The sequence below is a fragment of the Lipophrys pholis genome (assembly GCF_963383615.2).
Source record: "Lipophrys pholis genome assembly, chromosome: 9".
In the NCBI taxonomy this organism is placed as follows: Eukaryota; Metazoa; Chordata; class Actinopteri; order Blenniiformes; family Blenniidae; genus Lipophrys; species Lipophrys pholis.
The window spans coordinates 7188745-7326436 of record NC_137639.1 but is presented as its reverse complement, the minus strand read 5'-3'; the positions used below and the strand labels follow the sequence as shown (position 1 = coordinate 7326436).

The following is a 137692-nucleotide window of genomic DNA, read 5'->3' as shown; positions in this document are numbered from 1 at the left end:
TTAACTTGAACTTTCGCCCTCCTCCTCCTCCTCCTCCTCCCCCCACCGGCGGTTTACACCTGACAACAACCGCCACCGCCAAGTTAGTTAATCGGAGCTTTTGGTGTTTTGAGTTTTCGGGGGAAGAAACGGCGGCGGAGGACAGACATCGTGTCTACTTTTCCTCCTCCTCCTCCTGCCCGTGTCGACATAACCAGCAAAACATGGCCGTCCTTTGCCGACATGTTGTTACGTCGACGGCGAGAGGGGGAACATTTGGGGAGAGTGGGAGCTTCTCTGCGCCCCTTCTGTCACGTCTCGGGCTGGCCGTGGAGGTGGGGAGGGGAGGTGTCGGGGTGTGTATGTGTGTGTGTATGTGTGTGTGAGTGGGAGCGGGGGGGGGGGGGGGAGGCACGGCCGCCGCAGGCACAGCCGCCCCGCGTGCAGCCGTGCGGGGCTCCGAACGCAACTTTCACACTCCGACGTTGTTTATAGACTTTGATTTGACTCCGATGGAGGCGTAACGTTACCCCCGGCGCCTCCTCCTCCTCCTCCTCCACCCCCCCCCCCCCCTCCCGGAGGGAGACCACGGTTCCTACTGCAGGCAGAGAGACGCACCGCGGTTCCGGATCCTGGATCCTCTCAATGCGGTGGCTGCTGAGCACGTCAGGCGTGGTTCTCCTCTCATTTTTTCTCTCCCCCGTTTTTTTTTTTTTTCCTTTCTGAATCGAGCCGATGTGAACTTTGCTGGATGAACCCGGTGGCCCCCGGACTGTGCCGCACTCCTCCGGAGCCGAGCGCCTCCGACGGGAGGGAGCGTGTCCTTAATGCACCCGGTGCTCGTGTTTTCTGTCATTGTGCTCAGCTCCGCCTCAGAAAAACACTCTGGAGGATCATCAACACACACACGGCTGAATAATAAACACAGGGCGTGTTTTGATTACATATACATATACACGGGTAATTGCAGCAAATTCCCACGTATTAATGTATAATCTCACACTGGTTTCTCATTGATTGATTTTTTTTTTTTATGACACAGTGGCATAAAGTGTAACCTGACTCTCAGTGAGGTCCTTGACTTTTTAGATAAGGTTGAATGTTTCAGGTCATGTCAGTTGAGAGTAAATCTGTGTCAAACATCTGGTTTGTGGGCCAGAACCGGCCACCAGAGGTTCCAATCCGTCCTGTTGTTGTTGCATTAGTATTGGAAGAGACATTTCATTTCTGGGGGCATTTCGCACCAGAGCTTCTCATTAAAATCGGCTTGATAGTGAAATTATAGTCATTTTCCAGAGTAATTGTTTGGTTATGCGGCGATATCTACATTTTCAAAATATATTGACTCAACGCCACAACGGAGAAAAACCTTTAAATTAAAATATAAAGGTTATTAAGGCCTTTTTCAACCAGTTCAGCTCACTCAAGATGATATTGTGATGCATGTTGAACCAAAATGTGTTTGGCACAACTGGCGTAGATCATTTAGAGCAATATTCGTTGAACGTTTCAGGTCAGTTGAGAATAAATCTGTGTCAAATGTCTGGTCTGTGGACCAAAATCGTCCTGGCAGAGCTTCTATTCCATCCTGTGAGACGACTGCAAAATGCATATAGTCAAGATATTGTTGCATTTTTAGTTGCAACAGTATTGAAAGAGCTATTTTGCTGTATTTCACACCAGGATACCTCGTTTAAAATTGGCTTCATGTTGGAATTGTACTTATTTGGAAGATATTACATTTGTGTGCATCTATTCTATTTGTGTGTTCTACAATGTGTGAACTTGTGGATGTCGATGCATTATTGTGCTGTCAGTTTGCTGGCGTGACCCACTGCAGGTTCTCCCTGAATTTATGACTCCGTTTATACGTTTGAAGTGAAAACCCATCGTCTTTGCATTGTCGTTTAAATAAAGTTCCACGTTTACAAGGGAATGTTTTGAAAACATGTCCGCTCTGGAGTGTCATTGTTGTTGTTATTCATACACTCGTGCATGTGTAGAAGAACTATTTACTATGGACTCGGTGCTCATGTGCAGTAGCAGCATTTCTGCCGTCTACACGGCTACAGAGTGTTTTCAAACAGTTTTCCCCGTTAAAACAACAATGGGGCCGGAGCGTTTATGAAAAGTTCTGTCTTGGGAGCGTTTTCAGTGTCTCCTAGCACCCAAAACACGACGGAAGTTTCCCGTTTACACTTGAAAACGTCATGTGAAGGGGCCCTATAATGAGTTTGACCAGTCTCGCTTAAACCTTACAGAGTATTTTTTGCCTTTTTGATTTCTGCCACTTTTTTCCACCATGCACCCCTATTAAAATCAAGATCGTTTTGTATGATGCACCAGTTTCATGCTGAACCATTTTTCTGTGTATTGATGTTTGGAGGGAGGGTGTTAAAACATTTTTAAATATGACAATTACTTTTACTTTTTCCCCTTCTTTTAGATGTATTTTTTTTGAGAGAATCCCCAGTGATATTATTTATGGCCTTACTAAATGCGTGGGAAAAACAGTCAAATGCGTGGGTGGCGTTCAGTCTTTTTTGGCCCGCCACAAAATGATCTACAATCTAGTAACAGTCCACAGCCCAGTGGTTGGGGAACTCTGCAACAGTAGACAGCATCATTACAAAATTAGGAGATTGTAAATAAAAATGTCCACAGTTGAACGCAGCAAGATGCCAAGACACACGTCCTCACAAAAGCAACAACTTGCCACCTTTAGTATTTTCCTCCTGATACCTCTGCAGTTTGTTTATAGATACAAGCGTTCCTAACTTGTTTTAGGAGGTGTTTCACGCCATTTTGGATATAAACACCCTCACCGACAACAGATCTAAACACCATCCAATCGTCCGCCCTAAATGCCTCAGGTCATCTGAGATATCGATCGGAGCTCGATACATTTTCTTTGACTGCGGAGCAGTAAAATACAGCGTTTCCCCCTGTTATTCATTCAACCGTGGGGACTATCGAGTCAGTGTTTACTGCTTTAGTAAATCAGTTTGATATTTCTGACACATCCAGTGCTGTGCAGAATACATATTTTTAATTGTTGCACTCGACCCATTAAAAAAAAATGAGAGGGAGACGGGAAGCTCTGCAACAAATGGTAAAATATTGTGCTGATGTAAAAATTATGTTAGATGTATAATCCTTTCTTCACATGCTCCACGCAGTATTCCAACTCCGATCAAGTGATTTAGTGAATACCAAAATCCATGTAGCGTCAGCCCACTTGCCAGATTTTGGATCCTCGTTCTCTGCCACTACCTGCCACACACACATGTACTGTACAACAAATTAAATCAGACGCCACAGATTATGAAAATATATGAGGATATGATTTCAAGCTGCAAGGGGGGGGGGAGTTCAGTTTGAGACCTTTTTTTCAAGACGTTTAAAGCTGCGTTATGTCTAGGTTCTCTTATTCAGTTTTGTATTGTGCAAGAGAACAATTAGGTTTGACTTGAACGTGTCGTAACATAGGCGTAGTGTAAACAGTGTGGGTGAGGAAAAAGTACCACTGGATTGTGAGGTTGGATATTCAGGGGTGGTTGCATCAGCACGTCGATCAGGGGTGTCAAACGTAAGGCCCGTGGGCTAGAGCCAGCCCGCAAGATGCTCCTCTTCTCTTCCTCTTTCAAAAATACATTGAAACATTTCTTAAGAGTAGCTGACACAGCACAACACTGAGACCCGAGCTGAGAAACTACCATTAGTCTTGAAGCCATGTAATCAGGGTGAGTTTGTAAAAACATGCATTTTACAAGAGTTTTTTTTTTGTGGTGCATTTCACTGTATTTTGGGAAAATAGACATTTTCCCTCTTGAGCACTTTTTTTCTTATTTAAATTAAATCCCCACAAGTGGGTCTGTTTCGCATGCGTCTGCTGTGGATACTGTTTCTTCTATCTGTTGGTGTTCATGTAAAATATCGTCATCATTAGACGGTGTTCTCTCAGCGCTGCGATGACCTGATGTTTTGTATTTCTATGCCTCGTCTGATCACCCCCCTCCCCTCTGTAAAAGATGTAAGTGATTTTGATCACAGAGCAGTTTAACCCTCCTGTCAGACCCGTTACCGTAATTCCTCTGGGGATAAACTTGGCTGCGTTCATAAAGCCACGCACTCTTGCTCTTTGCATGTGAAGAGAAATTTGGCTCCCGTTTGTTCTTCACATGGGGGCTCCTTTCTTGTGATCTGCCAAATCGGAGATGATGTTGTATAATTCGGAATGACAGCCAGATCGGTTTTGTTGGTGGTTCAGCAATCAAAGCACACTTACCTGCTTTTTCCTGTTGATGAAAGCACGCAACTGTACCTCAACGTTCGTGGAGCGAAGCAGAACACTGTTGAAGAAAGGGGGGGGGGGGAGAAACATGGCTGTGATGGGTCTTATTAGTATGTAGGAAATGATCATTGAGGATAACAGCCGTCTTTAATATAAACTGCTACATGATTTACCTTTGAATTATCAATGCTTTGCATGTTCAAACAGATTAACTGTCAGTTTTCTAAAAAGAAGTTGGAGTATAAAAGATTATTTTAAATCCCCATTGCTGCCCACTGTCAGGTATATGGGACAGTATTACCCAATTGTTTTTACAGTTTGACAGATGCAAGATTAAGTCTGTGTTTCTATATTTATTTATTTTTTTGGGGAGGGTGGTTGTTATCCTCAGTGTTGCTCAAAGGATTATATAAATGCACAGATGTCGGCATCCTACCTTTCTGTCCATAGAGTCGGTGATTGGTCCGGCGGCACTGCACGGTAACAGCAATATTTAGAGGAAGCCGTTCTAATGAGGGGAGACATGCTCAGTGTAGCCTGAAATCATTGGGGTTGCTTACAGTGAGACAAGCGTCTTGGTAGAAGTGTTAAAAAAATGAAATCTACCCTCATGTTATTGCCAATTTCTCCCAATCTTGCCCAACTGTGGAGTTCTTTTCTTGATATAGTGTGACCTCTCAGAATGTCACAGCCAAAACATCCAGCTGTGAGCTGATCCGCTCCGCTCGTTCCCAGAGGCATTTTATTCATTTACTGCAGTCAGATGGTGGAAAATGAACAGGGCACACGTCTTGTCACATTTACTTAGCGAAAAGACAAGAAGGAAAATAAAAAATAAAAAAATAACAAAACATCAGGAATCAGTGTCAGAATAATTGAGGAATTGAGAGGAAACACAAATGTCTTTTTGTTTAGAAAGATTAATTCAGACAGCCTGTACAAAAGTTGTTCCCAATAAAAACAAAGCCAAAGGTGTGTTTGTTTTAGAGTAGAGATGTCAAATTAGTTTCCAGAAAATCACACCTCCAGTTACATCGAAACAGAAAATCTGAGGCTGCGTGTGCTTTCTGACAATTGGTGAAGCTCTGTATAGTTAAATGTGATTTGTCATTGATGACCATCACACCAACATGTGCTGCATGTGCCAGTCCTCCTAAAATAGCTTTACTAATTTTCTCATGACTGCAAATTCAAATGAAAAAAAAAATATATTGCTGAGAAATCCCATTTCTCATTTTTGTTTTGAATAGAAGCAAACAGGTGGTATCTGTGAATAATATACAGCCGGCCTTGTATCTGCTTAGTGTTTGAACCTTGCTGACTTGAGAAAGGTTGAATTGCTTTGGATAAGAAGTGCTTAATAAGGTTGGCAGACTTGTGTTGGCAGTCATTTGAACAGATGTAAATGAAATCACTGCAGTACTTGAATATCTAAACTGATTGACCTAATGAATCCGATTACATTATTGCAGAAAAAGCTGGTGTTTCTTCAGTCTCCAGCACCCTGTGACCTTGAACAAAGCAGACGTAGAAGTCGGACCATTACAGATGATGCCTATATTATAGTAACCTACTTGTGATAGTTCACGTTTATTAAACAAAGACATCTGATATTTTCTAATTAAATCCAGATGACAGCCCTGTCTCCAGTTGAGTTGCCAGGTTAATCACTTTAAAGAACTTTTTTCTTTGCGAGAATGTAAATCGATGCATAGCTCCGAAAGTCCAGAAACGGAAAGACTGATAAAAAACAAAGTCGTCTTTTAACAACAGTAAACATCTGGTATGTGAGGAGACCCGTTTCTGGAGTTTTGGGATGACGACGTTATTCTTGGCCTTCATTGTTGAGTTTTTCATTCGTGATGCACCAGATGTTTTCTGTCTGTGAGTGGCCAGTTCAGCACCCAGACTCATGTTCTCTTAAGCCACGCTGGTCGGTGCAGTATGTGGTTGAACATTGTCTTTTCTAAAATATGCAAGACATTCCTTAACAGAGATGTTTGTCAACTTTGTTCCTAAATTCCGTTATGCTTCTCAGCATTGATTGAGCCTTTTCCAGGTGTGCAAGCTGCCCACTTCATAGACACGAATACAATCATAGATGAAGACCTTTCATCGGCCCACTGAAAGAAAACAAGCTGGATGGTCTCTTCTTTATTCTGCACGACACAAAGTCGATCTTTTCCAGGAACAGTTTCACATTTTGGTGCTTCTAACTGCAGAACAATTTACAGTTTGCCTCAGAGAATTGGTAAGAGAAGACAAAGGTGACTTTATTGGTACCTGTAGGTAGGTTTTTATGCAGCAGGAGAGGGCATCTGGCAGTACAGACAGACGCATTAAAAACGCAAGACAGTGGGGACACAGACACACGGGCACTCACCGGCTCACTGACAGGTTTCAGACTGCTGTGTTTCTGGTATGTGTTCACATTTCAGCCTTTACATGATACCACTTTCACTGGCATTCATGGACTACGAGGTGAACTTCACAAACTTGAGTATTCATTTAAAGATCGTGCCTGTTTGGGACGTGTCTCAGTACCAGATCACCAAGATTTAGGCCTGACCTTCAGCCTCTCTGAATATTAGATCATACTATACACTATATGTAGTGGAATCTTCAAAGTCGGTCAATCATTACACAGTATTTAGGTGCAGATCAGTGAGCACACGCCCATCCAAGAGACCATCCTATTTAAAGGTGTGTTCTACTGTTGCCAATGAACCAAATTAGTCAACCTATTCAATTCATTTCAAATTTATTTATGTAGAGTCAAATACAACATAGTCAGAAATGCTCATTCTTGTCATTTGGATTTGTCCAATTACTTTTCCAACCTGTTGTTGGTCCTGTCTCAACTTTTTTTTTCAATGTCATCTTGTGCCATGTTCGACTGAGGCAGAAATCTGGATTTGTAAGAATTGAACATTTTGATTTTCATTTTAATTCACATTTAACTCTTCTTTACAACTTTGTAGAATCGGTCGTGATGTGGTCAATAAAACATTTAAGTTGGTATTTTTAATCAGGCAATATATCAGTGATGCTTCGTTAGAAAAAAAAACCATCAATTTTTTTTAAGTTAATGTAGAATGACTGGGTGCTCTGTGAACGTGCCATGAGATGGATATGTTATGAGGGTGCAATATAAACAAAACTGAATTTTTTTTTGAAGAAAAAGTGACTTTACGGGCTGATTGTTCTGCCTTCTGAATTTCATTGGACATTTGACTTGAGTGACGCTGCAGTGATTAAGCATTTTACATGTTTCATGGATCGCTTAGTTTGAAGTACGAAACAAGATTATTACACTTCACTACAGTGAGATTAACTGTGGATAGAGTGTTAATTGCCAAAAACTCAGTTCAGACTTTTTCAGAAGGGTTTGTCATTCAGTTATTGTAACTGTAGCAGGTGAGTTAATACTGAGAGCACAGCTTCACTTAGCTTCTCATTGGGTTATTCTCTGGAAGTAATTAATGAGGCCAGATTATAGGACACAGCGACCAAGGCTGGAAAATATCATTTTCCCTTTCGATAAACACATGTGGTTTCCTTTGAGTTATATAAATGATATGTTTAAGATCCCAAGAGTCCCACCATTACACATCCCGATGGCTAAAATCCAAACTCTTATTGATAATCAAACACTTCAGTGATCTATCCATGTTCTTTCTTTTAACATTCACATGTATGGTATGATGTTTACCAGATACTTTTAGAGTCGCCCCGGATGACCTGCAATGGCTTAAAACAGCATTTCACAATCATCAGTTAGCGTCCGGCGTCGCCTGCACACATCATATTTCAGCATCCAGTCCTGCACTGCATCATGGCTGTCCAGTCTCCTGGTGAAGCAATGGAATGAGTCATCCCCGGCTGGAGGACGGCGGTTGTTGTCATCTCGGCCAGTCGTGTTCAGCCTGGCTTTCTGTGGTGACGCCACCGACGCTGCGTTTTGCTTCTCAGCTCGGGCCCTCCTCCCCGCCGCGCCTCCGCCGGCTCCTCAGACGTGTTGTTAGGTGACTAAGGCAACCGTGGAGATGAGCTCATCACCTGTAGGTGGGGCTGAAAAGGAGCACGGGATGGAGGGAAACGGACAGTTAATGGGGTCGTGAGAGAGGAGTTACACGGGGACAGACGGAGGCGGCAGCATGAAATCAACAAAGTCTTCGAAAGTATGTGTGCTGCGACAGATTCTGTGAGACAATTGAATGGCACTGAGTAAGAGAGACTCAAGCATCACATGTAAATGATTCTCCTCGTCAGTTGTTCACGACTTACCTGGATTCCTGGAAGTCTTCTGGCCCAGCAGCAGCACTTCCAGGTAAAGCACACAGAGGGTCATAGCATTCTTGTGTACAATAGTTTCATGTGTCCGCCGAAGCAATTCGCCATCTGTAATGGTGCACCTGATATGGTGTCGCTGGATAGTTCCCTTGGAAATCCCAGCTCAACAGACCTGAATGCTCGTCTACGGTACTTAACATGTTGGAAATTCAAACCGAAATGAAGGTGTTGCAGAGAGAGCAGGTGACACTGAGTGAGCCAAGAGTGACAAAGGAAAGAAGACACTAGAGTCAGTATGTCTGAGCAGCGTGAATGAAAAACAAGAGACAGCCGAGGTGTGTGTGTGTGTGTGTGTGTGTGTGTGTGTGTGTGTGTGTGTGTGTGTGTGTGTGTGTGTGTGTGTGTGTGTGTGTGTGTGTGTGTGTGTGTGTGTGTGTGTGTGTGTGTGTGTGTGTGTGTGTGTGTGTGTGTGTGTGTGTGTGTGTGTGTGTGTGTGTGTGTGTGTGTGTGTGTGTGTGTGTGTGTGTGTGTGTGTGTGTGTGTGTGTGTGTGTGTGTGTGTGTGTGTGTAAGAGAGGGAGCTTCCCTGGGAGGCCTTCTGCACTGCACCACGTCACGCCACTTACGGAGCTCAGAGACGTCCCCGCCCACCAGCCAGTGGCCAATGAAACGTAGGCTGGGGACGGCTCCCAGGCCACACCCACTGCAGAGTAAGCAGAGATTGACGGGTGGGAAATCCAGCCACACGGGACACAGAAGCTCATACTGAACACAAAGCACTCATTTGGCTCGGTCGTGGACCTTGGGGAAAAACAACCTCTCCTTTTCATGCATGTAAAGGAGCTACTTAATACAAATCTTTTATCATAGTACGATGTGATTACGTGCAGGGTGGTAAACTTTGGAAAAACGTTTTGTAAATAACCCTCATGTTTTAATGGTAACCTAAACTTAGGGGACCTTCATCCTAACTTTCAGAACTCTTAAAGTAAAATGTATTTGTTATTTTTTTTTAGTTAAGTGTCAGCTTCCTAAAATTATGTTTTTATTGTTTTGAAAATAGAATTAAACAGGCGCTCGTTCTGGGAAGGAGTCATGTTTGACCCCGACCATAATGGTTGTTTACTGCTGAAGGACTGGCTCTCAGCCAGAAAAAGTGGATGTTAAGCTGGCTCCAACTCTCTCTTTGTCTCGAGCAAAGCCTCGCTAACGTCAGTAACAGTGAGTTAAGTTAATGGGATCAAGAAGACCATCCTCCACTTGAATTTTGCCTCTTAGTAATCAAAGCTTGGCATCTGAATGGACAGAAACCAAAAGTAATTATTGAATTGTAGAAAATGTTCTTTCTTACTTTACTCACAGTTCGATTGAATTGGTAGCACTACTGGGAAATACATGCTTGTTGTGGAAAAACAAAGAAAAGTAACAACATAGCTTTCTTGTGACTGTCAAGATACTAAATAATATATATATTTTTTAACTTATTATACTTTAAGGTTCTATGGTAGGTCCAACACTAACCCTTCCCGATAAAAGATAGTCAGAAACTGGGTCGTTATGGTGACAAAGGGCATGATTTGTAAAGTGATGAGCCAAGTATCCTGAGGAAAAAAGATGTTGTTCATGTAAGATAGTTTACTCTTCCTTTTTCTTCTTCTAAAACTTTGCCCTGATATGCCCCCACTGCTTTCCTTTCCCGGCTCTCAGCACCTGTTTTAAACAAATATTCACTGACATGTAGGCCTCCGTCACCAAGGTCGCGTTGTACTGGCGTACGTCTGTGCTGGCCACATTTCTTACTACCAAGGCTGACCAAAGCCTGGACTCGCAGTAGTGTGACTCAAGTGAAACGGCTCATTTTCATTTCAATACTGGGCAACAACTGACTGTGCACTGATCATTCAAGAGATCAACCATACCGTAAAGGTAATGCTCTCTCATCTGTACTTGTGATAAAGTTGTGCCAGAAAACAGTTAGTCAGATTAACATTTCTAACTCTGTCATTGTAAAAAAAAACAAAAAAAAAAAACATTCTGCTCGTATAAAGTTGCTGCTTCCACAGTCTGAACAAAACATCGCGCTGAAAAGTGAAAGTAGATTTGGATTTTAAACACCTCCGCCGTGTTGACACTGATTGACCCCTGCAGGGTTTCTGCTCCTGGATGCAAGCGCACACTCACGCATGCTCTCCTGTGGTTACGGCGTTACCATAGTAACACGACCATCAGCCGCAGAGTGGGTGACACCTGGATATTTTTATAGCTCGCCCTTGTGTGTGTGTGTGTGTGTGTGTGTGTGTGTGTGTGTGTGTGTGTGTGTGTGTGTGTGTGTGTGTGTGTGTGTGTGTGTGTGTGTGTGTGTGTGTGTGTGTGTGTGTGTGTGTGTGTGTGTGTGTGTGTGTGTGTGTGTGTGTGTGTGTGTGTGTGTGTGTGTGTGTGTGTGTGTGTGTGTGTGTTTGACGGTGCAGTTGGTTCACGTGTGCCGGGGAGAGATTGGTGTTCCAAAGCAAGACGTGCGAGAGAGAGAAACTGTGCAAAACGGATTGAATAGAAGACGAGATTGTTGATGAAATGCAGCAGAGTCTCCCTGACGATGTTCGCAGAGGTGCTGTATGTGGGGCACTATGTCTCCTCCAGTCTTGGAGTGAATAAGGTCGCAGCAGTGATGATCAGGCTGCCTTCCCAGAACTTCTGCATGAAAGTTTGGCTACTTGTCACAAAAGCTGATGGCTGTGTGATGGCGCCAAAGTCCTCTTGGGTCCCTGCAACTTTAGAAGATTAAAGAAAATGCAGTAGGGGGGAAAGTGCTGATCTTGATAAAAAGTGACACCGTTTGTTCGCACTTTAAGTGCTGTTGTTGGCAAATTATGTACTAAGGTTAAAACCTTGTTTGATTTATATATCCATTTTAGTCAAATATATATTTGTTGAACGAGAATTCCATTGTGGTGGCTGGTAGTGTCCCCTCATTGTGTGTGTGTGAGCGGGAATTTCTCCAACTGTTTTAAGCATGGAAAAGCATGCCTGATAGACACTTCTATTAAGGTCAGATAGTTAAAAAAGTTGACACATCCAGTCATTTTATCCCAGTTATGGTTCCTCAGGAGCCAAGATCGCTGGTATTATCATTGAAAACACTATCTGAAAACGAGATAAGCACTCAGTCACTGGAGTGGATTCCTGAATAGTTAGCATATACAAAAAAAAAAATGCAAATGCTTAGACTGGTTAATACATTTTCTGATATTGTATAGTGATCTGCAAAGTATCTCTGCTTCAGCTTGTGTAAATCTAAGAAAGAAATATGAGGGACTGGAACAGAGAACTTTCTACTATCGGGTATTTTGAGCTGCTGCCAGACTAGTAGTGCACGCCTGTATTCTATTCTATTTATCAAGGTAACATTTGAACAGGAACATATCCAAACTAACTTTGGGCAAAAGGCGTGGTGTGGACTGTACAAGTATTAATTCCATTATCAATAAACACACGAGCCAATTTTAAGCCCCCCTATAACGGGACATTTATGGTTCTGGATGATGGGAGGACCCCTAGAAAACTTGCACAGGATCAGGGACAACATAGAAAGCCTCCTAATCAGAACTGGAGCTGGGTCTTTTTCCTGTGAGGCTGGAAACGGGTCCAGTCATTGCTCCACTGTGCTGCCATGTGGAAGCAGTACTAGAGATGGGGCCGATCCGATCCAGTATCGGTATCAGGTTCCGAAACCAACATATTTCACGGATCGGAAATTTTCCATCTATGTGCTTTACTGTCTGCTGAAATGACTCCACAAGTCTTTCCCTGCTGGTTGCTTTGCTCGCTGGCTGCAAAATATGGAATGGATTTCAGCTCGCCAAGGAGAATGACACCGACAGTGGCATCAAAACATTGAAAAGCAGCTCCTCCACGTTGTCGCAGGCGATTCAGACCTCCTTGAAGCTGCCCCCGACGACACAAAACTTTGTGAAAATAGTCCCAATCATTCGTGGAAACATTGCTGTTAATGCTGCATTGCTAAAGAATTCCCCCAAGGATTAATAAAGTGATTCTGAGGTTTCAAAGATATAACAAGTTTATCATGAGATGATGACCTCATGTAGACCCCCGTATTGTCCACATTGAGCAAAAATTGTTTGAACTGCTTCTTTTCTGACCTTATACTAACCTCAAGTTGCCTTTTGGGAGAATACATGCATACATTCGTATATTTCATACTTTCCTGTAGAGAGGAGTTTATTACAGCCTCATATAAAATCAACAATAAAGATATTAAACCAAACGGCGCTGGTATTTTGAATAATATCTGTATCGGTAGATATCAAAATTCAAGTATCGGTATCGGTGAAAAAATGTGTATCGGTGCATCCCTAAGCAGTACCACTACAATTACTCTTCTTTTTTAAGTTTTCTATTAAAGAATAAATATAAGCATTCAAACCTAAAAAAATATATGTATATATATATATATATCAACACATCTGGTTGAATTGCGTCGATCTACTGGCAGGTCGTACGAAGTGTGAGATTGACTTGACTCTGCGCCGCCCATAGGAACAAACAAAGTTCTAGAATGGGTAGCAGAATATTTTTTGGTGTGTTTGCTTTTTTTTTAATCATGCAAAAGTTTGGATTTTGGCTCACTTTCAACCTTTATTTGAGATGCAACGTAGACGGTGTCAATACTAAATTGACTTGAAAGATTACTGGTAATTTACAGAAGTCATCAGGTGAGTCGTCACTGCGTTACGTTCCAAAGCATCCCTCTGGTGACGGGTTACAGACAGGAGGGATTATGATCACATCTGGTACTCAATGCATTGGAATGAACTACATCTAAAATTGGGTTAAGCCACAAAATTGTCTGCTACCTAAAGCCAGCATAGTTCATTTGAGCTGTTGGAATGATTGCTTCAGAAACTCTTTAATCTGATTGCCGACTCTACCTTTCTGCTGTTAAACATGCTATTCGTACATTATGTCCTTTTTTTGGTTACATTTTACAGCTTTGTATCAGTTGGCGTTCTGTCAGAAATTCATCAAGCAGTTACTGCTTTTGGAAATGTGGTAAAAAGCTGTCCTCTGGATCCATATTTAGTCTTTGTACCAGCCCAGCAAAAGTAGCGCTGCTCTGTTGCTATGCAGAACATACCAGGCACTCACAGTGCAGCACTTTGCTTTGCTCTAGAGGAGCCGCGTGATGAGATTTAAATTAATTCTGCGACGGTCCGAAATCCTGCCTCTTCCCCCCTCCTCCTGTTGGGACACGTTGTATTAATGGTGGTGCTGCTTTTGTGTACACACACACACACACACACACACACACACACACACACACACACACTGCCCTCCTCTCACTGCAGTGGCTGACTTGTGGAACAAGCAGTCAGGAGGGAGAACACACTCCAAAAACAAGCGCGCGGGAGGCAGAACACACCCCGTACAGCAAGGCGGCGAGCGCACTCCCTCGTGTTCTCACCCTGCGAAATGAATGATTGTGCTTTGGAGTTTTTGTCAAAGTTACAAAGTGGAGTCATTGTTCCGATCCATTTTGGGACGGCTCGTGGTTTCTACGCTGCTGGTTACTTTTAGTGCTCCGGTGCGACTGGATGGTTTTGTACTTCATGCTTGGCTTCAAGTGCGGGAACTGCGGAGGTTGCCATTCATACGCCTTTGTGTTTTGTGACTGGACGCCTGCAGACTCTCGCGCTCTTGTTGGCCGTGTAGTCGCTCTTGTCAGATTCTCTCAGTTGTTGGGCTGCATCGTGTTTAGTAGAGAGCTGTGGCTTCAGACCTATTGTTTTACAGAGCAAACGTCCTCCACACCTGCACAGACTGGTTATGTCATGTAACTTTTATAGATCATTACACAACATTATTACCTGAGTTACTATCTCTGAAAATAAATAAGCAACCTTTAACCTTACTGTATCAGTTCCCATAGCTATCCATAGGAAGCGTCTTCATGTATGATTGCGTCAATCGAGATTAGCCAGAGGTGCGCGTATTGACAAGGTGGCAACCGGATAATTTCCTCCTGATGGATCATTTTTCTACCAAACACATGGGCATCAGAGGCTCCCACTGGTTCTCCAAAATGCCAGTTTTTTTAAGCGTTATCTGAGACTCTTTTATCCCCCGCCACTCTTTGAGATTACGTTAATGACACCCAGAAATAGGAGCCGAGTTTAGTGTGCTGCTGTGACTCATCTGTTCACCGCCATTCCCTCCTCACTGCTGTTTGAATAGATGTCCTTCCCATATAGCAGCCGTTATGTTTCTGTCATATTAGATCATCTGTCTGTCTTCATACATTAGACAGGCTCAGTGGCATGCTGGATTTGTATTGATTCCCCCTGTGTTCTCTCCCAGTATGTATGCCTGTGTGTCGCTTAAACTGATTACTGCCACGGCTGATAAATGCATTTGCTGCCTGGCAGCATTGGACCAAACTCCTTCAGAAGGAGGGCTCTGCAAATCTAATGCACCACAATCAGACAGACAGACGGGCAGGCAAAGGGGCTGCCAGGCTGAGTATTCATACAAGTTTAATGAGCATCCAGACAGTGGGGAGTTTGTGGCTCCGGCACCGAACTCGCTCTGCACACAGACACTGATGGGCCGACGAGGTTACACACACACTAACGAACAGGTGGGAGGCTGACCGTTTGACCTAGGTTATGAAAGCAGGCAGGTCTGAGCTCAGAGTCCACCATTAATTAACATTTTTGGATACTGAGAGTGAAGTTGAAGATGTCATGTGGAAAACTCAGACAGCCCGACCAGCGCTTTTCTTTTCTGCTCAGACGTTTACAGCCAAGTAATCACACAGCTCAGACCGAGAAGAATTCTTCTTTCAAGGACCCCAGACAATCTCATTAGTTTTCAGTCCAAAAAGAAAAACACAGAAGCCTGTTAGTGGGGCCGTCTTGAACGTATTATTTTGAAGTTTGAGTGACTGCTGCGTCGAGCTCTGCTTTGCCGTGGTTATTAATCGCTCTTCTGTTTTCCATGATGGCATTCAGGGCTCCCCAAGTGCTGAGCCGCGGCAGCAGGAGAGCCACCCCTCCCTCCTCCGCTGGAAACGATAGAGCAGCGAGAGGAAGAGGCCGTCGATGCCGGTGCACCCTCTGTGTTCGTCTGTATTTACACAGGTGCTTCTCTTTGTTTGAGGCCGTCGGCGCACATGTTTAACTTGACTGCAACGACTCAAACTGCAGAGTTGCTTGTGTTTGCATTGTGTAAGATAGTGTTTAAAAGTTTTCTTTGTGTGTTGGCTTCTGCTCAAAGATCTTGTTACTTGTTACTTCTTGTGTAATTAATGTAATAGTAGAGCCACAGCGCTGCTGTCTGACTGTTATCAGTTACCATTTCCCTAAACTGCTGCTTACTGCAGAACAATCACCGTGTTAATCTTGTTAAGCCTAAACTCACTGTTTACACAACAGCGTTTTTAAGTGACATGATACATGACCGCTGAAAACTGCTCCCGTGGTGCAACTTTTTGACAACGCTCAGACTCCCTCGACTCGTAAACGGTGGAAAAGGCAACTCTGGAAACGCTCGGGCTCCATCTCCATGTAGACGGTGGAAGCGCTGCTCTTGTGCATGCCACCACCACCTTAGTAAATGTACTTCTCCACAAGCACGAGTAGATGGACAATAGCTTGATTGTTTTTACATACAAGTGCCTGTGTACTCGCCATTGTTAATGGTTCTTGCATATTGTTCTCTGTGCACATGCATGTGTGTTTTCATAACAAAAACAACCAACAGTAGCCACTCATGGCATGTCATGCTAACTTCATCGTGTAAATGTCGCTTAAACTATCTTAATTGATGTATAACTTCACCAAATTGTAATGAGTAAATCGTGAAGAATCTGGGGGTCATCCCCATTAATTTCTGAGAAGAAATCTTTTGATTTAAAAGCTCAGAGAAGTAGAGAAAGCAAATGACAATGCATACAAACACATCTTTCTAATTTCACAATAAAGAGAAAACAGGTTCATACAGTCAGAGAATGAAGGAAACAAAAACCAACATGATGTTTTTCTTGTGATCAGTTCTATATGAACTCTGCAAATGGGAGCGAACTCTTCATATGATTCAAGTACATTTCTGAAGTGTTTTGGATGAACCCTTGATGCTGGCATTTATTATTCTCAGGAGCATTCAAACTGCACTACCCTTTAAAAAAAAAAAAAAAAAAAAAGAGTCTCTAATCAAATACTGATTTTCAGTTGCACCACACTGGTTGTGATCACTTCTTTTTTAAGAAATGATTCAGCATGCACTTTGTTAGTATGCTAACCAGAATCTGATTTCATCCACCGAGCTTCAATAAGAAACTATTCGTCAATACTGAGTAGCTGCTGAGCTACGCGGCAGTTGCCATAACGTACTGATGCAGATGTTGCATAAATGGGATTGCTCATCGTGTCTCCGCTCTGTTTGTGTGGGTTCCTCACAGCAGTGGGAGGTAAAAGTCCAGCTCCGGCTTCATGGTTCTTCTCCTCCACTCCGAGTTGAAGTGTTGGGGCTGTTTCAGTTGCAGCAGGAGTTGGGCAGGTCACGTGAAGAGACACTTCACATGCAGCTGACAGATGCATCTCCCACTCCTGTGTGCCAGATGTTTGCCACACGTCTGGATCTTTGAGGGAAGGCCGAGTTCGAGGGCACAGAGACTTGAGTGGTGCACTAATGGGATCGACTACGCCGCCAGGGCTCCGACACTTTGTGAGCTCCGGTGTGTAAATGCAATCTGAATTCAAAAGTGGTGAGAAGAAGAGTTCAGGGATTTGGGAGCGGAGGAATCTTTTGCTCTCGTGTTGTTCACACTGTGGAAGTCGAGCCACCTCTTCGTGAGTGCTCCTTGACCTTCCCCAACAGCTCTCTGTGAGTCGAGCACAAGAAGCCCTGGAAGAAATGCACCAGCGCACGCACACATCCTGCAGGAACGTACTGTCACAAGCCACAGAAATACGCACAGACTCATATTTATTCATACTCTCCGAGGAATCTACTTTTTAGTCGCTCCAAACAACACCAAGACACAGTCCCACACTGCGGAGTGACGCCTTCGTATACAGCCCCCTGTCACTGTCACGGATGTAGCTGCCACTCGACTACAGCGCTACGTCCACAGTTGCTATAGCGACGCCATGGTAATGAGCCTGCATTCTAATGACGCCTCAGTGGGTTGTTCGAGGAGTTGAGATATCTCGGGACAATGAGTCGGCGAGCTCCGTGACAGCGTTCGGGCCTTGAAGGGCACCGAGCCGTTTGATCAATGCGCGGTTGTCGGAGGGGCTTGGAATTTAAGCATGCAACACCTTTACATTATCACAACGCCACGGACCCGACAGAGGGGGTCTGAAGGTCGCACACTTTAAATACTCACCTGCGATGTTGCCGCTGCGCTCCACACTCGAGTAACGTCGTCCACGCACGACATTAATCCTGAACTCGTCTTCAGCGCTTACTTGGTTTTATGGAAGCTCATTACATCCTGATAGAGGAGTGCCGCCGCTGCATCGACTCATTTGATTTTTACTCATGTGAATATGAGTATGAAGCTCCTGCGTGAGTCCTCCAGAATATCAATCGACTTTTTCACGCTTCTCTTTCTCTCTCTACGTGTTAAAATGTCTCTGTTGAAAAGTTTTCTCTGCTCGCTCACGATCAGCTTTTTAAAAAAAATGCAGATTCTTGATGAAAACCCAAATAAGGCAGCCTTCTGTTTTCAACCTCTTTTTAAGGATGTACATGTGAAGCTGGTTTATCTCTGGCTTCCCACTCCTTTCACTCTTGGCATTGCTAGTTGATTCATGATTGGTCAGTATTCCTCAGGACAACTTGTCTTACCGCCAGCAGTGGGACCTGTCAGCTGCACACATTTACATACAAGCTACACTATCAAACTGGACATAAATAGACTCCAGCGGAGCATTTTAGCAAAGCTTAAAATAACAAAATGTCAAATCTTTCCCACTGTGTGTATTACGTCTGATTATTAGTAGGCACACTTCATCAGTTTAGATGACAACTCCTCCATTGAACATGTTACTAGTCATTTAGTTTATCTTTTCAGAAAACCTTTCTGTTTTAGTACATAAACAAGCAGTTGCTCTTGTTTGAGTTCCACAGTGGGTGTAAAACACACCCATATGGGTGTTTACTGAAAGAAACACTGCACAGGAGTGGGCACACAGTCTCCGTTCCACTTTATAGTATTTGTGTGTGTGTGTGTGTGTGTGTGTGTGTGTGTGTGTGTGTGTGTGTGTGTGTGTGTGTGTGTGTGTGTGTGTGTGTGTGTGTGTGTGTGTGTGTGTGTGTGTGTGTGTGTGTGTGTGTGTGTGTGTGTGTGTGTGTGTGTGTGTGTGTGTGTGTGTGTGTGTGTGTGTGTGTGTGTGTGTGTGTGTGTGTACAAGAATCTGATACAAGTCTTGAGGACTGTCTCCATGATCAACTTTCACAGAAGCACAAGTTGTTGTATTTCAGATGCTAAATGTGTGAATTTGCCTTAAAATGACCTGCGAGTAGGATGTCAGAGTGATATGTGATTCTGTGTAAATATTACACTACAACAAGCGAACAGCACATGCATCATATGCATAATGGGAGGGGAACATAAACACAACCAAACCTTTCTAAAAGACATTAGTGTTTCACACGAAGAAAAAAATAGACAATACATGTATTGCAAATTTCCCAGTAGTAGTAAGATCAACATGTGCAGTACACATAGACTGAACTGCGATTAATTGTTTTCATGCATTAATGCGCCGTAAAGGCAAAAGTACAGAGATTTAACACGAAAGGAAAGAACAATCAATCATATTGGGTTCACAAAAGAAATCAAATTGTGAATCAACTGGTAGGAAAATGACCAACTAACAGCTGAAACGCTGTTGGAGGGAAGAGACTCTGTCACAGCTGGTGTCAATTAGGGGCAAGAGAAAGAGCACTGTTTTGGGGGGAAAACAAATCTTAAATCAAGTCAAACCTAAGGCCCGTGGGATACAGCCAGCCTGCAAAAACATATTTCTTAATTTCTCACTTAAACAGATTTTAGTTTAGTGAAAATATTGACACCCCTGACATGTTTGCATTTATTCCAAATTATATTGTTATCAAGTTAATTGACAACATCATCTCATGTTTACCAGAAGAAAACAATTCATCATCAAAGATGATTTTACACAGAGAGAGAAATTAACAATCAGCCCACAGACCGAAAAATAAATTGTAAGTGCTTTAATTTATGTCATTGGCAGTGGAAGTGTTTCATCTCAACACTCAGTGGTCACCAGATCTGTGAAAAAAATTACGTTTTAAGAAGCATTTGAATATATTAGTAAGACTAAATGAACTTGTACAGCATTTTTCTTACATGGGCTTCAGATCTGGTTGCGTTCCAGATGGGATTAATGCACATTGAGTTGTTTACACTGATTACATGAGACTTTTCTTTGCATCTATCAATACTACTGCCACTTGTGAGGCATTTGGGAGACATCTGTAAAATGTTGTGATGGTACAAAATCATCTTGGGTACGACGCATGCTCTAAATGGCACTGAGATGCATCATCTCATTAGACTGTGAATGGCTGGATCAAATTAATAACTCGAGACTTCCCACTACTATTTCCAGATGGGTTAGAATTTTTTCTTTTGTACTCTTTGTCTCGATTATCTTCCGTTTTTTCACTCCAGGTTCGTTTTAAAGTTTCAACTCACCGCAGGGTCTAAAGCTTTCTGCTTAGTTTTTATCTGGTTTTCCCGCCCTGGTGTCGACAAGGAACCACACATGCTCGTTAAAGCAATGAAATGCTTTTTTCGGCCCTCCATTGTCTGGTCATCCTTTGCTCTTTAGTTCACTGCGGTCGGCTCCTAATAGGTTGCTGCCTGCACAACATTTCAGCCGGGGAATGTTACACTTTCCTTGCAGTTACTCGGTTCTTTTCAAAGGCAGCGTGCTTACTGCGAGCCCGACCACATGTAGTCTGTCTGCTGTGCGGCGCTGTTTGTTTATCTGCCACCTTTTTCATTTGGAGCCTTTTTTGTTGCTGTTTGCTCTCCAGCCAGCCGCTGCCCTGCCGGCTCCGGGCGTGAGCCTGCTGCAGATCCACATGGGACTCTGTTGGGCATAAATAACTCAAAATGCTCACGACCTGGCCTATTGGGAGCTCGTTGTTACACATTATCAGAGGCACTTTTGAAGGGTACAAGTAATGTCTTGTACTTCCCATATTAAATGGGTTTGAGTGAATTTGCAGCTATGGATTGTGCCGAAGCCTGTTTACATGACGTTTTCCCTTTTTGTTTCAGAAAAGTTTTGCGTGTAAACAGCGTCGTTTCAAAAACGATGTCCAATTCTACGGAAAAGGCAGGGACACTACAAACGATGCAGTTTTCATGGTAGGCGACGTTTGTGATGAAACCACACACTTGTGCGCAGAGAACAACATGCTATAGACATTAACAATGGCGGGTACATGGATTTCGTATCGGCAGATGACGAACTTGGATTGCTATCACGAGTGACTGTCAACTCTAAAACTACCAAGTCCCAGGAGAATACAGACTGGGGGTCATGGCACTCTGGAGTCAAACATTGTTATTGTCCATGTACTCGCTCTTGTGCAGAAGAACTAATTATTATGGCCGTGGTGTGCTTAAACGGGCCGTTAGTCTTTATTTCCACATGTTTTCATCATACATAAGTGAAAAGAAATGCCTGAAACACAAATTTCTAATATAAATAACCATTCTAATACGTCTAAGTCTCCCTCTTTTCTTTTTTTCCGTCCAGGTAATATCCTGTCATGCAGTTCCAGGAGCTCGGCCAGCACTGGAGCTGACATTGTCAGCGAGGCCAGACTAGTCTACGGTACAACAACCTCATCTCTACCAGACCTTCACCTCTCCCTGCCCTCCTCTCTCTGCATCCGCTGGTCTTACCCCAGGGGAGGGCTGTTCTTTTCTTCCTCGGCTGCTGAGTCCAATCCTGGAAAAAGGCCTGTGCTTGCCTCCCCTCCTGAGCCTGTATCTGCAGTCTGCTCCGAGCCAACCCCACTGACTTCACGTCAGCGCCGCAGACTTTACACCCTAGTTCTGCACCCCGGAGCCTCAGCCATAGCCTCCCTCACGCGATCGCTGGCCAAGCACAAGCACACGGTGAGGGGGGGCTGTTCACTGGGACGGACACGGCGTCGACCGCCATCATGTCCAGCCGACGCAAGGCTTCCACTCCCTGTATGATCCGGCCAGAGCAGACCATGGTGGAGCTGGATGATGACGACGCAGAGGAGACGCAGCGGATGGAGGTACACTGGCAACATGTCAGCAAAAAACATAATCTCTTTACAAAATGGCGTGCTTGGTGGTAAAGTGTTCACAATTCCAAATTGGAGCAATTTGTAGCAGGGAAAATTGATAATAGCTTTTGATTGCACTATTAACAAAAAGGTTTCTAACTTCTGATTTTTGTTATTTTGCGCAAAAATGTCATTATCATTCCCATCTTTTCCTCAGGAAAAAAAAGACTTGGCTTGATTTTAGTCTGAATGGTGCTCAGTGGGCATATACCGCTTTGAACGCGTGGATATTGTGGATGATTCAAGTCGTGTTTTGATGTCTGCAGGCTGTTTAGAATGTCTTTTTGCTCATCCTTTGCCAGACAACAACGGAAAACCACATTCAGACGGGACCTATGGATACTGATCTGCCAACACAAACGGAGCCAGCTATGGACTTGGATCTAACAGCCAAGGCCACGGACCTCCCCGCAGCTCCCGACAAACCAGCAACAGAGCCTCCGGACCCGTCCAAGTCCCAGCGCAGACAACAGGGAGGCTACGAGTGCAAATACTGCCCCTTTTCCACACAGAATCTCAACACTTTTAAAGAACACGTAGACGCCAACCACCCAAACGTCATCCTCAACCCCCTGTACCTGTGCGCCGTCTGCAACTTCAACACAAAGAAGTTCGACACCCTGACGGAGCACAACGAGCGATGTCACCCGGGGGAGAGCAATTTCAAGTTCAAACGCATCAAAATGAACAGCCAGACAATTCTTGAACAGACAATAGAAGGCTGCAGCAACAACGCGGTCATTTACAACACGTCTGCTACGGTTTTGGGAAAAGCCGAGGAGCTGGGATCTCTGCCGCTGAGCAAACCCACAATGGTCAAGATCGGAAAACCAAAAGTCTCGTCATCAGACATCAAACGGACTGAGTGTCAGCTGGGTAAACTGGCCCCCGATCTCTCCAAGAAGCCCATCACGGCGGTCAACGTAAACGGGACGGTCATCATCCCCGAGTCGACTCTCCTCAAAGCAGACGGCCTTTCTCACATCATGCCTTCCCTACAGCGGCCTCTAAACTACACCCAGGTGAGGAGGAATGTTTTTTTGTTTTTAGACTGTGTGAAATACTGTCAACTGCAACTTAGGCCCCGTTTACACGACAGCAGGGAAAGTGAAAACACAGAACTTTTGTGGCGTTTTTGGTTTCTGTTTACACGACACTGGTGCTCAGGCCTACTGGAAACGCAACTTTTTGACAAAGGTTTCCAAGGTGGAACTTCTCAAAAATGCAACGACTGTCGTAAAAAAATAAAAAAAAGATGGGGAAAATGCAACTTTGTTTTGAAAACTCTGCTATGTCCATATATTAGCCATCGTTAATGTTTATGGAGTATTGTTCTCTATGTGCGTGTGTGTGGTTTCATTTCAAAAAACAAAAGGCACCAACCTCAAACCGGGCACGCTAACGACAAATCTTTCAGATTTTCTGCCATTTCCATGTAAACAGACAAAGAATTGCTGCGTAAACACGAAACGTTTATAAAACGAAAATTCAAAAACATTGCGTTTTCACCTGAAGCGTTGACCTTCACATGACCTCTATAGTTGTTTGGGGGTTTTTACACTTTATGGGGACTTAGGCTACATAAACAGTGGATTTAGCCAGGAAAGGCTTTACCTAAGATGTAAAAACACTGCAGTACTTTTTAGGAATCAACATGGTGTTTAAGTTCCTGAAAACACACAGGGGTGCTTCTGAATTGTCCCTCCTATCTCATTTTCCTCCTATCTCATATTCCCCATGGATGACATCACGGGGTTAAGGAAAGGTGTTGGGACGCTTCCTAAAGGAGTTGGGAAAGACGATCACGTCGTTTTGACGATCCGACGCACTTCCGCTAGGTGATGTAATAATAATCCGCCGGCAGCGCAGATTAGTGACGTCTAAAAAATATACAAATGTGGACTACAAAAAGTGCATTCATAATGCTTTCCTCTGTGCCTCTAACCATTGGTATAATCTCAAATATCACAAGGTTTAAATTGAAATTAAAGGAAAAGAGGCTCCAAACGAGGAACAATAGTGAAACTGCTGCCAGGTGAGTAAATAACCAATCAAATTGAGAATAGGGTGAACAAACACTTTACTGTGTTCATTGTACGACATCGGCATAACATTAATTGTTGGGATTTGGGGTTTAGATTATTTAAAGTTGTTCAAGGCAGATTATTGCATTAATAACTTAACATGATCTGCATTGAGTCATCAAGAGTTTCCCTGAACGCTCAGATGAGCCGGTCCCTTTAAATGTTGTCACTGCAAGGAATTGTGGGGCAGCATGAGCTGGTCTCCTTTGGTAAAGGAAGCATCAGTGTTTCTTAGGCTAAAGAAGGTTGTAAAGGAAGTATTGAGCCTCCCTTCCTTTGCTTATTGAGAATTCCAACACTCCTTATCATGGCCGCCATTTAAACACTTCCATGGTTTTAGGGAAAGTGGATAGGAAAAGAGATAGGAGGGACTATTCGGGTGCACCTGTAGATTTGTAATTGTTATGTCCACAGCTGTGAGTTTTCCTATTCAGGAGCACAGCTTGACTTCCTGGGTACGTCCGAATTGTCCCTCCTATCTCCTTTATCTGTCGACTTTACCTTAACCCCTGGATGACGTCACGGGGTTAAGGAAAGGTGTTAGAAGGCTTCCTAAAGGAGTTAGTGAAAGGCGATCACGTTGGTGTGGCAGTCAGACAAAACTTTCACTTAGTGACGTCATAATAATGCGACGGCGGCGCAAGTTAGTGACGTCTGCCATGGTGGGGAAAGAACTACAAGTTTCCCAAAATGGACTACACAAAGTGCATTTGGGTTTTATATGATTTCAAGTTGTTCAAGGCAGATTATTGCTTTAGTAACTTACATGATCTGCTCCCTTTTTCCAACATCGTGAGTTTCCCTGAACGCTCGGATGAGCGGGTCCCTTGTGTTGTCGCCTCAAGGAATTGTGGGGCAAAATAAAGGATATATCAGTGGTTCCTAAGCTAAACGAGGCTCTAAAAGAAGCAACGAGCCTCATTTCCTTTGCTTATTGAGAACTCGGACAGTCCTTATCATGGCCGCCACACAAAACACTTCCGGGGTGAAGGAAAAGTTGATAGATAAGGAGATAGGAGGGACTTTTTGGACGTACCCCCAGTCGCACCAACTTCTTCTGTGGAAAAAAATACTGAAGATGGATAACAACACTGCTGCCTAGTGGCCATTCCAGGAGAAGCATTTTAATAGCACCTTCCTGAATGTGGCGCTTTTGAACAGTACGAAGTATAATAAAGATCACACTGTACTAATTGCAAAAAAAATTGACACAATACAACATTTCTTGGAATTTTGATGAAAACAAGTTGTCTTATATTACTTTGCCTCCAAATTGCATTATAGTGAATGGCAACCCTGTTCTGTCAATCAATGTTAGAGGAATGTTAGATTAGAGCAGGGTGCGAGATTCATTTTCCTGTATGAAAGTGTCTTCATGCATCTACAAGACTTAATAAAAAAGGAAAGAAGGAGATTTCTCAAGATATCAAATTGCCACTGTGAATTCTGTTTTCAAAGGTGAAAAACAAAACCGGACAAAGATTTAGTTGTTTACCCTGCAATGGTTTTTATTTCTAATTGGACCCCAACACTGTTTCCTCAAAAGTAATTTAAATCCAATAAAAAGTTTCGGTGTCTGTCTGGTGTTTTCAAACTAATTGCTTCCAACTTAGTAAAGTTTTATCTGACGAGTCAGGTCAAGTAATCATGATATTTATTTTTTTTACTGTCAAAGGCTGAATCAATGACTGGAACAGGTTCCAGTAATGAGATAATCATGATGAAATATTTAGTTTTCATGGAATCTGTTTTTTTCCTCTCAGAGTGGCATATTATTTATTCATAAGGAACATTTCCATTTCAAATAACCAATTTTTTTTGTCTTATTACTGATTGTTTTTTTTCATTGCTTTCATCCCAGGTGCCGAAGATCGCAGTGCCCCTCAACACCACCAAATACAACCCCTCCCTGGACGACAACCTGACGCTCATCTCCTCCTTCAACAAGTTCCCCTACCCGACGCAGGCGGAGCTGTCCTGGCTCACCGCGGCCTCCAAACACCCGGAGGAGCAAATCAAAGTGTGGTTCACCACACAGCGGCTCAAACAGGGCATCAGCTGGTCACCCGAGGAGGTGCGTCACTCCGACTTCAGGCGTTCTCTTCCGTTCACGTTCAGCCCGATGCACTGGCACTGATATTTTGCCATCATTCAGTGTCTTAAATTGGGCGATAATCTAAACACAAAACATAATGACGGTAATAAAAACTGTATTTCTATCAGCATAAAAGCAAATCGGCTTTTTTATGTAACACCTGCTCAGGTTTTAGCACTTAAACATATTTTACTTTCAGTTAGCAGACAGCGATTCTAGATGTAAAGAGCATAATACTAAAATGGTGGAGAGAGATTGGTGACATATTTTTTTTAAACTTACTCATTTCATATAGAACAACAAACGTACACAATCTCAAGTCCATGTCTGTTACTTATACATTTAAAGATCAATATAATTCACATTCGCCAACTCGGTACAGTATGTTTTGAAACTGAACCAAAAAAATACAGCAAGGAGAAGAAAATATATACGTACATTTAGATTTACCTTCCAATGCACCTAAATGTTTTTGAAAAAAAGGAATAACGGTTCAATTCATTACCTTCACTTGTGTTATTGGTTTACAGCTTGTTTCAAATGTTTGTAGTTTCACTTGTAGTCTCACTGTTGTTTTTTCCATAACATGACCCTGTTTCACATGCTCGCTCTCTCTCTCTCTCTCGCTCTCTCTCTCTCCCTCGCTCTCCCTCATGATGTCGGGTATTTGAGGCTTTAGCCAAGAAGTTGTTGTCGCTTTCCTTGCTATTTAAAGCAGCACATTTAAAGTATCTACTGCAGGTGTCAAACAAGGTCTATGGGCCTGAACTGGCCTGCGAGTGGCTCTTAGTTCGACCACAAAACCATCAAACAAATGGTCAACATATCAAAGAAAATATATATTTAGATTTATTAAGTAAATCTATTTGAGAACAGGGAACACAACACAATGCTCACAATACAATTTCCTCAGTTTTACTCCTTTCCTTTTGCACACGTTATCAAAAAACCCTCTGTTATTGAACAATCTCAGAATATATGAGTAAAGTCACCTACTTTACCACAATTTAGAGGTATAAACATGACGAGAGTTCGTTCCTTCTGTGACAGGTGGAAGAAGCCAGGAAGAAAATGTTCAACGGTACCATCTCCTCCGTGCCTCAGACTTTCACCGTGGTTACACCTCAGCTAAACTCCAAGTCGTCTGCCAACCATCCGATGCACACCCCGGTCTCCAAACCCCCCGTCCTCCAGTCCCTCCCCTGTCAGCTCCTGGGGCAGACCAGCCTGGTGCTGACGCCGGTGGCCAACGGCTCCACCGTCACGTGTGCGCCGTTGGCGCTCACAGTGACGAACCAGGTACGAAGCCTCGGGCACAGAAAAGGTCCCGGCTGTATGCTGACATGCTCATGTTTTATTTTCTTCTTCAGTGTGTGATTTGAGCTGTGCTTCCTGCAGGTGGCCCAGTCTCTGAAACGACCCCTGCCCTCTCCCATGATCACCTCGGAGAGTAAACGACCCTCCATCATTCAGACCATCTCTGCGCCCACGGCCTCCTCCAAGCTGGCATCACCCAAAGTGCTGAGTTTCACGATGGACCCCAACAAAACGGCCGAGCAGCTGACGGTGCTGAGGTCCAGCTACACACAGTGCCCTTTCCCCGAGGAAGATGAGGTAAGATTAAGTGAGTGAGAGGATGGGGTTGTGTGTGTGTGTGTGTGTGTGTGTGTGTGTGTGTGTGTGTGTGTGTGTGTGTGTGTGTGTGTGTGTGTGTGTGTGTGTGTGTGTGTGTGTGTGTGTGTGTGTGTGTGTGTGTGTGTGTGTGTGTGTGTGTGTGTGTGTGTGTGTGTGTGTGTGTGTGTGTGTGTGTGTGTGTGTGTGTGTGTGTGTGTGTGTGTGTGTGTGTGTGTTTTCTTTTTTTGTGACGTGCCACAGTAGATGGAAAACATGTTGCTTTGAATTTTATTTAAAAAAAATTTGGCCTCTAATTTAATATTGAAGCCTTTACGTTTTCCGAGGCCACTGCTGTCACTTGTCTGCGTGTGTTGGTTTGTGGCAGATCTACAGGCTGATTGAGACCACCGGGCTCTCCAGAGGAGAGATCAAGAAGTGGTTCAGTGAACAGAGGCTCCTCAATCTCAAAGGTATGTGAAGTATGTGAACAGTCACATTCCACACATAGGTAGAGGCGTGTTTGAAATGATAGCAATAGCATTTATCTAATCTCTGTCTGCGCTGTATGATTTTGTAATTCTGCGTTTCCGTCTGTGCTGCAGGTGTTCCTCCGCCACCGGTGCTGGTGAAGGCAGAGGTAACGCCACCCCCTAAAGACGGCCCTGTGAAGAAAGTAGTGCCCAACCAGTTCCCCCTGCTGGAGCGAGTGAAGGGGAAGTCGTCGGAGCAGCTGAAGGCGCTGGAGGAGAGCTTCCAGAGAAGCAGCTCACCGACGGAGGCAGAGCTCGGTAAATTTCTCAGATACATAATTGACTCAGCTTTTGGGAGGAAAACTGTCGAGGTTTGCAGTACGTGTTATCACATGAGTAATGTCGCGATGACGATTGAAGAAAATGTACATTGAAACTTTGAGACCATTGAGCCCCTGAACCACAACCTAAAGGGAAGATTTTCACTGCAGCGTTTCTCAAGCTTCGTCCTCGGGGGCTGCATGTTTTCCCCTCCCTGATTCAAACAAATGGCTGCCGCAGAGCTCGACGGCGACTCATTCATCAGAGTTGTGAAAACGTGCAGGGCAGTCAACAATTATTGAGAAAAACGCATTAATGTACCGGTACACATTTTTATTTTGAACCTCTGCAGAGTCAGTTAAGTTATCTATAACCACTGAAAAGTTTAAGTTTCTTTTCAGTGGAGGACTTTAATTCTCAGCTTTTGCTGGAATAAAACACCCACCCTGTTGCTGCTACACAGTCCAGCATGTTGCACAGTTGAAGCGCGTATGTACGAGCTGGTGAAGTGAGAAAAGACCGTTCTGCTGCAGTTTGTAATGTTTGATGAAACTTAACAACTGAGCAGGTGAGGACAAAAGAGTGTCTGCGGCAGTAAGGACAGAACAAGTCCCAAACAAAAGGTGTAATGTTAAAGATAAGCATGTAAATGTTTGTCCATCTGAAAATCCCCTCATAGGAGCACATGCAGCTGAAAACATCAGATTTTTTAACGCCTGATTAACTCAAACAGACCAAGATAACAGGTGGTCAGTTCAGAAGATGTTATTTATCCCACAAGGGGCAATTCATTTGTAGCTTCCCAGTGTTTATTCGTGCATATAGTCCGTCACAACATGAATAAATAATCAATCTGTCAAGGAAACGTATTTAAACATGGGACAGAACATTCTACGTAGTCACGTATAAACACGTCATAGAGCAAGATAACCAGATAAGACCGAATTAAAGGTAAAAACAGTAATAGAAATCAAGAGATAAACAATGTCCTCTGGATATAATAATTCAAAATGGGTTTGTTCTGCATTTAGGAGCTTAATGTCCGAGTTAACGAAGGACTTTGATTAGTTACTTTAGTGCACCAACATTTAACTTTGTACTAACAGTTAATGAAGCTACAGTATAAAATCTATTAAGGTGGGAGACACAGATGGAGAATGTTATACCCACTCTTACTAAATAACAATAACAGATTTGTTACATCAGGGTGATCATCAGGGTTCCATCTTCTAATTTCCTTTGACTTTTCTAGAACTTGTGGCTTTAGGCCTTCCTTTACTAACCTGCTACTGAATTTAAATCTGAGATTTAACTTCTACTGTGGAGTGGAAACACTGCCGTGGAAAAGCAACTTGTTGTAAATAACTATTGTACTGTCATTTATATTGCAGTACCTGAACATATGAAAATGCATTGCTTTTGAAGTCATTGTTGAAAATGTCTTTCATTGTAAAATATCATGGAGTTAAAACAGTTTTAATCTTTGACCAGCAAGAGTTTTAAAACATGTCCAAGTATGAATTTTAGTGATATCATGGCCAGAGACAGAACATCTGTAACATGTACCTTAATAATGATATTATCAATAGTATTTTACCATGTACAGTTAAAGATCCTGGCAGATTCTAAAAAAAAAAAAAAGTTTTAAAACCTCTTTTTTTTTTTTTCTTTTAATTCAAAAAGGTCTTAAAATTTACCAAATCTACTGCCTTCGTTATCTATTTAGCTTTCACTTGTATTATATGAGCAGGTATTAGATTTGACAACATATTTGTTATTTATTATCTATGAATGAATGAATCTTTATTTTGAAAAAGAAAAAAAAAGAATCATTTAGATGAATAAAACAAGAACATGAAACTTGACTTCATGCTGTTTAAAGACAAATGGTAACATTTATCCAAACTGAAATTAATTGAGTTAAAGTAATAACGGGTTAAGACTCCCTGTTTGGAAGAACTTACATTTTTTAAAGAAGTTAAATGACATTCATCGTGTTTTATATGAAGTCCACCCTGTTTTTTTTTTGTTTTTTTTTTTGAAAAACGGCAGAAAAATTGCCTTTTTTTTGTTCCACGTCGTTACCGAGGATCAAGCTGGTGTGTCCACACTGACAGAGATAGTTTTACAGTAGTTATCTGGGTGGGTGAACTCAACCATTTACAACTGTCGTCTTCTCATCAGTCCCAGAACTGAAACTCACCAGAAATCCTTCGACAATTTCAGTCCAAACCTCATGCAAGTGGAAAATACAGAAGCCAGTTCTATTAGTCGTAGTGTGTCGTCCTACAGCTCTTCATCTGAATTCCCAGACTTTCTCTCCAGTTTAATCCTGAGCTCAGATAAAGTCGTTATAGTGGGTGACTTTAACATCCACGTCGATGTTGACAATGATCTCGTTCTGGTATCGACATCGATCACTGAAAGTGTTCAGTTCCTCACAACTCTGTCAGATCACGTCCTGACATCGTTTGAATTCACATTAACTGGCTTTACAGCAGCTGGGAAAGATGTCTGCCAGACATTTAAGGTAACAATCCAGCAATATTTACATGTGCACACATGTCTGTTCAAAAGACTTCACCACCAGAAAGAAGATTTAAGATGCCTTTTTATAAAAATCGGTTTGTCTGAAGTTAATTTTCTCCTCCTCATTCAGGATGATAAAACAAGCAGATTTCAGTTTCGGATAAATGCAGTGGACTCTTCCTCCTGCAGGACAGAGCCTCTGCTCAGAAATAAATAACGTTGTCGAGATGCGGAGAACTAAAATGTGATTACACAACTTTGAAAGGACTTATTAAAAAGTGAAGTGGGATAAACGAGTGCAGAACCGTTTGGCCAAATTAGCACCGGTTTGTGTTCCTGCCGGGCTCCGTATCCTCGCTTTAAAGCTTGGATGTTTCTATTGCTTGAAGAAATCCAGTAGTCTTTTCTTCTATTTATACTAGTTCACAGCGGGCGACTTAATTTTCCTTCCCCCTGCAGGAGCTGCGGACCCGTCTCCGGCGGGCGCCAGCGTGACAGGAATAGCTGAAATGTTTTTAATGAGCCCATTTCCAACTCCCCCAGAGAGAGTCTCAATTCCCAGGGTTCCACTGCTCATCTGATCTTCTGAACCTTTTCTGCTGCAGACCAGCTGGCTCTGGAGACCAGGCTGTCCAAGACGGAGGTGGACTGCTGGTTTTCAGAGCGCAGGGCGCTGCGGGACAACATGGAGAAGGCTTTGCTCAGTATGACCTCAAAGAGCGCGGAGGACCGGCCGGGAGCGCTGCTCAACGGGAACTCTCACCCGCCCGTCCTCTCCTCTTCCTCCTCCTCCTCCTCGCCCCCCGTGCTGGCCGCCTCCTCCCCCCGTCCGCCGACCCACTCCGCCTCGGCCTCTCCGCCCATCCTCACGTCGTCCTGCTCCTCGTCTCCGCACCCGCCCGTGCTGTCGGCCTCCGCCAGCCCCGCCCCCCTCGCCGGCCGCTCGCTCACGCTGCTCAGAGAGGTAAGAGAAGCCGGTGGGCGCCCGCCTCCGTACTCGCTAAGAGTAACCAGAGTCAAAGCGATTCTTCTTTTTTTATATAAAAAAAAAAAAAGCGGTGCAGAGCGATTCGGATAGAAGGAGCACATTGATCATTCAGTGGATTTAAAATGAAGCTTCCTGTGCCGACTCATCGATTTTGTGGTACTTTTTGGAGCCCCGCGAAAAAACAACCAAAACACAATTTTAACTAAGTCATAAAACATTTAACTGTTGCTGAAGCACACAAATAAAAAACAAACTGCAAGCAGGGGTCATCTTGTAAAGAAAAACACTGCTTCCCCCGATGTGACGCATTAGTCCGGGTCTGCAACCCCCGACTCTTCTTTCTCTCCCCATTGGCTGACTGCAGCTTTCACAAAAGTCAATAAGCACATTTTATTCAATAGCGATCTTTCAAAAAGACTCTTCTCTTTCAGTGCAGAGTCGCTCCTTTAAAAAAAGAAAACGCCTTAACTCTACGTGCGCATTTTAATCTCTCGTCGTTCTTTGGTGGGAGTCGGTAGATTGGAGTCTTTAGTTGGTGAAAAGTTCCTGACCTCTGCAGGATATCCGGTAAACATGTTTGTAATAGAAAGAAACTCTTCAGTTTATGGGGTTTGGATCTTTGGAAAATGTTTTATTCCTCATCACATCTCACCAGCAGAGTTTCAGAAGCACGTTGTTAAATCTTTTTGTGATTTTTGTGTTTTTTATTTGATTTTTGTGCTTCTGATTTCCGCCCTGCAGCCGCCACACAAGGAATGATTAGAGCTGCCAATTCCAACAATTTAACAAGCTCAATAGGTTTTTTTTATTTTTTAAAATTCTGTCATTTTGAATTTTCTGAGCACAAATGTACGGAGCCCCAGACACAGAGAGGCGTCTTGCTGCAGACCTCCGCTGTGGGGTCACGTCCGGTGCAGGCTCCGCTCTCAGGACAGGAAGTAACGAGACATTTAACGGTCATTTAACACGAACGCGAAGGTTAGTGGCTGCTTTTCATTCTCCAGAATAAAGTATGAATGTGTGGTTCTTTGCTGGTGTTCGCCGTCGATGCAACTAACATTTATTAACGACGCAAATAACAGCATGTTACAGTTGCGCTTCGGGTCATTTGAAGCTGGCGGCTCGCATTTAAACACCCTTACTTCTATTTCTTCGGCGCACAACGTAAAGTAACTATCCGATGACGGTTTGTAAAGAGTGCAGCGATAAACCCTCCATGCAATCGTGAATGCATTGCAGTGTGTGTATGAGACATGTTTTCCTAAGCTCATGAGTGTTTTAGAGGTGATGGTTCTCATAGCACAGCCACAGTATCAACGATAATGTAAGGCAGCATGATGCATCGCTGTAGTTTAGTATATAAAGTAATAAAATACAACAAAATTATTAAACCCTCCCCCAGCAAATTAAAGTTTTTGTTCAAAAAATTCCTAAGTGTTGTGAAACAGATCAATGTATTTTTAACACAGCCTTTCCAAACATCCTACTTTTCTTTTGGGGGCTTACGTTACTTTACTTTGTACACAGAAATAAAAAAATGTTCACACAAACTCAAAAAAAATTCCATCTGGTTAACGTCACTTGGGAATTTTATTAATATACATGTAAATTGCATCGAGGGCGTACATAATAATTTTGACTTAGACTGTGTATCAAATGCAGCAGTAATATTAATCCAGCAACTGTGGGTAAAATACGAATTCAGGTCATTTTGCCGTCTTGTATTACGCATTTTCTCCTCAGTACATTTTTTTTTTTTATGCTGGATTTGTTTGCAGTAGTGTCTTGTCACACTGCACTTCTTCTGCTTCAGTAAAGGAGCTGCGTATTTCTTGCACAACTGGTTATATGTCTCCTAAAGGAATATTTAATTAAGATTTGAAGGTTTCCTATTATACATGCAGTAGGTAGAAATGTATACTTAAGTTGTTTTGACACCTGAATAATATGTAGAGACTTTCTAGATTTTGCCGACTGTATAAATCAAGTCGAGCTGAATTTTGAGTACTATAACTCACACACATATAACGACCTCTTCTTCCCTTGTAGATGCATCATTCAATTATTCCGGATGGTAAAAAGCCTCCAGTAGCACGCTGCACGACATGCTGCAGGCTGTACCACTGCCCTCTTTGTTTCTACTATAAACCCAGCATGCCGTACAAACTTCAGCTGCACCTGGAGGTGCACCTTAAAAACGCAATTGTATTTAAAGGTAATGAAGACAAAAACACATACCTATATATGTATATATATACATATACACATATAATGTCTGTGTCGCTGATTGATTGTGTGTGTGTGAGAGAGCCTTTGTTATTGGCTAATGTAAACTTTCCTGTTGTGCTCCTAGACACGAAGATTTGCCGCTGTAATTTAAACTGCAGGGAGGTGGGACATTTTCACTGCCCCGGTTGTGGCAAAACTATAATCAGAAAAAATGACATGGAAGGACACTTGGAGGCTTGCCAAGGTCGCTCCCACCAAACATCCACGGCAGCTGCTGCCCAGCCCGTTCTGCTCTCATCCACTGCAGCGCCGCCGGGTTCCAGCGGCCTCTTGCTTACGTTGGATCGTTGAGGCTGATTGTTTTGCTTATGTTTGTTAATTTTAAGTAATTAGAGCATCTTTAAGACTGGCTGCCACTCCCCAACTGAGAGAGGAAGTCAAGTTTCCCAGTCTGCCTGACACTATTGGTGCCGCGTTGGGAAGACAGTTTTTCTGTCTTCTCCGTCGGACGCGTAAGAATCCAGGTTGGTTCATGGGGGCAGGCGTGCAGCAGGGTGGAGGAAGGCAGAGTTGGGCTGCCTCCAGTCCGGGGAGGGGCAGGAAGAACCGGCTGAAGCTCCTCTGCACCGTCAGAAAGTCTGGATGAGTCCAGAAAGGAGTCGGCCTTGTTCGTTTTTTATAATGTTGCAGACCTGTGGAAATGTTGATGGAATAAAGGACAACCCAACATTTGTTTTGTGACTTTGTGTGTTTTCTCCTCCGTTTTGTTTCTTTATGGAGCTCCTCATAGTTCACTTGAACCTTCAACTAAGCCCCCCCCCCCCTTAGTTACTGTCGCTAACTCGGACAAGTCGTCGCGGCTGCCTCCGCAGTCAATGTCGAAACCATAACATAGCTTAGCGCTTAGCCACCTAGCTTACTTGGTTAGCTCGCGACGTTGCTCCCAGTGTGAAAAGTCCAATACCGTTAAAAAGAGAACGGTGGAAGGTCATCATACGTTTTTATTTTGAGTAAACAAGTGATTTGAAGTGACTGCTCTGGTCTCCAAACAGGTTTATAATATCAACGCACTTGAGCCTGATATACAAATAGAGTTTTTTTAAATAATGAATTAAACTCTAAAATGCCGAATTATAGGTCGATAATTTGTCACATCTTAAACTGGTCAGAAATTTGAATTTCGAGGCCATGAAATATTAATTTGTGGCAACAATTTATAGTTTTATATCAGATGTCGTGTCCAGGGTGGCGTACAAACGCACACTGCATGGAGGCATCATTTACTGCGACTGTGTTTTGTGATAATTATCAATAGATTTGCGATATATTGTGTAGCACGAATTGTCATTAGCAATTATAAATCAACTGTTTAAAACAATGATTCATCTAATCACATAGTAAATCATAAAAATGTCCAAATAGCTGTTTACGTACAACATAATAATAAGATGGGAACTTGATTCAAAAAAATCTATCTTTTAATCACCGTTTTTTGGTGGAAGGAGCGTTTAAAGGACAGCCGCAGTACAGTCCTGAACAAATCAACTGCGACACGGATTGAGTGTCTGTTTTTGTTCTGTAAACCGAGGGCAGGTGCTGACACGCTGCATTCTGGGTTAGATGGTCCCAGACTTCAGGTTTACACACACACACACACACACACACACACACACACTGCGGCCTTAATATGCACAAACACGCTGCAAAGATGTGGAGGAAGAAAATGTCTGACTGTTGAAAAACACTTCTGGGAACAATTTAATTTGTTACCGATTTCTTTTTTTCTTTTTTTTTTGATCTGTTCACATTGGCTGGCTGTTGCAGTAATAGATTAAACCCCCCCATGGTGGACTCCAGTGGTGAAGAGATGAATCGATATGATGGGTTATTTTCTTACAATATGAAGTTAGATGTGGTGGAAAAATAAAGGGAAGCCGTTCCGACTGATGCTGCATGAGACTGCCTGACGGAATGAAACCAAATGAAGCCCGAATCCAAACAGCATGCCAGGAGTGTAATAAGATATTTGATCCATTGTTGAAGTAGCATTTAGAAGTTCCTCTTAGAATGTAATGACTTCAGCTGATAATGAAATGACACATAAATAAAACTGCATTTCTTAGAAATAATTCTTGTTTTGCAGGTTTTGTGCAGTTTGCTTATGGAAAACAGGCATAGTGTATGAGATAGTCATTCATGTAGCGTATGTATGTAGTTTGTATAAACACCCATAATGCAGCAGCTATAAGAGAAGTGCTTTGGCATTTCACTGTCTTGCATAAAAAAAAGTTCATTGAAATTGGCTTTATGTTGAGACTGGATTGTTTTTTGTGAAAATATAGTGATTTTCATCACCAATACTCTGCAGAACGACAGAGAAAAACTTCAAGCATGTAAAAATGGCTTTTCTATTCTTGCAGAAGTTCCAAACACTACATTTATACTTGAGTATTGTATTTTCTCAGGCTGTTTGTGAAAGCTTTGACGACCAAACGTGTTCTATACACCTCACAAGCAGTCTCTGTGTTTATTTTGTTGATTATTTAGTGATTAAGGTTCACCTATATGTTCCAGGTTCTGATGGTTAAAACGCAGCGGGAACCAGTTTGAAGTTTAATGAGTAGTTCAGTGTCGCCCAGCTTCAGCCTGCGTTTCTATGTTAGGAACCGTCTGTGTCGGCGCTGACATATTGCTGCATACCTGTTGTGTTCATCCAGGTAGGGGGACGAGTCATAAATCATTCTGAGCAAGAGCCCTGCTGGCAGCTCGGCCAGGACGGATTTAGTCTCAGCAGGACTCTGTTTTTATCTGCGCTCCTTTGTCTTTAAAACACCTCAGTGAGGCTTATTAGCAAAATGTCAGGCTAAACTTTGAACTTCTTTTACATCATGATTTTTTATTTATTTATTTATTTATTTATTTATTTATTTATTTATGGCAAAATGACAAAACTGAAGATTTTGTCTTCATCAAATGTTGGCGATTGGTCCTGATAGTTCTGACAGAGGATCTAATTAACTGGTCACCACTGTGCGTCTCTTCACTAGAAATAGGATGGCTTAGATGTAAATGATTTAAATTATACGCACGTTTCAGAAGTTGAGTCACTCATAGTGGAACAATCACATCCATCTTCATAGACCCACTTTAGTTTCCTCCAATTTTCAAATAAATGACATGAGTGAAAGCAATCGATGTGTGACCTTGTGTAATTTTTCAAACATAAACGCTACAAAAAGAATCCCTTTTTCATAAATCTTTCCTTTTGTACCATTTGTAAGATTGATAAAAGCCTCAGGCTTCATGTTGTCATCTTGTCTTTCTAACCTCTAAAGAAGAAGATCCACAGCTGTGTGATTTATGACTTAGAGGTGATGTGCTGGTATGCCGATGACACGCCGCTGTTAAAATGTGCTTAATGTGTCACATGTGAGGCTCCGCTGGTACCATTTAGTTCATAAGGTCTTAATCCGTGACTTGCTTTGTTATTTATTTGGTAGTTGAATTATCTCCCTGTGGTGTAAAATGTTTGTCTGCATGTTCTGCTCGGTACAGATGTTCTGCCGGACTCAGTGGCCATCCCCCGACGAGTACAGCCAGCTGGAGGTCCACACCAGCCTCGGACGCACCGACATCGTCCGCTGGTTCAAGGACCACCGCTCGGCTCTGAAGAACGGCGAAGCTCTGGACTGGATGGAAGGTTCCCACAAGCAAAACCCTCCGGATCGGCAGAAAGCGGGCCAGGAGCAGAACGGGCAGAGTTCTGAGAAGAACCAGAGCGTTTCCTCGGAGGATAAGTCGGCGAAAGGTGAGGTCTGGAGGTGAGCCCGGAGTGGAGCGATGGTGAAACGTGCTCCATTAACCCTGTGGCTCTGTTGTTGCGTGCAGTGGAGGAAGCTGGCGACAAGGCAGCAGCCAGAGAAATCCCCAAACTGTCCGAGCAGCCCAAAGTCCAGTGGTTGACCGACAGACTAACGCCGGCCGTGACGGACCTGAGCAGTAACAGGCAGGACCAGACCGGCTCAAGTACGGCCGATAAAGGAAGGTGGGTGTGGAGACGGAGAGAGGAAGTGTAAAGAAATATCTAAAGGTTTATTTTCAGATGTTTTCCATTAAAAAGGAGCTAAAAATACAGCCCCCGTATGGCCACAGCGAGCCGAGCGGCTCGTCACATATCCGAGTACAAAGCAGAAAACAGTCGGTTCTGATCTTGTGTCTGGAGTCCGTTTGTCTGAACGGTGTTTTCCTGCCAGGTGGGTGAAAGTGACGGTGGCCGTGGGAGAGGAGAACGAAGGAGGAGTGGAGAAACAGAGGCTGGCCACGGACACCGAGGTCGTGACCCTGGAGCAGCCGGGGAGGGTCACTGGTTGACGGTGGGTCGAGCCGCCGGCATTTATCTTTAATCCTCACCAACATGGAAAAGGCCCTTTCAGATATATTTTGCCTTTAAAACAAAGATCCTGAGGAAAGACGGCGAGATCAGGCGAGTTTAAAGCTGCTTCAAGGTTTGTTTTTCACTCTAAACAAAACATGGAGCGACATTATGCTGATCAACAAGGAGAGTTGTTGTTATACTTTCATCTTTCTAAAGAAAGCTGCTCATGTTTTCAGTCTTTATTACAATGTTAAGGCAAGTTACTGAAAAGCTTTGTTACAAATCTTTATACTGACTTGGGAATGTGACTCTTGCATTTACTATCAAATGTCTCTATAATGGGAACGTCGCTGTAAAACCAGGGGGGCGCCGCCTTCCTGCAGCTTCTTTTACCTTCATCGTGGTTCATGACAAAATATTATATAGTTTAAAATGCAAAATGATTTTCGACTAAATCTGATAAGAGTCGTTACCAGGGTCTCCACAGGAAGTTATTGTAACCCAGATTCCCCACATTCACACTTAATCCCATTGAATCTAATGATTATATCATATTGTTGTGATTTAACTTTGGTTATTAGCAGTAAATTACAGTAAGTAATAGATTACTGAAACTGGAAGAAATTTATGAGGAATAGAAATTATTAATTGGAATATATTGTCATTTATTCATGAACAAATACAGGTTATAAGGTTATTGAATTATTAAAAAAGAATGTATTCATTTAGATTATTAATTTGTCAGTTATTAATTAATAATTGTGGGGCACCACGTGGAATCGGGGACAAATTACTAAACTATTGGTGTCGGTTTTTCAGAATTTATTTAGGTGTGTTAATATTTCTTTACAAAATATAAATGAGCCCATGTCACAAAAAAACACAAAATAATCAACAAATAACTAAATAAATACACCAGGAATCATTCGATTCAGAAACAGGCGTTTAGTAACAACATGTATAGAGTACCAAATTATTATTTCGTGAACAAACAATATATTTCAAAAATAGAATAATCTATAAGTGCACTGGGAACTGTGGTTAACAAATGTATTTCCATTTAAAAATGATGAAAAACTCTTCAACCGACCTTTTCTAGTCATTTGATCGGTTGAGTTCAGTTAGTGGGAGGAAGATGCTCTATAATCTGACGTTAGCTGAAGTTACAACACTTAGTGGAGGAAGGATAATCTGGATTTTAACCGTTTTTGAAAGAAGAAATGATCAATAATCTGACAACAAAAAGAAGAAGCGGTGCAACACGAGCTGCCTTCTGGGGTTCTGAGTCAGTTCAGGGAATCGTTCTGCTCTCGTTCTCGAACAGAGAAACGACTGTCAACAATCACTAACCGGTTATTAGAAGTGGGATTTTAGTTCCGGCGTTAAGCGATAACACGTTATTCCCCACGCTGATTGTTAAGATGAAAAATATTGTCTCGGGTGCGTTAATTGCCGGTGAATTCAGGACGCGGTGCTCTGGTGCGTCCCGCTGCCTCTTCAAAGCATGCTGGGTAATGATTAAAGTCTGGCGGCTTTGACTCGGGCCTCGTGCTAAACACACAAAGAGGTGGTGCACTGCTCCTTTACTGCGCCGCAGCTGCAGCTGCCTTCAGCGGCGGGAAGTTATTAGCATGTAATGACCTCTGATTGGTCCTTCACGGAGATGGCACACACCGTCATTAGCATGTGGACGCACGCGGCTACGATCGCAGGAAGGCCAAGAACCAAAGCTGCAATTTGACCACCGCGGTTTTTTTCTCCGACAACAGTCGCTCCGCCGTCAAATCGTTTCCAGGATTTCTCGTTTTTTCATCTGAGAAAAATTGTCAATATTGTCTGTTAAAGTGCTGATCGGGACTTCCCGTTTCCTTTTCCAGATGGGATCAAATCATTAGAAGCTGGAAGGCCGGCCGCCGCCAGGCGACGAACAAAGACGAAGCCAGTGACGCGCGTGTGACGTGGTCACGGAGCCGTGGGGTGGGGGGGGTGGGGGTGGGTGCTGGGGGGGGGGGGGGGGGGGGTTCCACTGTTAACGCACTGACATTAAGAGGAGTGCCAAAGCTGGACTTGATGCATTGTTCTTACTGCTACGCTTCTTCTTCTTCATCTTTTTCCCTCCGACTTGTCCTTCAAGAAACACTCGTGTAAATAATTTTCTGTATTACAGAAGAAGAAAAAAAAAGAAGTTTGTATAGTTTTACTTGTGAGGGCATGATTTGTTACTTCTTCTTTTTTTTTTTCTTTTTTTTTCTTCTTCTTTTTTTAAAGAAAGATGAACTCTTGCCCGGAACATGGAATGTTTTCTGTGTTCGTCTCATCGATGTTAAAATCAAAGTGTATTATAGTCTGTTATTTGCTGAGAATCAGCCCTATTTTTTTGGAGTAAAAAAAAAAAAATAAAAAAAAAAAAAAAAAGATGATAAAAATCCCACATGCGCTACTCGCCGCGAGTAGACGTCGATGGCACTTGCATTAATCGCTGTGTTAGTGGTAGATACTTTCGTACCGGGTCGGTTCGTCCCAAACTGTTTCGGAAACGGTCTGTTTTTGTTTTTGTTTGTTTTTTTCTCCTGCAGCGTCACCTTAAACCGCCCTCGTAGAGTTACAGTGGTGAAGGTGGGAATGTCACACAAGTGCTAGAGGGGGAAGTGAAAGAAGAGACGCCGCAGAATGACCACGAGCGTATAAATGAGCACACTGTACATTGGAACCTGTCGCTTCTCGTCAGCCTCCATCCGGCACCGGGAGGCTGGACCCTCACCTGACCCTCCATCCAGCTTCACATGTTCTCATCCAGACACGACGTACAGGTCGATGGGGGGGGGGGAGGGGGGGTACAAAACAAGTTCTACGCATGAGGATCTTTTTATTTGAGCCATTTCCGATATCCGCTCCGCTCGGCTGTGATCTGCGGACGCGACTTCTTCTCTCCTTCTTTAATTCAGATGGGTTCTTCCATTCAGCGGTTTCACTTCTGCACCGACACGTTGAGGACGTTTCTCACCAATGTCTTGAGAGACGGATGACCAAATAAAGCTGGAAACACGCGGCGTCGAAGCATTTGGAATGTCACAGCAGCCAAAGTTGTCATGAGCTGCTTTCTTTTTGCATGTGCTTTAGTCATTTCTTTTAAGGATTTATATTTTCTTTTTGGACTCCTCGTCAGACATGATTGAAAAGGGATGTCGGCGGTTTTCTGGGTCAAAATTAGTGTTTGTTCAAGCAGAGAAAGTGGAGTTTCCAGCAGGTGTGTGTCTGTTTGCAGGCTGAATGTGTGTCGCTGCTGCTGCTGCTGCTGCTGCTTTAGTTTGTCCAGACAAGTATCTGGAATACTGTACGTTTGGTTGGCTAGTTCGGAGTACCGCTTGCATCATCTTCTTTTCTTTTTTTTTTTCTACATTAGGTCTGCTGTAACTCAATAAAAACACAACCAACTGTAAATCCGCCTCTTGGTCCGCGTCATTAACGACCTTCGGGGAGCGCAAACGTGGATTCCACGTTATTTAGTTCTCAGGATTAAAACTGAAGATGACTCGTTGTGTAGTTTTGTACAAAAGTTAGAATATATAATGTCGTCTTCGAGCGGGGAAATAAAGCGTAGATGGCGACAAACACATTTATGCTGTTTCTACACATTAATTCAGCTGCACCCTGCGGTGATGGACTTTATACACATGACCATGGAAGTGATTGAGCAAATACTTTTAGAAATACAGTGTATATAACATTGACCGCTAAATGGTACGGTAAATTCTCCCACATTGGATTGAATAGGGTGCCCTGGCTAGCTCAGTTGGTAGAGCATGAGACTCACAATCTCAGGGTAGTGGGTTCGTGTCCCACGCTGGCCGCCACCTTCCTGTGGGCTCACCACCTGCAGGAAGGTTCTTAATCAGGTGCTATGTGATCTGGGTGGCAGTGCTCAGACTGACACCCCCACGACCCGGAAACGGATAAGCGGAAGAAAATGAATGAATGAATGGATTGAATAGTGTTCTCTCCAACTGTGGACCACTTGATGATTTTCACTCATAGTAAATAAAAATACACAGACTCAATCATCCTTTCAATAAACAATTGTTATATTTACACAAAAAAAAAAGAGACTAACATCCCCTCTCGACCTCTTTAGGAGGCCTTACAGCCGAGAAGGATCCAGGTCTGTATTCCATAACCATGTAAGTCCAGACCTGGAGGCGGAGCTGTGGAGGCAGCCGGCGTCGTGCAGAGGGACGGCTGAGAGAGCTCCCGGTGCGCTGGTAATTACAATGTAATCTGATATGGCATCGCAGAGACGGAGGAACACAAGAAGGGAGAACCGACAGTGTGCTGGTGAGCAGCTGCAATGTCTCTCATCCTGACAGGCCGAAGGTCGGGTGGCGAGAGGAAGAGGAGGAGGAGGGAGGGAGGGACAGGGCAGGAAAGAGGGGGGCAGATTAAGAGTTATCACAGAAAGAAAACAAAACAATTTATTGGTATTTTCTATCTGCTTGACATGGACACATCCGCAGTAGTAGGAGTAGTAATAGCAAGAGTCCTGCAGGGCGGCGCCGACCTGGTTCAAATGTTTGCTTCCTTTCAGCCCGTAGTGTCTTTTAATATTAAAAATGAAATAAAACAGCCTTTTTTTTTTGTTGTTTTTTTTAGAGGGGAAGACAAAACATGTGAGGAAGCAAACATTTCAACCTGAAGCATCCACTGTCCAGCGTTTTTGTGATTCGAGCTCGTAGGGAGGAGACACTCCTCATTCGTCCCCCAGGCGCATTCCTTGCCCCCAGTTGTGGCGTCCTCCTCCTCCTCCTCCGCCTCCGCCCGCAGCCTCCTGGGCAGCCGGCCTCCTGCTGGGAGGCGCTCCAAAGCCCGACACTCCCCCCCTCCTGTTGGGCAGGAGCCGGTACCTGGGCGGAGGAGGAGAGAGAAGGTCAACGTGAGATTCCAAAAAGAGAAACGCAGCTCAGCTCTGACGCCACGTTTAACTCCGTTTTTACGCTTTCGTTTCAGTAAAGTTTCACAATTAAGATGGTAGTTTTCATGTTGGACCACTAGTGGGTGCTGTTTGATTTTGGAATGAAACCACACACACACACACTGAGAACAATACATAAACATTAACAAGGGGAGGACACGGACCTTCCAATGGACAGATCACCAAGTTAGACTTAATACGGTCACGCAAATCGATTAAAGTTGGTTATTAAAATAGTTAAACTAATTTAGTGGCAGTAATGAGCCGCCTGAGGCTGGAATCCACCAGCACAGCAGGAGATGCAGCCAACAGCCAATAGTTGGCCTTGTTTTGCACCGCCGCAGCAGTCGACGCTTTCTGCAAGATGGCGGAGGAAAAGCAAAAACAAAGTCCTCCAACGTGTGAGAGCGCTTCACACTAAATCCACTGCAAAGATGTGGGACCTGCAAACTGACACCAGGTTGAGGCAGTAGTTTATATTTGTGTCCACTTCTCGCTCATCGTTTCCTTTTGAGCCGTTTTACAGAAATGATTAAAGTAAATTTTCTTCATGAAAGTATGTTCTTATATACTTAGCTGGGTAAACAAATGTTAAACAAAAATGTTCATTAAAAAAAAAAGGATTATTCAAATAATCCTAAAAATAATCCACAAACTCGAAAAACTTTGATTTTCAAAAAGTTCCACCTTGGAAGCCGTTTTCAAAAAGTTGCATTTTCAGTGGCTCCAGGCAGCGTGGTCGTGTAAAGGGAAACCCAAAACACCACGAGAGCTTCGCATTTTCACTTGAAAACATCGTCATGTGAACTTTTTTTTGTTGTTTTTACAAGTAACCTTCAACAAAACAAGGCTACCCCCCAGACAACACCTCTGTCCTACAACACTTCTCAGATTCAGCAGGTTAAAAACCACCGGAGGAAAACAGCGTTAAGAGCAACTGGCAGGAATACACAATATTGGCGTGTTGATTTTGCAGTGAAACTTACAAGAACTGTGGCGTGGACAGGAAGGCACGACCCCCGAGGTCCATGGGGTATTTGAACATGAGGAAGAAGTAGAGGTGACCCACCAGGTTTCCTGTCAGTTCATTCACAAACCTGTGGTGGCGCCAGAGAGAAGGTCTGATCACACACACACACACACACACACTGACACACACTTGTAATATCACACATCTTTGTACTTACGACCCGCCGATGATGAAGTTGAAGCCCAGGATGACCCAGGGTAGATAATGAGCCTGGAACGGAACAGCACAGAACACATGGGAGTGATAATCTCAGGTGTAGATGTGAAACATATAGAGCAGAACTAATTTCATACATCAGCTCCTACTTTAGAAAAGTATCCAGATCATTTAACTAACTCTAGCTAACTAGCTCAAACTGCTTGAGACGTTAGTAAATACAACTAGACTGGAAGTTGTTCTTTTTGTTGTTTGGATGGTCACATGTGACGTCTATAAAACTTTTACATCAATAGAAACCATCTGGAACCACTAGATGGCCTGAGAACTTCAGGAAAACCTCTATTATTGTTGTGTTTGACTGAAACTACAAGCAAAATGTTGCCGATAAGAAAAATCCACACAACAGAATTTCATTTAGCGGAAGTCCTTCGAGGTATTTTGTAGCATCTCCAGTTTACTGCCGAGTGAAAAACTAGATTTTAGTGGAACTGCAGATACATTTGTCCTTTATTCCTTAGACGAGTGTTTCACATGAAGTAATGGTGGAAAAACAAACGTGTCTTGAACACCAGTGGGACCAGCATCCTGTTTTTTTCTCCACTTCATTTTTAAAAAAATATATATTTATACTAATTTTGACTCATAGTACCTCGTTACCGTAATGCCACTACAGTACTCCTTTGTGAGGAGCTCTAACACTTTACCTTGAACCGCGTGCCAAACCAGAAGGACACAATCACGTCTTTGTTGAACTGAGCCCAGACGTACAGGACCGACATGATGAGCGGGATCATCAGCAGCTGGAGGCAAAAGTCAAACGTCAACAAATTTTCACCCTCGGCTTTTTTTAGAGCTTCGAGTCACGGAAGTAAACAAGAGTCACAAGCTTCGTGATCCTGCTGCCGAGGTGAGGAGACACGCTGTGGTTCCAAACGCAGAGACAGAGGGAGGAGGAGGAGGAGGAAGAGGAGGAGACTCACCTGCATGTTCATCAGCAGCCCAGTTATCTACACATTCAGTCAAGGACAAAGTCAATGCCATCACACCTGCAGCTCTGTTCAAGTCGCTCTAATCCAACACACACACACACACACACACACACACACACACACACACACACACACACACACACACACACACACACACACACACACACACACACACACACACACACACACACACACACACACACACACACACACACACACACACACACACACACACACACACACACACACACACACACACACACACACACACACACACACACACACACACACACACACACACACACACACACACGATGTCATCTGAGGTGACCAGGAAGTTTTAAAGAAATTCACACAGACGGAGCCTAAACTGGCTTTAAAAACAAGGCAGGGGCGAGGAAACGGCAGACAGGCTGCCAGTGTGACGGCTGAACTCCTGACAAAACGACACGGTGCCGAAATGTGGGCCGGAGTGTACTGCTGGTACTGCATGTGACCTAGATTAGGTTTCTCCGCTCTGCAGGGGGAGACTGACACTGGGCCACTGGCACAGAGCCAGCCTGACATGGCACACTGCTGCAGAGAGGGAGAGAGAGAGAGAGGGAGAGAGAGAGAGCGAGAGAGAGAGAGAGAGAGAGAGAGAGAAAATAGACTGATGAAAGGAGCGCAGGAGGAAACAAAAGCGGCGGAGATTGAGAAGTGAGCGAGGAGCAGGAAGCAGGCCAGCAGTGACGGACCCACAATGGTTTCTACTGGAGGCTTTAGAGGTTCTGCTGTGTTGTGAAACCTCTCAGAAGGATACGACGATGCAGATCCAGTTGAAGAGGAGCATGAAGACGTAGTCCGCAGGTCTGCCATCAAACGCTCCTGAAGATGATGGGAAAGTCATCGTCACAAAGAACGTTCTTCTGTTTATTAGTTCACATGTTCATCGTCATTATTTCTCCTGATTTTATTCTCAGTGTGGTTTTATCTCCACATCCAGTGTTTTTCTTTCAGCTGTTCCGTTAGTTTTGTCAATTTTTTGTTGTCATTTAAACTGAAGCAAAATGCACGAAGGGTGCCGTGTGAAGAAAGATTGGTAGAGTGTGTGTGCCAGGGTGTGTGCGCGGAGGAGCAAGAGTGTGTTAATGTGCACGTACGCGAGTGTGTATGAGTGTGTGTGTGTGTGTGTGTGTGTGTGTGTGTGTGTGTGTGTGTGTGTGTGTGTGTGTGCACACAAGAGTGTGCATGCCAAAAGAGCAAGAGTGTGAGTGCACACACGTGTGTAAGAGCACGTACGAGAGTGTGCGCGAGCAAGAGTGCACGTGCATGTGTGTGTAAGAGTGCGCATGACTGTGTGCGCGTGAGTGTGCGTGAGTGTGCACGTGAGAGTGTGCGCGCAAGTGTGTGAGTGTGCGTGAGTGTGCAAGTGCCGCATGCATGTGAGTGCACGCGAGTGTGCGAGAGCGCGAGCGAGTGTGAGAAAGAGTGCGTATGTGTGTGTGTGTGCACATGCGAGTGTGTGGCGATGACACAGACACAAAATCGAAGGATCTAAGCACAAGACCAAGCCTCTTCGTCTCAACCAAACTTGTAGCTCTTCTGCTCATAATAGAAAAATGACGCACGTTACATAATATTAAAAACTAACCCAGCGCCTCTCGCTCACGCCGCCATCAGCAGGACGAGCGCCGTGTTGGAACGATGGAGGAAAAGTAACCTTCACTTCAGAATGAGTCAGCGCTAAAGAAATAAAACAATACCACCGAGTTCTGCGGTAAGCTGAACGCTGGGCTTCGTCCGACACGCCGGGGAGGCTCGGACTTGAGTTTTCTGCAGAACTTCATGAGGATCCATTCATTACATTCATGTCTGCTGGAGACGGAGCTCCTCCACTCCTGATTCACTCATTAAGACTCTCTGATCACTTTAAAATAACGTGAGTGTGCACTGCCATTAGATTTTAGACTATTTGAGTTGATCGGAGCTTGTTGAAGTCCAGTATTTTCATTTTCATGCAGAACTTCTGCAGAACTTCTGCATTACACCTGCAACTTCACCTCTTAGATTACCTAGAAGCACGTGGACAACTAATAAAAATAATAAAAAAATAAGAAGAAGAAATAGGTAAGCAAATGCTTATTTAGGGCAGCGACTGCAGCAGAGATTCTGTGGTAATATGAGACTGCCTTCATGCTGCTGACGGCTGGGTCAGTCCAGGAGAAGTGAAACGTGCACAAGAAGAACAATCCGGAGAAAACCAGCGATGTGTGAGGATCCAGCATGAGCTCACCTGTCTCCAGCCGGGTGGAGTAGTGGTAGAGGAAATAGAGGTTGACCAGGTACAGGAAGCCGGTGTTCGGGCTTACGGGGAAATAGAGCGTAGCGGTGATCGGTCTCCAGAGCTGAAACGAACACAGGAGACTTTTATTGTGAAAAGATGTCAACAAACTATGCTGGTGAGGAAGTTTAAACGTTCAAATGACAACTTGACACAATCAAACTGACGGATCAATGCAACTTTTTGTTGTTGCTGAAAAGAGTAAATTAATAATCCAAGTAGGAAATGCCAGGATACATTATTGACATCATAGTTTCAGTTTACAACTATTTAAATACCTGTTAGTATTTAATCTACTAATGCTTTTCCACCCTTTGTGTTTCAGTTATTTTCCCCCTTCTTGGTGTTTTGTTGTGTTTTCAATCAATCCTTCCATGCATACACAGGTCAGCACTAAGCCTTGTACATAATACTATTTACTTGTTTAATTCTTATTCTGACTTATTTGATATTTAAACATTCAAAATTCAAGAGGTTAAAGGATTTCCTTCCAGGATTAATAAAGTACTTCTATTCTCAAACCGCTGCACAAAAGGACCATTGTGTGTGGAGCAACACTGCCCGGCACTCATGACCGCAACACTACGAATTTCAAGCTCATCACAACATTAAGACTCATTTTCTTCTTGATCGTCAGGAAACAAAGAAACACGAGTGTAATTCACACACAGCTTCTGAACTGCAGTGTGAGAAACCAGGTTTTTACAGAACGATTACTTACATACATGCAGTCACTGATTACTGATATGAGTACCAAATAATGCAAATATAATCCTTCCAATTACTTTAAAATAAGTCATATCCCTTCCATGCTTCAGACTACTGGTTTTACCACTAGGATTTATATTTAATGACCAGATTTATTCTGTTTTAGTGGAAAAACATCCTGCCAGATTTTAGCATTCAACCTAAAATGATTTGTTGTGTACCATCAGCACCGAGCTGCTTCTTTCTCCGCCGATCAGAACAGGCCTGGTGCTGGTGTTTGATTGCAGTTAACTCGTTACAGGTAGGATTACTCCTCCTTCACTGATTTGCTGAGAGCTTCAGGTCAGCTGCCATCAAGCTGCTGTACTTTGTGTGAAGGTACAGTATCAGACTCTGTATCCTGATGTAACTGTGTGAGCAGTCCGCTCTGCTGCAGGTTAAACATCCACAAAGTCTGATGATTACTGTAGTCAGACATGCAAGGACAAACACACTTCTGCTGCTAAAATAAAAGGCATCAAAAAGACAAATCTAGTTGTTGTACAGTTTTTCTTTTTGTTTGAAAAACCAAAAGTTGTTACAAAATGATGCTTTTACTGTTATGACTGTTGAACAGAAGCACTGCATAGGCTGTAAGAGTGTATTGGTGTGGAAAAGGTCAGACAATAATAATTTTTGTTGATAAAACAGGACTTTAAATATAAGCTGTGACAAATTAAAAGTAGTCGTCGGACAATGTCAAAGCCAGAAGGTCGTGGGTTTAAATGCCAGCCAGGCCTTTCTATGTGGAGTTTGCATGTCCTCTGGTTTCCTCCCACAGTCCAAAAACATACATGGGAGGTTAATTGGTGACCCCAACTTTCCACTAGGTGTGAATGTGAGTGTGTGTGGCTGTCTGTCTCCGTGTGTGTTTGCCCTGTGATGGACAGGAGACATTTCCAGGGTGCATCCGGAACGCATCCATAGATATAGGGTGCGTGAGCATTCCACCCTGAATAGAAGATGGATGGACATTTAAAAAGTATGTTTGTATAAACACTGAGTCTAGACATCAACTTTGGGAAACAATGTAGAAAGATAAAAACCAGCAGATGGCGGTAATGCAACTTTATGGATGCAAACTGCCGTTAAACCCAAAAGAAGAAGAACTTTGAGTATCACTTCTTTTGAAAATCCAAATATGGTTTCCTTATCTTGCACAATAGAGTTTAAATACTTTATTATTATTACTTTCTATTATTATAATGTCATGTAGAGATAAGAGGAAGAATTCCTTCCAGTATAAGACCCATATTGTTCAGAGATGATCACTGTGACTTCCTAACCTTTCATAACCTCTAAATGCACCTACTTGTGATTATTTTCAGTCTAAGAGGCTTCTCTAACACAAGGTCTAACATACAGTCTCTGCCTCGTGCAGTAAACAAAAACAACATTGTCCACCGAACAGCGGTTAATTCGGCACAGTTTGACGGTAATAAAAGTACAATGAAATACGATTCTAGTAAACAAAGCATTTTGACAGCAACCGGAAGTGTTATTTTACGTCTCGCGCTCTGATTGGCTGCCTCGCAGCTCGCGGCCTGCTACGTGAGCCCAGCTAGCCACCTGCTAACTCTCTCGCTCCGCCTCAGTAAACACTCCACATTGTGGGCCAACGCTTCAGACCAACTCACATGAAACTTGTTGAAGAACATTTCTGGGAACAGGACGAGGTTCCTGAAGTCCACCAGCCCCAGCTTTCCCACAAGCGGGACCGCGATGGAGGCGGCGAACCAGTACCGGGTGATGAACGGGATGCTTCGGAACCACTCCCCGATGTCTGACATCTTTCCATAGAGTTCCGACCAGAACCTGAACGAAGCGAATCAAAAGCTCGTCTGTGTAAAATGAGCTGGAATCCCCCCAGAGCTGTGAGCTCCTGTCGTTTGTATCAGAGCCGCTGCACCAAGTTTACATGACGTGGCTAATCACACAGCTAGCTTCACAAAACATCACGTCACTGTGGCCACAGTAACACTTCCGGTCCGCGTTTTCAAAGTAAAAAGCTTAACGCAGGGGCGTGATACAAGCATGGTCTGATCTCAAAGGTGAATAAATACATTATGATCTATTAATGACTAGAACTCTGTATCTCTGTCTTTGTTTTAGTGTCACAATAGAATAGAATAGAATAGAATAGAATAGACATACGCCTGCTTGTAATAATAAAGATCTCTCTTTCATCCAATATTAAAATAGCACTGCCGGCACTACAACATTAACACAAAGTGGACAGCAAACTTGGACATAGCAAAAAAAAAAAAAAAAAAAATGGGTGCAATTAAAGAATTGTTGCAACAAAACTAGCTTTGGGGCTTTTGTATTCAAACTAATTATTTTAGCAGTTGCACACTAGTTGTGTCCTGCTGTCAGTCTTGACACAAGTATGTGATCAAATGGAAAGGAAATGTGTGATGTAAGTATGTGCAAGGAGGTTTGAAAGATTTATCTGCTCGTAATGCAGGTTTCCAAACCTGTAAAACACTGTTTGATTAGAAAGTGTAATGTCATTGCTAGGATCCCATGATGTCACTATTACAGCAAATGTAATGCCATCACAGTAACATAGACAAACCGGGCTGATCAGGACAATTACTTCCTGTCACTCATTCCTACAATAAAGGACACCAACAGTAGATATCACGATGTTATGGAAGAGTTTTAGGGCCACTGAAGAAGAAATAATAATATGGAGGCTAAAAAAACAACAAAAAACCTTTATGCACTTCAGAAAAAGTCGAAAATCAAAGTATAATACTCTTCCGTAAGATGTGAATAGATGCATGTGACAATAAAAACAGGTTTGATGCAATTCTAACAAATTTTCAAAATGCATTCTTGTCCGCGCCCTTAATCTGAAAGAACTTGTTTAAACCGGAAATGATTTTATTCTCAATCCGTACACTTTTCCTGTTTTACTTTTAAATTTGCAACACTTCCTCTGAAATTTGCAAAAGTCCCGCTTGACCATCCAGAGTCAGCCACCAACCGAAGGGGGCGTGCCAGAGAGAGACGGCTATTTACATACCTTCATCCAGTTTATGGTCCTGGCGGTTAAAGAGGGAGATACCTTCTTTAAATTTCGAAATACACATATTATTTAGAAGATAACTTATCATTGCTGCATATAGATTAGTACATTTAAGACCAGACACAGGGAGAATATAATGAAGGTAAACATGTAGTTATTACTGTATAAAATAAAAAAAAATCTGAAGATGAACTGTACAAATTTAAGCTTCATCAACATTGAAAGTTAGAGGGTGACCTTCATATTACACCTCAGCTTCAATCTCTGCAGTGCCTGTGTGTGAAAGGATCATCTTCAAAACCTCACTTCTTGTCTATCAAGACGTCCTAAATGCATTTCAGATTTACTAGTAGAAAATGAAACATTCAGACTCCTTGGGTTCTCAGGGAGAGGTTTACTAAGTGTTTCAAGTCAGAAGAAACCAAATGAAGCAACTTTTAGTTCCTACACTCCTCACCGTTGAAACAGACTTCCTGCTAACGCACTCACTTCTTTTAAATCAGGGCTGAAAACACTTTACTTGCTCACACTTTTCATTAAACAATAGATTTTACTTATTTTATTACCTTTATCGTGAGAAAGTTTTTACTTTATTCATGCTCCTTTTTATGTCTTTCGCAATCACCTTCTTTTTATGCTTTTCATAATTGTAATAGCTTTCTCAATCACCTTGTTTAAATGGATTTCCTTTCTTTCCCTGCAAAACACTGTGAATTGTCTTGTGTGTCAATGGTTCTACAGAAATAACTTTCCCTGTCTTAAAAACAAAAGAAAAGCACAGAAATTAGATAAAGTTTACTGGATACAGCTTGTATTGTAGTTACATTTGCAGTGTGTATGAGATCTTCATTCCTTGCAAACGTTTATTCTTCTATTTTGGTTTGATGTAAAGTGAATGAACATTTATGGCCAGCGTGGAAAACTAACGCCATTTACCATGTGAACTACATTTCCCAGAATGCACCTCTTCTCCTGCGTCATCTTTCTGCTCGTCAAAACAAATAAAACAAATCTTCCAAAACCCTACTTTTATGAGCAGAATGTTCGTTAAGCTGAAGCAGCTGAAGCTGACATCTGAAGTCTGCATATTTCTAAACTTTCATTATGTGCCCACGTGGCTTTTGTATTTGTTATTTGTAACGACACACAGTGAATATTTTAAATTTGGCGCTGTTTGTACCGCCAGTGATGAGCGAAGATGGTGTTTCGGATTAACTGGTTTCCTTGTTAACTGGTGGCCGACTTCCTATGGCATCTATTATTACTGCTCGTAACAGCAGACGTTAACAATCCGACGGAAACCGGTAACTATCCCATTGAACGCCGTTTACACGCATTTACAGTGAAGTTCGAAGTGTCGTACCTTTTGGGAATCTCTTTTTAACACCGGCTGTTACGAGCAGCAACGACGACCGCTAAAGGAAGTCTGTCACCAGTTAACAAGGAAACCAGTTAACCCGAAACACCGGCTAACCTGTTAGCTGGGGCTCTTGTAATCTGACGAGCCAGTAATAATAAGTTAAGTAAAGAGGTCTTCTTTACAGCTTTAGCCCCGATGTTTAATAGATTTCAGTAGAAATGGAGGTGACAGACATCGGGAACAAAGAGGAGGGGAAAGTGTGGCACCGAAAACCAACACCAGGGAAGAGGTCGGTGTTTACAATGTTGTTAATCTGGAGTTTTCAAGAGAAGCTAATCTCACATGACACATAACTCTTCACCTTTTTCTGTAACATCAAGATTTAACTGTGTTTTCCTGTCAGTGCTTGTATTAAAACGTGATAATTGGAGGGTGATATCATGCACTAATAAGCACGAAGAGAGGTAGTCTAGTTGTTTAGTGTTGTGAGGATGTTTGCTTTTATTCCCTTTATGAGCAATGATCAGTTTCTTGAGTTTATTCAGTAAAATGATGAACATAGTACTTTGAAGTAGTGTTATTATTAATATAAAAGTCTAAGACCTTTAAATCTGGTTCATTTGCGTGTGTTTTGATTCTGTTTCTGGCTCATAAACAACAATGTTTTTGGATGTTTACTTGAAAAAGTCATTGTGCTGCTGTTTGTAATGTTCCCCTCCAGAAATGTCAATTGTTGTGTTATTCTATCCACAGTTCAATGTGTAAACACTTATATAGACACTACAGAGAATTACACAACAGCATTCCTAAATACATGTACAGATTAACATCCCACTGTCAAGCCACACTGAAGCTGTTGGACACAGTGAATCAGCGCATTGAATCAATAATACCTTTAATTTGTCCCACATCTAAATCTTGCATTCGTCACATGGTTTACAGTTGCTAAAACTGTGCTGCAGTTACACAAACCTTTCATAGAACGGAGCATTTAACTGTTTCCTCATTTCTCCAGAGCAGCCAGGATTCATTCCGCTGAGTCGCTCGTCATCCCGGAGTCCCAGTAACGCGAAACGTTTGTGCTCTTTAGTGTTTTAGCAACGGTGGTCCGCACTGCTCAGCAGGCGAAGACGGTGCGTTTCCTCCAAGTGGCCTTCGACACCACGGGGGACACTTTCCTCGCTGGGGATCATCATGGGAACATTTACATCTTCGACATCAGTCGCAACAGGTGACTGGGATTAGGCAACTCACACACACATGCACATTTATCATGTCGAATTTCAGTCTTTGCTTCAGATTAACTGATTATGTCCAGATGAATCTGACCATCTCCCCGATCGTGTCTTGTTCTCTGTTTCTTGTGTTAGATTCCGTCTGGTGCAGAAAACAGGCCAGGCTTGCACTGCTGTGGCCTTCAGCCTCCGCAGGACCACGGAGTTCCTCGTGGCTCTGGCTGATTACACGATCAAATGTTACGACAAGGGTACGATGTGCACGTCCACGTAAAAAAAGTTTAGCTGTGTTTGGAACTGATTTTAATGTCGGTCGGCGTCGCTCACTCCCCACCACACTAACAGTGAATAAACTCCGACCACACAGACACGAAGCAGCTGGTCAGTTGGATGCGAGGTCACGAGGGAGCCGTTTCGTCCATCTCCGTTCACGGCTCCGGCCGCTACGCCATCACCACTTCGTCGGACGCGGCTCAGCTCTGGGATCTGGATACTTTCCAGAGGAAGAGGAAGCTCAACATCAAACAGTCTGTGGGCATGCAGAAGGTAAACGCGTCCGCGTTTCCAAACACACACTGCCGCTTCATGAAAGTCATTTCTGGAGCTGGAGAACGTTTGATTGGTTATTTCTCCTGCCTTAACTTTTTTTCGGGGTGTTTTTGTTGCAGGTGTTTTTCCTGCCTCTCAGTAACACCATCCTCAGCTGTTTCAGCGACGACTCCATCTTCGCGTGGGACAGCGACACGCTTTTCTGCAAATACCAGCTTCCTGTTCCCGACTGCGGACCCAGAATCTCCTACAAGGCCTTTGCTGTCACACGGTGAGTCTCTGACGTCTCCGGCGTCGTCTCTCCTGTCCAACACGTGTCAAGGTTTTTCGGGGGGGGAAACGGGGCTCGGGTGGCGTGTAACCGACGTTCACGCACGCGTGTGTCGTGTCTGGCAGTGACGGGAAAAGCCTGGCAACAGGCGGCCGCTCCAACCTGCTCCACCTTTGGTGTTTGGACAGCAAGCAGCTGATCAGGGTGATTCAAATGCCCACTCAGGTTCGCACCGTCAGGCAGCTGGAGTTCCTGCCGGACAGCTTCGACGGAGGAGCCAGTCAGGTGATAACGACCAGTGATAACTTGATTTGTTTTCCACCTGTCGATTTGGGGTTTGCTTTGTATGCATTTATTCGCCTGTACGCCACTTTGATTTTGCTCTTCGTCTCCAGACGCTGGGGGTGTTGAGCCAGGACGGCGTGATGCGCTTCATCAACATACACACCTGCAAACTTCTCTTCCACATGGGCTCCCACGACGACGCCATCACCGCAGTGGCGGTCAGTCCGACCGGCCGGCACATCGTGGCCATCATGGATAACGGCAGCGTCAACATCTACAGCGTCCACAGTCTCACGCAGGAGTTGAACAAGGTGGCAGGCGGTTTCTCGAACGTGCTGAATCAGCAGCCGGTGTGATCGGTCGACAGCATTTTGTGTTTGTGTGTCTCTCGCTCGCAGCCTCCTCCCGCGAAGGTGGCCGTAGTGTCTGAGAATAAAGCTGATCAGGATTATTCAAACCTGAAGGTCAAAGTCAAGTCGGATGTTCAGAAAGCAGGGAAGAGCTCAGGAAGACGGACCCAGGTGAAGATCCTGAGACCCCCTGCGGTGGAGGATAAAGAGGTATGTTTATCTTTCAAATACAGTAAGCAACAAAACTGTCAACTGGTTTTTTTAATGTCACAACATCCCTCTTATAATTTGTGACCGAAGGGTTAAGTTGATAAACTTGTTTTGTCTAACATTACATAATACAAGTCAAGCTTCTACAATTAAAGCCGAAAAGCAGAAACAATTAATTCTGAAAACTGATTACAGTATAATTGATGTTAATTTCAGAGGAGACTTGCTTTTCTTTGCCTTTCCTGGAAAAAAAAAAAAAACCTGAATTGAAACTGTCCTTTAAGGGAACACAGCAGATTTTAATCTTGTGATTCCTCAACTCGATATCTTCCTGTTTAAAGTCGATTCAAAAAAAAAAAATGTCATTCAGTTTATTCCATAAAGGTAAAGTTAAAGATATCTTCCTTGTTTCTGAATTGTTTCATGGGTTCATTCGTTCCCCGTCACGCGTCATCCTCGTCGAGTTAATGGCTAAAAGGTGAAGTACCTTCCAGGTGATTGGGTAAGTTTCCTGCTGCTCTGTTTGAACAGAATGAGCTCCCGGCCGGCCTGAACAGGAAGAGGCTGGTGGATCTGCTCAAGGCCTTCGGAGAATATCCCGCCAAGTACAGGTGGGAGCCGTTCTCACGCTTTGCGAGTTTCACTCCTGAACGGGACGTCTGAGGACAGAGCTGTGCGTCGTTCTGTGTTTCAGGATGTTCGTGTGGCGGTCCCTGCTGCGCCTCCCGGAGAACCACGCTGCCTACAGCAGCCTGACGGACAAAGGTCTGCACTCGGCCTTCCTCGCCCTGCACGACAAGTACCCCATCAAGAGTCACAAACTGCAGCGGGGACTGCAGAGGTATTCCCTCCGTCATGAGCAAACACACCATCTCTCAAAGGGGCGCTGTGTTTAACGCCCCGGTTATCTGTGTCCTCTGCAGAGTTTTGTCTGCCTTGGCTCACTGGGCGGCCATCTTTGGAGAGGTGGAGCACCTTCCTCTGCTGGCGTTTCCTTTTGTCAAACTCTTCCAGAATAATCCCATGCTCTGCTTTGAGGTGGTGGCCACGGTCATAGGTACGGTGCTTCACTGCTCCGTCATAACTTTCTATTAAGGTTTTTCAAATAGGAATGAGTAATTTTGGAACAATTATTTTGACACTGTGATCTAAAAATGGTCTCGCATATAATTTTTCTTTCTCAAATTCTTTGTTTTCTGATTGAGTTTTCCGTGCTGTGTTTTGAAATTTAACGGAATATTGTCCTGAATTAACAGAATTTTATTTACAATTCTAAACTAAGGTAGAGTCATGGAGGTGTTTTACATCTTTACTCTGCTCTAAATGGAGCTGTTACTGTAGATATTGAACCATAAACCAAGGCCAATAATTAGACTTTATGTTCATATTAATTTATTTTTCACTGATGATTGCAGTAGTTGTGTATGGCGCTCTGAGCTTTTAAGACGCGTCGGACGTTTCACGTCGACGCTGACTACAGACACACACACAGTTCAAACTTTTCACGGCAAAATGTTTTGTGTGAAATTGTGGACGTTGACGTCGGTGACGGCGCCGTCTCAGTGGCCAAGTCACAGACGAAGCAGCCAAACCTGCAGCTCAAACCACGGTGGACACTAAAACTGACTGGAAGACATTTCTGTTCATTCTGCGCTCTGAAAAATCACAGAGACGAAGGCAAAAACATATTTTGCGAACTAATTGACACTCTGAGGAGCCACTACAAGCCGTGTGTGTTGCTTTGCGCATGTAATATCACACCAGGAACATATAACGTAAAAAAAGAAAAGGCATATTGCCTTCCTATTTGAAAATCTACATAAAGGTTGTGACAGTTATTTGTTATTTTGACTGATTTGTCTACGGTGGCGCTGTGTGTTGCTTATTAAAGCTGCATTATATGTCCCTAATTCATTCTATGTTATGTTTGTTATATGCATGTTGTAAAGTCAGCAAAAGACCAAACTGAGTAAAGTCTGTGTCCAGGAACTCTGCATTCCTAATTGAAATCCCAAAACACAAATACACTACAATTATCTACACGAGTATTTATTGCAATGTCGATCAGTCTGATGTCGTGCAGCTCAGTTTGGACTCTCAGTGAGACCCGACTGCATGAATATAAACACGTTTTCCTCGGGTTGACTTGAATCTCTGCTTGTGCAGTGAACTGGTGCCAGCACTGGTTCGAGTATTTCCCCAACCCTCCTCTGAACATCCTGAGCATGGCGGAGAACGTTCTGGCACATCACGACAAGGAGCTGCTGCAGCACCTGGTGGACTGCGGCATCACTTCACAGGTGACACACAAACACACACACACACACACACACACACACACACACACACACACACACACACACACACACACACACACAGTTAAACTGCGCATTCGCATGCCATCAGTCCTCATGTTATCGTTGTCGCAGCTCTACGTGTGGCCTCTGCTGGAGACGTTGTTCTCCGAGGTTCTGACCCGTGACGAGTGGCTCAGACTGTTTGACAACGTCTTCTCCAACCACCCCTCCTTCCTGCTCGTGTGCTGCGTGGCCTACGTCGTCTGCTGCCGGGAGCCTCTGCTGCTCTGCACACAGAAGCAAGACTTTGAGGTATCTGCCTCGCTCTCTTCTTTTCCTTTTGTCTCGTCCCGCCTGAGAACTCTTCAGCGTCATTTCCTTCCGTCTCACTTTCCTTCGCTTCAGTATTTCTTTCACCACCGGAACAACCTGGACGTTGCGGCGATGATGAAGGAGGCCTACCGACTCATGGGCAACACGCCGGCAGACATCCATCCCAGGAACTTGCTCTCTGACTTCACGCCGCTGACCAGAGGCCAGTATCCTGTTTTCAACCATTACCCAGAATTCATAGTGGAATACCAGAGCCGGGAAAGAGAGAGGATACGACTGCAGGAGATGGAGTATCTCAGAGAGAGGTGGGGTTAGAGATCAATCGCAACAAGACGGGGAGAAACTCAGAATTACTCCTGAAGAAACTGTGTGTGTGTGTGTGTGTGTGTGTGTGTGTGTGTGTGTGTGTGTGTGTGTGTGTGTGTGTGTGTGTGTGTGTGTGTGTGTGTGTGTGTGTGTGTGTGTGTGTGTGTGTGTGTGTGTGTGTGTGTGTGTGTGTGTGGTCTTCAGACAGGAGGTGTCGGCGCTGCGTGCAGATTTTGTGCGTCGCCGAGCTGAAGAAGAGGCTCATTTTGCACAACAGGTAGATTTTCTCCTTTAAACTAACCACCAGACTGAATCATGTATTTTACCAGCAGCTTGTTCCGATTGGTCGGCAGGAGCAGCTGCAGGAAGCAGAGCAGCAGCGCCGAAACATCCTGGCACAAGAGGAGGAAAAACTGAGCGAGCAGAGGACCAAGTAAAGGCGAACATCTGTGAAACCTGTGACTGATTCGAAAGGATTGGGGTCGTGACTCTGCTGGTTCCCGTCCAGGTTGGCGGCCATGAAGCGAGAGCTGAAGGTGAAGGAGCTGCAGATGCTGGATGCAACGAGAAGACGCTTTCTCAAACACCAGCAGGACCTGAGGGCGTCACAGATACAAAGACTGGAGCAGGACATCAGCAGAAAGGTGAAAAAACAAACCAAAGGCTGGCTGCTCACACATGATGCATCCAGGAAATTTATACCAATTAAAGCGACACTACAAGCTTTTATCCATCCCCAACGCTTTTATGCCTTCGTTGATATTTTGTGATAACTGGCAGTTTTGTCCGGACGTTTTAAAGCAGTAAACTGTTGCAGATGGATCTGCGTGAACAAGAAACTGCTGCCGCAGTCCAGGATCTCGAGGTCCGACAGATGGAGCTCGAAGTTCAGAGGAAGCGACTTGAACAGGTGATTAAAGCCTTCCAGCTTCCTGCTCCGTCATGGCTGCCTCTCAGTCTCCCGGCTCCTCGCTGACTTTCAGCTTTATAAAAGCTTTCAATGTTGTAATAACTCCGTTTGGAAATTTGGCCGGCATGAGGGATGTGAAGAATTGGAAATTGTTGCATCTGTTTTGTACGGTTAGTCTTTGGGATAATTGGATTTATGTAGATTTCATGTCTTCTGAATTTTCTGAAAATGTGCAGTTAGCGTGTTTTTCTGCTCCTTTTCCAAGATAACGTCAACCTTCAGTGTCAGACGGCTCTCCAACATGACTCTTGACATGACATGAAGTCCCGAGTTTGTGTTGTTTCCGATCCCGTCAGTGGCGATCCGGTGACATCACAAGTGTTAATGTCCCACTTTTGTCTCTCTTCACGCCTGCTGCCTCAGCACTTATTGAAAGAGCAGGAGCGTGTGGAGCAGGTGGTTGAGAAGGAGGTGGAAACGAGAATGAGGGAGGCAGAAAGAGCGGACGAGAGCTACACGGAGCTGCTCCACAGCGCCGAGACAAACGTGCAGGTCAGTCATTCATCAACAAACAGCTTTACACTATCTTATTAAACCAGGCGGCTGTACGGAGAGAGGTTTCCGTTTGGGATCGTTCCCAGCTTGTTTCTGTTGAACCTTCACGTCGAACTCCGTCACGCAGGCCCTGGAGGAGTCCCTGGCGGAGGCGTGCCAGCTGGGCTTGGACGCAGACTGGCGGAGGGAGGTGGCGGCGTGCCTGCAGGAGGCCGACGCCGAGCAGGAGAGGAAGAGGGAGAGACTGGCGGACCTTCACAGGCAAACCCTGGCGGAGGAGGAGAGGCTGCTGGACACCATGAGAGATGTGGCGGGAAAGAAGGTGAAAGCAAGATGTGTGTGTGTGTGATAAGTCACAGGTAAAGCGCCGGTGACATCATCTATAGACTTTCACCTTCATGAAACCGCCTCAACATGTGACGGTAGATTGAATGTCATCCGAGGTCTTCAGTTAAGCTGAGTGCTTGTTTGTTTGCAGTGGGAGGAAGTGATGAGCTCCAGAGCCCTGCTGCACACAGGTACTATCTCACACAGACACACACACACACACACACACACGGTTCGTTATCCACGCACAGATTCACTGTTACAGCATCGACTTTGTTTCAGAAGGCCAGACTTGTTTAACCAGAGGACTTCCCACTGGTGCTGCTGCGGCTGCGGCTTCTGTCACGGCGAATGGTGTCCGTCCAGCTGTCAGAGCCGAACCTGCCACCTTCCCGAGGCAGGCGGGAAGCGGCGTCGCGTGCCTGAACAGCAGCTCGCCGTCCGAGAGCACCGCCACCAACTGTACGTCACCCCGAATACTGTGGTGCCTTCCTTGAAAAGTCAAGAAGTGAATTTAAAGAAGGATAGAAATGAATTTAGCAGGGCTGCAGGCAGTGTAGATATAGATCCATGACCGCCTGCACGTCCTGATGTGAAGATAAGGAAAGGAATGCGGTGAGATTAGAATCAGCTAGACAACACCTGATCATGTAAGAAATAAAAAAAATATATATATAAAAAACTCACTGTTTGCTTTAATTAGCTGCAATGAATCCGATATATAACCAGTAATTGTGTGTGTGTGTGTGTGTGTGTGTGTGTGTGTGTGTGTGTGTGTGTGTGTGTGTGTGTGTGTGTGTGTGTGTGTGTGTGTGTGTGTGTGTGTGTGTGTGTGTGTGTGTGTGTGTGTGTGTGTGTGTGTGTGTGTGTGTGTGTGTGTGTGTGTGTGTGTGTGTGTGTGTGTGTGTGTGTGTGTGTGTTTTGTCAGTCTCCCTGGACCGAGGCCGGGCTCAGCTGGACTCCGGCGAGAGAGAGCTGCTGAAGGAAATCCGAGAACTGAGACAGAAGCTGGCAGCGCGAGCCAGAGAGGGCAGCTCTGCCTCCTCGCAGTCTGTCCAGAGTCTGTCCTCCGTCTCCCAGTGACCACAACCTGCACTCGGTGTCACTCAAACATTGTGAACAGAGACCACGAGTCAGACTGAGCGAGCTGCTGCCTGTTTACGGTTTACATGCCTTCATTCCTCCACCTGTTAAACCACAAATCCTCAACTTCATCATAAATCCCTTTATTCCTTCCAATCACCTGCTCACTGCTTGAAAGTGAAGATTTAATGTCACGTGGATGTGGTTACTTCAAAACCACCACAGTGACTATGTTGCACTGTTTTTCCTTTTTGAACTATTTAAATGATTTTTTTATACTGTTTGTTTTTTATTTAAAACCTGTTTTGATAAACTGAGTGGAGAACTTCCAAGTTGATGTTTGTTTCATTGCTACCTCGGCCTGGACACCAGACAGGCTGTGCTGCGAGATGCAGATAATGGTGGATGTTTGAAATGAATAATCGCTGTGAATATTGAGCAGCACACACACACACACGCACACACACACACACACACACACACACACACCCCTCGGCTGCACCCGTTACCGTCTGTCCGGGCTTCGCTCCTGCAGGCGTCCAGGTGCCGTTTGACGTGAGCTGCCGTGACACTCGTGCCCATTCCTGTCACTCATTCTCTCCTCTTCCTTCGCTGGTCTTTTGTCTGTGCTCACCTGCTGTTCACGCCTGTGACTCAGGCTCGGGGAGAGAACCACAAACACGAGCACCCAGTTCTGTTCACACTGGTTCAGATCATTACCGGATCAAAACACGTGTTGTTCTAAACTTTTGCTTATTCGAGCAGACTCGTCAGTTGCAGGTACTTTAGACATTCCTCACAGGTTTTTTTGTTTTTCCCCAACGTGTTTTAACCACATGACTGTAATTATACCCCTGATGGTTGTGGTTTTGTACTCGTCCTCTGACATTTTCCTCTCACACCTTAACTGTCTCGTCCCGTCACGTCACGTAAAGTCGGCGGGGGCGGATCTACGTGTTTCTTTACCGCTCTCGTCTGTTTCAATCTCATCCCTTCAGACCATTTGCTGACTGAACCTCCTCCCTCCACAGAGCTCTCTTTCTTGTAGCATGTCAGCATTTTTCCCAAACTAAAGCTTTGAATTGACCCCCCCCCCCCCCCCTCCCCCCATCCTCCATGGACACCGTGTCCGTACTGTTGTACAGGACGTCCGGGCCTCAGGGAAAGGTCAAGCGGCGTGTTCAGGACCTCCGCATCCCCTCCTCCTCCTACCTGGACTACCTGGCCAGCAGACCATCGTTGGACCTGAGCCACAATGAGAGCGCTCGCCTGGCGGGCGACTGCCTGCTCAGCAGGGGGCTGGAGGGATTCCACCAGGTGCTGAAGGCGGAGGGAGAAGTGGACTTCCTGTCTGAGCCGGAGAAGCGTTACATCCTGGAGAACGGGAACCGGGGAGATGCAGGTTGGACATGTTTCTATTTGCATGATTTAATCATCAGCCTGCTGGGCATAGAAAATAAAACAACTCGTGTTTTGATGTGTTTCACACAGGTGATGATGATGATGATGATGTTAACAAAGAGTTGGAGAGCCTCACTGCCGGCTCTGTATCTTCCACATGCCGTGAAGAGTCAACAGAGAGTGATTGCACTCTGGCAGAGAAGAATCCGAATAATATGAAAGGTAGTCCAAATCGACACCGCTGAAAGCCGTCTGTGAGCCGGGATATCATTTCTGACTTTCACCTTCATTTTCTTGCTTTTTTTTTTTTTTTTTCCCCTTTGCAGATGTGAATTTCCGAGATCCTGTGATGAAGGAATCCAACATTGAGGTCTTCTTTCCGTCTGACCGCAAGGTAGCTTCCATGAAGGACCTGGTGAGACACGTCATCAGAAAGGCTCAGCAGGTATGCACTGAGGTGTGTCGCCCCGGGTCTGTAATGCATGTGTGCACACGTTTTAGGGGGAAGGGGGGGGAGAAGGTATGCATGCCTGTGCACGTGGGAGAAAAATGTATGCGGCGAGTTCGCCGATCAGAAAGGTGTGACGAGTGAGAGTGTTGAGCAGCGTGTGCCCGTTGTGCAGGACGTGGCCATCGTGATGGACAGCTTCAGCGACGTGGAGCTGCTCTGTGACCTCCTGGAGGCCAGCAGGAAGAGAAACGTCTCCGTTCACCTGCTGCTGGATCATCTCAACCTCGGTCTGTTTGTGAGCATGTGGCAGGACCTCAAGCTCAACAGCAAGGACTTCCCCGTGAGCGCCAACACTTTGTCTCTTGTGTCTTTCAGTCTCGCGCAGCTTTCAGGCGCCGCTCTGTTACGGAGAATTATCATTACTGGGAGGAAGAGTTGTGTCACTGTGAGAAACTAAATCACCAGACAGAGACAGCCTGAAGGCTGCAGCAGTACAAGATACACACACATACACACACACACACACACACACCTGGCTCCATGCCAGATACACACAACGCTGACAGTAAGCACACTGATGAGTTCCGAGGCCACAAATAACCCTGCTCAGTACAACAGAAGCACGATCACCTATAAATCTCAAATACATGTACATTCAAAAGTATCACATCTAATGCTTTTCTTCACAAGCAGAAACTAAAACTTCTTCATGTATGTTTATTCTGAAATCTCCTTCAACACAGTGATTCTCTATAGACTTCAGTTGGTGAAAGTCTGTCACTTCCCTGGCTGGTTTTCACCGATTCACCCTCACCGAGTGGAACACAGTCGCCTCAAGACACGCTTAACGGTGGAAAGGAAAAGATCCTTTTATAACAGGAACCAACCTGCCGACTCAGAGCTGGAGAGTCTCTGCTGTTCCGGTTCAGGATAGAAGGAGAGAAAAGTACAGACATATTGTGAGGAACTGCTACCAGAAACCCTGGTTCTGGTAGCAGGTCGGGATTCTCTGTTGAACTCAACAGACATAAAACCACTTGTGGCAGGAGGCTCAGAAACATGGAGGACAAGAAATGAACGAAGCTCAGTTTAGGTCCTCCAGCAGTGTAAACCTGCAGCCGCTTCACTAGGAAAGGCTCCAGGGTGTCTTTAAGCAGCCCGAACTGTCGGCTTTCTAGAGTTAGAGTCTTTAAAGTAGAGACGGTGTCGGCCTCCCGAACTGATTCCACACGAGAGGGGCCTGAGAGCTGAAAGCTCTGCCTCCCATTCTACTTTAATGCTCATTTTATTTCACTCGCAAAAAGGTATTTAGCTTGTCCTGCTGCAATGGAATCGTTTAATGGAGCTCAAAGAAGAACATGCAGTCGGTGTTTCTTTATCGTCTTTATTCCTTGTATGGTTCAGGCAGGCCAGATGTCTGTCGCTCCAATTTAAAAGCAATTTCTGAAGTTTCCGACTCTTTTAAATTCTCTTCCTATTCCTAAAACATTTCCATAAATCTGTGTTGATTGTAGAAACTGTCGGTGCGCAGCGTCCACGGGGAGACGTACTGTGCGAGGACGGGCAGGAAGCTGCCCGGTCAGATAGCGGAGAGCTTCATCATGGTGGACTGGACTGAAGTGCTGAGCGGTTCGTTCAGGTACTCTCAGACTCGCACTCACAGAGCGGTGCAGTAAACTCTGCAGCTAACATGTTTGTTTTAATTTCCCCGTTTCCTCTCAGTTTCTCCTGGCTGTATTGGCAGGTCCACCGAAGCTTCATGGTCCTTTTGAAAGGCAGCTCGGTGGTGGCGCCTTTCCGCCAGGAGTTTTACAGACTGTATTCCAGCTCCAAGGCCGTCGCCGGCTTCGTCACGTTCATCACCGTGCCGAACGCGGCGTGTCCTCGCTCCGCGTTGCACACAGCCCGGAGGAACAACGCCGTCAGACAGAGGATATCGTATCCCAGCAAAGCCATGGGCCGCTGGCTTGACAACGCTGCGGCGGTGACGTTTTCACAGAGTCCGACCGAACCGGAGCGCGAGAAACCGGGAGAAGCTCAAAACCTGCGTCTGAAGCCGCCGGTCCGCCCGGCAGCCGGGCGCGCCGGGCGGAGTGTTCCCGTCTGCGTCCAGGTTCAGACGCAGGGTCACTCGCGGCCTCGGACCCTCGCCTCCAACATTCACTCCCAGCTCGCCGGCCTCGCCATCAACGCCGCAGACGTGAAGAACGTCCAAGAGTGTAACCCGCCGTCGTTCCAGAAGGCCGCACAGTATCAGTTCAGGGAGAAGTCGCATCAGGAGCCGAGAGGCGACGGACTTTCCCTCCAGCAGAGGGTCAGGAACCTGCTGGCCAAACCTTTTAGGGTCACCGGGGGCGTCAACACTTCAAGACAGTGGAACGGCTCGTTGGGCTTTAAATCGAAGGCGGAGCTCTCGTCTCCTTCTGCCTCGCCGCACAAACCGTCGACGTCCAGCCAGCATTCCAACTTCGTTCATCCCAGAAGGCACATGCCGGAGTTACAAACCAAGCCGCACTTCCAGCCCTCCTACCAGCCGCACCACAGCTCCGGGCCTTCAGGCTCCAGGGCGGCGCCGTCAGGACCTCTTAGTACTCAGCTACACTCAGACGCTAGACGCTCTCACCCGAGCCCCAGAGCCACGATGTCTTTCCAGCGTGTCCCGCTGGAGCAGGCGTACGACTGGTCACCGCTGAGTCAGCACGCAGACAGAGCCCGGGCGATGGAGCGACAGAGCTTCAGCAGCAGCCGCGGGGCGGGACAGCCGGCGTGGAGGCCACTCCCACGAAGCAAGAGCATGCCGGAGAGACGCACGGCGGGGTTCAGGAGCGGAGAGCGTCACAGACACTGAATCACATTGATACACACTCTGGAGCTGTTTAGTTATAAAACTGTCAAAGAAGGAAGTTTTTGGGAATATAAGAAAAATGGGTACAATTATTTTTTTACTGGACAGATGACACAAAACTATTGAGACAATTTAAGAAGCAATATGTCCGTTTAAAAAAAGAAAAGCATTAAAACTGATGAAATGATGTGTACTGTACTGCTGATGTTAACTTAGTAGCACACCATGCAGCATAACCCTAATACTTTATTACAACTCAATTTATCTACAAGTTACTTTTGATCCTGTATCAAATGTTGCAAAAGTCCCATATTATAGCGTTTTTCAACAATTTCACAGAAATGAAAGTTTGTTTCCCCAAATCCAGCTTTGGTCTTGAATTTCATGCAGTCTAAAAGTCTAAAAGTCCCTCTCGTGACTCTACTGAGAACAGGCGGTTTGTGTCTGTCCCTTTAAATGCTAATGAGCTGTTTGTTTTCCAGTAGCGTTTACAAGGAGAACAAATGTGATTTTAGTGCAGAGTGCAGAGCTCATCTACCTGTGGGAGGGTCAAAGGGAGGATCTGCTACCAGAGGGAGGGGTTTTCCCCCCGCGTGATGTCATGAAGGGAAAATATCTGATTGGTCTGTATGAGCACACGTTGTGGAGAAAGTGAGAAGACAGACTTTCTTCACTTCTGGAGCCTCATATGGGGCCGTGGGGACATTTTACTGTTACAAAACCAATAGAAAGTCAATAAATTTTTTCATATTGGACCTTTAATACCAAAAACTTGTCTCTGTCATGCATTTAAGCAAGACAAATGTATTTCTATAGCAACGTTCAGACACAAGGAAAGTCAGTGCTTTACAAGGAAATGCATTAACAGGAAGCGATTAATGAAGGCATAAATAAAGTCTAAAACCTTGATTAAGATAAATGTCAAACTCAGTCAAATCTATTGTTTATTGGAAACCCTGAGCAGATCCTGTTTTATGGATGTTTATGTTCGACCAGCACATCTGAGATGTATCCAGGCCCGGTACCATTCGTAGCTGAAGTTCAGGCAGCCAGAGATCGAGGCTCGGGTGTGACGACCTCCACCCTCTTCATGTTGGATGAGCTGCAGCGTTACAATAATCCAACCCGCTGAAAATAAATGCAAGTTTCCCCGAATCCTGTTTGGTCAGAAATCCTTTCACTGGGATGGTGGCGAGTTGATTTTGTCAATGTGACTCTTAAGTTTCAGGTCTAAAATGACAATAATTACACCCAGATTTCTGCCTTGATTTGATGTATTTGACGTTAACTTAATAAAAAACCCCTCTGTGTATAACGTGGCAATGAACATCAGGTTTTTCCAGTCTGACTGCGGTGGATCAGCGGTTTGTAATGACACCTTCAAAATAAAAAGAAGTCTTAACATGTTAAACATGGACTCTACATTTCATCTCACGAGTTTCAGTCGGAGGAGCGCCATCATGTTTTTTTTTTTTATCCTTTGGTGTCAAACTGCCCTGATTAAAGAGCCTAACCCAGGAGTTCAGCTGATTTCAAACACAAACTAATAAATATCCTCTTCTGAACTTCAGTTCTGATTTTGTGTCAATGAGGTGTGACGACTCCATCACCATCCAGTGACTGAAGCAGGAAGACACACTTAAAAATAAGAGTTTAAAGTAACTGGTCCTTTTAATAAAATACACCCCAACATTTAATCTTTCATTTATCCTTTTTAAAATGATCAAAAACATTTCAATGTTTAAAAAATAAATAAATAAAAGGCACAACTTCGATTTCAAACAGTGTATCTGGTAACTGAATCATTTATGTTAATAATAATCACTGAAAACATTAATAAATACTGGATTGTTTTGGGTAAAATTCATGGAAATTGTGACAAACTTGTACTTTAAAGAGAGTTTAGTCTTTTTTACTCAAAGTTTTTACTCATTCCTTATAGAATCTCAACAACAGAAGATCTCAGCTCGTTCTGCTTTTGCGAGTGTGTGTGTGTGTGTGTGTGTGTGTGTGTGTGTGTGTGTGTGTGTGTGTGTGTGTGTGTGTGTGTGTGTGTGTGTGTGTGTGTGTGTGTGTGTGTGTGGTAAGAACATGTACAGTTTTTACCCTGGATTTACTTATTTTCATGGTTTTTCTCAGATTGTTAATTAAACTGTTGGACTTTAATATTAATGATGCTTCAGAGAAATCCAACAAGAAACTCTTCACAAGTTTTTATGGCCACAAATTCTGAAATAAGGGACTTTTTTTTGTTGACTTTTAAACTATTAACTAATTTTATTTAATAAAATAGCACTCATATGAACTTTTAAGAAGTCCCCGGCGTGGCCCTCTACAGGTTTAACTGTCCCACAGTGAAGAGTCCCGTCTTCACGGTCCTCGAGACGACCGTGAAAACTTCTGGTTGCAGTTCAGAAGTGCCAGTAAAGACGTCACGCCGTCTCCCCTCATGTCTTCGTGTCCGTCCGTTTCCCCTCGCTGTCCAACAGTCCTCTGGGTAAGATCTTGTCCCACCAGCGCTCCCTGAAGCTCTGCAGACTCACGCTGCCCAGACTCTCCCCGTCCTGGTAGTCCTCCCTCATCTTCTCCGGGATCAGGTCCTCAGACATCACCTGTAGGGGGGGAGGGGGAGGGGGAGGGGGAGGTCATCTCCTGAGCACCACACGTCTGGACGGAGCAAAGCGAGCGTCCTCACCTCCGTGAGAGCCTGCAGGGCGGCTTCTCCGGGCCGGAGCCGCTGCAGCGCCTCGTCGGTGGCCTGCAGGACGCTCTGGCTGCGCCGGAGCACGAAGGAGGACTGCTGCTGCTGCAGGATCCTCAGCAGGAGCCTGTGGGGGGCGAGCAGAGCGCCGTCACTGCTCTGCTCTGTTCTGCTCTGCAACGCTCTGTTCTGCTCTGCACTGCTACGCTCTGCTCGTTACGCTTCAGCGCTCCACAACAACACGTCACCGTACAGGTTTGTAGGATTGGGACGGTCACAGCATCAGACTCATACGCCCGCTGTTTCCCCTCGGACACATTTTTGTGGATCACATGACAGAAATATTCTAATATATATTTTCCATGTTTCTTCAGTCTTGATCATAAAAACTAATTCCTCCATCATGCTCAGGATTTTAACCCATTCAGTCGGTTCTTTTAAATAAGGAAATGACGCCCAAAAATGTATAAAAAGAAAACAGAGGAAGGTTTTTCACAGGCTCAATAAATAATAACTGATTCAGATGCATTTAGATTTTTTTTGTACTGTCAGAGATTTTCTTCTTTATAACTCTGATCTTGATCATAAAAAAACAATTCCATCGTCTTTGTTTTTTTGTTTTTTTAAGGATTTTAACCTATTAAATGCCAGTTTGTTTACACTCTTGTTTGTTTAGTAAACAATCTCACCCGTAGCTCACGTAAAGTTGTATTATTTTTCATGAATCCTTTTACCGTTTAAAGTATTTACGAGTAGCTCACTACTTTACTTTGCTCGAGGAACCGACGCATAAATACAACAAGTTGAACAAGAAAAATAACTTTAACCTACAAATAAAAGATTTACCAAACAAAGACATGTTCCTTCTGAATCTGAGCTCATATCAATGAACCGTCAGAATTGTGTTCAAGTATAAATGCAAAAACACAACAAAGTGTGTGAGGATGCAGTGTTAAAATCCTGTTTAAGGACATTTTTTAAATCCCAACAAAAAGATTTTGTGCAACAATGAGATCTGCGTTAATACTTACATTTTATATTGTAGAAGTGTGATTTATTTGTTAATCTGATTTGAGCATTGTTTCTATTGTTTCCACTTGGTTTTATATAACACTTCAGTGAACACGTGTTTGTAACTTTGTGGTAGAAATAAACATGATTCTTATAAAGTTGGCTGCAAGGCTACGGCCAAAAGAAACTGTGTTTCCCTCTTCAGGCACTAGGCGGCAGTGTTCAGTGTTGTATTCTCTCCTCTTTTATAGAAGAAAGGAGCGACAGAAGTGAAACCATGCTGAGCTCAACATGTTTCTGACATCTGCACATTATTTATTAAAGTATGAAAACACCTGGCGAACAAAAAGCCACTGAACCAGAAACAAAAGTATTGTTATATAAATATATATCTATATATAGAGATGTATATATTTACAAGTTTGATATCCATGCAAGGATTGTGGGATTGGTAAAGCCTTGCCAAACATATGACTGAACTAAATGTTTAATATTGGATAGTTTTGATCCCTACGAGCTCCGGTCACGAGCACAACGTCACATCCAAACTATTTCTGCCGGGAGCTTTGATGTTTTATCTGCTGAGTGTGACATTCAGTGGACACAGTGGGAACACGCTGTACCTCGTCCTGATGAAACAGGCACACGCTTTGAGCCACACTCTGCCCTCGGTAAACTCTGCCGCCGCCGCCTCCTCCTGTTGCTGCTGCTGCTGCTCCTCCTCCTCTTCCTCCTCCTCCTCCTCTGCTGGCTGCGCGGATCCTGGCGACAGTCACGCAGCATTAAGACGACCGGCCTCGTTGTTGCTTGTGTGTGAGCGCAGGATTGTTGGCGGAGGAGTGTTGTACCTGCGGTCCGGTGGCGGTCCAGCAGCTGCTCGCAGGTCTGACCCAGACTGAACCAGTTCCAGGGGTTAAAGGGCAGCAGGCTGCACAGCTGCTGCAGACGCCACACTGCGGACTGCGCCGCTCCAAACTGCTGGTAGATGCTGACCTGGGGGGGGGGGGAACAAATATTCTATACATCACAGCGGTGGCTCCTGACCACATCAACTCTGCCTCTTGTCAGCTTGGTTGTTTGTTCTGTTTTCTCCCTGACTGCCTCCCAGTCTGGTGGAGCACTAAGCCTCCCAGTCTGGTACCGACTTCATTCCCACGGTCGCCAGTGATTGCTCACGTGCCGTTGTTGGGGTTTCCTCTGTAATCCTGCGCTACATACAAAGTCATCCCAGAAGATTTGCCCACAAACCGCACCAAAGAGTTGGTCAGTGGATGAAAACAGAAATACAACCCCGAGGTTAAAGCAACTCGTGTGGAACGAAACATTTTCTATATTCTTAAAGAGATAAAATGAAGTTTTAGTGCAAACGTTAGAATGTGGGAACGATTCGGAAAAATATCACAATTATGTCAATGAGTGAAGAACACAAGTCATGCTGGACGAACACGTGAACAGTGTGTGTGTGTGTGTGTGTGTGTGTGTGTGTGTGTGTGTGTGTGTGTGTGTGTGTGTGTGTGTGTGTGTGTGTGTGTGTGTGTGTGTGTGTGTGTGTGTGTGTGTGTGTGTGTGTGTGTGTGTGTGTGTGTGTGTGTGTGTGTGTGTGTGTGCAGACCTTCAGCAGCAGGAGGCCGATCAGGTGACAGGTGTTGGAGGCTTCTTTGCTCTGCAGAAACAAACACAGTAGAAATATTAGATGAATAAAGTTTGACAGGTTTTTTTTTTGTTTGTTATTTCAAAGTTCAGACTAAAATATATTTCTGTTTTCCATAAAAACACAGTTTCTTCATCTTGTGAATGTCAGCAGGCACACAATGAAAGTTAAAAGGGCGACCCCGTGAGGTAGAGCAGCGAAAACGCCACGTGTGACCTTTAACCCCGAAACAGCAGCGGTGTACCAGCAGCTCGGTGAGGTGCAGCGCTCGGTCCCTCTGGCCCAGCTTGGCGCAGCACCGGGCCATCCCCTCCAGCACGTCTCGCCGGATGGTCAGGTTGTTGTCGGCGACCCTCTGCAGGCAGCTGCTGTAGGCGTCCAGGGCTTCCTGGGCGAGAGGGGAGACACCACGGGAAAGACTTTGAGCTTCTTCCTCCGTTTGCTGCCGTCAAGTTAGAAGAAGTCCAGCCGTGGTGCAATTAAAGCAGCTTCCACAAGATGAGTTATGTCAAAAAAATAAAACAATCACGTCGTCTTTGAAGAACCGTGTTTGAAAGATGTTTGTGCTCGAGACTTCAACCACTTCATTCTACGTTCTGTATCGTTTAGGACAGTGATCGTCTGCGATAAGCAGAAAGGCGAGCTCGCAAATAAAGCAGGGGGAGAAAAACAGCAGCCCGTCAGGCTAAAGAGAAAGAATCTGTCAAAGAGGAGAAGAAACAGAGAGAACCAAGAGAGGGAGATAGAATATGGCTTCAATGGGAAAAATGAGATGAGATGTCTTCATTTGTACGGCAGTGAAATGCAGACTGTCCACCAGCCGCTCGGTGAACATGAGAAAATGTCAACATAGGCCAGATGTAGGACAAAAGAGCAAAACACAAACATTACCGAAAAAATATGTCTATAGTAACGATAGTAAATCTGAAGCACAGACTCTCATTGATGTACAACGGGAAGACAAATGTTGGGAATCACTTCTCATTTAAGTTCATTTAAAATAGGATGTTGCCGGATACATTTCATCCAGGCTTCACATTGTTTGAGCTGCCACCATGTTTTGTGGCGATGTGTCAGTAGACGTGAGGTAATCAGATTACCTGGTAGTCTCCCTGCTTCACAGCCAGGTCCCCTCGGAACTTGTAGACTTTCTGTTCCTCCAGAGAATCTTCGGTGTCGAGAGCGGCGCTGTGGCAGAACCACTGCAAGGCGGGAAGAGAAGGGACATTAGCTCCACCAAGACCCGCGGCGCTGAATAAAACCTGCTCCGTCAGGTGGGAGCGTCGGTGGTTGTGTTTCCAGGTGTTGATGGAGACTCACCTGAGAGTCACAGACTTTAGCGCTGTAGGAGGAAACGGACACACTGACTCGATCTCTGGCCTCCGAAAACACAGAGTCGTCGAACGTGCTTCCTAAAATCTCCATCGACACGATAAAACACAGCGCGGCTCCAGCGGCGCTCGTTTGTTTACACTCACGTGGTTACACGGTCCTGCACGCTAAACTGCCCGGCCAACACGGCCGTGTCTTCACCCAGGTTCCGAGAAGAAACGTTCCGGGGGAAGTTATTATTATTATTATTATTATTATTATTATTATTATTATTATTATTATTATTATCATTATTATTATTATTATTATTAAAACCAAACCTGATTCCAATACTGCTAGAAAAATTAACATCTCTCAATCTGTGTGTGTGTGTGTGTGTGTGTGTGTGTGTGTGTGTGTGTGTGTGTGTGTGTGTGTGTGTGTGTGTGTGTGTGTGTGTGTGTTATTTTCAATTAGTTTAAGACATGTCAAAATACACACAAAATACACCTACAAATAAAATAATTTTTCTAAATTTATACTAATTTGGATCCATCTATCTATCTACAAACGTGTATGTGTGTGTATATATATATATATATATATATATAGATAAAATCCTTTGGAAATAGTCTATATCTAAGTATACACACACTTATCTGGAAATACATACTAATACACATACACACATATCTAATTCAACATGTCTGAAAACGGGTAGAAGGAATTAAAACTTAATTATTTTCATACGATTCTCCAATATTCCGTTATCAAACTTTATAATTATCCTGCTTCCTGAATCCTATGTATGAAATATGGAATATGATATGATGAATGTCATCTAATATGTATGGATGAAGATCAGTCACCAAAACATTAATCAAAAACTTGATTTTGTATTCAATCTCAGACCAACTTGTCCTCCCACCCAGTCCAAGTACTTGTACAGTACTTATACAACTCACGATTTGACATCAGAAATGTAGACTAGCGTAATTCTGTTCCCTTTTTGTTCAATATAAATAATGAAAAAAAGCAGACTATGTGCAAAAAAAGAAAAGGCACAAAAATATGGAAAGGAGTTTTCAAAATAATATTAATCTTTTAATGTCTTTATAATTATGAAGATAATCTGACTGGAGATGATGTGATGTGTGTGATTTCACCAGTTTGAGTAAATGCAGCTTAAGATCCTCGTCTCATACGGAGCAAAGAAAAAGTGTAATTCTGTTGAATTGAAGATTGAAAAGCTACATTTGTACCCTTTAGTGTTTTTATCTTCCAACAGGCAGCATGATATCAAACAAAGGCTGATTACTAGTGCGTTGACCCAACAGTGTCGGTGCTCTGGATATTTACGATTCCACTGCACTTTCATTCACATTCAGTCCACACAGTTTCAAACTGCATTTATTAAAGCAACACGTGCAAAACACTTGTCACAAGTGCACATCTTTTGATCAAAATTTATTGGGTTCCGTCCTCAAACAAGTATAAAATATAAATCTTTTCTAAATCAAGCTAGAAATCAAGCCAGAGCCTCAATGACAGCTGGGATTTCAAATCAACATTGCACACATCGTCTCACAGCCGGGACAAGCTGAGGATTGCAGGGGCCACAACCATTGTTCTTTTTGTTTTTAACTTTTCAGAGCAATACTGCAGAAGCCATCACACATACACCCCGAGCTCATGACCGACGCTCTCAGATCTGCAGACGTGTGGCGGAAATGTCAGCTGCGGGGACACAGAGTGACCACGTTGATGTGGAGGAGGAAATAAAAGAAGTCTTCTCAGCTCCAAAATCTAAGTTCGTCGTACCGGTTCGAGGTCGATTTTTACAGGATCGACATCGGGATGTGCTAAAGGGAGAAGCGAGGAGCTCCTCCTCCTGTGGCTGTGAAAGCAAGGTGTGATAAGATCTGAGAGGTCGCCGTCATGACTCGGTCATACGGGTCTGAAATTATGCATAAAGCAGCAACAGTGGAAACTGTTCAGTTTTGGGGGTTTAGAAGCTCGTCAGAAGCAATAAGCTGGCCGGTAAAAGAGCTGTCAGCGAGTACAAATCAGATCAGGGGGGGGGGGGGGGGGGGGGGGGGAAGACATTTAACGTAATAAAAAAAAACATTCCCATATGTATACATACAGTATATTACAATTCTGATCAGGAGTGTTTTGATTTTTACCAAAAAAAGCAGAGTGAAAACTCTGACCGCTATAAGAAAACACTGAACCTGCCTACATACAGAAAACGAGTGAGGACTAGAGCAGAAGTACAGCGAAGGATACAGATATGTCATAATGAGCATAATAAGACGGCTAGGTAAACTACTCAGATCACACGGTTAGCTGGGAGCTCTACTGCACGAAGGTTAACTGGGATACAAGGTGAATGCCGGGATATAGAATCACACCTCAGTGAACAGACATGATGGGAATATGTGTCAGAATACAGATAATCTGAGAAGTGCCTCAGTGGTGTCGGCCGATAGCAGATTTTTTAATCAGTAAAAACAAAAAGGAAGAATTATAGAGGAAACGTATGATGAATGAAAGTCACATTTTCCGTGAGTGTGGCAGTGGTCGTGATTGTCGCCTCTTTAAGTGATTAAAATGCATGTTTTCAGTATTAGAGGTGAAGATTATTCTCTCTCCGTGTGGCTGGTGTGTTTAATCACTGACTCACACGTGTGTGAATGATTGTCTGTTAGTTATGAGATGACCAGATTAGAACGCACACGGCCTTTCAATCATTTCCACAGCTTAAGACACCTTTTCAAAGTGCACATCGCTGTGGCTTTATTGTGTTTGACACTATAGATTTGACCGCAGCACCTTAGAATAGAATTAAATCGCTAAAATTTCCATTCAAATGAAACAATTCTACGTTTCTGCTATCAGAATATTAAAACAAGGTTAAAGAATCAGACCTAAGGAGGATCGATGAAGCATCTTTATCTTTTCTGTTCCTTCCACCAGCAGCATGTCTTTACTTCTGAATTGTGATTCTATCATTTCTGCAACCAAAGTACCAAAAACAAACAAACAAAAAAAAGCCCCTTTGGCAACACGGACTGAACTTTAAAACTGACTCTACTTCAAAAACACTATTCTACCGTACATACTTGTATGTGCCTGTCGTGATAATAAGAGATCCGCCGACTGTCTGGATAGAGCTGCAAGGACGCAGTTATTCGTAGAAACATAGAAAAAGAAAAAAAAAACCCCGTTGAAAACAGCGCGACTATAGTAAAGAGTTTGAGAACACTGTGGGCTGGATACTTGGAGACAGGAGCGAGCCTAACCCGTGGGCTCATCACAGGTGGCCACTGATCGTTTAATGAAAACACACTCCGTGAAGGAGCACAGTTGGACTTATTAAAAAAAATAAATAATCAAAGCCCTTCCAAATTATGGCTGGAAATGGGGCTGGCCGGCCGTAACAATGTCTCCCGAGCAGCGGAGAGGTTACAGTCCAAGAGTTGAAAAAAGTTGGAAGAACTTTGAAAAGCAATCCGATCCAACTGTCGATGACGAGAAAAGCATGTGAGCTGCTTCCGCTCAAATTAGGCTTCGACTGTGCCAAGTATACCAAACCCGAATACTGTATGTACAAAAAAAAATAAAGAGCTGTTGTTCGCCTTGGTTATTGCATGCAGTATCAGACAAAAGGTTTGTGATCATCACGGCCAGGCACTTGTCACATGAACGTGAAGTTTTGAGCTCCCCACCAAGTTCCCCATTGGTCCTGTTTGGAGAGTCGAAGGTGCCGAGCGTCGGGTGTGACAAGTTCCTGGCGACGCGACGACACTGGATCTAGAACCCCCCACAAGGCGTCCGTCTGACGGACTCGCAACAGAAGCTTGTTTCGGAACAAGCCTTTTCGCCGCCAAAATCCTGCGACGCTTCCAGGGCAGAGAGTCGGTGTTCCGAGCCTTGTAGGCACAGAGGTTTACCAGCGAAGCTTCGTCACAGTCTGCCACCAAACCCCCCATAGTAAAGACAGTGGTCGCGACAGTTTTCAGTTCATGGTCCTGTCAAGTTGGTGCTTTAAAAAGTGAAAGAGAAACAAGGTGAGGGGGGAGGGGGGGAGGTTATTTGGTAGATTCCCACCTCTGCTGTGTCTTCATCCCCACACTTTGTTTTCATTTACCAAACAACTTTCTTTCTGTTCTGTGTGCTGCGGACCACTGGTGAGAGAAACATTGACCAGCCCACGAGGATGAGGAGCTGCACGAGGGGTGGGGGGGGGGTAGCAGGAGGACGACTCCAACTATTTAAAGCAACGAAACAGAACGGCACAATGCAACACGTACTCATTGTCAAACATTAAAAACACGGGGCTCAAATTGTGCAATTTAGTAAGAGAAAGTGGTGATTGTTCGATGGGTTTGAGCCACAAACACACACGTTGTTAGAAAAAAGTGGATACACGGGTGATTATTTTTTTCTTTTCTGTCATTGTGAAAACACTAAGAATTAAAAAAAACAAGAAAAAACAAAAACAAAACACTGGTTTAGTTTATATTCATACAAAACAGGTTTGGTGTCTCAGAGCCATTTCATGGGATGAGATGAGATTAAGGTGCCTAATCAGGATTTAGTCCACAACAAACACAAGCGGACAAAGTGCAGTTGTTTTCTCTCTCTCTCTCTCTCTCTAAATTTTCACTTTAGGTGCTTTTGATTCTTCTCTTCAGTGCAGATTAAAACCATTCTGTGAAATACTGTCAGACAGCGTTTCTTAAAGTGTGGGATCTCCACCCGGAACGGTTCACAGGCCTCACGTTGGTGATTTGGTGCTGACTGCAGTGGACTTGTGGATCCATTTACTCTGAATTCGGTCCTCAGCTGGTGCTCGCCTTCGCGCACTTCGGGGTGAAACTGAATCCGTTAGAATTCAACTGCTGGGAAAACACTGCAGAAAATAAAAAAAAAAAAAACCTTTTCTTCTCTCTCTCCGAGCAGAGGTCCGTCAGAAGTGCGCCCTGCGGCGCGCAGCTTTCAGTTCACACATTCAACTTTGGCACGACAGCCTCACATCTATCTGGATCTGCAGAACTCTCCTCGTACAAAGGAGAGAAAAACACATGATTCCACAAGTAAATAAGAGCAGTGCATAATAAACACATTCTGTGGCCTCTCTCCCAACAGATCCACCAGCTAAAAATCTTAAAGGAACGACGGAACGAGGAGCCGCTATAAAGGGAAGACTTCAGTGGACATCCTGGTATTTAAAAAGCATCACGGCGTTGGCATTCATTCAGCATTAAGGTACTTTTTTCTCCCGTCGCGCTCGGCCTTCGTCTAAAGCCTGTTCTCCAGTTGCCTCGGACCTTGGATCGCTGTGGGGGTTTTGGACATTTTAGGTTCAGTTAACGCGGCTGTGCAGTGACGGTGTTTTTTAACAACGTGACTCAGACATGGAGCCACGCTACAGTGTTGGCTGTACCTTCGAGCGTCTTTACACTCTGCTCAGTTTTACTGGAGGGGTTCGTTCTGCTTGCCGACGTGTGACGTTGTGATCAAGCGGAATTTCTTTTTTTTTTTTTCCCCCAGAGGTACAGGCGTCATTACAAGTGAGGAATTCCAGCTCCGAGGCAACGGGATTGCACCTTTAGACTGCTAACATTCTCCATCTGGCTGTTCAGGTCCTGGCGGCGAGCTTCATCGGCGCTAAAGAAAACAGGAAGTAAGCACGCGTGCTGGTTTCATTGCAACATGTTTTCAAGCGCCTCCCTCAGGCCCCGTCTATACGACAACAGTTTCAGGTGAAAACGATCAGATTTCGTTGCTTCCGATAGTTTTACACCACGTCGTCTCTGGAAGCTGTCATTTTGAAAGCAGATTCCAAAGTGCAACCTTTATTAAATGCTCCCGTTTCAAAAAAAGCTGAAACGACGACAGAAATTGATTGTTGTCGTGTAAACGGGGGCTAAAAAGAAGTCGGCCTCTCCCGCCTCGCTGTGGCAAAACATTCATAACACTGGAGGTTGAGAGCCCACGCTCACAACAGAATGGGGGGGGAGGGGTCGATGTGTGGGGGCAGGTCCCTCGCTGGCTGCGTGTGAGCGAGCAAGGAGTGCAAATTGAACAAGAAGCACAATGGACATTGAAAGTGTCAGTGGCTCCTCCGACAAAACCGTCTTTTTACACCCGTCGGTATCGACGAGTTTTAGAGAAGCAGTAATTAATGTTTCTTAATTTTTGGGGTATTTCCTCTCAGCGGATTTCATCCTCGGCTAGCACCTCCAACTTTTGTATCAAGTGCTGCTTTCAAAGTCTTCATCAGACTCTGATGAAGACTTTGAGCTTCGTAGGCTGGGATCTGGTCTCGTACCGACCTTGATTGAGAGCTAAAGCTAAGAGTCCATCTCAGGAACAGTTCGACAATGAATTCATGTTGGGAATGACGACAACATGCAACATCAGTGGAAAAACACAAACTCCTGCAGCACCGATTGAAGCAGCGTTTCTCTCTGAGACATTCAGCGCAGTTCCTCGATGCTTCGCGCCACCGCTAGTCTTCGGAGACGGACAGAGACTTTCGGACGCTGCGTGACGGCTCCCAGACCTCGCTGTCGTCCGTCTCCTCGCCGTCGTCCTCCTCGTCTTCATCCTCCTCGTCCTCCTCTCCCATCCCTCCGCCGGCCTCGTTGGCGGCCGCCGAGCTCTCGCCCTGCGCCTCCTCAACGTCGTCCTCCGCTCTGTCGTCCGTCCTCGCCGCCGGGTTCAGGAAGGGATCCAGCCCCATGTCCAGGCGCCGCTGGACCTCAGCAAACCACTCCCTCACCTGTGGACGGAGAAAAACACTCAGTAACTGTGCTGACAGAAGGTTGAGAGTCTGCCGTGAGACCGGTTAGTTATACTCTAGTGATGAGGAACTACTTACTAGAACCCTACCAGAAAAAAACACTTCCATTTGGCCTTTTTTCAGGAGATGATTAAGGATGAACATTTGAATTATGTTGCCGTCATTGAAGGACATAAGGAAGTACGGTTGTAAAAAAGTCCAACTGATTTTGTCCATTTTGCCTTTCCAAGATTATATTGGTTATTAACACTATAAAAATCACAAACAAACAAATAAATAAATAACGAAATAAAGAAATAAAAGGAAATAATATCGGCTGTAATGAGCATCAGACAATTAAGTTACCATGGAAACCATCAAAAAACCCTCTTGGTGTAAATCAAGACAATGAGCTGAATTGAACCAACAAGCTCCTAATATGGGAAACTATATCCGAGAGTAATCAATGAATAAAAACCTTTTCTGTACCTGTTCGTAGCTCATGTTGGTCTTGGTCACGAGTTCGTCTAGATCCTGTTCGTTGAGGAACTGGTGCTTCAGGTAGTACTCTTTCAGGATGTCCCGGGCGCTCTTGAATTTCTTTGACGGGGGCATCCTGTCGACGTCCGCGCTGGACGAGGCGTACCTCCTGGGCTGTTTCCTGGTTCGGGATCGGCCCCAGCCGCGATTCCGGCCGCGCCTCTTTCTGCCGCCGCCTCCCATTTTCCCGCCGCTTCCTCCGCCGTTCGGCCCTTCGATGCTGCCGCTCTGGTACTGGAAGAACCACTTCAGGTTGCCGTTCTTCATGGAGTACCGCGAGTCGCCGAACCAGCTGACGATGTAGGAGCGAGGCAGGCCGCTCTCCTCAGACAGCTGATCGTACTCCTCTGGCGAGGGCCACTGGGTCCTCACGAAGGCACTTTTCAGAATGTGGAGCTGCTCCGGAGACTTTTTGCTTTTGTCTTTCATGTCTTTCTTGCTGGTGCCGGGCAGCTGTTTACTGCGGCTTCCCGGAGGAGTCTGGCTGCCTTTCCGGGACGAGGAGGCGGGAGAAGATGAAGAGGTTGCTCCTTCAGTCCCGTCTTCTGCTCTGGTGCCTTCCGCCTCCATGCTCCCTCCCTCAGAAGCTTCCGGGGAGTTTGTGTTGATGGAGGAGATTTTCCGCCTCTCGGTGAACCAGGCGTCGATCTCCCTGCGGGTCAGTTTGGTCTCCGTCCTCAGACGACTCAGCTCTTCATCCGACGGGGTGCTGCTCTTCTCGTAGCTCTCCTCCAGCACCACCAGCTGCTCCGGCGTCTTCTCCTTGAACTTCTGCAGGGTGAAGTCTGGGAAGGGGTTCCAGGTTTTGGGCCGGCTCTCCCTCACGGGAGGCGTGCGAGGCGGGTGGGGAGAAGCCGGGGTCTCGTCACTGGAGTCGATAACAATAGGGGTGCTTGCAGCGGCACTGTAGCTGCCTCCTCCTCCTGGTCGAGGCCCTCCGTCGTGGAAAACGATGACGTGGCTGTTCTTGGAGTTGCGCTGGTTGTACCGGGTGTCACTGAACCACTTCTTGATCTCTCCTTTTGTCAAGTTGGTGACTTTCATCAACCGGGCGATCTCTGCATCCGTGACAAAGTGGTTTTTCAGGTAGCTGGCTTTCAGCTCAGCCAGCTGCTCTTTGGATTTCTTAGGTCTCATACTGAAGGTGTCAGCACTGAGGGCGGAATTCTCCTTGGAGAGAGAAGAAAAAGTCGTGGATTAATCAACTATTCATGCACTGTCATGGTGAACCTGCGGGGACAGAGACTAAATGAGCCCGTTGAAGCAGCTCAGAATAGACACCGTTTAAAGGACTGACGAAGGTGAAGAATTCATAGATGTGCTTGCATTGACAAGCCAAGCCAGCTTTAAGAGTTGTTCCCACCTGTGGAGAGAGGGAGGGAGGCTGAACAGTGGTGGCCCGTTTCAGCTCACTGTTTGTTGGGGTGGGCTGGCAGGAAACTCTGCTGGAGCTCTGGGATTGGCTGGGCAACCCTGCTACTGTGAGGGTGATGGGACTGGTCACTGGAAGGTTCCCGCCTGGGCCAACCTACACAGCAGGGACAACCGAGAGATGAAGGGAGATACTCCAACGTGACTTTGGTTCTTTTACTTATCGGATGTCAGACCTTAGTGTCGACCGATTGTGCCCCGTCCTTTACTCTTGTTTTTGTCTTTTAACAATGAAGGTTGTCCCTCATTTTGTGCCGTTTCAAGAAATAACTTAATCAACCTAAAATGTGATGAAGTTTCTCATCGATACTTTTCACATGACAGAAAAATAAGGGAGCTGGTGGCTCGTGGGCCCCCGTCGCTATACTTTGTGATCTGCAAGTCAATTCCCGAAAGACAATAAATTACAGGTTTCCTGGGATGACCGACATTTTAAAGATTATAATTTGGTTTATTTCATGTTAAAACGATCAAATATGGATCCATGTTGATTAAGGCCCCATTTACACATTTTCAAATGAAAACGGAAAACTTTCATAGTGCTTTGGGAGTCCATTTGTAGGACAACATCACTCAGAGCCACTGTAAACGCAGCTTTTTGAAAACGGCTCCCGAGATGGAACTTTCTGAAAACGTCCCTGTGGAGACAGAGAAAAACTTTTTGGAAATGCTGCTCCTGCACATGCACACCACGGCCATAGTAAATAGTTCTCTGCTATGATTCTGCTAATTACAACTGTTGCTTGGCATGCTCCATCGTCTTCAGCATTTCTGCCGTTTGTGTGTGAACGGACATCATTTTCAAACTGTTTCCGTGTAAACGCAAATCTTTTTTGAAACAAAAATGCAAAAACAATGTGTTTTCACTTAATATTAAAAATTTGATTCAACCTTAGTCTTCGTGCATAAATTATCTTCCAAAATTCTCACAAATCTTTGTGGGAGAAGCTCTGGGTCAATTTGGTTCTCATTACCTTTATAGAACGACGATTGATCATGATAATCATGAAAACAGTGTAATGGGATAGTACAAGTTTAAATTGATACCAATCCGACATTTTCAAAAGTATTAGGGTCTTTTTAGCTGCTCCACTGAGACAGACGTTCTGTGCGATTTGCCTCTTATACCTGGCAGCGTCTTTAAGCTGGATGCCACAGAATCAAACACAGGTCTCCCACACTCGGGGAAGACTTACGAACATGTTTCACCATCAGGGGAGATGCTGCCAAAAACAGTTTTAGTTTAATGAAAAGTTGTTGTTTTAATGTCGGTGGACATTTCCTCTCATCAGTGAAATATAAGTTTGACCAGCGACCAAAACCAACACATAGCAGAGCAGCTCGCTCAGAGAAAAAGACTTCTATCGTCACCCAGCAAAGGAAGTGTACTAATTCATTTACTCCCTCTCTATTCTCCAAGGACAGCTCACTTATGCAGTGGTCTGTGATGTATTCACGCTGCATTTTATTCTAATCGGATAAATTCATTCAACGGAGGCTTTTACCTGTGTGAAGACGAGGCCCGGCTGGCCCACTATCTGGCAGGTCTGCAGGATGGACTGCAGGCCGTTGGCAGCGGCTGAGAGCTGGTGAGCCGGTATGACAGTGATGGTCTGAGGCACCGTGTGCACCGTACCGTTGAACTGCTTCCTCCTGGCCTCCTCCACCTCCTCTGGAGTCCAGCTGACGCCATGCTTAAGTCGCTGGGCTGAGAACCACACCTGGGAAAGGATCGAGTGCATGAAGTTGAACCAAAGAAAGACAGGAAGCTTTCCAGACGACTGGGTAGGATTAAGTACAGGGGCAAAGGTATTTTCTCATTCTATGAGTTTCTGAATGTTTTTTCAGGTAAATTTGAAATCCATCAAAAATCCAAGTGTCTTCACTGCAGCGACACTGCACTACATTTGATCTCCTTAAATTGTGTTCTTTAACTTTTCAGGAAAGAGATGTTTGTTAAAGGAGTGTTTCTGTTATTTTGAATGGGAAATGACTGTAAATGAAGTGTCCTTGACCCAAGCCCATATAGTCCGACCATTTAAATAGTTGCGAGGAGCTGATTTTCAGTGCAGGAGTAAGAAAAGAAGACACAACAATGATGATTCCTCAAAGTGTGGAAGGATGAGTCGCTTCTGTACACTGAACACTTCTGTATGTTTCGTCTCAAATCAAATAATTCATGGCTGAGAGGTTGACTTGCTAATTTTTTTCATATTACAAGATACTACTACTACTACTACTACTACAACTAACTTTATTCATAGAGCACGTTCAAAACAAAACAGTGTGCCAAAGTGCTGTACACAGACAGAACAATAAAAACAAAATAAAGCATGTAAAGCAAGTAAAAATGTTAAAAACAATAGAAGTAAAAACAGGAAGTGAGTCGGCCTGTTTGATGTCATTCCACAATTTTGGGGCTGCGACTGAAAAGGCACGATCACCTCTCTGCTTCCTCTTGGTCCTAGGGACAAACATCAATGACTTATCTGCCGACCTGACAGAGAGCGAGGGAGTGTACAGCCGGAGCAGGTCGGACAAATAATGTGGGGCGAGGCCATGAAGACGTTTAAAAACAAATAAAAGAATTTTAAAATCAATCCTAAAAGGAACAGGGAGTCAGTGAACCGAGGCTAAAACTGGTGTGATGTTTTTTGGCTCCTGTTAAAAGTCGAGCAGCGGCATTGTGGATCAGCTGAAGACGTGAGAGTGAAGACTGGCTAATCCCAACGTAAAGTGCATTGCAATAGTCTAAACGAGTGGTGATAAAAGCATGGATTAAAATCTCGAAATGATCCAAGGACATGAAAGGTTTCTCTTTGGCTAATTGTCTTAACTGAAAAAAGCTGGACTTGACCACTGATTTAATTTGTAGATCGGATTTAAGATCAGAGTCCAGTCTGTCGCCGAGATTTTTGGCCGAGTGCGTTAATTGTTGCCTTAGAGGACCCAGATCAACATGTACCTTGGTGGAATCACTGGGCCCAAGATAAAAGTGGTTGATCCCTGTTGGGATCCATCATATGCTTAATAGTTGTTTAAAACAGAGTGCTTAATAAAATCATAAACTCTACGGTCAATTTTTCTTTATGGGTGGGAAAAAAAAACCCTATCGCTGTGTTCACTAAAATACATGTTAAAACATGAGGCTGGATACAGTTTAAAAGTGTAGAAAAAGTCAATAAAAACCCAGCTCATGTTCCCTGTTAGTGTGTGAACAAATCAACGCTTCCTGAATTCTGCTTCACAATGATCAGAAGACCCGACATCGAAGGATCAAAAAGCGACGCCGCTTTTTATAAGTGCCTGGCTGCAATAAGCCAGTTGTGCCAACGTTTCTTACACCGACTGCTTGAAACCCAAAAAGTCAGAAGGATTTATGAGGCCCCGCTTTCATGGCGTTTTGCAATTTTTGAGAATAGTGCATGCCACACCTGTGTTCGCTCTGTAAGCAAAATGGGGAGAATCGAATTTCCCCTGGAAAAAGGCTCGTCTTAAATAGTTTTCTCAAACGACGTCATGACGAGGGAGGCGAGTGCTGCTACAGGCCTGAAGTCATCAAGACGCACATCGATCGAGCCTTTCCAAACACGTGGAACAATGTGGAGGTGAGGAGACATTCAAAACACAACACAGATAATATCTGCCAGCTGTTCAACACAGTTTTTCACAGTACAGCCTGTACTGTTTTTCACTATTTTGGTGGAAGTTTGCAAAACTCCCACTTAAATCGATTTGATGCACAATTAGAACTGGGTTTTTGATGAAAGAAATTATGTTGCAATGAAAACCAATTCAAATCTGTGAACTAGCATCTTAAAAATATGGGGCAATTGCAAGAAATAGAGGTTTTATGTTAAAGATTTTCACATAGGAGTGTGCTATTTGTTTGGTGTGGTGGGGAAATAGTATTGATTACAATGAAGGGGTGGATTTGTACCTCATTGTCAAAAATTTTTTCAAAGAGGAAATATGTGGAAGAGAGATTTATATCGACAAAATTTCATGTGAGAATTCACCAACACGAGTCTTTTCAGCCCCTGAACAATGTTCATTTACTATTCAATAAGAACCAAACTCATTAGATGTTTTTTTTTTTTAAGAACTTTGGTTATGAATCATGTACATAACTGTGAATTTTATTGAAGTATGTTTTTAAGCTGGCCAATACATGCTGAACTAATTGCCTACGCGTTAGGAAAAGTCATGTAGGGTCAGCTCAAATGAAATATTATCTTTTTATTCAAGCACATCAAAATCATAAAAACCACACACACTTGCCAACAAAAAAACAAAGCAGGATGTGTTTTGGTTATTTCTGCCCTTGACCTACTGAAATCAGTAAATAGACCTCTTTCATTCTTCCCCACATCAAATTTCGGGCTCTCTTTTTCACTTACAGGCATTTTAAGACGTAATTTGATATATTTTCCGGCTTTTTAAATGTGTACTGTGCCTCTTGTGTCTTTATTGACCCTGAAAGTCCATCTTTGATGGAGCATTTTTCTTTTTCAAGACACTTTCGATAATCTTCAACTACAGTAATTCTGTAGACAAAGTGAAACACTGATGGAACTAAAATGCACAGTAGTAAGAAAAAAAAAAAGAACCAATATCAGGGGGGAAAAAAGACATAAAAGCATGTGTTGGAGAATATGTAGTTCAGTGGAGGCAAATCCTTTCTATGTCTTCAGAGGCCAAACTGGCTCCTTCGTTTAAAACTTCAGAGGTTGGTGAGGTTGTGTTTGACACATGCCACAACAAGAACATACTGTGTGTTATGGAAGGACGTGAACGAGCCACTCATGCATGAAGAATGAACTCGGTGATCATTTTTCTGATCCAACATCCAGTTACTTGGTGTGCTGGATGTTGTGAACAAGCCTTCCAAACGCTTTAGAACACTGCATCTGAAATGCTTTGGATGGCAGTGAGGAAGAAGCGCTATAGGAGGAGGAGAGTCTGCAGTGGGGCGTGAGAGCAAAAATAACTGGAGCGAAACCAGTGAAGGCAGGAGGTCTGCTTGAGTAATCGGTTGAGGACGCAGGAGACGGTATATAAAACTATGTACTCAGGAATCATCAGAGAAGCTCAGCAAAGTTGCACTGTTGTCTTATACTTGAATCAATACAATAGGTGAATTGTAAGCTTCCCAGATTTGATTCCATTTAGAATCGACTGTGTTGGCGTGTGAGAAAATACACCAAGCGTTGCAGTAATTTCCACAGAAAGTGTTTACCCACCTTGATCTGCTCCTCAGTGAACTGTGTCTGTGCTGCCAGACTGCTGATCTCAGCCATGGAGGGGTAGGGGAACTTCTTGTACGTGGTGCCCAGCAGAGGGTTGGTGTCCATGGTGGCGCTGTAGGAGGGGATGCTGCTGAGGGGGATGAGCAGCTGGGGCTGAGGTGCAGCCGGACTCTGCTGGGCCTGGAAGGCGGAAAGCACCTGGAGTGACGGGAGAGAGTGGTGAGACGTGTGAAGACTGCTGGTGCTTTGTTGAAGAGATCGTGTACATCATAGCAAGCCGATGTTTCAGAAATCCTAATAATGAGCAGCGATCGACTGCATAAATGAAGATAAATAATCACAAACTGGGCTGTCTACCTGCGCCAGGCCTGCAGGCAGCACTGTGGGGTTTAAAACAGACGACTTCCTGTGATGATCCGACTGCGGGCTGACCAGCAAGCCGGCCCCTCCGAGCTTCATGGAGTCGTGCAGCAGCAAGTCCATGGGCATCATTGGACCCAGCGGAGCTTCGATGGGCTCTTGTTCTCCTCCCAGCTCCCCCTCTACACCGCCACCACTAACAACACCACCCCCTCCCCCACTTCCCCCGAACCCCTCGGGGCCCGCTTCGTCGGCTGACTTCAGGGATACGGCGATCCTCTTGGGCTCCGATTTGGTCTTCAGCCTCATGATCGGGGTCTTGCTGAGAGAGATGGCGGCCACGGCGGCGGCGTCTGCCGCTCCCTCCTCTGGTGCGTCACATTGTGGCTCCTGGGTCTGCTGCTCACTGCTCAAGTCCTCAGAAGAGTTTGTGGCGCTGCGCTTCAGTGGGGGGGTGACAGCTTTGCTTTCTTCTGCAGAGACACTGGGCTCATCTGGGATAGAGTGACACGTCGAGCATCTGTTGTTATTTACAACAAGACAGGTGCGCAGGGTATTTGTGTTCCGTCCACACGAGGGGTCAGAAAGAAGTCTTACCTGAATCTGGCGGTGTGGGAACAACTACAACAGCCTGACTCAGCTCCTCCTTGTTCGCCACCTCCTCGGTCGCTTCCTTCACTTTCCCCTCCTCGTGCTCCTCCGCTGCCTCTTCCTCCTTGTCTGCAGTCTTCTCCTCCACCTCCTCCTGTTCCACCACATCAGAGGGCAGCACCATGCAGGGTGTGGTAGACTTCCGGCGGCTCGACATCGTCAGGACAAGCTCTGTTTTTATATCTTTTTTTTGGGGGGGGGGGGGGGGGGGGGGGTAACTCAGCCTGAGGTAAAAAAAAATAAAAATCTCTGGGGCACAGCTGGTGAGGCTCACATCACACAGGCGGCTGCGCTCACATGCTCGAGTCCTGGGATTGAGTTTTCCTGTCAAAACACACAAAACCATTATGGAAATGTCAGGCATACACTTTCCCTGCTGATGTAGAACAATTATTGTTCATAATTGCGGTTGTTGACTGTGTAGCAAAGGTTAGGATGCAGCATGTGGGATGAGGGTCAGCTCACAACCGCCACTAACAAACAGGAAATTATCTTTGCATATCAACGAATGATTTTTTGTTTAACAACATAATAATAACACTTGAAGGAAACGGTACAAAACAACACAAACTGAGTGCTCGTCTCCACACATTCATTGAAATCCATCTGTATTGTCAACACATACTGCGGATACAGCCTGCATTTTAAAAGCAAAAATTTGTGTGCATGTCATTCCGGACACAACTCTCCGTAACACTGCTGTGTGAGCACTATAGCTTTTTACACTTGAAAATGACATGTCAAGCAGCCAATAATCCTACACCAAGTAAGATACTGCAACATAAAGGTTAAGATAGAAGGGGAACTCTTCATTCCCCCCAAAAAACGTGCTCAAGTCCAAATTCCCATTTCTACCTCAGAGTACAGCGATTCAAATTGAACATTGTTTTAAGGTTTGTCTGAATTATTACAAGCAATATAGGCTAATCTTTAGGATAAAGTATCACATTAAGGGCTAACCTCTGATTATTACTGTTAGTCGTGATTTAAAGCTACATGAAAAAACATGTAATTGCTGATTATTTCTACATATTTCAATACACCGATTTTTTTTTATATGATAAAAAATTCTTATTTATGCACTCAGTTAAATTATATTGAAATAGAATTGCATAGTTTCCCCTCTCAATCTAACATGGAATTTTTTTTTATGCCACTTTAACCAACTTATATTGCTGAGTTGATCCCAGCTGATTATGGGTGGAGTAAAGATCCATCCTGGACAGGTCACCAGTCCATCACAGTCACGCATGCACGCACACACACACACACACACACACACACTCACACCCTCAAATGCATGTTTTTTCTGTTTTACTTGGAACAGGAAAGCCCTGCGTGAACTATATCTGACATTTAATCACACATCAGAACCCATCAAATTAAAATGTGAATCTCAGGAAGAATAGCAAGAAACAAAAATGGAAGAAAGATCATCTTCTGTTTAAAAGCTTTGCTGCCGAGGTGTTTGGGGTCATGACAGGAGCCTTTTTTCTCAGCCTTTTGAAGAAATAAAGATTTATGAGACAAGTGGGTGCACTCTCACTGCACAGCCAGAATATGGCGGGTTCAAATACCAACCGGACCTTTCTGTGTGGAGTTTGCATATTCTCCCCATACGTGCATGGGTTTTCTTTCCAGTCTACAATCATGCATGTGAGGTTACTTGATGAAGGTTGATTGCCTGTGTGTGTGTGTGTGTGTGTGTGTGTGTGTGTGTGTGTGTGTGTGTGTGTGTGTGTGTGTGTGTGTGTGTGTGTGTGTGTGTGTGTGTGTGTGTGTGTGTGTGTGTGTGTTAGTTAGACAGGCGACCTGTGCAGGGTGTATCCTGCCCTGGCCCTGTTAGCTCGGATTGTCTTCAGTGTCCTTAACAGGATAAATTGGTATACATCTGCAAAAACTATATTTTTAATGAAATGATCACACAATTAATAGGAACCACATCACATCAAGAGCAAATCATTGTGTATCTTGGCGGCTATTGTCTTGTGTGCTACGGTTTCATTCATAAGAGGGACCCCCAGTGCAGACAGCCCCCCCCCCCCCCCCCAAAAAAAAAAAAAATGAGGACTCACTGTCCTCATAAGTCCTGCAGCAGCTCGATCTGACTGTGAACCGGCGGTGTGTGCAGCCCTTTGCCCAGGGATGTGCAGCCCACTGCCCGGGGATGTGCAGCCCACTTCCCGGGGATGTGCAGCCCACTGCCCGGGGATGTGCCGCTCACTTGGCCGCTCTCTCAGTACAGTAACGTGGAGGTGTGAGCTAGCTAATTCGTTAGAACTGAACTCCCACTGCAGCAGTAACTCGTGTACACAAAGAAGCCGTCTGACGTCGCCCTCCAGGCGGCAGCGTGTGGTTACGGAGGGTGACTTAGCCCGGTTAATTAGCCCGTGAGAGTCGGGCCAGAAGCCGCTGTTGACCCCGCGTCTGGCGGTAAACTTACTGTGTGGAACTCGTGAAATGTGCACCGTGTTGCTACCGGGCTGCTGTGGAGGGATTTCCTGAGTCTCGGCAGAGCGGCGTCCGCGGCTCCTGTCTGCCGGTGTCTCACCTCGTCCCTCCTCCGGCTGGCCGTGCGGTCCGGCCCGGCACAGCCCGGGACCGCTGCGGTAGCGTTGGTTCGGGTTCTGCGGGTTTACCAGACCGACCGAGCTGCGCGAGGCGGGCGGGCAGACAGACCGGTCTAACGGCTACGGCTCCCGTCTGCAGGGTCTGGAACCACCGGTCACCCCCTATCGCCTGGTCGGAGCAGGTTATTTCACCTCTCTGGAGCGGCTCCGACCTCCAAAGCCGCTCGGTTGTTTTCTGACCTAATTCTCGATTATTTTTTTTTACGGCAGATTTTTTTTTTTTTTTAATGATCAAACGGCGTCATCGTTCAATGCGATGCGTACTGACGTCATTCGCCAGCGACTCTCCGCTTGCAGAAAATCCCCTCTCAGCTTACAAATAACTGCATATTATCCCCAAGAGAGCGTAATAAACATTCGATGGATTCAGGTTGGACCCGCGGGCAGAGGAGGAGGAGCAACCCGCAGCGTGTGGAGCAGAGCCGGGGCCGTGTTCCCGTGTTGACCCGGCGGGCTGCCAGCATGTCCTCACATGACCCGGCGGAGCGGGACGCGGAGCCACTTCAGGACAACTCCGACTCCGTTTACATGTTTGCCCTCCGCGCAGACAGCAAAAACAACGGCCCCGTGGACTCCACCGATCACTATTGTATTAATGCATATTCTGAATAAAACGTGGTTCACATTTGACCTATATTAAGCCATTTTTTCCTTTAAGTTGTTTTTTTATTGGAAGGCTTCATTAATCAGGGGTGTCAAACGCCAGGTTTGTGGGCCAAACCCGGCCTGCAAGAGGCTCCAATCCAGCCAAGGAAACAATTAGGCAGATTGTAAATAACCATGTTCTCACTGCAAACCAAAATGCGATGGTTATAGAAGTTTATATTTTTTTGCACATTCACTGCATTTCGCACCATGAAGAATTATAAAAATTGTTGAAATTGCAGTCAATATGTTATTGTTTGGTTTTGGATGGCACTTTTTTTTTTTTTTAAATTGGCACTAAATCAAAGAAAAAACTTTAATTTAATTATTACTGCACTATTTTACCAGTCTGGCCCACTCAGGATGTAACACCTGAACTAAATGCTTTCGACTCCAAATACTCATAAGCATCCCAGCAGTGATCAACTGTAACAATGATTAAAGTTATCTAATGTAGTTTACTAAACTCACTGCCTTGAAATGTGCAAATACTGCAAATGTCAACCTTGAATACATTTAGTATTTCCATAGATTTTAAAATTAGAAGTGTTTTGTGTACGGACCGCTCGTGTTATATCCATCTGGCTGCTATTGCGCCCGTTTCTTTTTCGTTCTTTTGTTGCCTTTGGGCAGCTGAAAACTTGAATTTCCCTTGGGATTAATAAAACATCTATCTTATCCACATTTAGTAATTAGCCCAAATCCATATTGAATGATTCTTTAAAAAAAATAAATGTTTCAGGCAAATTCATCCATGTTTTGATCAGATTGTGATTATTAGAGTTGATTGGGCGCCAAGAGATTGTATAGTTTTTCCAGGCGGGCAGGGAATACCTATCCCAGATGACTACGGGTGATAGCAAGTTACATTATAAACAGGCCACCAGTTCAACGTAAGGCAGTAGTGTGCTTTGGCACACGTTTATTGAGAATTAAAGAAATAAGTCACATTTTCAATAGGAAAGCAGGGAATCGTGGAGGTTCCTGTAAATCCCACCTGCCGGGCAATGGGTGCTTAAATGTGGAGTCCACATGAGTTTAAAACAAAAAGACAGGACTGCTCTGGTAAGGTGTATGTTCATTTGGAAGCCTGAGCAGTTGCAGATAGTTCTGCAGTGCCATTTGTCTGTTCACACACCAGCATGGATGAAGTTCAGACCAATACAGGGTGAACGTCAACACTTGAAACATGAGCAGTCGGGCAGGAACCGAGTCGCCCCGCTGCAGTTGTAGTAGACGACCACATCTATAGTCACACATGTATAGAAATACTTTATGTAGTACTTTAATTCATAAACTCATTCACATGTAAAATAGGTGGATGATCCTTTTTCTTTTCTTTTTTTTTTAAATGACTTCACTTGCATTTTCTCAGTCGTCGTGATGAAGAAAACCCACATTTTAACTCAAGTGTTTTTGAGGTCAACCACAAGTGACACTACTACGATATTTGACCAAAGCTGTAGTGAAACAGGAACTGAAAGGGAACACAATTTACAAACCCCACTGACATTCTCTCACAGACAATCAGAATCATCAGAAGGCAGTGAAGCAAAGACGGCTCCATCAACACAAGTCTTAAAAAGCTATAGCGTTTATATTCCTACGGTTTTCAACTGTGCTGAAGTCTGTACTTCACAAAAAGCTGCACAGTACAATTCATAGAAAAACTATTTGATTAAATATATAAAGGCTCATACAAAGTTGTAGCTAAAGAACAAATATAAGTGAATGTAGATTTCTAAAAAATATAGCAAGTGTTTTTTTCATATTTACACAACCGACAAGATAAAAAGATTTAAAAAAAAGTCACATTTTCCTGTTAGCAGAAGTCTTCGATCTCTTTCTTCAACTCCTAAGGACACAAATAGAAGAAAAGAACGGCAGATTAATGATGGTACGGCTTTGCATCCATTAAAATATCCATTAAAGTAACAATACATAGAAATAAGATCTAAGTGGAAATGTTTGTCATTTGCCACACCAACCTGAATTAGTGCAGTTTTGTTGTAGTCATGTCTGTGTCTGTAGATACTCTGGCAGAGCAGAGCGTAGAGCTTCTCCAGCTTATACACCTCGTATCCTTCGCTTTTCACAACCAATCTCTCCAGCAGCTCCTGAATAAACAACACATGGATCATTGGTAAACATCCTTCTTGATCAGTTTCACCATCAACAACATGCACAGAAAAATAAAGTTGTCTAGAACTTCACCGCGCGCACACACACACACACACACACACACACACAAGCTTTTCATGCAAGCTGGTACAATTCAAACACATTAAGGAAAATAAATCTTCCATTAATTAAAAGCCGTCACAAAGTGATTCGTTTTAAAGGACAGCGTCACAAACCTTTAATTTGTCTTTGTCCACAACCAGTGGAGGTGTTTCCTGGTCCAGAATCAGCAGAGCTTTGTCCACATCGATCCCCTGCTGCTGCAGCACAGCGTTCTTCAGGGCCCGGGTCATTCGCCTCGCGCCGCGCTCTGAAACGCAGTTCACACACCGTAAGAGAAACTCTGCTGTATTTTACTCCGAGGCCAGAGAGAAGCTCGGACTGGCACTCGGGAGACGCTTCTCTTCTTTCTGAATAAAGTGTCACATGAAACAATCGGTGAGCGTGAGGCTCGTCCAACCTGCTCCTGCGTCCTCCTCTCCCCGGGTCGAGGTTTCAGTGGCTTCCACCTGAATCGCCTCAGCAGGGGCGTCTGGCTCGGCCTCCTGCTCCGCTTTGCCGTCTCCACCCTGGGCTGCACACCGACTGATCTCCCTGGTGACACTTCCTGCAGTGTGACAGTGTTGGGCTCCTCCTCGCTCCATCAGGTTGTCCTTGTTAACGTTCTCTGAAGTTTCCTGGCTGTCTTCGTCTTCTTCATGTGTCTGCTGCTGCTGCAGGTTTTCCCCTGAATGATGCGCTCCTGCTTCCTCCACAGCTTCTTCTTCTGCTTGTGTCTGGTTGTTGGTGTTTTCTGGTTTCTTTGTTTCACAGATCTCGTCTTCACTATCTGCACGTCTCTCCTCTCTCTCTGTGTTCTCTTGATCGCCCTGGTCAAGGCCAGGACAACCTTGCAGAGCTGCATCAAGCTCAACCCGCTCCTCCTCAGCTCCATCGCCCTCCTCGCGGTCTGCTCCTTCTTCGTTCTCAACCTCGTCCTCTTTGTCAGACTCGAGCTCCGCGACATCCCTGGACACATGAGGAGAGGACTTCTTCTTCGGTGGGCAGCAGCCTCTTGACCAGCGATTATAGCGGCGTTTCTTCTTCTGAGCTGAAAGGGCAGAAAATAATAAATAGGCACCTGTGGTCGTCTTTTAACTGAATTTTAAGTCCTATTTTATGTACCGATCTTCTCACCTGAGTGTTTGGTTGCTGTGACAGAGGAGAAGCCTGCATTGGGAGTGAGTGCAGCGGCGGGCCGAGCTTCTTCTCCCCGTGTCGCCACTTCACTGAGTTCGGCCTCAGCGAGGGGGTTGGGTTGTTTGGGAAGGACGTGGCAGAAGGAGGGAGCAAACTGAGCCGTGGAGCAACCTGGCGTCAGGAAGAAAGATGAAGCGATGAATCATCTTGCACAAAAACTTGCACAGTGGATGCTGCTCTGCAGTTAAAGTGAAAACTAATGAGTACTTCTTTTCATCCGTGTAAAGCTAAAAGCCTGAAATCAATAATAAATACAGTTTATACACAAAACATGTCCAATAATAGAAGTAGGACCTTCTAAATGCGTCATGAAAAGATTTTCATGAATTTCAGCTATAAATCAGAAACTCTGGCGAGTCTGCCGACGAGAATCAGCCAGTGATTCATCAACTGAGTCATTTTCTGGCACGTTTGTTCTGCAACGTGTGAAAACGGACATGCAGTCTTGATCAAGCACCATCAACACCAACAACAATAAAAGATAAATCAACATCAAGACAAAGGATCAAATGCCCAATCAAAAAACCTCTCTTTCAACTATTTTGACATAATTAACTGCACGTATTATCACTTTCTTTAACGATGCAGCATGTTTGTTATTGTAGACTGCAGATTGAATCGTAAATGAGCTGGAGCGCTTCACAGAAACACAAAGAGGAATTCAAAACAGCCTGACAGTAGACAACCTGCACCGAGTCACTTTTACACACTGCACCTTTAAACCCTGACAACCAGGAAAGCAACTTGCAAACAAGCACAAGTATTTACAATTTCCCCGAGCCGAGTGCATCTGGTGTGCGATTGAAGGTATTGTTATTGTTTTCATGGAAACTGTAAAATAACTACCATGATTTTGTGTTTCCTTTTATTTGATGAAGCATCAGAATCAGAACAAGAACTACAAGAAGAAATCTGAGCCTCTGATTGGCTGTAGAAAGTGAAGTTTTGTTTGGGCTCAAAGTAAATTGTTCCTTATTTGAAGGGTTTAACAGTTAAATGAATGAAATCAAAACAGTAAGCAGTGTTATCCATGCGACACGTCAGAGAGGCATGAACACACCACTGACCTCTTGTTTTGCGTGACTCTTTGATCTCCTCACAAATCTGCTCAAAATCTTCATCCAGCTCATCCTTGATGATCGCGTGGACAGTGTCCTTCAGAGCGCAGGCTCTGTGGCGGATCTGCCGATCTGTAAAAAATAAACCCAAGAACATTCACATTCAGCTGGGAAATCGGCTCCAAAATTAATTACAGTACATATATTAGAAAAAAACGAGGTGTCAGAGCATCTGTTCTTTGTGTTGGGAGTCCTGGTCACTGTGTACCTGACGGGTCCTTGTCTGGGTTGTACTCCAGGGCATTCTGCCAGATGAGATCCACATCTTGAAGAAACTCTTGGACAGTCCCGTACTTATGGAGATCTACCCTAGTGAGGACCGTAGACAGATCCATCGGCTTCTTGATCACCTCGGCGTAGTCTGGAACCTGAACAACATGACAGACAATAAGCACAAAGAGGGATCCCTTAAATGCACAGTCACACAACAAAGTACGGTTGAAGTAAAACGGCGCCACAACTAAGCTCCAGTAAGACGTTTTTAAGTGAGGAAATGTTTGAGCGTGAAAGACATCAGAACAGCTACCTCCTCTAAATCCACGGGCTTTGTGAAAGCCTTGAAGCGTTTATCTTGGGACAGGCGGTTTGCGACGTTGCGGAGGAAGAGGCGTAGCTCCCTGAGGGTGGCCTCCTCCTGCTCCTCCAATCGCTTGATCTCCTCCTGAGTCAGCTGGCGGGGGGGAGGCGCGGGGGCCACTGGAAGCACTTCTAAAGCGTTGAGCGCTGAGGACAGAGAAGCATAGACGAATGCTGGTGAGAGCTGCTTCTAGCCTCAATGTTAGATGAACCGAGAAGGACTACATGACTACAGTGTGGTTTGAACGTCTGTTCGGAAGGACATGTGTTGTTGTGGTTCGTCCCTCATGCTCAAAGAAACCAAGACTGTAAGAAACTCTATCCCCAAATCCTCATAGCGTGTGGGCATCGTCTCCGTGAAGGTCGAGTTGAAAGAATCAAAACTCTCCAGCACCAATTGAACTACTGCAACATGTCCTGCTACTCACTGGCTTTCTTCCTGGACGCTGGGGCTTTAGCGGCCTGGTGGAGAAGGAGATCCTCAAAGAAGTCTCTTCTCTCTCGGCTCGTGGGCACCTGGATCTGGAAAACCTCCCCGTACTCGATCCGAAACAACTCCTGCACCTGGAATCACACAAATGAGAACTAGATCCGATTCCATCCATGTGACACGTTAGTGAATAAGCTTTAATGAAAGGCGCTGATGGATCTCCTTTCCATCTCCCTGTGTACCTCAACGCTGAGCTGGTCGTAGCGGAGGTTGCAGGTGGCCAGCAGCAGGATGGGAGAAAAGGCAGGGATGGAGCTCAGCAGGCTCGTGAAGGTGGCTCTTAATGCCGGACCCACAGTTTCCCACCACTGTCCGATGTGAGGAATGTACAGGATGCTGGGAGAGGTCCGCTTGGCTTCAACAAAAATCTGCACAACACATTTAGAGAGAATTACAGCTGTACTAATGACAGTATTTAATAAACTTAAATACGGATTTAATGACAATCCTTTCATCACCAAGCATCTCATACAGAATTGTGTCTGTAGTACATATTCATCCCTACCGCCCACAGTGTGAGGCAGCAGGGCTCATGAACTACACTTGTTGTAGCAGCCATTTTGGCCAGTGAGGTCTACTAAAAACAGACACACTGAATTTGACGAGGCTGCAATGGCAGAGAACTGCAAATCAGATTTGACTGATTCAACAAATCCTTTCTTCTTATTTCATGTACCTGAGCGCAGGTCTCTTCAGGAGCGGCTGCACTGGCGCCGAACAGCACGGCCATGTCCAGCGTGTACACGGTGAACTTCTCCAGGGCGTGGAGAAGAGCGGGAGCCAGGTGGGAGCTCTGACCCGAGCCCGGTCGGCCCTCCAGCAGCAGCCGAGGCCGGTAGGATGTGGGCTGGCTCAACACACTCCTGCAAAAGCAGCGAAGGACAAGGTGACGCAAGGGTTTTGGAAAATTACTTCACAGGCGAAGAAAAGATAGAGGCCAGGAGAATAAAGCACGAGGAACTGTGAGCATTTTGATTTAGGTCATGGGTGTCAAACATAAGGCCCGTGGACCAAAACTGGACAGTAAGAGGCGTCAATCCTGCCGCCGGACCAACAAGAAAATTGTAAACATCAATTAAGTTTGAATGAGTTTGTAAAAACATGCAGAAAGCAACAGGGATAGGGTAAGTTTTTTGAAAACGTCAATGTAAATGTTTAATTCAAATTGGCTTTACTTTACTTTGACTTATTTTACTAAAATGGGCGGATGCCCAGGCTACAACATATGGCCAATGGATTTGAGAGGTTATGCATCATATTCATTTTGAAATAAAATACCATTAGGGGCTCCAGCAGAAATGTTACCTGGCAGTCGTTTATCTCTTTTGTAGAAGACGTGTCAGCTGCCAACATTGATATCTAACCTAAGTGACTATGTACCTGATATTTCTATTTCATTGTCATTATTTGTACCTCATTTATATATATATATAAAGTTTTTTCTTAATATTTGTTTAAAAGGGTTCCGTGTTAAAATAAATGTCTTTGTTCTTAATGTTATGTAAACTACAATACAAATAAATTGGTCAAAAAAAGTTGGCATTATGTTGTGATTGTAGTCATTTTCTGTAGTAATGTGAAAATATCGTCATTTACATCACGTACACCACAACAAAGGAAAACCTATGAAGTTATAATTTAAAGGTTTTTTATGGCACTATTTTACTGGTCCGGCCCACTCAAGATGAAATCGTTCTGTATGTGGCCCCTGAACTGAAATGTGTTGAACTCCTGTGGTTTAAATAAACATTGTTGTCTGGAAGCAAGAGAGATGTACTGAACCTGTTGAAATTGAGGAGGCCGTTTGCCGTGGGGGGTTTAAATTGAGACGTCTGCCCGCTGGAGCAGATGTTGGCGTCCTCCTCCTCCTCCTCACTGTACATCAGGTCGTCGTCCAACACGCCACGGGCCACATCTGGAAACACACACCTGTCACCACTCATCCTCCCCGAAGCCCCACAACCAATGAGCAATCGAAGTATTCTTCTCGGCAATCACTTGTGTACAGGAGGGAAATGAATCTGTGCAATGAAATTAAAGAATGGCAAAGAAAACAAGTAGGATCGGAAGCAAAGCGGGTCGGCACCTTGCTCTCGCTTCCTCTTCAGGCCCTGCTCGGCATGCGGGAACACTCGTCTCACTGTGTGGAGGATGTTCTGCAGGGTGGCGCCCAGCAGGGGGCGAATGGCAGGGATCAGGGCCTTAGCTGGCGACACCACGGCCCTAAAAGACAACGAAAAAAGAAAAAAATCTAAATCAGCATATTTACTCCACACGGAGTCCTTCAGCATCGAGCTCACAGAGAGTTTTTGTGGTATTACCTCTGGGCAGCGGGCACCATCTTGGACATGGCCAACACAAAGTCTTTGTTGGTGATGGTGATGGAGTTGACGTCGAGCACGAGTTTCTGTGACGACGAGTAGATCTGCGGGTAGCGCCGCCGCAGCGCGCACAGCGCCGCCTCAGAACACACGGCCTTGATATCGGCACCGCAGTAACCTTCAAGGGAAGCAAAGAGCGGCTGTCAAGACCATCGGGAAACGTATTCCAGACTTTTTAAATGTCGAAGTGACTTGCATGTATAAAATGTTGGGCTCTCCAATTACAACCCTTATGACCCATTAAAACAGACAGTTGAACTGATAAATATTATGGTTTTTGTATTTTCTTTCGACTGTATTTTGATGATATATTCAAAAACAATGACTTCTTTACATGCACCACTCGAGGGAGCTCATGTACCAGTTTTTACCTTTCTACAATTGTCTTTCCACATTTTAGTTCAGGGGCCACCTATAGCACAAATTCAGTTTTTACCTAATTTATAAGTTAAATTCATTAAATCAAGCACAATTCCTACTTTGTGGTTGTGTGCCTCCAATAACAAACGTCAAAGAGAATCGTATGTTACTAACTCTCTTCAGCTCATACAGGCCGGAGCATTATACCACATTATGATTGTACAGTGTAAAATATATAACCAAAACTACACTGTGGACTTCCCAGATTTACATACCAACACATTTATCTGCCAGAGCTTCCAGGAAAGTGTCAGAAGGTTGAGGAGTCCACTGCCTGGTGTGGATCTTCAGGATGTCTTTTCTTGCCTTTAATAATAAAAAACAATTAAATAGACAAAACACTAACTTTAAAAAAAAATCGTCTTCTCCTGCAACACAAAATCATTCCAAGCATCGACACACTGAAATTAATGACTTTGCACATTCCTGTAACACCATTGTGGTCTATTCCGATAGTCTACGTGTTTGTGATGTGCACGTTTCTCACCTCCCTGTCTGGCAGCCCAAAGAGGAACTCTCTGTCAAAGCGCCCCGGTCTTCTCAGCGCCGGGTCGATGGAGTCCAGCCTGTTCGTGGCTCCGATCACAACCACTTCCCCTCTGCTGTCTAACCCATCCATAAGAGCCAGAAGAGTCGACACAATGGAGCTATGGAGAGAAACCATGGATGTTATTCTCCCTGTAACAGTATAAAAGCGGGCTTGAGGCAGCAGGGGGCGCCCTGCGTTGATTCAGACTCTCTCTAACCTGTGGATCTGGTCCTGACGGCTGGACCGGACCGGAGCCAGACCGTCAATCTCATCGAAGAAGATGATGGCTGGGCGCATCTGAAAGGCCTTAGAAGAGAGAGAGAGAGAGACTTGGTTCATGTTTCTCAGGGCTCAGTTAAAGTAACACCGACGTCTGATGAGGTTTGTTCTTACCTGGTCAAACAGAAGCCGCAGCTGTCGCTCCGACTCTCCCACCCACTTACTGAGGCAGTCGGCTCCTTTCCTCATGAAGAACGACACCTTCCGTTCCCCCTGACTGCACTCGTTGGCCAGCGCCCTGGCAACCAGGGTTTTCCCCGTACCCGGAGGTCCGTAGAACAGACAGCCCCTGAGGACGAGAGAGACCAGGGTCACGTGGAAGCACCGGCCACAGAGCCGGAGAGGGAAACACAGCCGGCGGCGAGGACTCAAGCTTTAACAAGCGTTTACCTGGGTGGTTGTATCCTGAATCGCTCAAAGACTTCTGGGTAGAGCAAAGGGAACACCACCATCTCTTTCAGTGCCGATATGTGTCGGCTCAGACCTCCAATACTGTCGAAGCGCACCTGGATCAAAAGGCTCACGTTAACGTTTGATTTATTATCGACACTGTGTATAAAAGCAGAAAACCACAGCATGTCCCTGCTGCTCCAGACATGCAGGAGAGATCCACCCACACAGCAGTGCACATGAAACCGCAGAGTTAGGACATTTTGTTTGGTAGAATAATCCTCTGTTGTAATGACGCTTCTTGGAAATAAATCTTGTGTTTATTTACAATTGAAATGTTGCCAAATTTGTAAAGGCTTGTGGAAGGAGCTGTAGAGGAAATTATGTGGACGGTTTCCATTTTACCCTTGAGTTCCGCTGGCTATATATTAAAAACAGTTTCTTTGTTATACTCAGTAACGATGCGTTCCCTTTCTCTGAGGTTAAGCGCTTTGGGTTTCGCTCTGTCTCGGGGTGTTTGGTGGTGCGGTGCCGCTCCAGCTTTCACTTTCAAACTTTCAATCACCGTTATTTCACCGCAAAAGATGAATTCAGCCCTAATTCAGTGCTTCTATGTAACTCTTGTGATCGATTCATATTTCTCTTCATCCTGATACTTTTCTACCGCCGCTTACTCTGCATGTTTAGTTTTAAGTATACTGCAGACACTTTTAAATATTTAGTTTTTAAATGAAAATAAATAACACTTTTAATGTAAACGATGACGCATTATTTCCAAATCATATTTTTTTTTTTTAAAAGTTACACCCCTTAAAATCTTAAAATGAAACCAACAGGAGTGAAAAAGCTGTTTGGGATTAACAGAGAGGACTTTCTTTTAAAAGGTGGAACCCCCATACTGACATATGTGGCACCACTTAAAAGTAAATTACACAGTACGAGAAGAATTACCAAAAGTCACGGCTTTATATGCAGTTTAATTCGTTTTTTTTTTTTTTTAAATCTTCATGTTTAGACGTGTTATTTTGAAAACAATCCGTCCCTCTCACCGTCTTGTCGATGTGCATGGGGTCCACATCAGCCAGGCTCGCTCCGATCTTCATCCGGTCCTTGTGGATCCCCAGTAGATCCTCTTTCACCAAGTTCATCGGCAAACATCTGCAAGCAGGAAAGAAAGTGGAAATTGGTATTTAGAGTTTTTCAAAAAGTATAAGTTCTCTTAGCCTGTAAGCATCATCACCACCACAGAAATGTAAGCTTACATTTCAGCACAAGGAGTAGCAGCACCATGAAGGGTAATTAAGTATTTATCTAGAAACCATAAACCAGTTTATTTTCAGTGCGTAAGAGTTTGTTCTGGACGCTCTCACCTGTTGACCGGTCGGCTTCTGTTCTTACTCCGCCGTCTCTGGAACTGCTCGTCGTCCGACGACGAGGACGTGGAGTCGCTGCTGTGGATGGCATGTCTCCTTCTGCAAGATGAAGAAGAAACTCATCAAACTGACGGGAAAAAACGATGCATGCGACAACTTATAATCAATACATTTAACAGAAAGGGGAATATTGAGATAAGTCATCCATCCACGAAGCACATAAAGAACTTTTAACTGCATGGATCAAATTAAAAGCCAACAGCAAAAGATTCAATATTTTCATGTGAAAAACACATCGTTTTTGTGTTTTCGTTTCAGGAGACCATCTACTCACAAATGCGATGAACAACTACAGTATTTATTCCGGCTGTAGTGAGCCTGCCCAGACGCAGCATTTCTGCTGTAAAGAAACACACTTTCTACATCCTGAAAGCATGTTTAGTAAAATTCATCCTCACACGGTTTTCATGCCAACCCTACTTTAATTTCAGGCTCTCAGGATGAGCGTTGTTGTATCTGCTGCTCTGATCATTGTCTGCTGAAACAGTGCGACCCCCAGTGGACAAACTAAAAACAGCAGGGACTTTTAATCACGTTTGTCTTTGCATTTCTAATATTGGTTCAGCCTGCAGGTCTGAACAGACCCTCTGCTGCATCTATGCTTGATACCACAACAAACTACAGAAGAAGAAAAAACTACTTCCACTTAAGGGACACTAACTGAACATACAAAAATCTAAATTTAGCACTACTTGAGTAAAGGTAAATAAAACATTTTCAAAGTTCTTTGATCGTGCTGAAATGTGAATCATCCCCTCAAAAATGATCCGAAACTCCACTGTGACTCTAATCTTCCACCATCTACTGTGAACAATGACAGACAGCCACCAAGAGACAATCTGAAAACACAGAGGAGTGTGGAGAACTTACCTATCAGAACTACTCCTGAAGATGGCAACAACACAATCAAGAGAGAAAAACAGAAGGAAGAGAGTTTTGGCATGAAGTCAACATGCAGTGAATCACAAACAGTGGACTGTGTGAATGAGAGAATGACCCCCCCCCAAAAAAAGTTTCATTTAGGACAAATATATAAAAAGAACTGAAAGTTAATCCCGCCCAGCCTCGTTCAGATGGTAACATGTTAAAGTACCAGGAGTACAGATTTTTATGAGTGAGTATTCTTTGAGAATGAAACGTGTACACAGTCCGGTAAGCATGTGGAATATTGTCAAAGCTACAGCAAAACTGGTGGTTTATAACATTTCAGGTTTTGTTCAATAGGAGCTCAAATGTTTTTTTTATATATATATATATATATATATATATATATCATATATATATACTTTTTTTTCCCGGTGCGACCAGCGTGAGAACGCCAGGTCGTCAGGGTAAAAAAAAGAAAAAGAAAAAAGACTGACGTGTGTCTGGTCCGTGTCCACGGGGGCGTTATTTGTTGCATGGAAAAGCACCTGAACGCAGGCGTTTCTTCTTTTGTACAGAACAGGGCAGAGCGCAGCGTCTATCTACATCAGAGGCGTCCACCCTCGGTCCTCGAGGGCCCCTGTCCTGCAGGGTTTAGCACTCTCCCAATGGCAACACACCTGATTGCAATGAGGGGCTCGTTATTGGGCTTTTTCATAACCTTTTGTGATGACATCATCATTAGATTCAGGTATGCTGAAGCAGGGAGAGAACTGAAACATGCAGGACAGGGGCCCTAGAAGACCGGGGTTGGGCACCCCTGATCTCCATACTAACCAAGGGACTGAGCTTTCCGTGAACCACCACGCGCTCCAGCTTGCTGTCAGTGAGTGTGTCAGTCATACATTAATCGTATGCAACATAGGGGTACAGTGGTTAGCATGTCTGACCCCAGTAACTCACTGTGTTGTGTCCTTGAGCAAGGCACTTTGCCCGACTTTGTTCCAGCTGACTCTGATGAATATACAGGTTAGTTATTTCTCACGCCGGGGGAACCCTCATGGCTCGGAAAGGGTTTAGTTTTTTGTTTACATGTGGCATTGCTGGTGTGTGAGCCCTGAAACGTGTTAGCGTGTAGCACAGTTTGGATTCCAGGTTGAACATGATTGGCCAAACGCACCGTCACGTCTGCATCCTGGAGTTCAAACCAAACCAACACGGCGGCTCAGTCACAAACTTTCTCTTCTACTTACCAAAACAGTTCGGCGGAAAGTATTTCTGAAAACGTTTGAGGTGAGAAATAACCTGTGCAGCTGCTGAATCGGTCCCTGTTTTGGTTCCACTCGGGCCATGTTTATGAAAGTTTTCGCGACGCGTCGGACTCCTGATCTCCGCGCCTCATTTGCATAACTCGAATGCGCTCCGGTGCGTTTCGCTTAACGGGGAAGCGGGAAAATCGACGGATCCTGTGGACACTGACGCAGCCGTGGACTTTGGATTGAATCGGTAACGGGCGATATTTTGTTAGTATAAGCGTGTCGGATATCGGCACATATCGAACATCGTGGAGCCGCAGTTTGCAGAGATACCGACCTGCTGGTCCTCCGGTTGCCGTAGGGACTCCAAGGCGCCGTGGAGCTGAACCTGAACCTGCGTCTGGTTGGAGACGAGCGGAACATGCTGCTCTTCCTGGTCTTTCTGGGCTCTGACAAAACAGCAGCACCAAATAATCAGAACAAAACAAGGCTGGAAACAAAAACGCGTTCAGGATTTCAACCGGTCATCAGATCTCATCTCGCCAGGATTTCTTTTAAGTCTTGCACAGGCCGAGATCAGCAGATCTGAAAAGATTCCCTACCTTCTTGCGGCTCCTGGTATCGGACTACAGTCTTCCTCTGCCTGAAGTCGTAGCGCTGCTGATTTTCTGCGTCCTCGTCCTCGCCGTCCTCATCTTCTTCTTCTTCCTCCTCATCCTCACCATCCTCTCCATCCTCGTCGTCGTCCTCCTCTTCTTCTTCACCATCATTCTCATCCTCATCTCCTCCTGTGAACGAAACGAAAACGATGCAAGACTTTAAGTATATTTCTGAATCAGTAAATTAGAGCTGTGCTGCGTTCGAGGTCGACTGGGATTTTAGAGCTCACAGCACGACAGTCAGTGCTTCTGGTTCTGTGCCCCTTACATGAGGAGAAAACAGACTGAATCGGTGCAAACCAAGGCTACAAAAACACAATTTCTCCGGTTTTGTTATCAACGTGGTGACATTTCCTTCACCACCCTTAAAACCAATCAACCAAATTACAATAGAGTGCCTGGTTTTACTGCTACTTGTTCATTTTGTTCTTTTCTGTAATTTTGAGGTCATGAGTAGTAAATACCAGGCGCCATTGGGGCTGTTGCTTTTCTATATAATACCAGAGAGCGGTTTGGTTGAGTTCTGCACAGACCTGCTGCCTTGTGTGTGTATTCTCTACGAACTCTGAATAAACCTTCTGGATTGAGTCCACATCTCTTATCGCACATAATTCCACAAAGCCACAGGAGATCAGAAGATCTGCACCCATGATGTGATTCACAAGTTTTCAAATTCAAGTGGATTAGAACCAGTGACCTTTCAGTCACAAGCGTCCTTTCACCTTTAGAGTTCTATCCTGAATTTGGTACTAACTCACGTACTTAGAAAATATGTCTTTTAGTGCAAAAAGTGAGTCCCAGAAGTATACGAGTTAAAGACCGGGATGCCAAACACGTTCTTTTCTTCATGGTTCACACGTTTACGTTCATTGTTACCCTCCAACAGGAAAAAAGAATTCCGCAAGAAGGAAATTAAAGTATCGGATAAACAAAAGTACTTCATAATATTTCTGTTTTTCTCCACTTTAAGTTAAACAGTGTTTATGACTATCTATGATTTCATTCCCTTGTATGGCGTAAAGGTTTGTTTTCTATATCAGGAAAACGTGTATACAAGATGTATGTTGTTGATGGGAGGAGGCCCTCTGGAATAAATACAAAATAAATGACTAGTGCCATAATAACTTTAAATGTTTCTTAATGTGTTTATATTTTCCCAAAAGCAAAACAATTACTGAAGAAAACAACTACAATCGCAACATGAAGCCAATTTTAATGAAAACTTCTGGTGAAAAATACATTGAAATGTATAAAACAACCTTCTCCTATAGCTGTTGCATTATGCATGTTTATATAAACTCCCCCTGACATCATGGCTTTGAGGCTAGTTTGATATCTCAGCTCAGGTCCCAGTGTTGTTTTGTGTCTACGACGCTGAACAAGTTTATTAAAAAAGAATCAATTTTTTCTTTGAAAATATTTACAATTCACTTGGCAGTTTGGCCGGAACGAAGCCTCATGCAGGCCAGTATCGGCCCACAGACCTCATGTTTGACACCCCATGTTTGACACGGTTGAATCGTGGAGCAAGTTCACGTTTAACAAATTGTTGAAACAGTTTTTAGGAAAATAACCTCAAATGTAAAACCAAGCGGCAGGTTGTAACATGAGAACTTGTGCTTGTGTCGATTGATCAGCGGTGACCAGATGAGATGACGACCGAACAGTCAACCTCACCTTGGTTCTCCTCCTCGGCTTCTTTGCTCTCCGTCTTGGTCCTCAGTGACCTCCTCATCCTGCCGTTGCCGTACACGCCCAGCTGCTCAGAGGAAAACCCATCTGATTAACTCACTCACCACTTCGATGGTTAAAAATAAATAAATCAGACTGCAGAATATGTTTTAAAAAGTAACGGCGACGCTTCCCCGTGTGGGATTTTACCTCTTCGGTAACTTCTCGGTCTCTGCTCCTCAGCCTCCGCCGCATCTTCTGCATGTCGTCCATCTTCTGGAGGACAGCCTCGGCCGTGCTGAGGAACAACTTCTCAGATCAGTTTGTATCACTCATTTAAAACAGGCTGCGTGTGTGAAATACATTCACACATGGTCAGCGTAAATGTTGTAAAAACATTCTATTCTATGTTTGATATTATTAAGGAAATATTGTTCATTTTTGTGTGTAACTTCATGTTTGTATAAATAAGTTAAAGACACTTTTATTCTGAAAGTGTGTAAAGGCGGAACCTAAGTTCCGAGAGTTTATTTCCCACGGCGGACCACAGCTCCTGAACACAACCTCACGTAAACAGATTTTAAGTTATTAAGACGGCAAGAAGAAGAAGAAGACTCTCTTTATGACATGCGATGAATGAGGTATTGTTTTATCATATGTTTGTATATTTATGTAATTTTCACATGTTTCTACTTTTCATTTGTGCTGGTTGTCGTTCTCACGGCGTCTTGGTACTCGCCAGGAAGTTACGATAATAAAGCCGTTCCAAAAAAAAGAACCCGTGTCCATGGTCATGAAGAGAGCTACAGTCCTATTCAATGACTTTATCTCATTTTGTCAATCTATTGTGAACCTGAATAACTTGTAATGGCTTGATAGACTGGCCGTGTTTTGGGGGTGGGGGGTGGGGGGGTGTGCTGGGCTCCATGTTAGCAGACTCACTTGGTGATGAGGCGATCGTAGAGCACAGACTGCTTCCGGGAATCCAGTTTGTATCTGGTGATCCGGGAGCTGCGTCGCACCGAGCCGTGATCTTCCTCCTCCTCCAGCTCCTCTTCCTCAACTTCACGGCTCCTCAGATTAAAGCGACTCCTCTTGGGAGTGGAGGAGCCCTCCACTTCATCTGGGACGTCGGCGACGTCTAACGGGTGGGAATAGAGGGGCGCCCGTAACACAGACCATCTTATAAAAAACAAGGTTTAAGGCAAATGATTAAACAGCCGCTCTGCAGTGCGGAAGACCCGCCTGCTGCTCACCATCAGATGCTTTCCCTTCTTTTTGCAGTCTGGAAGATTTCCTGTGGACAGATAGGAAGACGTGAAATCAAGGACTGCAAGGCTCAGACTAAATTCAACAGTTTCCCCAAGAATCAGTATTTGGCTGTAGCTACAGCCAATATCGTGGCTATAAATCACAAACAACATTTAACATGAACGTCTACGTCAGGGGAGGGCAACGCTTTAAGTGCTACGATTGAGGGCTCAGACATTCGCCAACGTCAGTTTTGGTCAATAAGAAAATGATGTCTTGATAAAAAAAAAAAAACAGTTTGTGTCGCTATTTTCACGAGCAACTGATGCTCTGCGTCACTTATTCCTCAAAGTCTTTCCCAGGCGTGTGATTGCAAATGGCTTTGTCTGAAATTTCAAGTTAAGTAAACACAGTTTACTAAAATACAAAAACAGTAATTGAAACTGTATTTATGTTTGCCAGTGAAAGCTGGGGGTATGTTATGTTTTTGTCTGCGTATATTTATTTTATTGGTGTGTATGCTAAGTATTTCACCAACATTTTGCAAAAACTATTTAACCACTAAGTGGTGCGGCAATAATAATCTGGATGATAATCCAGTGAAATAATCTATATATCACCATAAACCCAGTGCAATAATTCCTCGGTGAAACTCCAGTCTTTGTGATCTATTGTTACCAGTTTATCACTGTTTTAAATGTGGTTTTATACTTTTATTGTTCTTGTTTTTTGTGAGACATTTTAAAAGTCTAAGTTGAGCCTTTTGCAAAAAAAAAAAATGTTCTTCTTGAAAACACCTATAGTGTGTATGCATGGATGACGATTAAGTTTTATCTATCCATCATCCATCAAACATGAACTGCATTAAATCCTCAGGGATGATTTGTCACTAATATATTAGATTTTGGGATCCTAACGATCAACCATTTCCAAATAAATCCCCAAAAGCTGCAAAAAAAAAAAAAAAAAAAAAGTCCCATACAAAGTGGATGGGAGAGGTACCTCATGGAGGAGATCAAAATGGATCAGCGTCTGTTGCCATGGAGATGCTCCAGCGCTCGCTGCTAATATCTCGGTCTGGCAAGACTACAATGAGGCTAACACAGATTAATAAATAGCTTTGATAATGCGTACAAAAAACTGCATTGTATGTTACATTTATGAACTTTAAATTATGACTCAGGATGGAAAACATCTCATAATAGTTTCAGCTGTTTAAGATTGGAGTTTAGCAGTTTCACCCAATTTATAATTTTTAGCGTTTTTGAGACCATTTATACATTTTTCCCCATTTCTACGCTTTTTTAAATTTTATTTTAGAAATTCCAGTCATTTTAGATTTTCTTAAGCAGTTTGGGCAAATTTTCTAATTTCTTGTGGTTTTAGATATTTTTTAAAGTTATTGTGCCTTTTTTTAAGTCCCCCTTAAAAAAACTGACTGTTGCATCAAAAGAATAAAAACAAGATCATATTTCCAGGTAATCCACTACAGAAGGAGTGAAGTGCCACACGGGGCCCAGGTGGGCCGCAGGTCGCAGACTCCTGATCCTGATCAAACCCGGTACCTTGAAGCGTCGGTTCTGCTTTACCTCGTGCAGCAGCGTTCAGCCTTGTGTTCATCCACAGGAGAGCTGCTCTTTGGCTCCATGTCCGTGAAGGAGGCGTCCAGTTTAACTCTGTGTCCCCGGGTCTTCAGACTGTGACCGCTGCCCTCCTGCTTCACATCAGCATGTCCCTGCCAATGTATATATATATATATATATGAGGAAATTACAAATTCTTGCCTTAACAACGAAGTAATTAAAATCAATTACAAGGATGGGATGAACAATCTTTACTGATTAACTATATTACTACATAGAGGCAATTTTGAGCAACTCAAGTGGTTAAGTATTAGATTTGCCATCATACTGTACCATTTCTACATAATAATGAAGCACATTGTGAAAAATACTCCGTATGACAATGTGAGAGCAAAGACAACACTGTTGGAAGGCAGTCTGCACCACAATGACTGAACATCTCTCAGGCTTCTTTTCATGGCAGTAGATGCGTTTCTATCCCGATGACCTCTGACCTCACAGTCGCTCTTGATGCGTTTGTTTTGAACAGGAGATGAACACTTCCTCTCGTCGTGGAAACCTTTTACGCAAATCATCTTCACTTTTGAAAGATTTCTTTTTAAACAACTACTTTGTAAATGTTACTCACGTGTGCATATGTCCACAATTGAGTGTGTTTAAAGTGACGCAACGGGGTATAAAAGTACGTGCAGAATGTAATGATAAACAGAAAACGTCAGAGCAGCATGAATGAATGAATGAATGAATGAATGAATGAATGAATGAATGAATGAATGAATGAGTGGATGAATGAATGAGCACTCTCCACTATCGATCTAACTGTAAACATCAACTACGATCCTAAACTTTTATTTGATCACATACTTTACCAGTCGGTCCAGTAACCTGATGGTCATACATAAATAACATTTATAGCCACTTAAACTATAAAATAAAGAATGTAACGATCAAAATTGGCAACTACTCGTGATGCAAATATTCAACAGCCATGCAAGTTTGAGTAAAACGTTACAGTAAACGAGAGAATCGTAATTTGATTACTTATATTAGTAGTTAACGAACACTGGTCAGGCACTGCGCTAGTTAGCTTAGCACGCTACAAACTGCCGCAGAGGAGAGTTTAGTCCGTACAAATCTGAATTAACGGAGATTAGCGTGTCTAATAACGTGTCTCAGAGTGTTTGCTCACGTTGGCCATGTTGTGCTCGGGGCTGCTGAAGCTGTCCTCCAGAGCTCTGGCGGACCGGGTGAGCCGCCCAGACCGCGTCTGCGACGCGGGAAGCAGCGACAGAAACTCGGGGCTTCTGTCCAACTCCACCGGCCTCCTCTTCGGCGTGGCCGCCGCCGGCTCCGCTCCGCCGCTGCTCCTGCGTAGGATCACCATCTTGACTCCTCAACGACCGCGATCCGATGAAAAACGCGGATATATATCTATTATTTATATCTTTTTTTTTACCATGAAACGCGCAGCGTGCAGGGAGGCGCCAACATAACATCCACCAGCTGACACACGCACGAGCTCCTCACTAAAACCCTTGATTTCTGGCGCCATAACCGTCATCGGAGGTTATGAGGTAACCGGTCAGGAGCTTCCGCCGCGGAAGATAGACACCCCGGATAAAGTCTATATACGTGAAGTTAGCGAAGTAACCAAAACTTTATTGAAATTAAATACATATGTTTATAATGTTCGTATTATCAGCGTTCGATTATTTGTCGACGAATTCAGTGAAAACAAAAATACGCGGAGGAACATGTGTACGTTCATTCAAAAGGTGTCCCGGTTTGTGTTCGCGCGCGCTCATTTCTATGAAAAAGCGGTCTCATTCAAAACATGGGAGTCAACACCATCTTTTTATTTGAATAAGTGACAGATAACCAGAGAAAGTACAAACTCTAGAATTGTTTCTAGCCTGAAAAAAAAGAAAGTTGTGTAAAACTGCTGTACAGGCAACCACTTCCTGACAGTCAAATCTCAAACTTCTCCATTAGATCCTCCTTCAGTGTTACAAATCAACGCCACAACAGGATTTAATAGAAGAAGCGAGATTTTCACGTATCAGAGCCCACATTCCTTTTTATTTGCACAGCAGCCAACTGCCACGTCTCACGTTATGCGACAGAAAAAAAAAAACATGAATTTGGTCTTCCATCTCAAAGCCAATGATAAACTTTAGTCGATGTCCTATTGTGTCGTGTCAAACTGAATCAGTGCAGGGATTTTACAGTGTTTTGAAACTGGACAGCTTCAGATTTGTAAAAACGTGATGAGACAATTGGCTACTGCGCAGAGGATTCTTGGTCTTGAAATGTGGCCCGTCGAGCCCCGTCACCGTGGAGGGAGTGTTCACGCGATGGCTGCCAGGTAGTCTTTCACCTCGGCCGGGGTGAGTCTTTTGAAGCCGGCCTCGTTGCAGATCCCCACCTCGATGTTCTCCTCGGTCATCTGGCCTTCAAAGCTCTCCTGAAACACAAAGATGGAGCGTAAATAACTGGTACCAAGAGCGGAACAAACAACAATGACTCTCTGATATGGAAAAAGCTATCACAGCACCTTCAGCGTTAGGATGGCTGTGTGGATGGCATCTTCCAGTTCCAGATCGTTGTTATACCTGAAAAGATAGTAGAGGAAAAAAAATAAATAAGGCGATCACACACCTTAAATATGATTTATAGCCATTTCAGAGCCGATTGGAATACAATCCCAATTTGAAGATGAGGGAACAATAACAAACATTAAAATGGACAAAGGACAATAGAATTTGCAGTTCCTATATATTAACAGTCGGATATTTACTGCCTTAAAATAATACACAATATTTGTGTGTTTTGGAATCAAGATTTTATATTATCACCACTGAACATCAGGACTTCATGAAATGTGTTTAGCTTTTCAAATGATTCAATATTATTTTCACTTTTATCATCAGATTGAAACTTTGCAGATGAATAACTTTTAATTCGGTCATTGAACACCTCCGATATAAAAGATACTGTTGCTCAATGTGCTGTTCGCACTCTGCAACACCAAACCATGGCAGTCTGCTATATGTAAAATATTTTTTTATTGATCTGACAGTTCTACTAATGCATCTTTACACAATGCATCAACTGTATTGTATTTGGTGCTATGTAAATAAAGTTGAATTGAATCAAAGTATAAGGGTTAACTCTAACTGTGACTACATGAAGTTCTCACCATTTCACAAAAATAAATAGCATTGATGTTTGTACCTTTTTTCAAGGAATGTTTTTCCGTTGACGTAGTTCTTCCCCATGGCTGTGGCCTTCCACGCAAAGTACGCACCCTGCCCATCACAAACACGAGAATTAAGATATTTCTTTTAAGCATAGTTTCTCTCAATCATAGTATTTAATTTTGATCTGCAAAGGCTCTCTGACTGCAATATTGTGATTCATGCAAATGTGAAAAGAAGGAGTGGAGCGTACAGAGGGGTCTGACTGGAACAGGTAGGGGTGGTCTTCATCCCATCCAGCAATCAGCAATGACACGCCGAACGGACGCACTCCACTGGAGGGACCAAACAGTTAAAGTCACATTTAAGACGATGATTTGCATCATTTCTAAACACAAAGATCAACAAAATGCATGCCTAATATTTCATTACATGTTTCTGGTGTCATCTTGTAAGTGGTTGCTGTGACTTTCCCAACTTTGGGGCATTTAAAGGGGTCATATTATGCAAAATTCCCAGACCTGCAATGACGCCCCAAAAGTGAAGAAAGTCTGTCCTCTCTCTCCCTGGCTTGTTTCAGTTTTTAAAAAGTGTGTTGCGCCAACGAGCAAATCAGAACTCAAACCCTATTAGTGTCATCGGGGGTTTAGCCAATCAGAATCAAGTAGGCTCTCCCACAATCAGGCAGCTCTGCTCTGGCACATGGCACCACGAGAGGAAGTACTTCTTCCTCTTCCCAAGATGGGCATGTGTGGGCGGAGCTAGTCCAGTTTACACAGACACAGCAGATTCTGAATGCAGCTCCTATGATCCAATATTAAAATGGAGGAAAATCAAGGAGAAGCTGGATTTGGGGCAATAAACTTTCTTTGAATACAATGTTTTTGGTCCAACGAGACCCACGTGAAAGTGTTGAAAATCTGGATAATATGACCCCTTCAAAGATTGTAGCGTCATGTGGGTGTGTCTTGGCGTCTACCCACCCAGACTGTGTGTACTCCTGCATCACGGAGGCCACTCTCTGGACGAGCTGGCCCGTGGGGATCGGCTCCTGGTAAACCAGGAAGTACTGCTGCGCCAGCTTCCGGGCTCGTCGCACTAAAACCCTGCACATTTGCATCGGTCAGGATATTCATATTTATTAGTCACAGGAATACAAGCAACATATCCAACACGTCGATTTAAAATAAGCTGGTATGGTTTTATTTCAGTATAAACACTTTTCACACCACTGAACTCAATGTTGTTGAGAGAAATAGACGACATGTACAAACAAAGTCCCCACCTGTAGTCCGGCCCCATGCCGCTGTACACCATGCCTATGTGCTTCGTGATGGGCTCCACTTTATGGACGCTCTGTTCATCGTACAGAATGGACTTCTGTTTCTTCTCCGTTGCCAGGACAACTCCATTGGAAGCTGAAAAACAAGAGATAAAATGTTAGAAATACCCGACTTGCAATTTCCCACTACTTCCGACTCACAGCCTTTCTAAAAGCTTGTTTTGTTGCAGCCACGCTGTTATTCTGAAGGCCACACCGTATTTGGCTGTTTTCACACTGGGCAGGTTCGCTTTGATTAAAATAAACTTTAGTTTTTTAAACTAATGTTAACACCTCAATGTCATTTTCATAATATATATTGTTGAAGCTGTTCATACTAAGTATCATGTCCAAAGATGTGCTTTCAAAGCGAACCAGGACTGAAATGCTGGTTAAGTTTATTGGTTTGGGCTGAAACTCAAGAACTCCAATGGCAGTGATGGAAGGATTACAAGAGTGTAACTCCCTGAATCAATGCAACATTCCTCACCAGTAAATACAATTTATAATTGGGAATAAAAATTTGCAGCGTGGTATTCTTCAGTTATGTCAGAGTTAAACTATTCACCATCCAGTCATTGTTTTATTTCCCCACTTCTACTTCACAAGGCAAAGGAACACATCCCTGAACATCTTTAGATTTACTTTAACCAAACTAATATGTCCGTTTCTGTGGCGCTTCTATTGTGTCTGTGTAGTAGTTATTCCCCATAATTGAACTCAGAAACCTTCCACGTGTACAAAAACAGGGGTTACTTTTTAATATCTTAAAGATCAAGACTGATTCAAGTACACAAAAAAACGTAATAAGGGTTTTTTGTTTACTTGAATCAGTCTTGGTCTAATAAGATCAGTATAACTCACAAACACAAATGTCCATAAAGTACTGTTCATAGTTAATGGTTATGAAATAATGGTAATTGCCCCTTGGTGTGAGTGTGTTTGTCCTGTGGTGGACTGGAGACCCGTCCAGGGTGAATCCTGCCCTCGCCCAGGGTTTATCTCGGATTGGCTCCAGCGTACTGCCACCCTGAATAGGTTAAACCAGTATGGGAGATGGATGGATGGATGGAACTGTGCAAATATGTTATATTCTCTGTTCGAAGTGTATAACACCAGTAAAGAACCTTGTGTTGACTGAGCTGCATTAACAAATGGAGTCAAAGCACAGCAATATTTTGATTGGTCACTCATATTTACTCAACACATGGAAGATCTATCGTTGTATGATCGACTCAGACGTGTGTGCTTCTTGTACCTTTGATGCCGACAGAAGGAGCTCCGGCTGCCACAGCCGCCAGGGCATATTCAATCTGGACCAGCTTACCCGAAGGGCTACGAGAGGGAGAAAAATAAATAAATAAATAAATAAATCACGCTGAAGTTATTACAAAATGACCCGCAAAACAATGGCACAAAACTCAAAGACGAAACTGAAACCTACAGACTCATCTCAGCTCGACTAAAGGTAAGTAAACACTTAGGAGTGAGCAGCTACAACATGTACAATTGTTAACTTGTCTTGAACACCATTCATTAGTTCGTTTCAATCACTGATTTTGTAAATGAGCCCAAACAACGTTTCTAATGACAACGCCGATAGCATCCATGCTAACGTTAGCCGATTCATTACCCGGCGATGACAGTGCACCAACGTCAAACGTCCCTTTCACTCCTCCACGCAACACAGAGCACACATTCATTCCGACGGGCGGTCAACGAGAAACATTAAAACGTGCTACAGGGACTTAATTTCCGAAAGTGTAAGTATAAAAGCAAAGTTTACCTAAATGTGGTGAGGGAGAAACTGTAGCCTCGTTCCGCCATGTTGGTTTTCGTCTTCTTCTTCTGCAGTTAAAATTAAATTAAAGTTGCAAATCCACTTAAGGCTGCACAGCGCCTCGTAGAGGCACCAAGTAAACATAACATGTCACGCAAATGACTGAAGTTGTATTTTCATCTGATAAAACATGTGTTTTTATTTTCTTTTTTTTATGAATCTATGAGAGCCATGTTCCACAAAAAGGTTACAACTTCACCCTGTGTTATTTCATACGGGAAAAGATCCATGGATGATACATCATGGATAAAGGTCTGGCTTCTCCATAATAAGTATTTGATTAGGAATAAAGTTGAAGTGACATCTTTTAAACTCCTCCATAAAATCTATAAGGCTAAAATTGATAAGGGACAGATTTAAGAACGCTATTGATGAAAAATTGAGCTTTTGTAATGAATGGCTTGAAACAATTATTCATTTGACTGTAAAATTGTTTAGGTAGACATTATGTGATTTCATTCATATTAATATTGAAAATAAATTCATTTTTGGGAGGTTGAATGTGTTGTTTGGGTCTATTTGATACGTGTATGCTGAAAATGCAATTTTACTTACTGATGAAACATTATTCTTGATGTCAAAGTATTACATTCAATCTTGCAAATACCCTGGGGGTAAAAATCATGTTTTATTACTTTTTAAAACAAGTTCATACATTTAATTTTCTTATTTAAACACTCTGACAAACTGAAGGCAATGCAAACAGTTGAAAATTGGAAAAAAAGCTCTGAATAAACTATCATCCAATAAAGATCTTCTGTTTTAAATCGAGAGCAAAAATATATAAGAAAGAGAAACAATAAGACAAGTCAGCATCTACATTTATACACGGGATCAGTACAGTCATTTCACATATAATTCAGTGTTTTTCTATTTTTCTACAGCTGTGATGACTTGGGAAATAAAAAAAACCCTATTATATTCCTTCGGTCAACTTCTTAGTATTTCCTTCTTTCTTTCTTTCTTTCTTTCTTTCTTTCTTTCTTTCTTTCTTTCTCGTCAAAGTTTGTATTTATTTGTATGATCGTCTGGTTTTTTTTCTTTGTTTTTCTTTGTGAAACGTAATGAGTTACTTTTTCTCTGCAGCTCGCCTTTGTTTGGATTAGTTGCAGTACGACAGGATGGCCGCTAGATGTCAGTCACTCACCGGCCGCTGTGTTGTGACCCGCACATTCACCACACGAAGAGTTCGTCTCTTCCGTCGCGGCTCAGTGACGTGGCTGCTCGGTGACCGTGAGTGGTTTGTGAAAAGGACATGTGCTAAAAAGGATAAACTATGAATTTCTCCTCGGTGTTTAACAGCCTCAGACGGTCTCTGCTACACATTGAGAGCCGGCTGCTGCAGGCCGCTGGACTGGAGCGACAGCTCGGTGAGTTTTGAGCCTGACTGTCAGTTTACTTACTCTCTCTCTCGTCAATTCTCATTGGAATTTCTTCTCAATATTCCTCCTGTGTGCAGCTCCGGCCCTGGCAGTGACTGGCCCCGGCCTCCTGCCTGCTGAGAGCCCGGACCAGACCCCCGGCCTTTGGGACGGCATCCTGTGGATGGCAGCACCCAAGAGTAGACGCTCCATCGAGGTGAACCGCACCAGGAGGAGAGCTGAGAGTAAACTCCTGAAAGTCAAGGTACACTTGAATAACTATGGATTATATGTGTCGAACTCAAGGTCCCTGAGATCCCCGTGTCCTGCATTGTTTAGGTCTCTTCCACTGTCCATACACCTGACTGTTATGAAGAGCTCATTATTGTGCTACATCAGCATTAGATTAAGGTGAACTGAAGCAGGGAGATTTTCTAAAACATGCTGCACCCTGATCCTTGAAGAAAAGGCTTTGATGCCCCTGTCTTAGATCCTCTCTCTTAGAATCATGCTGTGTGCAACATGATTCTGGTAAGTGTGTGTCCAAGCTTTTAGTTAAAATCCTCCAACTAGATTAGACCATAAATCAGTAGATTAAACCCGAAAAGTATATAGTATAATAATCCCTATTAGTGTCTACATAATGTATTGGAACCAAGTACGGAAACTCAAATATTTATAATTGTTGAGCGTAAGCCGCGGTTTGTTTTGCTACTTTTATACATAAACTAATCATACTTTCATCATTTATTAATTTACTCAGGAACCCATAGTGGTGACTTGTCCATTGTGGGAATCAAACTTGCAAAGTCACCACCTCTCCAACCTCAAGTCCACCTACTGCTCACCAAGAACTCGCATACATCAGTGGAAGTGTGTAATTACTCTCAAATAGTCAAAATCAGTACCTTTTTTTAGATTTTATTAGATTAAATCAAACTGAAAATAAAGGATTTAACACACCTTACAACAAAATAAATAAGTCTCGCTATCCCAAAAACCTTGGTGCAGCTGTTAATCTGGCATACAGACAAACAATGCAAATTAAACCTCGAATGGCCTGCCAAATATATGTATATTTTTTAGTATTTGCACCTGTGTGATGGAGGCTGCAGTCAGGTGTTATTACTTTTGTCCTCTCAATACAGAATCGGTCAAATACAGGTCACAACAAAAATGAATTGACTTAAATGACGACAAACTTCTGTGTATTAAATAAAATAAAAGATTTCTCACAAGTCCTTTTGAAAAAAAGTCAAGTGACAGTGTGTGTCTCCTCCTCTGTCCATCGCTCTCAGAACAACATCGAGCCGTGTCCGGAGTGCGGCCACCTCAAGCAGAAACACGTCCTGTGCGGCTTCTGTTACGCTAAAGTGTGCAAGGAGACTTTCCTGATCCGCGAGCAGATTAAAAGAATGGAGGGCGGCCCGCTGTGCGCCCCGGCTGTGGAGACTGTCGTGGTGTACGACGGGGAAACGGCAAGCCAGGAAGACAAAGACAAGAGGATTGTGGAAAGGGCCAGGAAGAGGCCCACGTGGTTCAACAACTGATGCTGCGTTAATGACGCCGGGCATCGTATGTACTTTCTGTGTGACGCAGATAAACACCACATTTATTTTTGTTCTGGCTCACAGGGACCCGCTGGATCAAAGCGACGCGACATCGTGTACCTGTCGTCGTTGTGCAGGAACATTTAAAAATATCCAGCGAGTCTTTTCACTGTTATCACGATTCATTTCTGTTTGTTTTGTATGTGATTGTCGGAGGTGAAGTCGGATGTCTTATGACAAAATATGTGGAATATTCAGATGTTTTCCAATAAAGTCCCTATTTAAAAGAAACTTATCCGGATCCCATCAGTTTGTTTATTATGACGCTAAAACACCAGCAGGAGTTTCGTTCCGTCATAATTTTGAAGTCAAATTTTCAAAAATCTTTCAAAGTGTATATAAAATTTGAATATTCAGCAAACTGTCCAACTAAATATCTCTGGAGACATAACTCTTGAAAACTTAAACACTTTTTTCTAGGCCACAAAAACAAACCAGTCCAGCACATTCAAGTGTAAAGCACGGTGGAAGTACCATCATGCTGTGGGGCTGCTTTATTGCTTTTGATATGAGAGGCACTCGTATCGCAGGAACAATAACATCTGAAGAATACAAACTCATTTCACAAAGTGATGTTCTGACCAGCGTCAGAATCGAGGTGAAGTTTTGGGTCTGAATCCAAATGAGTTCCATCATAAAGAGTTAAAATCTGACACGGAAAGTTGCGTTGCACCTTTTAATTCATGTAATATTCCAGAAGATTTATAAACTGGCCAATAGTGCCAGTTATCTTGAACATGGCGGCGTGTGATGGTTTAGCAGATGAGCATGCGGCGGCTCGCAGCCTACACACCAAAGCACAGATCACGTGATCTGCCAAAAGGAATATATAATTGATTTAATGGCAGGATGACGCTCTTTATAAGCTCATTTGAAGCAGATGTCAGTGGACATGTTTTTATTAAGATGGCAGACGCACTTGGTATATTTTTGCAGCCACGGTGATTGAAGAGCACCAGGAGATCCATAAACACTCATGACACGTTATCCTGAATGAAATTCAATACCAACATTCATGGGCTGCGGATGAATTGATAAATGGCCCTGGTGAAAAACTAATTAGCAGGATGACGGTTGCATATATGTTTTGAAAGCACATTTACCGTTACCACAGCTCCATCTGGTTAGTGAGGATTTATCATCGAGCTGAAGCCGTCCTGTACTGGTTCCAGTGTTGCTGGGACAGGCTGTTTTAGCTGGGACGGGTCCAGCATATCTTCCGCTGGCTCGTCGGGGCCCCTCTGGTTCAGTTTCACCCTCACGGTTGGATGAAAGTTCGGCTCCCGGGAGCACGAGAACTCAAGATTTAAAGTGACAGGCGGCTGACGGAGTGTCGTGAAGTCACGGGTCAAGAGGTGAAGTCGTTCACTCACAGAAGTGTACGTGCCTCCCCCGTGTTTGATCCTGCACCTGAGGTGGAGAGTCGGCGTGTCCAGCTCAGCTGCTGACCGACCGGGACTGGAATCAAAGGGCACTGCAATCTGTGGAAGTAAAGGCTCACATTTTATACTTGCTGATCATCACTCATATTTCAGTGGAGTATGCACACACACACACACACACACACATTCATTTGTTAACGTTACCTTTTAAATAGCAGGAAACAGGATAATCATATAATTTGATTATTGAATTTGGATGTATGTGTTTGGGTGGATAGATAGATTCAGATTATTAGCACAAACAGATTCATAGATTGTTTTTTTCTTTTTGTGTGTGTCTGTATTTTATATCTGGAATGAATGAATTAAAAAATCTGACTGTTCATATCAATTTGGCGTGGAAGCAAATTTTTCTTTGGGTATTTAAATATATTTTTTTTATAATACTTGTACATTTTCAAATATGAACAAAAACAAGCAAAAAATAAAACAAAAGAACAACAACTGAATAAGTATTATTATTATTAAAGCCTGTTCTGACAGTCGGTGATCTTCCTGCTTCCAGCTGCTCTGAGTGTAAGACACTTGAGCAGTGTGGAGATAAAACCCCCGTTCCTGATGCAGGGACCCTCATATCACACTCATCCAGTGAGATTTACTCACTTTAAGGATTTCTCCCGTCACACACATGGAAACATGTGTTTCCCTCAAACCTTGAATTGTGACCGTCGTGCAGACGAGCACAGAAAAGAAAACTGCTTGGTACACAAAGTCCCAGAGGGGAGGTGCTGGTAATAGTTAAGGGCTTTCTGGGTGATATCATGTTTAAGGTTACATCACGGTGTTTTGTTTTTTGTTGTTTTTTTTAATCGAGGAAAACGAGTTCAAACGATCGACGGGTGAAGCGAGTGCAGCTTTACTTCCTGCTGGATTCCTGTGATTGGAAAGAGTTAAAGTTCCTATTGAGCTGGGAAATAACCGCCGGGGCATCTGAAGTGAGGGCATTTGCTACATTCAATACAATGTGACACAGAGGAGTAAAAATAGAAACAAGACTTGATATTCAAGACATTGCACAACTCGCACAGACATATCTGAGACTGCTTGACACACACACACACACACATTGATGATCTGACAGCTTGCTGTGTTGTGTTGGTTGAGTTTTGTTCATCTGGAGGAGGACTGGCGTGGAAGAGACCGTTGTTCCTGAAGCTGCGAAACAATCAGTTCTGTCAGTTGACCTTCACGCCATCACACCATGCACTGTGTGAGCAGAGGAGGCTGCTTCCTGGTGAACTCCTGCTGTGATCTCCAGGAGGACGACCAGTGGAGGAAGGAGAGCTACCAAGCCTGCTGGGTGAGCCAGGTCCTGGAAACCAGGCCGCAGTTTAGGTGGGTTTGTTTTGATGCTTTTGCTTCTCACTGGAATATGATGTTTTGTGCCTTAATCGTCTTCCCCGATGAGCACAGTTGAGTGTTTTGTGGGGTCGGCTGTGAGGCGAGATCAAAGGTTTAACGACTTTCTGTTCTTAAATTTTGTATTTTCAAGGAATTCAGGTTGTTTTGAGAAACCAGCCAGAGAGGGATCGCCATGTTCCCAGTTTGGATAAACAATCAGCCGAATATAAACAGCTTGAAACGTTTACTTAAAAAAAAAAAAAGAAAGAAGTGAAGCTCAAACATGTGGCCACTGTCATCACTGAACATCGCTGAAGAAGCGAAAGAATTTGGGATATTTTAGCTTTTTGGTGGATTCGTCTTAAGATGGTATCAAACGTGAAAATATAAAAACCATGAAGCCCTCGCAGCACTACCACTTAGAAAAACAAAAACTTAAGACTGCAACTTGAAGTTCAAGAATCTAAACCAAATGTTGATTTGTGTTGCAGAGGACGAGGTGAAGGTATAAACCAGTACTCAGTTTAACTGTTTACAAAACTTTTAGTACCATAGCTACTCTTTATCCAGACGCAGAGATAATGTAGAGATAGATAATATAGAAACCATGCAGAGAGTAATGGCTCAGTGCTTAAAGAAACTACTGGAACTAGTTAACCCATCTGTTTTTATGAAGCTGCAGCTTTTCTTAGGAAAAACTAAAACCCCTCACTGCTTGTCTGACGTTTGCCAGAGAGAAACTGTGTCTTCAGGACATGGTAGGCTGTGTCTCCTCCCAGGAGAGCAGTTAAGCACGGTGGAGGGAGCATTATGGGCTGCTTTGCTTGAAGCAGTGCTTCAACTACCGTCAATTTAGAGAAAATACATTTCCAACTTATAAATTTATAAGCATGGCTCTTAAAGGGGTCATATTATTTCATTTTTATTTTACCGGAAAAACCTCGTTGAGATTAAAAATCTCCTTTTCAAGAGTGTCAAGACAGACACCAGTCCATTAAGGCTCCAGACAAAACAAGCACATCAAACGTATAAGAAATAAAGAATTATACAGTTTTTTAAGACTTTCACATGAGACTCGTTGGTCAAACAAGAGGAAGAGGAGGAAGTACTTCCTCTCGTGGTGCCATGTGCCAGAGCAGAGCTGCCTCATTGTGGGAGGGCCTCCTTTTGTAAGAATCGAAAACTCCTCCTGAGTGTTTAGCAGCTCCGCTCAGCGGCTACACGTCATTACAGATGACCTACTCTTTTTACTTCTCACTATTTGGCCGATAATGATTCAGGTTTGTGTGAAACGTGTTCCAGGATGACGCTGTCTGAGACGGACAGCGTTCGCAGGGAGAGCTACAAGCAGCAGCAGGTGGTTCACTTCATGGTGGAGAGGAGCCCCAGCCAGACGCTGACGCTGGGCAGAGACCCTGGAGTCGTGACGAAGCACCAGCTGCCCCTCAAGACCACCAGCCGAGCTCCACATCGCGCCGCCGTCACCTTCGACCGCAACGCGCAGCCCATCGCGTTGGAGGAAGAGTCCGATGGAGCGGAGACCCGGGAGGCCAACCGTCTCGTGAAGCCGGCCAGGGAGAACTTCAGGGCCTCCAGCCTGATGTCCTCTCCCAGACTGAGCTCTCACCGGGTGCAGAGAAGGGAGTGAAGCTCAAGTATTAGTTCTGGTACCTTACATGGTCTTAGTGAACAAATTAAAATGAATTTTTTAATTCGAACGTTTACAAAAAACAAAACAAAAAAAACTTGGACATGAGCCTTTAAAGAATGACGTCTGATCTTCTGAGTAGTTCCAGTTGCTCTTAAATAAGCTACTTGCTATATTGAGCAAATATATTTAATGACATACTTTGAAATAGTTCTGAAACCGACTCTGTCCTTTTGTCGTTGTCAGAGATCTCAGTGTCTAATAAAGCTATTCTGAGCCGTCTGGAGGGTGATTCTGCCTCTCGTTGCACACTTGATCTGGATGAGTGTTAATTCCTTCCTTATATCCCCGTGGTGTACTCCTCTTTCTGTAACTTTATGCAGTGGATGTTTCAACATCGTGATGATTTGCCATTTAAAAAACAAACAAACACGGCAGCATCAGCCAGTGCATGCAATTTCTATAGGATGTTAATAAAGCAGTACTTTTTAGAAGAAACACACAAAAAAGCACATACAAGTCCTTAAACCAAAACTGTATTTAACGGATTGCACAGTGTCAAGTGTCAGCACATCTTCATTTATGGCGCAACACCATCACTTATTCCCCGAGGCAAAAGCAAAAACAGAAGTCCCCAGAAAGGCCTGCTAAGTTAGTGCGACGTTAACGTTTCTTTTTCTTTGTTGTTGTTGTAATATTGCAGTGAAAAGCTTTATTTTGGACACATGCATGTTCAGTAAAGACCCGATTGTTGCAAGGCTCAGACAAACCAGCGATCAGGTACAATAACACCGCCTGACTCACCGGATGGAAAGAAAAATCTAAATCATCAGTATAGATCACACGTGTCGAACTCCAGGCCTCGAGGGCCGCAGCCCTGCACGTTTTGCATGTCTCCCAGCTTCAACACAGCTGATTGCAATGAGCAGCTCGTTATCTGGCTTTGTGCTGAATGTGATGATGAACCATCAGGACATTCAGGGGAGGGAGACATTGAAAACGTGCAGGGCTGCGGCCCACGAGGATCTGAGTTTGACACCCCTGGTATAGATCAAGGAAATTCAAACGGTTAAAGTGAATGACACCGACTGGAGTAAGGCTGGTCAGTCCCACTGTTGGCGTCATACACATCTCCCAGAAAAACTCTGGATCCTGCAGTAATGGTTATGGCGTTGTGTCCCGGAGTGCTTTTTGACGGGTGAATTATTTCAGTATGTGTCAGATGTAACTCAAGTGTTTTTTCAGACGGATGTATCAACACATCCGCGCAAACACCTTCTGTTTTTTTTGAGCCCTGAGTTCATGTGCAAGACGAAGGAGGGAAAATCCCTTACTAACATCAATTCATAGCATTCAAGAGAATGCACTTTAAAAATAAAAAAATAAAAAGACTTTTTAGGGCATTTTTCAAACAAGAGAATAAATCATTTTGATTCTTTACACACATTGAAACCAATGTGGACGTTATTTGACTTATCTAGGTGATGTGGTGCTTCTGAAGCCGCGTGATAGAAACGTTATAAATATTATTCTAGACCAAGGGTGTCAAACATAAAGCCTCTGGGCCAAAACTGGCCCGTGATGGGTTCTAATCCAATCGGCCCAGAAGAAGCCGTCAACTTTTCAATAGTTTCCTTCGGAGTGGTGGACAGAACACAAGATACAGACCAAATGCAACAGTTACAGGAGAGGTTTTTTTTTTGACATTTCACTGGATTTTGCACAAGAAAGTTCCATAACATTATCTTCATGTTGAAATTGTAGCACTTTTTGATCCGAATTGTTTGGTTTTGTAAAAATAGACTTAAATTCTAGACATAGAAAAACATTTAAGTCTTAATTTCTAGGTTCTTATGTTCAGTTTTACTGGTCTGGTCCACTCAAGGTGAGACAGATGTGTATGTGGCCTCTGAACTAAAATGAGTTTGACACCCCTGTCTAGACTGTGACATTATCCTTTTAGAGATATTCACTTGTTTGTAATAGTAGCATTCAAATCAAGATGAGTAGATTTCCATTTTAGATCCAAAGAGTGTCACCATCAGTAAAATTCAAATCAAAGTAGCTCTTTATCGCCCCCCGTTGGTCACTTTGTGCCTGGCTGAATTTTCCCTCCCAACACAGCCTGCTCGGCTCTCTTGTATTTCTGGATGGTGATCTGGAGCTGCCAGTACTTGAGGTACACCCACATGAGGCTTCCGTTCCTCCTCTTGTCCATGTTCATCACTTCCGCACAGTGCTTATCTCTTTTAAAAATGTCCCTCAGGTCAGACTCCAGGTGCAGGTCTGGCCCGAGAGGCTCTTTGACCACCTTCACCAGCATGTTCTTCTCCATTTCCAACCGCTGATCGCGAGGTTGGATGAAGGAGCAGTAGGCGTTCTGCCGCTCCACCAGCTGACCTTCCAGCTCTTTCAGGGTGGCCGAGGCGCGCCGGTACCAGTTGTTCTCTCTGTCCAGGGCCTGATGCAGCACAGCTCCCGCAGCTCCTGAATTCACCATCCGCTGCTTCTCTGTTTCCAAAGCCTCCCTCTCCTTGAGAGAGAAGAACGAGAAGAGGTTTCAGCTGAGAAAGAGAAGATACGTGGATGTCGAGGGATCTTTATCTTTACCTGCTGCAGCTGCTTCCGTTTCTCCATCACCTGGTGGGTCTGTGAGGCCATCGCGTCCCTGAAGCCTTTCACCTTCTGCTTCTCTTTCTCCAGCTCCAGCTCCAGCCTGGCCACCGCCCTGCGCCTCTCTGTCAGCGTCTCCCGGTAACAGGTCTCCATCTCGCTTTTGATTGTGTTCACATCTTTGTCATACTGAGCTTTGGCTTTCTGAATCTCCCTCTGAGACTCCCTGGTCCAGATCCAGCCTTGAGAGGAGACGGCGAGACACACAAGTGACGAGAAGTTAAACTGACGAAGGATGTATCTCACATGCTAGAAATGCACATGATACTCGGTTAAAGTGAAAAAGTAGCCATTCTATGGACATTTCTTTCTGTTCCTACACAGAATTAAGACCACAGCCAGTAAATGAATCTCATCACTTCTTTTTCAAACAGGCCTGATGATTGGAAATCACTCCCCAGCGGATCGCCCTCCTGTATCTCTTGCCTCAAGACTAAACTCATAGCATGATTATAACCAAAAAAAAGTCAGTTTGAGCTTGTTGTATTTGTTTTGTGTACTGTTTTACTTGTAGCTGCTTCCAAATATTTTCATCATGAAGAAATTGAAATCAATTAAAATGTTAATATCTAAACTTCTGTAACTTTCCTTTAGGTCCGCATGGTGACTCAGTAGTTAGTGTTCGAGAAGGTCTGGGTTTAAAATACTAGCCAGGTCTTTCTGTGTGGAGTTTGCATATTCACTCCGTGTGTGTGTGTGTGTGTGTGTGTGTGTGTGTGTGTGTGTGTGTGTGTGTGTGTGTGTGTGTGTGTGTGTGTGTGTGTGTGTGTGTGTGTGTGTGTGTGTGTGTGTGTGGTTAATTGGTGACCCTAAATTACTCTTCGGTGTGAATGTGTGTGGTTGTCCTGGTTGTCGACAGTATGTATGGAGTTTGCACGTTGTCCCCGTGTGTACATGGGTTTCCTCTGGGTATTCTGCTTTCCTCCTACAGTTCAAAAACATGCGACCCTGCACAGGATAAACTGTCATGATGGATGGAAATTTTCCTTCAGGGTGTATTCAACTTTCTGCAGTCTCTTCCAATACAGACACTTTGCTGAAGGGAATCAGAATTTGGAAGTACACAAGGACAATGGTAAATCATCATTTAATAATAAAGATGGCTTCATTATAGTCTTTATAAAGTGGCTCAGCTGGTAGAGTGGTCATCTCTCAACTGGACCATGTCTCCCTGTCCGCATGTTGAAGTGTCCTTGAGTAAGACACTGAACCCCAAAATTGGTCCCAGTGGATGGATTGATCGGCTGTGTGAATGGCATGTGGGAATGTGACAGTAAAGCGCTTTAGGGGCTGTTCAAACAATGGGAATGTGAAGTCCACTAACCATTCATCTGACCCAAAGTTAATTCAGTGTTTAACTGAAATCACGCAGATCAGCTGTTCTGAAAGCTGAGACTCTCAGGCTTTGTCATCAGTACTTACCAAACATGTCTCTCAGACAGGCCCCTCATGTTACCTCATCAGCACACACACACACACACACTGGACACATCTCCTTGTGTAACTCACGAAAAGCAGCCAGCCCCAGCATGGGGACCAGCAAGGCGTAGTTCCATTGGTTGCCATCCCCGGCCCCCGCCCCTCTCCCTCTGGGGTCTGGTTGGATGTTCCATCTAGGGGGATCATTCAAGTTGTTCATGGGGTCCTCTGTCACACATAAACACACAACAAAACATGAGCAATGACACGTTTTCTTCAAATTGTTTTGATTCTGCAGCGAGCTGGAGGCTGGTGGGAGTAAATATTCAGGTTAAAACACGTGCATCAACCAGCGTTTACAATCACCTGATGAGCTGCTTGGTGAAGAAATGTCCTAATAAACGTGATTTAGCATTAGATGTTTGTTAGCATGTTAGCAGCCTCGCATAACCAGGAAGTTTGACAGTACACTAAGCAAGCACCGAGCTAACATGCTAACTACCTTTGAGTTCGGGCTTGCCAGAGTACTTGATACACACACAACAAAGGCAACTATTGGTTTGAAATTCCCGACATCATGTCGGTTAAGGTAATGTTTGTGGATGCATCTCACCTTGAATGGAAAGTCTAGGTCACTTATACATTTGTTCCTGCAGAGCCGACTTACACAAGACCACGCTTTGGGAGCCGATATGAATACAACGTGGGTAGTTCGTGGAAATAGGCATTTATAAAATTCAAATTGTTTGTTAGAATATGAGTCATTTTTCATTCTAAGCTATTTATTAATGTGTTTAAAGTTTGAATCATAGTCAAACAAGACATGTTTATATTTCAATTGTTCAGGTTTGGGGCGTTTAAAAGATAACCTCCCCTTTTTGGAGTGTGGTTCAGTCCAGTGTAACAGAATATCTGCTCCTCCCCGGCTGGTCCAGAAAGGTTCTTCATCTGACAACATGGCGAGTGTCCGTGCCGCGTCCCGTCTCCTCTCCAGGAAGCCACTCTTAAAATCTAAAGCCGTGAGTAATCCTGCGGCAATGTCGATGCTTTTAAACAACCTTCATCTGGTTTAATCGCATGTGCAGCTTGTCTCTTATTATTCCTTTTTCACAGAAAGGCAACATTCACAGCTTTCATAACCAGTCCTTGCTGCCTTGCGTAATCTGTTATGTAGCTGAGGGTGTTTCAATGTGACACCGTGGACTGAAGCTAATTCGCCACTTCTGCTAATACTTAGCCTTTTAACTCAGCCACGGTTTTTATTATTTCAAAAGTTGAACCCTTTTTTGTGTTATGTTTAAAAACCAGACTTGATACAACATCAGTACACCCGGCTGCCCTTGTGCGCGAGCTAAAGCTCGTTAGCTCTTATTGTTTCACTGGATGGTTTTTTTAAAAACTCATATTCTTGTACAGTGAGTTCAAAAACTGTTGTTAATGACAATATGTATATATAAACTAAGTGATCGCAGTTATTAAAGCTTTGTGACTGGCTGCTTTAAATGTGCTGTCAAATTTTGGTAGCCTTCAAAACGATGAAGTCATTAGTACATGTTTATTACAACATGTACTTTCTGCTGCTTGTGTTAGATGCTGCTGCTTTTGTGTGATTTATGCTCTGATCTAAAGTTTTTTTAAATCTGTTGCCAGGTCCCTGCTGTTGCAGTCCAGGGCTCCAGAGATTTTCACTTCTCCATCTATGGCAAGAAGCACACCAAAGTGTCCGACGATGTAAGTTATTGTCCCTGATTAGGATCCATACTGAGACATGCTGCAGGTGCAAATGAGAGATTTGTCTTGACTTAGGCCAGAAGCTCCCAACGTTTTCTTCAGGGACCCACATTTTCTTTTACCATTATAAACCTCTGTAACCCTCCCACCACCACATCCTGTACCATTTAAAATGAAGGAACCTCATAACACACTATATGTGAAATACAGTTTTTTGTTGTGTCCTCTAACGAAGAGTTACATTTCTCTGAGGATAAACACAACAGAGTCACAGTTAGAAGTCCCGGCTTACAACAAAAGGAATTAGGCATGAAATAGACTTTTAAGAAAGTGCATAGACATAAACTCATTTAAAATATATACATTAAAAAATACTCAAGCAGAAACATTCTAAAAGGTGCATGCACAGTGCAGTGCGAGGTAGCGGAAAGTCAACTGTATACTTGGTATACTGCGTTCATGTGTCTGCAAGAGAATTTGTGTGTGTGAGCAGAAGGCATGCACAGTTTTAAACTTTCATGAGTTTTTCACCGTAAAAGATTGATTCAGCTCTACTTTTGTCCATTGTTTCAATGAAACCACATTCTATGTATGTCTCTCTTGACAGATTTCTGGTTATCTTATCTTACAGAATGTAAACGCTTAAAACTAGTAGTTTTGTGACACGAATGAATAATTACTAAGGCATAGCCCTTAAAATCAAGAGTACTTTTTTTTCCCCCAGATCTCCACTCAGTATCCAGTGGTGGACCATGAGTTCGATGCTGTGGTGGTCGGAGCTGGAGGAGCAGGGCTCAGGGCAGCGTTTGGCCTGTCTGAGGCTGGCTTCAACACTGCCTGCGTCACTAAGCTGTTCCCCACCCGGTCTCACACCGTCGCTGCGCAGGTATAAGAAAACACTCTGTGTTGTGTTTCCTTAGTGTCGGTGGCCGCCATTCGCCTCTTCAATGTTATTCAGTCGTCTGATAACGTTGTGGTTTTCAGGGCGGGATCAATGCAGCTCTGGGAAACATGGAGAACGACGATTGGAGGTGGCACTTCTATGACACAGTGAAGGGATCCGATTGGCTTGGAGACCAGGACGCCATCCACTACATGACGGAGCAGGCACCTGCAGCCGTGGTGGAGGTAAGAGCTCACAGTCACATGTAGACATACATAAACTGTTTCATTTGCTTACAAACACAAAGCTTGAACCCCTAAAGATGTAAATCATCAGATCCCGATCCATCATCTAATGCTCTTTGATTGTTTAATTGCATTGAGAAAATCGATGTAATAAAATCTGGTTTATTTATTATCAATCCATCTGGCCCACACAACCCCAGCATTCAACTCTGATGTTAACCCTCTCTCTTTCTCCCAGCTGGAGAACTTTGGGATGCCGTTCAGCCGCACTGAGGACGGGAAGATCTACCAGAGAGCTTTTGGTGGTCAGAGTCTCAAGTATGGAAAGGGAGGTCAGGCCCACCGCTGCTGCTGCGTAGCAGACAGGACGGGACACTCGCTACTGCACACGCTCTATGGAAGGGTAAGTGCTCCGCCCCCTTCACTCATTCATTCTGTGCATTGGTAAAACCTGCACTATTTAAATGCTTTCTCTCGCTTCGCGTCTTCTGCACAGTCCCTCCGTTATGACACCAGTTACTTCGTGGAGTATTTTGCTCTGGACTTGCTGATGGAAAATGGGGAGTGTAAAGGAGTGATTGCTCTGTGCATGGAGGACGGGTCCATTCACCGCTTCAGAGCTCAGAACACTGTCATCGCAACTGGGTAGGAGACGCTGTGAATCATCACTCCTGTCACTTTTGACACTTAATCTTTCTCTTTTGTCTGTATTTTTGTTTAAACAGCAGATTGTGAAAGTTTAAAAACATGTTTTTGTCCGGTTCCTTCCAGCGGTTATGGAAGAACCTACTTCAGCTGCACGTCTGCCCACACCAGCACGGGCGACGGGAACGCCATGGTGACCAGGGCTGGTCTGCCTTGTCAGGACTTGGAGTTTGTACAGTTCCATCCCACCGGTGAGAAAGCAACTTATTAACTTATTAAGCCGCGGCCCTGACGTCAACGTGCTTCTTTTACTGAAGCGTTAGAGAGACGAGTGTGTTGAGGTGTGAACGCTCAGTCAGGGACTTGAAGCACGTGTTGAGATTTCTTAATGTGGTTCAACGACCAACAACCATTCAGGGAATTGTTATATAATAAACCCGTTTGAGTAACAAAATGTTTTGAAAGAAGGGATAAATGTTGCCTGTTGGTTTACATTGGACTTTAAAAATAGACCTCCCTTCAATAAAGACAAACGGTCTTCTTTATTTTTGTCACTGCTGGACATTTGACACCCGACGCTATAGTTGGCTAAGAAGTAGCTCCGCCTTGTTTGAGGTGGCCGCAGGCGGAGACACCGGACAGTGTTTGTTGTTTTTACATCAATTTATAATTGATACAACCACTTGTGAAGTTGCTCCGTTATTAAAGTGCAGCCGACTCTCCCTTCTATGAACAGCTGCAGACATTAACATCATTTTTCAAACCGCTTAAAATAATTCAAAGATTTACATTTAGCAAGCTTGATTTTATATGGTAAAATGTGTAAACTGGACCAACTTTTAGGAGAAACTTAAATTTTCTTGTGATTTGGGTGGTGTAATAAAGCTTTTACCATTTCATGCTCTCAATATTGACTTAGTGCTTCATTCATGATCCAGTTTGTTGTTTCATTAGTTTGCATCAGAGCTGGCGGTTGTTATTTGTCAATAATTCATCATGGAGCCAGAAGCCCGGTGATACCCGTTGTGAATTATCATGACAAGCCCAAAGAATGTGATGTACTATCCCGGATGAGCGACGCATGAGTCTGAGGGTTGGACTGAAACAAAAACCAAAACGAGTCTCTTGGCAGAGATACGGTGCCTTTAGCGTGTGATTTCTCGCAGGGATCTACGGCGCCGGCTGCCTGATCACAGAAGGCTGCCGCGGTGAGGGGGGGATCCTGATCAACAGCGAGGGAGAGCGCTTCATGGAGCGCTACGCGCCCAACGCTAAAGACCTGGCCTCCAGAGATGTGGTGTCCCGCTCCATGACCATTGAGATCAGAGAGGGCAGGTGCGGGAATCAGCCGAGTGTTTGACAGGCGTGAGTACAGGCTAAAAGAGCCAAAGCCCCCCCCTGACGTTTCACTGTTATGGCTTCAGGGGCGTCGGCCCGGAGAAGGACCACGTCCACCTGCAGCTCCACCACCTGCCTCCCCAGCAGCTGGCCACCAGGCTGCCCGGCATTTCAGAGACCGCCATGATCTTCGCTGGAGTCGACGTCACCAAAGAGCCCATTCCCGTCCTCCCAACCGTTCATTACAACATGGGAGGAGTCCCCACAAACTACAAGGGACAGGTGAGCAACTCGTGCACACACACGCACACACACACACACACATATGCATCTAAGTACTTTTCTTCCGGTAAGAGTTTCCTTAAGACTCCATTCCATCCCGACAGGTGATCACTTACACTGAGGGTGAGGACAAGGTGGTGCCTGGACTGTACGCCTGCGGCGAGGCAGCTTGTGCCAGCGTCCACGGCGCCAACAGGCTGGGCGCCAACTCTCTGCTGGACCTGGTGGTGTTCGGCAGAGCCTGTGCTCTCACCATTGCTGAGGAGCACAAACCAGGTGGGGGATTTCACCAGAGACAAAATCGAATGTTATTATAGAATTTAAAAACCGAGCCCGGGCGTTTTCAAAACGTCGCGTTTTCTGGACTCCGGGCACTGATGACCCCCACAACACAACCAAAGTTTAGCATTTTTACTTGGAAATATTGTCAAAAAAAGACTTCCTTATTCAATTTCACACTTGGATGAAAACAGTAAAAGCAGTTGACAGGATTTAACGAGCTTTTGTTTTGATATGAATTCCCATCGCTGCTTAGTCGACATTATAATCTCATCCAGCAGGATTATGTCAGTGTTTTTAGAACGTGCTGCACAGCTTACTTCACCGCTATCGCTCGTGTTTCCTCTCCAGGAGAGAAACTGTCTCCCCTGCAGCCCAATGCAGGTGAAGAGTCGGTGGCCAACCTGGACAAGTTGAGGTTTGCCGACGGCTCACTGAGAACCTCCGAGATCAGACTCAACATGCAGAAGGTGCACAGAAACAAATGCATTGATGTGTGTTGCGTGCCGCACAGCGGAGACTGGTGTTAACACAAGTTCCTCTGCAGACCATGCAGGCTCACGCCGCCGTCTTCCGTACCGGCTCCGTTCTGAAGGAGGGCTGCGATAAGATGGACGACATTTACCAGACCATGGACGACCTCAAGACCTTTGACAGAGGTGCCGCTTCACTTTCATTCATTTTCTCAGCTTTTCTCTCGCAGTAGTAGCTGTAATCACAGTACATTGACGAATGACTATCCTCTTCCTGTCTCTGTTTGTAGGCATTGTGTGGAACACAGACTTGGTGGAGACGCTGGAGTTGCAGAACCTGATGCTGAACGCCGTCCAGACCATCCACTCCGCTGAGCAGAGGAAGGAGAGCAGAGGAGCCCATGCCAGAGAAGACTTTAAGGTGACTTTTACTTTATTTACAAAGCATACGTTTCTGATTTCTCAAGTTTAAACGTTAACATTTTTATAATTGTCTCCAAACCCGGATGTTACTAAATGGTGGACTGCTAAATACTACATTGTGTACTGCTAAATACTACATTGTGACGTGATAGATTGTAGGACTAGTTGATATTGAACGAACCAAACACCAAAGGATATGTTATGAAAGAAACATACTTATTTAAAAGCACATAACTGAACCAATATAAAGATGTATACAATATATGTACATGGATATTATATCTACAAAGAGGTATACTAAATGAAATGTAACTTCAGAAGCCACATACAGTCCAGTTTCATCTTGAGTTGCTGGACTGGTAAAATAATGCTATAATAACCTTTGAATTTACACTTGAAGGTTTTTGTTTGTGGTGGCCACGGTGTGCAGGATGTACAGGATTAATTATGCAAGATCACACATTTAGTACTAAAATGACTACAACCTCAACATAAAGTCAATTTTAATGAAACATTCTGCTGCAAAATACAGTGAAATGTTAAAAGGAAATCCCATATAGCCCCTTGCTTGGTGGTTTCTGGGGCTGATTGGAGCTTTTTGCGGCCGGTTTTGGTCCACGGGCCTCATGTTTGACAGAAGTAAACTTCACAGCAGCACCGAGCTGCAGGAGGCTGTCCCTCATTAAGGTGCGTTAACAGTTAAAACCTCCGTGCTCGACTATTTGTCTGCTCTTACAGGGTCCCTCGTCCGAGGTTCTAGTGGACACATATTTTAGACTCAAATTTGCACAACGAAAATTGATTTTAGCTACAAATTCAATTAATCGACTTTTTGCCCAGCCCTACTACCTTGGGTCCAATTTTGCTTTTCAGACTATCTGAGGTCAGAGTCCAGCTCATAGTTCAAAGTGATTGTTTATGGCCTCTTTATTTAAGACGGATGTCAAATGAACCAATATGAATGAGTTGAGCGCGACTCTGGGCGTGGTGCATCGAGTGGGCGTTTCCTTATTTATTGAACACACTCATAATAAAGTCGGGCCCCTGACAGCTTTTCTTTAAACTGTGTTTTAGGACCGGGTTGATGAGTATGACTACTCCAAGCCCCTGCAGGGCCAGGAGAAGAAGCCCTTCGAGCAGCACTGGAGGAAGCACACCATGTCCTACGTCGAGCCCAAAACGGGAAAGGTACAGTCAGCTGGAGGGAGTTCTGTGCATGCGCTTTACTTTGACGTTCCAAATGAAGATTTGAAATGGAGTCCCTGCGGCTGTGGCAGTGTGCAGTCGTCACTGATGTCCTCTTTTTTTTTCTTCTCACTCATGCCAGGTGACGTTGGAGTACAGGCCCGTCATCGACACCTCCCTGAACGAGCAGGACTGCGCTCACGTCCCTCCTGCCATCCGCTCCTACTAAGAACACCCCTCCACCTCCCTCCCGCCCTCCCACATCCACCTCACTTATCCAAGTCTCATTTAAACTCTTATTTAAGGAAATACCTTTTCTGTACTAAGACATTTTAAGAGGAAACGCTTCCGCCTGCACTATTGTACCCATTCAGAATTGTTCAATACAAAAAGTGAAGCCTTTGTGTCCCCTGCCTGTTCCTGTCCTTCACGTGTGTTTTGCCTTCATTCGATCTATTTATGGTAGCTGGAGGTTCAGGAGGGTTTCTGCGATCTTTCACGGCGCGTCAGCTGCTCTTGTGTTTTTCACGAATCAAAGAGGGAAAAAGGCGGCTGAGGGAAATCGGGTTCTTGGCTGGGGAATAGTTAAAGCGTTGCACCACATCAGCTTGGCTTTCTGCGATGACATTATACTCTCATTTGCTCAGCGCACGCTTATTGTACTCATGGCTCGGGTTGAGAGAAGACACGATGGAAGTGATTGTATTTCGAGATGCACTCGCAGTGGGAATAGCTGCAGAGGGGAGATTTTCAAGTATGTAAATATTGCATAAATGTACAATAAATATTGTGAGTTATACTGTGTATGTACTAGTGAACATACAGGTTTTGTCTCTTCATCACTCTCTGTGGCCTTCGGTTGGATAGTATTTACTCTTGTGTTACATTCAGTTTGGTCAACATCTGACTGAGGCTGGAATAACCTCTCACAACTCACTGTAAACGTTTTAGGAAGCTTGAAGTGATGGTCTCAGAGGCACCGCGAGGTGTTGCTTTCTCTTGAATCACATTTCCAGTTAGATGGCGAAGTGCACAGAGTTACGTCATCGGGTGCTCATCAAGTGTTCCTCAATATTCCATTTATTTTTCTGATTACTGTAACGCTTGAAGTGACAGAGCAGCGTCAGAATGGATGGTTTCCGTTAAGAACAAACGCAGAAATGTATGTGTGGCCGTAGCGTTTGACGGGCAACTGGAATTTACCACCTTTTACTGCAATAAACGGTAAATTGAAGCATGCGTTTGGTGTGTCAGCTTGAAATACACAACTAAAATCACACACCGTGCTTCTGGTGGCGAATCAGTGATGGGGTGGCTTAATTTATTTGCCTGTTTGGGTTGGAAAAAGTTGATTTTATTTGCCATTTGTACTTGTTTTCATATGTTCAATAAAATGTAGGCTACTCGTAGAGATTGAAGTGTTTTGTCTTTCTGTGGTGGGGAAAGGGCTCAACGAAACAACACAAATTCGATATATACAATTGGTGAATCTTTTTAATACGAAAAAGAACAAGAATGGTACATTTGGATTTAAAGGTCACATATTATGTCAAATTGACTGGTCTGACAATTTTCTAACAATATGTGTCCCCATAGCCTGTGTAGGAGGCCCCAGAAGAGGAGAAAGTCTGTCATCTCACTCACTTGCTTGCTCCACCTTTCAGCGAATGTGTGCTCATACAGGCGAGAGATTTTCCCTTCATGATGTCATACAGGGACATACCCACTCCCTCTGGTAGTGCATACTCACATTGACCCGCCCACAGGTAGGTGAGCTCTGCCCTTTAAAATGAAAGGTGGGCGCCATTTTTTTCTCCTAGTAAATGCTACTGGAACACAGAACAAAGAGCCCCTTCGTACACATGTGGGCTTACAAACAAACTCCTTCTCCCACACAAACGGGAAATGACAAAGTGAAAATACATACATAATGTATGATAAATTTCCATATGGAATTACAACATTTTGACAACAGTCTGCAAGGCTTGTATTTACAGCATCAACACAAATGATTTCATCGCCTCAGCCAACACAACTGTGCAGGGACCGTCTGCAAATTGCAAAACTGCTACGACAGCGAAAATGGAAAATGACAAACTACATATCACTATCAGATCAAGTGTTGTAGTGTGATCAAGTGAAAGTTGCAGAGATTTTGGTGACACTGCAGTGAATACCAGTCACCCAATTAGGTATTTTTGTGGTATTTGTCTTTGTTTTTGAAGCAGTTTGTAATTTGCAGACGGTCCCCGCTCTCCAGTCTCACAGCTGGCTGCTCATAGAGAACAATGTTGTTTCTGCTGCGCCAAATACAATGACCTTTGACAAAAATGAGCATGTAGCATATTGCCTATACCTCCCAATGGGAAAGAGGCATCATTTGTGTGTTGATGA

General features: G+C 44.1%; 12 protein-coding genes across 18 annotated transcripts; 6 read left to right on the top strand and 6 right to left on the bottom strand.

Annotated features, from left to right (window-relative positions):
• Window positions 1-20896: 20896 nt before the first annotated feature.
• zhx2a (zinc fingers and homeoboxes 2a) lies at window positions 20897-42091 on the top strand. The gene is made up of 13 exons (XM_080471109.1): window positions 20897-20989; window positions 21384-21897; window positions 22251-22970; window positions 25894-26106; window positions 27178-27426; window positions 27526-27741; window positions 28127-28211; window positions 28344-28529; window positions 31667-32025; window positions 37834-38086; window positions 38167-38323; window positions 38532-38651; window positions 40531-42091. Exons 2-12 carry the CDS (start codon window positions 21796-21798, stop codon window positions 38647-38649), a joined length of 2658 nt encoding a protein of 885 aa, XP_080327235.1. The 5' UTR covers window positions 20897-20989; window positions 21384-21795; the 3' UTR covers window positions 38650-38651; window positions 40531-42091.
• Window positions 42092-42714: 623 nt separating this feature from the next.
• derl1 (derlin 1) lies at window positions 42715-50857 on the bottom strand. 2 transcript variants are annotated; one of them, XR_013935597.1, is made up of 9 exons: window positions 50505-50849; window positions 48073-48184; window positions 46600-46664; window positions 45789-45815; window positions 45513-45608; window positions 44807-44859; window positions 44606-44716; window positions 43340-43551; window positions 42715-43010 (listed from the first exon to the last, which is right to left on the bottom strand). XR_013935597.1 is itself a non-coding variant. In XM_080470854.1 (8 exons), exons 1-8 carry the CDS (start codon window positions 50655-50657, stop codon window positions 43398-43400), a joined length of 771 nt encoding a protein of 256 aa, XP_080326980.1. In that variant the 5' UTR covers window positions 50658-50857; the 3' UTR covers window positions 43218-43397. The 2 variants fall into 2 exon arrangements, 1 of the variants encoding a protein (XP_080326980.1); XM_080470854.1 differs by lacking the exon at window positions 42715-43010 and having other exon boundaries at window positions 43218-43551; window positions 50505-50857.
• Window positions 50858-53355: 2498 nt separating this feature from the next.
• Window positions 53356-62306, top strand: tbc1d31 (TBC1 domain family, member 31). 2 transcript variants are annotated; one of them, XM_080472308.1, is made up of 23 exons: window positions 53356-53550; window positions 54352-54492; window positions 54632-54747; window positions 54864-55042; window positions 55165-55316; window positions 55442-55601; window positions 55712-55912; window positions 56000-56161; window positions 56693-56772; window positions 56856-57002; window positions 57085-57218; window positions 58328-58461; window positions 58591-58770; window positions 58864-59096; window positions 59302-59374; window positions 59451-59530; window positions 59606-59741; window positions 59915-60007; window positions 60431-60559; window positions 60690-60884; window positions 61041-61080; window positions 61175-61351; window positions 61818-62306. In XM_080472308.1, the coding sequence occupies exons 1-23, from the start codon at window positions 53480-53482 to the stop codon at window positions 61970-61972; spliced, it is 3168 nt and encodes a 1055-aa protein (XP_080328434.1). In that variant the 5' UTR covers window positions 53356-53479; the 3' UTR covers window positions 61973-62306. The 2 variants fall into 2 exon arrangements, with proteins under 2 accessions (XP_080328434.1, XP_080328433.1); XM_080472307.1 differs by having other exon boundaries at window positions 61172-61351; window positions 61818-62302.
• Window positions 62307-62939: 633 nt separating this feature from the next.
• On the top strand, window positions 62940-68238 carry fam83a (family with sequence similarity 83 member A). The gene is made up of 6 exons (XM_080470765.1): window positions 62940-63374; window positions 63464-63595; window positions 63700-63818; window positions 63997-64164; window positions 65339-65463; window positions 65547-68238. Exons 1-6 carry the CDS (start codon window positions 63089-63091, stop codon window positions 66670-66672), a joined length of 1956 nt encoding a protein of 651 aa, XP_080326891.1. The 5' UTR covers window positions 62940-63088; the 3' UTR covers window positions 66673-68238.
• Window positions 68239-68310: 72 nt separating this feature from the next.
• cUnh8orf76 (chromosome Un C8orf76 homolog) lies at window positions 68311-73533 on the bottom strand. Its single transcript, XM_080472172.1, has 8 exons — window positions 73353-73533; window positions 73133-73234; window positions 72277-72420; window positions 71994-72044; window positions 71230-71374; window positions 71005-71143; window positions 69365-69497; window positions 68311-69281 (listed from the first exon to the last, which is right to left on the bottom strand). The coding sequence occupies exons 1-8, from the start codon at window positions 73455-73457 to the stop codon at window positions 69117-69119; spliced, it is 984 nt and encodes a 327-aa protein (XP_080328298.1). The 5' UTR covers window positions 73458-73533; the 3' UTR covers window positions 68311-69116.
• A 4155-nt stretch (window positions 73534-77688) lies between these two features.
• zhx1 (zinc fingers and homeoboxes 1) lies at window positions 77689-88524 on the bottom strand (the record flags this gene model as incomplete). Its single annotated transcript, XM_080471677.1, has 7 exons — window positions 77689-80136; window positions 80626-81846; window positions 82040-82204; window positions 83613-83828; window positions 87351-87554; window positions 87714-88210; window positions 88314-88524. 7 exons carry the CDS (start codon window positions 88522-88524, stop codon window positions 79864-79866), a joined length of 2787 nt encoding a protein of 928 aa, XP_080327803.1. The 3' UTR covers window positions 77689-79863.
• Window positions 88525-92531: 4007 nt separating this feature from the next.
• Window positions 92532-111796, bottom strand: atad2 (ATPase family AAA domain containing 2). Its single transcript, XM_080471495.1, has 30 exons — window positions 111152-111796; window positions 109969-110114; window positions 108385-108425; window positions 108071-108269; window positions 107339-107426; window positions 107135-107216; window positions 105401-105586; window positions 105136-105247; window positions 103549-103563; window positions 102616-102717; window positions 102295-102403; window positions 101246-101361; window positions 100970-101144; window positions 100794-100882; window positions 100535-100694; window positions 100263-100353; window positions 99568-99745; window positions 99333-99469; window positions 99029-99161; window positions 97923-98109; window positions 97429-97614; window positions 97185-97320; window positions 96707-96903; window positions 96389-96548; window positions 96130-96252; window positions 95000-95173; window positions 94284-94913; window positions 94000-94133; window positions 93631-93759; window positions 92532-93497 (listed from the first exon to the last, which is right to left on the bottom strand). The coding sequence occupies exons 1-30, from the start codon at window positions 111344-111346 to the stop codon at window positions 93465-93467; spliced, it is 4443 nt and encodes a 1480-aa protein (XP_080327621.1). The 5' UTR covers window positions 111347-111796; the 3' UTR covers window positions 92532-93464.
• A 1-nt stretch (window position 111797) lies between these two features.
• psma2a (proteasome 20S subunit alpha 2a) lies at window positions 111798-116330 on the bottom strand. 2 transcript variants are annotated; one of them, XR_013935618.1, is made up of 9 exons: window positions 116267-116330; window positions 115739-115815; window positions 114445-114577; window positions 114143-114265; window positions 113413-113494; window positions 113197-113270; window positions 112517-112574; window positions 112252-112426; window positions 111798-112059 (listed from the first exon to the last, which is right to left on the bottom strand). XR_013935618.1 is itself a non-coding variant. In XM_080471496.1 (8 exons), the coding sequence occupies exons 1-8, from the start codon at window positions 116305-116307 to the stop codon at window positions 112310-112312; spliced, it is 705 nt and encodes a 234-aa protein (XP_080327622.1). In that variant the 5' UTR covers window positions 116308-116330; the 3' UTR covers window positions 111798-112309. The 2 variants fall into 2 exon arrangements, 1 of the variants encoding a protein (XP_080327622.1); XM_080471496.1 differs by having other exon boundaries at window positions 111798-112426.
• A 1190-nt stretch (window positions 116331-117520) lies between these two features.
• On the top strand, window positions 117521-119504 carry mrpl32 (mitochondrial ribosomal protein L32). The gene is made up of 3 exons (XM_080471494.1): window positions 117521-117690; window positions 117780-117946; window positions 118980-119504. The coding sequence occupies exons 1-3, from the start codon at window positions 117597-117599 to the stop codon at window positions 119229-119231; spliced, it is 513 nt and encodes a 170-aa protein (XP_080327620.1). The 5' UTR covers window positions 117521-117596; the 3' UTR covers window positions 119232-119504.
• Window positions 119505-121531: 2027 nt separating this feature from the next.
• On the top strand, window positions 121532-124043 carry LOC308114393 (telethonin). The gene is made up of 2 exons (XM_080471249.1): window positions 121532-122068; window positions 123377-124043. The coding sequence occupies exons 1-2, from the start codon at window positions 121935-121937 to the stop codon at window positions 123720-123722; spliced, it is 480 nt and encodes a 159-aa protein (XP_080327375.1). The 5' UTR covers window positions 121532-121934; the 3' UTR covers window positions 123723-124043.
• Window positions 124044-125349: 1306 nt separating this feature from the next.
• ccdc127a (coiled-coil domain containing 127a) lies at window positions 125350-128764 on the bottom strand. 4 transcript variants are annotated; one of them, XM_080471245.1, is made up of 4 exons: window positions 128428-128764; window positions 127905-128042; window positions 126333-126577; window positions 125350-126255 (listed from the first exon to the last, which is right to left on the bottom strand). In XM_080471245.1, the coding sequence occupies exons 2-4, from the start codon at window positions 128032-128034 to the stop codon at window positions 125809-125811; spliced, it is 822 nt and encodes a 273-aa protein (XP_080327371.1). In that variant the 5' UTR covers window positions 128035-128042; window positions 128428-128764; the 3' UTR covers window positions 125350-125808. The 4 variants fall into 4 exon arrangements, with proteins under 4 accessions (XP_080327371.1, XP_080327374.1, XP_080327372.1 ...); XM_080471248.1 differs by having other exon boundaries at window positions 127905-128008; window positions 128428-128489; XM_080471246.1 differs by having other exon boundaries at window positions 128181-128434.
• On the top strand, window positions 128756-136714 carry sdha (succinate dehydrogenase complex, subunit A, flavoprotein (Fp)). The gene is made up of 15 exons (XM_080471244.1): window positions 128756-128833; window positions 129465-129545; window positions 130270-130431; window positions 130530-130673; window positions 130912-131076; window positions 131170-131318; window positions 131445-131569; window positions 132485-132653; window positions 132743-132938; window positions 133043-133214; window positions 133569-133687; window positions 133765-133876; window positions 133981-134111; window positions 135188-135301; window positions 135441-136714. Exons 1-15 carry the CDS (start codon window positions 128771-128773, stop codon window positions 135525-135527), a joined length of 1989 nt encoding a protein of 662 aa, XP_080327370.1. The 5' UTR covers window positions 128756-128770; the 3' UTR covers window positions 135528-136714.
• The last annotated feature ends 978 nt before the right edge of the window (window positions 136715-137692 follow it).

What these genes read in the sequence shown, in the direction of transcription:
- zhx2a (XM_080471109.1), top strand. Translation starts at nt 21,796, where the DNA reads ATGTCCAGCCGACGCAAGGCTTCCACTCCCTGTATGATCCGGCCAGAG. An exon ending in GGCCTCTAAACTACACCCAG is followed by an intron (nt 22,971 to 25,893) that starts GTGAGGAGGAAT and finishes CTTTCATCCCAG; the next exon opens with GTGCCGAAGATCGCAGTGCC. An exon ending in GGAGGATAAGTCGGCGAAAG is followed by an intron (nt 38,087 to 38,166) that starts GTGAGGTCTGGA and finishes TGTTGCGTGCAG; the next exon opens with TGGAGGAAGCTGGCGACAAG.
- derl1 (XM_080470854.1), bottom strand. Translation starts at nt 50,657, where the DNA reads ATGTCAGACATCGGGGAGTGGTTCCGAAGCATCCCGTTCATCACCCGG. An exon ending in TCAACTGGATCTGCATCGTC is followed by an intron (nt 45,816 to 46,599) that starts GTATCCTTCTGA and finishes CTGAATGTGTAG; the next exon opens with ATAACTGGGCTGCTGATGAA. An exon ending in AACTTCATCATCGGCGGGTC is followed by an intron (nt 44,717 to 44,806) that starts GTAAGTACAAAG and finishes GCGCCACCACAG; the next exon opens with GTTTGTGAATGAACTGACAG.
- tbc1d31 (XM_080472307.1), top strand. Translation starts at nt 53,480, where the DNA reads ATGGAGGTGACAGACATCGGGAACAAAGAGGAGGGGAAAGTGTGGCAC. An exon ending in AAGGCCTTTGCTGTCACACG is followed by an intron (nt 55,317 to 55,441) that starts GTGAGTCTCTGA and finishes CGTGTCTGGCAG; the next exon opens with TGACGGGAAAAGCCTGGCAA. An exon ending in CGAGAGCACCGCCACCAACT is followed by an intron (nt 61,352 to 61,817) that starts GTACGTCACCCC and finishes GTGTTTTGTCAG; the next exon opens with TCTCCCTGGACCGAGGCCGG.
- fam83a (XM_080470765.1), top strand. Translation starts at nt 63,089, where the DNA reads ATGGACACCGTGTCCGTACTGTTGTACAGGACGTCCGGGCCTCAGGGA. An exon ending in TCAACAGCAAGGACTTCCCC is followed by an intron (nt 64,165 to 65,338) that starts GTGAGCGCCAAC and finishes TGTTGATTGTAG; the next exon opens with AAACTGTCGGTGCGCAGCGT. An exon ending in GTGCTGAGCGGTTCGTTCAG is followed by an intron (nt 65,464 to 65,546) that starts GTACTCTCAGAC and finishes GTTTCCTCTCAG; the next exon opens with TTTCTCCTGGCTGTATTGGC.
- cUnh8orf76 (XM_080472172.1), bottom strand. Translation starts at nt 73,457, where the DNA reads ATGGAGATTTTAGGAAGCACGTTCGACGACTCTGTGTTTTCGGAGGCC. An exon ending in GCCTGTTTCATCAGGACGAG is followed by an intron (nt 69,498 to 71,004) that starts GTACAGCGTGTT and finishes CGCCCCCCACAG; the next exon opens with GCTCCTGCTGAGGATCCTGC. An exon ending in CCCTGCAGGCTCTCACGGAG is followed by an intron (nt 69,282 to 69,364) that starts GTGAGGACGCTC and finishes CCCCCCCTACAG; the next exon opens with GTGATGTCTGAGGACCTGAT.
- atad2 (XM_080471495.1), bottom strand. Translation starts at nt 111,346, where the DNA reads ATGGTGATCCTACGCAGGAGCAGCGGCGGAGCGGAGCCGGCGGCGGCC. An exon ending in ATACCAGGAGCCGCAAGAAG is followed by an intron (nt 105,248 to 105,400) that starts GTAGGGAATCTT and finishes CTGTTTTGTCAG; the next exon opens with AGCCCAGAAAGACCAGGAAG. An exon ending in AGAGTCACGCAAAACAAGAG is followed by an intron (nt 95,174 to 96,129) that starts GTCAGTGGTGTG and finishes TCCTGACGCCAG; the next exon opens with GTTGCTCCACGGCTCAGTTT.
- psma2a (XM_080471496.1), bottom strand. Translation starts at nt 116,307, where the DNA reads ATGGCGGAACGAGGCTACAGTTTCTCCCTCACCACATTTAG. An exon ending in TCCTTCTGTCGGCATCAAAG is followed by an intron (nt 114,578 to 115,738) that starts GTACAAGAAGCA and finishes CTTGTTTTTCAG; the next exon opens with CTTCCAATGGAGTTGTCCTG. An exon ending in TGTTCCAGTCAGACCCCTCT is followed by an intron (nt 113,271 to 113,412) that starts GTACGCTCCACT and finishes TGTGATGGGCAG; the next exon opens with GGTGCGTACTTTGCGTGGAA.
- mrpl32 (XM_080471494.1), top strand. Translation starts at nt 117,597, where the DNA reads ATGAATTTCTCCTCGGTGTTTAACAGCCTCAGACGGTCTCTGCTACAC. An exon ending in TGGACTGGAGCGACAGCTCG is followed by an intron (nt 117,691 to 117,779) that starts GTGAGTTTTGAG and finishes TCCTGTGTGCAG; the next exon opens with CTCCGGCCCTGGCAGTGACT. An exon ending in GTAAACTCCTGAAAGTCAAG is followed by an intron (nt 117,947 to 118,979) that starts GTACACTTGAAT and finishes CATCGCTCTCAG; the next exon opens with AACAACATCGAGCCGTGTCC.
- LOC308114393 (XM_080471249.1), top strand. Translation starts at nt 121,935, where the DNA reads ATGCACTGTGTGAGCAGAGGAGGCTGCTTCCTGGTGAACTCCTGCTGT. An exon ending in GAAACCAGGCCGCAGTTTAG is followed by an intron (nt 122,069 to 123,376) that starts GTGGGTTTGTTT and finishes AACGTGTTCCAG; the next exon opens with GATGACGCTGTCTGAGACGG.
- ccdc127a (XM_080471245.1), bottom strand. Translation starts at nt 128,034, where the DNA reads ATGAACAACTTGAATGATCCCCCTAGATGGAACATCCAACCAGACCCC. An exon ending in GCTGGGGCTGGCTGCTTTTC is followed by an intron (nt 126,578 to 127,904) that starts GTGAGTTACACA and finishes TCTCCTCTCAAG; the next exon opens with GCTGGATCTGGACCAGGGAG. An exon ending in AACGGAAGCAGCTGCAGCAG is followed by an intron (nt 126,256 to 126,332) that starts GTAAAGATAAAG and finishes TTCTCTCTCAAG; the next exon opens with GAGAGGGAGGCTTTGGAAAC.
- sdha (XM_080471244.1), top strand. Translation starts at nt 128,771, where the DNA reads ATGGCGAGTGTCCGTGCCGCGTCCCGTCTCCTCTCCAGGAAGCCACTC. An exon ending in TGTACAGTTCCATCCCACCG is followed by an intron (nt 131,570 to 132,484) that starts GTGAGAAAGCAA and finishes GATTTCTCGCAG; the next exon opens with GGATCTACGGCGCCGGCTGC. An exon ending in ATGCCAGAGAAGACTTTAAG is followed by an intron (nt 134,112 to 135,187) that starts GTGACTTTTACT and finishes ACTGTGTTTTAG; the next exon opens with GACCGGGTTGATGAGTATGA.